This window comes from Plectrocnemia conspersa, unplaced genomic scaffold, assembly GCF_051122295.1.
Source record: "Plectrocnemia conspersa isolate PC_06_02 unplaced genomic scaffold, ASM5112229v1 ptg000001l, whole genome shotgun sequence".
In the NCBI taxonomy this organism is placed as follows: Eukaryota; Metazoa; Arthropoda; class Insecta; order Trichoptera; family Polycentropodidae; genus Plectrocnemia; species Plectrocnemia conspersa.
This window is the reverse complement of record NW_028277165.1, coordinates 25367709-25511887: the sequence shown is the minus strand read 5'-3', so window position 1 is coordinate 25511887 and position 144179 is coordinate 25367709. Positions and strand designations below refer to the sequence as shown.

Here is a 144179-nt window from a genome sequence, read left to right as displayed (position 1 = left end):
TCTGAATACAAGTATTTAGTACGATTATTTTCACTGTATTGCAGTTAAACAGGAACGTCTGATTTACACTTGCCAAGTGCTCGGCCGAGTCACTCGGTCAAAGTAAATTTGACTTGGCCCAGTACTACAATATGCGTCTCTAAAATCTTTGTAGATTATACAGCTGGGGCGAAAACAAAGGCAACACCGTGCATCGTCAACGTAGTTGCGCAATAGCCTCGTTTCAAAATGGCGCGCAACGATACGCAGGTTAGGGGGCGCATGCGTTAAGCTAGCGCCACCGCACGAGCCGCCACTTGTCAAACGGACTCCGAGCGAGTCGGCGTCCGCGGCCCCCTCGCTCCTTCCCAAAGACGCTTCCGGACGTTCACTCCGCTTCCGGTCACCGACGTCGATGGCGTGAACGAGGGGCGACCGAAAGCTCCGCAGCAAAAACACACGCGCAGGAAAAGGGGGCGCCGATTCCTCGGCGAGTCTGACAGGCAGGCTAAACGCAGTCTTCGTATCAGGTAAGCGTCGTTGCCGGAAGCCGCGTTCGAAAATCGCGCGCGCGTCGATGTTACCATGCGTAAAAAACGCCATTAACAATTATTCTCCCCTTTTAAATTATTATTGCGCTATTTAATATTAGTTTAATATACATAGGAAAGATGTTTTCTTGAAAATTTTGGAAAATATAAGTGGTCCAGTTAAATTAAGGAAATTAAAAAATAAAATGCAGCAAAAATAATATTGGATTTGATAAATGTAAATTTGTATAGTAAATATGCTATTTTAATTGTAAACGCTACACATTGTTGCTGATAAAACTTTTTTGAAAACAACTAATTTATTACAGAATTCTTGAATTATATTTTATCTTCTATAAAACTTTCAATTGTATATCGTTTATTCTTATAAACTAAAAATATTTTGAACAATATCAGATTTAAAATCAATATTAGAGTGTTTTTTCTTTTATATATATTATTTTAAAAGCATCTTAAAAAATAGTGTATTAAAATTTTATTAAAGTACAAATTTCACATATTTTTTTTAAATATGTATATTTCAAAGACGCGTTGCAGGAAAAAATAGTAGACGTTAAAATTCGGTTACGTTATCGATCGTTACTTTATACGGTTTCCATGACACCAATGGTTGTTATATCGATTTTTATGAATTTTTATTAAAGAAACAAAAGATCAGTAACGCTAGTTTTATTATCATTATAAAAATATACACACTAAAGTAAAATTCATATACAAATTATTTTGAAATACTATTTGCCGGTTTTACTTGGAGTACTAAAAAATAATAATAAAATATATATAAAGTCAATAATATAAAATATTTATAATATTGTATTGCAACTTATAAAAATTTATTATGTTTAAAATATAAATTTTGATAAATTCAACATTAATATCCTAAAATATATTATTTAACCTACATTTTATTTTTGAGAACTCCATTTATGTGTAAATTTAATTTTTAATGTAAGATTCACTTGATTAAATATTTTGTATTTAATATTTTAAGATTAGATTAGTAAGGCAAAGTAAAGATATATTTTACAGTTCACAATCTAAACTTGATTGAAAACCCGATAGAGCACCTTAATTCCAAATACACATAAAAAAGAAAGAAAATTTCTGTATTGTAAAAATATTAAGAGAAAGCTATTCAATAGTTTGGCACATGTTTTTATTTAAAATCAATACTAACACGTCATTTTTAACTAAAAAATATTGAATAAAATCAAATCATACAATTTTTTAATTGACAAATTTAATTATTCAATTATAAATCAATTGTATTTATATCTAATGTATTATTTTGTACGAAGCATCTAATTTAATGAAGCTCAAACAACCGATTGATTGATAACTATTAACATCTAGATTGATGTTCATAGAATTTATAGATTTGCATGATTTACAATACAAAATTTGGGTGTGGCATTAATATTCAATTCTATAATTTTATTATTAATATAAATAATCAATTACCTATTACATAAATTAACAGATTAAAATAACTAAAGTTTTATAATAAACAATTAACCGGTTAACTGATTTCGGTTTTAACTAGTTAGGAAGGACTTGTTCACACTAATAAATTAACCGCTGATAAAATTAGTTTCCACTCAAACATACCCTTTCGCTTGCCGTTTATTATGAAAGGTTGTCTGTGTCTTTAAGAGGCTTTTTTATATGAGTGATTCTAGATTATATATTAACTTTAATTTAAAACACAAACTTTTATTTTACTCTTATAAGACATTATATTATTTTCTTATATGTATATATGAAAGTCGCAATTAAGATTGCTTAGATAAAAATCTCTTAATGGGAGTCCCATAATTAAACCATTATCTTCTGCTCTTAGCTCTATATTGCCACCTGATAAGACTCTTACACAATCCAATATCCTCAGGTCTTAGTAATTATTTAATCTTAAATATCAAGTTTTCTCATAAAAAATAGTGTGTCGGATGGTAACTTTTGTGTCGTTTATGAAAAGGATATTAATATCACAGTCACACCGCATGTGAGCTTTCGGCCAAAGTTTACGAAAGTTCTGAGCTTTAGCGATGCACTTCTAAAAGTAGACGTGCTTTATCGAAAATTTCAGCAAAATGAGAATTTCACGAATACGTCAGCGGCAAAATGAGAAAAAAACGCGTGCAAATTTTTTAAACACCTCTAACGAGTTATGATGGATCTTCCATATTTTATTAAAATAGTTTCCAACTTGCGGCATTAATTTGTGATTTTCATCTTAATTTTACATAATCTTACTGTTTTTATTCCAGACTTATTATAAAAGTTACTTTGGATAATATTTAAAGCTGCTTTTTGCCAGCTAAAAAATGTCTTTAATGTAACTTCTACCTAAAAACTGTCTAATCTTTGATAGGATCTTAAAATATGTATATAAAATATCATATTATTGTAATAAGTATTGTAAAAAACAGCTTCAAAGTATCAAAGAACATACTGTAGATGTTTATATGGAAATATAACTCTTGAAATCTCAGTCAGAAATATAAAGAAGTCTCATCCTCCGGGGAGTTTCAATAAAAAGGGTCAGCAACTATTATGCTTTTATGAATAAATTACTATTATAAGGGTGTTCTTTGAATGTTGAAATTTGCGATCAATGTGTATTTACATTTCTTAAATATGTCTTATAATATACATACATATGTATGTTTTATATATTTTTATTATATTAAAATATTTATGTTACCGATGTTTCGAACGTCTGCTCAGTTAATTGCTTATTAAGATTGTGCTTTTCAATTTAATTATTTGCATATAGGTCCAAAAGCCGCAACGACAGCAAGCCCCTTACACCAACATACTACAATTTAATTAATATTATATACTGTGTTATTGTGTTTTTACTCATGATAACATATTAATATCAAACAAACATCTATATTAACTCTTTCACCTTTGTCTGGTAACAGCCATATACTTAATATTTACTTAATCAAGGATTATAATTTTATAATTAATTATACAATGAACGGTCTCTTTTATAAATTATTTATAAAAAAGACTTATCATTTAAAATAGTTTTAAGGCGAAACAGATTTTTACCTTTTTACTTAAATTATAAATTCTCACATTTAGATATTTTTACTACGGCCGAAAGTTGAAATAATAAATTAATTAACATCTCAGATTAGTAACTCTGAGGTTGCGGGTTCGAGCCCCGGCAGCGGCACTCGAATTTTATTAATAAAAATGCACTATTATTAATAAAAAAAAAAACCGGCCCCAGCTGCAGTGACATTTATTGATTATAAATTGTATAACACATAATTATTTATACTTCTAATTAATAATTTAGATGATATCGATTTCCAGACTTTCAGTCTGGTGGTTAATACTTAATACTTGTAGGTATTTATTATGTCTGATTGACTTACTGAGTTGGGAGAGATTTGCCTGTTGTAACGCATTGTGCTTACGCCTGTTAGGTTACAATGGGAGATTTAATAAAAATAAATAAATTAGTTATTTTTTCAATTCTATAATCTATTTATTGCTAACTTTAAACCATTATTTATATATCAACTATTTCACTTACTATAAATACAATATTATATTATTTAATACAAAATAATATTTAAATTCAGTTTTTATTTAATATATATACTTTTTATTGCTTTTTTACTATATATCGAATATAAATACTATGAAAGTTTCAATCACCTACACAAGTTATTAAAATTTAGAAGTCACTTTAACGATCATTTGAACAAACAAAAAAAATAGATCAACTCAAAAACTGCTCGGTATTTAAAAAGGCGCGCGCTAGATAATATGTTATAGATTATACCCTGCGCACATTATTATTGTTCTTAAACTCTTGGTTACCGATCGCCGAAGTAGCCATCAGGACCGTTTCTTTTAAGGCGTGAACATATTTTATGTCCAAAAAGCAATGAAATTGGCTCGCAAACAAACTCAATAGAGCCGTCTCAAACCAGCATTACAAATATATGAAACACGAAGAAGGAGACGCCAAGAAGTTACAGCAGGAGAGATGAGCCAGTAGATTGAATTGACACAAAATACATTAGAGAGAATCAAGAAAACACATCACAACAGATTGCATTGACACAGAAGACATTAGAGAGAATCAAGAAAAAACATCACGGCTTCACTGAAATCACACCCGTCAAATATACAACTCGACACGCCAGCAAAGACTCTTTATAGCAGTATCAGCATTTCTTCATTTATGTGGTAATTTATATAAATTTATAAAATAAACTGGTTCAAACTTTTCTGGTGTCTAATTAGAAAACTTTTCTGGTGTCGAAAAAGTCACACCACTTCAGCATCAAAACCTGAAAAAACATATTAAATTTATTTTTAGATTGAATATAAATCATTTCTTGATTTATATTTGATCTAAAGATAAATACTGTATGCTATATATACTCAATATATATAGGACCTGTCTATATTGCTTAGTACAACTACTTCAAAGGAGAATAGAGAAAGAGAGAAAGAGAAAGCGAGAGCAAAGCCGAAAGCATAAAGCAATTAACGACATTGTTTTTATGTGTTATGGGGGCAAAAGGGTATGCCGTAGTGTTTGGCATGTTCTTTCGCTTTCCGAACAATGAGAGAGACCCCATATTTCATGGGGCCCCTTAACGAGGTGATTGGGTTTCCAATACATTTCCCAGATGGCGCCGCCATTTTTAATTTCCGAGACAAGGCGTGTAACGAGCAAAATCTGTACAAAAGACGACCGCTCTCTTTTACTGAAAAATGGTTTTCATGATTTAATAAGCACGGGTTTTGAAAAAAGTCCGAATCGGGTTTTAAATTACGAGACGGATCGCATCTGTCAGCAGCATAAATTAAATGTTGCACACATCCGGATTTTGATGTACGTACGAAAAAAGTTGGCAAGGTCACTAAGCTTAAAAAATATAGTATCAGATCAATACAAGAGTCAGTGTGTGAGTGTGATACTTATAAATAATACAAAACTGGTTGGATATTGCACATTGTGTATTTGTATTGCTGGAGGTCGAAAAAAAGACATATATGTATACAGGACATCAATGATGGACTTGTCGGAAAGCGTTTGATTTATGAAGCCCTTTTTGTTCTTTTTTTACGTCCACCCTGTTTCGGTCACGCATCAATTGAAGAGTAAAAAGTTTCTAATATTGTGAAAAAAAATGAATATGCTTTTCTCAATTTCCGTTTATTTTGTGATTTAAAATACTTGTAATATAGCATATATTTTATTAGTATTTAAAAATATTTGAAAATATCTTTATTGAAATTGCTTTTCGTCAAAGTTTTTTCAAGCTGGATAGTAATCATAAAATTGAATAGTATACAATGGTTCGAATATTTAGTTCTATAATATAAAGTATCTTTAAATCAATTTTTATTATTTTTATTTACATATATTACATAAGTATTTTATGAAAAATCAACATATACATAAAGTATTCGTAATTTTTTATAGTTTTTACAAACATAATTTATGCACAATATATAATTTTACGAATAGAAATCATTGTCGTATTTTATAAAAAACATAAACGCTTGTTAAACATTGCCTTTACTGTGATGTAAATTGAGTTTACATGGCATTGTATTATGTAAATATTTCTATGAATACATACACTTATATTTTTAATTGATAAAGTAATGTTTTTAATATTTTTCTTTGTACGAAAAATATTCTTTAAATAAGTAGTAAATAAATATAATATTTTTTAATATTTAGTATTGATTTAGAAAGTGTTATATAATAAAAATATCTACCGAGTGCCTCTATATATACATATTAAATAAAATACATCCCAACATTATTTAATATTTAGACTTGCATGTTTTGGGGCGTCAACTATAGTGACGATGTTAAAGTTTTGATTATTTATTATTTAATTAGCACCAATGTGCAATCAAAAAAAAAAAATGAATTAAAAAATATTGTTTTTGTCAGTCAACTTTTGAACTTACATATTTGAGACGACGACTATAACATTTACAACGGTCAATATGATCTAGCAAGTTATCCCAAATGATAAATTAAAAAAAAACTAAAATAAAAAATATGATAAGATCTCAAATCATACGAAATAAATTGGACCAGCTCCTAATAGTTGACATTAACAGAAAATCATCCAGCATCCGTTAGTAATTTAAATTATTTATTAGCAACGTATAACTTTATACATGAAAACAGCTTATCATAACACAAGGCTCTTAATACAGAAATGGATATAGAGGTATCTTTCTGGATTATCTCAATCATAAGTGAATTAAGGATTCTGTTTAAAGTGTTATACTTATATTATTATTAAAGTGAAACGCGTTCTTTAAAACAAAATCAAACATATTAGAATAGTTAGTACAAGTATTATTAAAATGTAGATAGATTTTCATTTTCCACTGGCGATTTCAAGAGAGCTCCACTGGCAATAAATATTTTAAAAAGACACGACATTTCACTTTCTGATGCTGAAAGGTAAGCGATTTCAATAGTCCATCTCTAAAAGGAATCTAGATCGGTCTTTCAAAGATAACGTATCAATTCGGGTATTTTTGTAATAATTAATTTGTTACTGACTATAATTAGTGTTACATATGTATGTTATATATTAAATACAATAGCATGAAATAGGCTTTCTTTTACTGTTTTCCGCTGTAATGATTCACCATAAATCAAAAATGCGTCTCAACTTTTTATTTTTATTTTTTTAACAGCCGCTCTACTAAAAAGTTGCAAAAAGTTATGACCTTGAAACAATTCATTGATGGAATGGGGATAAAATTAACTTTGTTCAAGAGCTATTGTTTATTTTCTGTGGTATCAGAAGTTCATGGGATATCAAAAGGCCAATGCGGTAAAACTAATACAAATATATTATATATATATGTATATACTATTATATATAATATGACATTTTAACAAAATCATTAATTATAATAAATATTTAGACACAATATTAAAAGGAGTAACAACAATCATAATGACACATATATTTGTAATATTATGTAAGTTATTTTATTTAAGAATCTTATATATAATTTAAGCATATTTTTCATTAAACAAATATATTTATATATTTACCAATACTTCAGTGAAATCATATCAAAATAGATTTACATCATTTTCCCTGATTGGCCAATAAAATTATAAATCAATTATTTGATACATTTTTAATGGGCTAATTTGTAAAATAATATTTTTTTCCAGTGAAAATATAATTTCACTGAAAAATACACATTCACTGTGACATATATTGTATATGAAAAAATAAATACACATCGTGATTTAATTAATAATTATAAATTATTTACGATAAAAATATTTGACATGGGGACCAAAACTCTTGTTGGTCTCCGTTTCGAATAATAATAAAATTTTATTTTTCTTGTAAACTACAACCACCCTCGCCATTTCCTATTCAAGTTGTACTCAACTTGTCAAACTGTTGTGGATTTCCTCCTATAATGTTAGCGGAAATTGAAAATCACGTGTCTAACTTTATCTCCGTTCAAAGCATACAATTCTAAAGTATTTTCAAGATAATATATAAAACGATAGATATTTATGGATATAGGATAAATCATATTTATTTAATTTATTTATACAAAGTGATGTTGTAAATTTACATTTTAATTAAAATTTCCATTTTTAATAGGTAAAGGTAATTTTTTATTTTTCCTAAAGGTAAATGGCGCAGTTTAAAAGCATACAAAGGGTTTCAGAGATAGTCCCTCGGGGCTAGGTATTGAAATTTAGATCTCACCGCAATAAATAGCTCTCAACATTTCATTCCTAATTGTAGGGGGTGTGTTTTTGTTCGTTCTTTTTTTATTTTATTTACAATCTCCCTTGCATGCTTAATGCGTTTTATTGTTAATTAAATCGCCGGCTCTAAAACCGGCAGACAAAAGGGCGAACATAAAGAATTCAATACGGAATATGGCTGATTCGGGAAAGTTTTATTTTTTGCTGAATACTACTGCGAGAGGGAAAAACCTTCAACGCTATATCTGCCTTTAACACTAATCTGCGAGTGAAATCCGAATATATTTAAAATAAAGCGATAGCTAAAAAACTTTCAACTCTCAAAGGGCACACAAACTTTATATCTAGTAAATAAGAAACAAGATTTGCAAACTCGCACACATATATAAATTACGCCACACACAACTGGGTAATTCATGTACGATTTTAGAGGCCAGGTGTAAATAGTATAAAGGGCTTTTATCTTCGCTTAAAAGGATCGGCAAGAATAATGAGGAGAACATTTTAATCCATATAAATTGCTTACTATTATCACAAACGTATATCGGATATATGTATAAACGCGTATTATTCATTAAATATACTGATATCAGGTATGTTGATATTTTATATCTGAGGTACATACTACATTTTTGACACTCACTGAATCACCACTTCAAGATTAATATCGATCAAGTGGTATTATATTAAATCTTAGTAATAATCTTATCTTTCATTTAATTCTGAAGTTAGTTGAATTGAAAATTAAACGAAATTTATTAATATAATTTTCCGCCTAATCAAATATTTTATTTCATATATATATATTTATGTTTACTGTGCTGTAATTAAAAATATATGAACTATTGCTATGTTCTCAATTTTTTGCGGTCAAGAGACACTCAAGTATTCTAAAGAGCTTGGCTGGCGTTACCAATATAGAATATGTCGTTCTATATTTTCCGTCATCTAAAAAAATATATTTTTCCTTATAAAAGGTTTATATAATATATATATAAATAAACAATTATGTACATACTTTATGATAAAAAATATCTATTTTTTTACATTATATACTTACGCATATTTTGATAGAGCATAATGTATGTTTTATAATCTCATAACGTATAATAAATTGTTTTAGATAAAAGTCAAAATAGCTATACATATTTAAATTAATCAATTTATTATTCATCTAATACTATTTTTTTTTAAATGGTTGAATATTGTTGTATTTTATAAAAACATACGTTTTATTTAAAAAAAAAACACATTTAGTCAAGCATTATATTATTAATAAAATTATAAAATAAAAGTATTGGGAGATCTTTATGCATAATTTATATATATATATATATATATATATATATATATATATATATATATATATATATATATATATATATATATATATATATATATATATGTATATATATATATATATTTTTTTTATTTCTCATAATCTAATTTCTAGTCGTTGTACATATTAATTTACACTTTTCTTCATGATAATTTATTATTAATGTTATACTATATATCCAATTACAGTAATTGGTTTGTGTTCGTCGAAATGGAATGAGAAAAGTGTCAACGAATAGTCGTCACAAGAGAAAATCTTGGCTCTGATAAATACAGCCTCTTTCGTGGAATGTCATTTCGACGATTTTTCAAATGTCTTCGCATGTGTACGTTCAAAACCAGCTATATTTGTTAGTACGTACGGTTTAAGTAAGCTTTCAAACTTCGCTGACAGAGTGTGCACAAATCTTGAACGATTGCCACAAATATATCATAGGAATTTATACGTACATTACTAGTGGTTTTATGGAGCAAAAAGTCGAATCTAGAATGCCTGTTTTCATGACCGCAAAAAATACTAATGTAATTAAAATATAAAATAAAATATTTATCGCATATTAAACATAATAAATTGGTTATAAACATGTCAGAGTCTATGATAGTAACATACCCAGTATAATTATCAAAAATAGTCCCCACAACATATGTACATATTTTTTATTTTCAACTTAATGAAAATAACACGCTTTAAATTGCAATATTATATGCTCAATATTCTACTTTAAATCGTATAGCTTTGTATTAACTGTGTATATTAATACACGTAAACAAAGGAAATATATTCAATTTTAATAATAAAATAATATTAAAAATAAAATTTGAATTTGCTCCGATTGTTTTTGCGTTCTGTTGTTTCGACCAATGAAAAATAAGCATTCAAATATAAAACAAGATGGCTGACATTACCGTGACAACAGTTTTAAATAATTAATATTTAATAATAAAATTTTGTTACGCGACAATAATTTTCATTAATTCGTCATTTGACTGAATATAAATAATCAGATAGCAAATTAACCAGGTGTGTTATAACTATGAAAATTAAATATATACATAATGTGTTGAGGATTAGAAGAATACATTGATTAAACTAGATAAACAATCATAAAACAATCTTCATAATGAAATCTTCAAATTTTGAATTCTCGTCGACGGGCTCCGAGGCCGAAAAGTGAGTTTTTCCTTTTATAAATAATTGGATTGCAAATTAACTAGGTGTGTTATAACTATGAAAATTAAATATATATGATATTATACATAATGTGTTTAGGATAAGAAGAATACATTGATTAAATCAGATAAACAATCATAAAACAATCTTCGCAGTGAAATCTTCAAATTTTGAATTCCCGTTGCCGGGCTCCATGGCCGAAAAGTGAGTTTTTCCTTTTATGTTACATAAACTATCATTGCTTCCGATTTATTGCATATATTCGTTAGATTTTAAGAATTGCAAATAAACTAGGTATGTTTTAAACGCGAACTTGTAGAATATTCTTAGTATGTATGAGGATTGAAAATTACTGTCGATCAAATCGGCGCTGTCGCAGTGGGAACGCTATATTTATCAGCCAATAAATGTGTAGTTTCTTGGATGTTACCTAATAAACGACATTTTACAATGATTATAAATATGTGATTGCATACCTGGAATAATCGATAGCTTAAATATCAAAAAGTGGGTTATTTTTAATTCCGATGTGAAAAAATGTTTTTTATTAAATTTTTGTTCTGTGCCATCATTCCTCTTTCAGAATACCCAAATTCAAGATATTCAGTTACATCAAACTTATGTTGTGTGTTCTTCATAAAAAGATAATACTTGCTGACAGTGACTTCAACATGAGAAGATTCACTCTTTGTTTATATATACCAATTCTACGTTGTAGCCATATAGGTCATCAAATTGTTCTATCATTGCTTCTGAAAAATTATTAAAAACAATAAGATATTTATCAAGAGTAAACACTGAACACATTATTACTACTAATATAATCCATAAATTAAATTTAAACGATAACCAAAGAACAAAATTGACGGAAGTTACTGTAGAGGATTAAACACGTAGATTGGCATCTCTTCATCTTCTTCAAAATTGTCCCAATATATCATATTTTAATTGCTTGCCATACATAAATGTTATTAGATTTATCATTGCTTCTAAAAATTAACTGTAAACGATACTATATAGTGGATAAAATGTTACTTTTTGTTTACACTAATACGAGATTTTTCATTATTACTAGCATTGTAATATGTTTAATTAAGTTTGGTATGTATACCTTTAATTGCCCAATCACCGCTGTTTGTCTATTAATATTAGATCCTGGAAAGTCAATTGTAATGTTGTTAGAATAACCGTGATATATTATTCAAAAATCAAACACTTACTGGCACACTAATAATATATAGTTTTGATTATATTGTATATAATTTTAATGCTACATCACTTTGAATCATCTTCAATTGACACTTTGTAAGAAAAATGCCGTGATTATAACATATTTCACTGTTTATTTAATTGCACAGAAATGGGCGCAGCGAGCGCTTGCCAGATGAAAGTAGAACTGTCACATGTAAATTTGATAGAGAAATCCCCGGTTTTGGGCGCGCTTGAGAACGAACTACAAAATTTATTTTAACAGCTAGTTATAATTTTAAATTGCTAAAAAAAATTTAATCAATGTTCTAAAACAAGGCTACTAAAAGAGTTTAAAAAATATTTATCTGCAGCAAGGTTATTACTAAAGTTTCTTGGGATATTCGGGAAAAGGTATTAGCAGTAATATTTATGTTACAACCCAAAAAACAACATAACAGTTCGTCAAAACAGCAACACCAAAATATAATCTTGACCTTCAATTAGTTTCCTATGCTGAAAATTAACCATATTAATAATTCACATAACTAAAAAGAGTGGTTGCTAAAAATAAATTTGATTAATAGCCAAAATATATGTATATTTTCAAGAGCTTGATAAATCGTCTTTTAGCACTGAAATAATGGCACTCTAGTATTTTTAGATGAGATGATAAAAAATAGTATCAAATTGTCTTACTTATAAGTAAAAAAATAATAATACTGCAGTAATATAATTGTAGTTATAATATAATAATAGAAAAGGGTAAATTTAATACTATGTTATGTTTTGCACAACTTTTCTTTAATGTCTCATAACCCAAGCTTTGTTATGATGGGTATATCCATATAGGTAGTTGTGTATCTCTCAAACAACATAATAAACGCTAATTATACTAATATAAATACATATATACAATTTAAATGTTTGTAGAAATATTTATGTATCCCATTAACACGAATACATAAATGATGTTGAATGTTAGCTTTAATATCCTGCATTCGCCTAGGAGTTTGCAAATAAGTAAACGCTTTTTTTTATCATGAATTATAATATTTTTTAGCGGTAATCTATGGATGCTTTTGCAGCTGTATTTAACCGCGTGGGCCTGATGACCCTGCAAAAGATTGCCCAAAGTGCTTCTCAAATGGCCGTAAAATATCGGAAATCATCCGAAGGGAGGTCGTTCGGTGCCTTTCAAGTCTATTCTAGAATATATAGAAAGTGGCCTTTGCATGTGCACTTATGGGTTAATCTATGGCGGAGGACTCTTGTGATGGCAATCTATATTAATAACACAACGAGATAAGTATGAATAGCCACCGCTGCGGAAAAGTCAAGGACTTTCCCGGGGTCCGTTTCGTATGTATATATTTTTTTTATTTTCAAGGGAAGCGGAAAGGGCGTATTTTCCCCCTTTGAAAATGTTTTCTTACTGCTTGCCACTTATATTCATGCAAGAGCTATGCTCGTATGCCGAAACGAACGCTTTGAAAGTTAAATAATAAAGTATATTTTTCGGCTATGAAGTTATATAATATTATATTTAATATTAGTCTATAAAAAAAGATATAACTTGCCAAAGCTTAAGAAATATTATATACAAGGTGAGAATTCATGTTTTTGATATTTCAAAAGGGATGCGACAAGGAGATGCTTTTTTACGATTTTATTCAATATGCCACCGAAATAATTTGGGAACAATCATGTATTATTATAGAGATCTAGATCTCAAACAGTGGTTCTGAAATTTTTTTGCTGAAAAGCTATAATAGAATTTGGTTTTAAATGTGTACAAATAGAACTAAATATACATGTACATATATAAGTATTGAGTATAATCGATGTATACACATCGATGAGGGTTAAGTAATGCGAAACAGAAAGGATAAAGGAATTTAAATATTCCAAAAGTACCCTCTCAAATAACAAGAAAGGAAGTGATGAAATAAGCAAAAAAATCGTAGTGATACTAAATGCAAATAAAGGCAGCACAAAAACTTTAAATTACTTCATTTTACTATTATAAAAAGTTTTTATTACAGTGAAACACTTTTTGAGATACCGTCATCAAATAAATTAAAAAAGAACAGCAACAATAATTGTAGTGAAATATTTTGAAAAAATATGTTTTTAAGTAACTATTGCTACTCTAAAAATATGTTGTGAATTATTGCACATTTTTAATAACGCATATAGCGTAACCCCCCATCGATGTACCGCTAGAGTATTGTGCTCCTATTTATTTAAAAAAAAAAAATTAGCTAATAGCCGAAAAAATGGTCGCATAAAAATAATGAAAAATAAAACACTTTGTAATTGACAAAATTTCAGAAATTACTCATATTTTTGAATTAATATAATGTAGCTGTGGACTTTCTCAATATCTGATATTGATTTTTTTATCTCTCTTGAAACAATATAAATAATTTAAATTTATTATAGTATTATTTTTTGAGCATACCATGGTGTAGTTGATGCAATACATTATTGACAATAAAGTCAAGATAAACATAAAATTAATGAGTATTTTTGGTAGCAGGAATAATTAAAACGAAATTTTGTACTTCAACTTAAATTTTTTTTTATTTTTAACAATAGTTTTGATATTTTTTATTTTTATTATAAAAAATGTGTATGTATAAAACATGTTTTTATGATCCAAACTGTATTTTTTAATTCTTTATAATATTACGGATTAATTCGAATATTTATTCGTTTACTATTTGTTATTTAAATAGTTGAAAAAACAAGTATTTTGAATAGTTGCTATCCTATTATTTTGTTTTGCCTCTCTGTTATGATTTTTTATTTAACATTTCTCTTTTCACAAACGAAATAAATTAGTTTAATTGCTCTGCGAGCTTAATGTAATTTTAATCGCTCTTTGACCCTTACCTTAATCGCGGTTTTTCGGCATTAAAATATTTATATTATATTAAAAATAAATTATTTATCGTTAATTAAAACTCAAAATTCGCAACCCGACATGATCATTGTTAAATTTTGCTCTGAATCCTTTAATTAAAAAAAATAAGCCTACTTTATTCAAAAGTCTAGTTAAAACTGAAAATATTTTAGCTGAATTATGAACATTTTAAAGGGCGCCCCTCTAATGCCTTAAGCTGTACATATGAGGGATATTTGGAAAGTAATGGAACGACTTATTTATTTTTTATTTGATCAATTTATTATAAGCCATATTTTGAGCATTAAAATAAAAATATTCATTAAGGACTTCAAGCCGCTATTAAGCCCTAGAATGAGTTTCTTGATTCTAACGTAATTTTTCGTCTGGTCTTAAGAGTTTTTATTAGCCGAATCATTTGGTAAGCATTTTATAGAACACGGTTTGAGACACGTATTGACATTGCTTATCTTTAAATGTCTAAATAAATACCATTATTTGAAATATTAACATCGCTTCTTCATGTTACACATAACACCAATTTGCCTCAGTTTGTATGTTCATAATGTCATTTACAAAATCTAAAATTTATTTATTTATATTATATTTTTTGCAGTTCATAGCTATCGCCAAAATAATCATTGTACTTAGCAAGATCGTTGAGAAGTTGAATGGCTCGTGCAAGAAGAGCATTTTCAAGTGCTGGCGTGAAGGATTAGGGACGCGATCACGACCTAGTTGCAGTCGAAAATCACTGAGCATTGACGGGTTGTCGACAATGCCCCTTAGCAACATTAAAAGGTGCTTCAATAATTAGATAATATATATTTAGTATAGTATTGTTGAAAGTAGAACAAGGAATACAACCTAAGTTCGTACATGTTTAACTCACTCGGTCCGTGTATTTTTATATCGCACCGCTTATTTTCACTCTCGGTAAAATGTTCTCCCATTTTTCGAGCTCTAAGCCCGCGCTTTGTCCCGCTGGTGTTTCGTGATTACGTCCAAGTTAAAAACTTGTGATTTAGTGTACTTGTTGTAGTATTACTGGCTTACACTAGCACCGCCAATTTTTCACGGCCTGTCCGCAATTTAACGCCGCGGCTCTACCGCTTAGACACTTATTAACTCTTATGAAGTCGCGTTTTTACTTCATAATTCCTTTGCGAGCTAATTTATTGCGTCGGTGTGAAAAATAATATGCATCTCGTTGGATATAATAAAACTTATCTGTTATATTATAGTTTAGCGTGACAAATAATACTTGTTTGCTCAAGTTATAAAGTCAGTAAATTATACAGTATGTTATATAATATCACTTCCAAATATCATTCTATTGACTCTAACGATAAGAGTAAACATTTATTATTAAAAGAAAATGTTTATTGTAGGCACTTTTTTATACTCATATATACATGACAAAATAATATGTACTACAAAAACATGCTATAATAGGAAATGTACACATACCCATACTATATTTTTGTATTAGAGAAAATATTGATTTTTTTCATGGTGTCCTTGCTTATAAAAATATTATTCAAGTTGGAAAGATTTGCTTAACACTGTTTAACAATATTTTGCAGTAACAAAGCAAATATTATTTAGATTTTTTTTTATAATTTCCATAAAATTCGGTTGATAACATTTCTATAATAAAGATGATTTAATTGATACAAAATGTGAAAATAATACTGTACTTTTTTTATACTATCATAGAGAGTTGATCACTGCAATTATTTTGAGCTATTATCAACATTTTTTGCTTGGTAATTATCAGGTTGTTAATTGTTCGCTCAGTAGGACGATGAAATTGACCATAATCTCTCAGTAAATTTCGTTACATAGTTCGTACAGAATTATTATTTCTGTAAAACAATTAGGCGGTGGTTAAGCAATCCATTTCGTAAATGTATTCTTGCAAAATAACTCTTGACACTTTGAACGCGCGTGATTATTGACAGCTGTCTGATTTACAGTGCAAGACTCGATTTGAATTACACTGTATTTAAGACTTTTAGGTAAAAATAATAACATTTTTCTCATAACATTTATGAAAATTTTCATAAATATTAAATAAAAGTTTTTTTATAGTAATTTTAATATAAATTACATACATTTTTGTTTTTTTAATAGAGTTTTAAATTTGTTTTACCTTATTTTTTTTCCTGTTTTAATTTATATTTTTAAATGTTTTCATTTATTTACTTTTTTAACAAAGTTTTAAATTTTTATTAACTTTGTCTAGATATTTACAAGCAAATATTTTTTACCTCTTTACTTTATTTGTATAAGATTTTTTTTAATGAAGCTTTAAAAAACCGCCATTTTAAAAAATATTGTGGTTTAGACTGGCCAAAAAACTTAGCTGAGATATTTACAAGACCTTTTTTTAGATCATGTTTCGTGACTTTATCATTAAAACTATACTCTATTTGCGTTAACACGGTCAGTTTAAGAGCTATATATTTAAGCATTATTCATTGAGAAAGAGATGGCAAGTTTGGGTTTAAGCCCTCTAATATTGGCTCTAAAGCACACGATATTAATACACGCTTGATATACTTATGTTTATATTTTGAACAAATATATAGAAATTAAAATCATTACTATATTTTTTTATTTATCATTCAATCAGAGTAATAATAAATATATCGAGCGAATATCAAAAAATATAAATATGAAGCTACAAAATATAAACTCCTGTTTATAAACAAATTTATAGAAATTAAAAGCATTAATGATAAGTATATCGAACGTATATCCATATGGTGTGCTTTAGAGCTAATACTAGGAGGCGTAAACCCAACCTTGCTAGCTCTTTCTCAGTTATGAATAACGATGAAATGGATAGCTCTTGAACTGACTGTGTATCGTGTCTTCAAAAACCTTCATAAATGAGCAAAAATGTGAAAAAACAGTATTTTTTATCTTTAATTTCTACTCTTAACCCTTTAAACGCCAGCGAATATATAGTGAGTTAGTGAGTTATTTATTTACTGTTAAATGAAGCTAGATACAATAATATTTATTAATTAAAAAAATGTGAATAATTTGTCTTAAAAAAATATTTTTTTTACAAAAAATAATCAACAAGTGACTCACCGGTGAGTCGCTAGCGTTTTTTTAATAAAAAAAACGATTTTTTTTTGGATAGTCTGTATAATTAAATTTATGATAGTTATCGTGTCTTCAAATTTAGGTATATTTTAGATAAATGACAAAAATATATATTATATAATACAATATATAAAATTTTTTTTTTTTTCTAATTAAGTTTTGGAAATATTGCAACTGTTACAGTGAATGTGTGTTTTTAAATTATGTTATGTTTTCATTAACTAGGTCAGTTAAATGTATTAAACAATTGATTATTAATTTTACTGAGTAATAACAGTGAAACTGTATTTATTAACAGGTGTTGTGTCGCCCTACAAATATTTTTTTAATTAATAATCGCTGAGACTCATGATTTCACTGAAATGTCAGTGAAAATATATTTTCACATGTAATTAGTTATTATTAAATTATTTTACATCTTAATAACATTTGATTTATTTACGTGGCAAACCTTTTTTTTATTTTAGCCGCCCAACTTTACTAAAAATGTTTGTTTAACTTTACTTTTATGTTTTAAATATATAGATAGGAATATATTTTTTGTTGATTTATATAAACCGAGATATTACTACACAGTGTTATTCAATAAATCATACGAGAAAGCAAAATTAATCCGAAATACGTATCTATTTTTATAAAAGTATACATTGCATAGTATCAATATGATATCATATTTATTTTCTTATGATAGATATTTATCTTTCGTCGATGGAAGCGTGAATCAAAGTTATTTTATATATATTATTATATTTCACTGCATTACTTTTATTTATATAAAAGCTTGTTTGGTTTTGTACATTTTTTTATTCAAGTTATGAATCATACTGTGCAAACCGAGAGAGAAAACAGCTTACAGAGCCCCAAGTTGCTTAGCGCCAAATAATTTATGCAAAGTATCCGGTCGGCTGTGGCGTCACGGGTATGTATCAGTGTACGAATGAAAGTTTAATAGGCCATAAAGGCAACGACCGAGGTCTATAGTATAGTATATATGAGCTATTGCAATTTCAATAAAGCCTTAAAGGACAGTCTAATATGGAAATTACGCTGTGTCCTATGTAACAGCTTTTAAAGTGCGGTGGCGCTCGTTTAATTAAATTAAAGATTAAACGGTGCCCAGAGATAAGGACGCTGGTCTTCTTCTAGTTTTCTAAATAGAGAGACAAGGTTGGCCGCATGGGCGTTAGTTACGCCCGTTTGGCCTTTACTACAACAACGACCGACGCTGACGTGAGCTTTTATGACTGACGGCAAAGCTTATTTCTCAGCTGAACGTCGCGGTGGAACAAGTTTAGCGAAGTTTCCAGTACATATTTTTAGCAAATTGTGTGCTTTGCATAAACGATGTTCTTTTGCTGGAGCCAGTGAAGAGGAAAGTTTTACTCGAATGTGCTAGTTGCACGAGTAGATCGGATTTGTAATAAATGGACATCGGACATTTATTCTGAAATGCCGAACGTGACATTTCCAAGCTCTATAATATAATTCACTCGGTTAGAGACGCTCGTGTAATGTAAAATATGAATATAATAAAACCTCAATATTTATCTATAACAGAGCACAACATAACGTTACAGCCTTTTTTTGATTCAAAGGATGACACAACCGACCGAAATTAGATTTCAGTTACGAGCAAAAAATATTTCAGACCATGATATAACCAAAGTTCGTAACAACTATTTTATAGACATCTTTTTTTATTATTATAATGAACCATTATTTGTTAAATTATAATCAAGCTTATAAAGCTAATAAGAAATATATTTCCAAGGAAAATAAATTGATAAATAAACAATTCTTGATTTGTTTGTCTTTTAGCTCAATCTATCAATTCGTGTAGTTTGCTTCTTTAAATCTTCTGGTTAGATCTTTCACGTTGAGAAGATGAATGGCCTCCAGCGTTGACGTGGTCCCTGAGCCTTTTAAGATGTAATAATGCAAATTTTTTATTGACTTCTGGTATTATCTTCATCTAAAGATCGATGGAGTAACGTTAAAGTACATTATTCTGGAAATTTTGTATAATCTCTTGATTTGATGGTACAGCTCCAAAGATAAGTTCATATTGATTTAGGGCCTTTTTTGTGTATAATTAACTTGTTTTTTTTTTTTTTATTAAAAGCGATGAGTTTCTTCCTGTAAGCTAATGCGGTTTTATAAATTTTAGTTCTTCTCCTTTTTAACGTGTTTTTTTTTTATTTTCATAAGCATCCTTTTGCATAATTCTAAAAAATATCTTAGGAGTAAAACGACAGGATTTGGTCTAATTTAGCAGGTAATATTTTTAATTATATAAATAAGTCCATCGTGTCATATTATTATTATTTATCTTTTGTCGATGACACTCGCTGGTCATTTTAGTCTTTTAGAATACCATCATGATGCATATATTCAGATATTTTTACATAAATTTTCCGTTAGTTCGAATATTCTCATGTGCGACTATGAGTTGTGTGGCATATACTCTTAAGCATGAGTAAATTATAAAAAATGCAGAAAAGTCGTTTGTCATTTTATGTACATATATTATATACAAGTAAGCAAAAAGCGCGATGAATCCCGAGATTTCAAAATATATATATATATATATATATATATATATATATATATATATATATATATATATATATATATATATATATATATATATATATTGTTTTTATTTTTACGCGGAAATATATATAAAAAAACATTAAAACCAAAAAAATAGTGCGAATAAAAAATCCCTTCCTGCGCAAAGTAAAAAAAAGTGTACCATATAAAAAAAATGTAAAAAACTTCTGAAGATGCCGGGAAAATCGCCGGCGAAATATAGAGGGTCTAATTCAAAAAACACGGCGAGAAAATCATGTAGATAAATTATTTTTTTAATATATATATATATTGTATATATATATATATATATATATATATATATATATATATATATATATATATATATATATATATATATATATATATATATATATATATATATATATATATATATGGATTTTTTAATTCTCGGGATTCATCGCGATTTATGCTTACTTTTTGTATTCTATATTTCGACAGTGATTTTCCGGCCATGATCACGAATTGCTTGCGAATGGGTAATATTTCTAGGAGTCGAATTACTCCGCGTACTTTTTTGATTCCGTGTGAAATCATGGTCCCTACGTTTCGGCCAGATTCGCCCGGCCATCCTCAGAGGAAAATTGAGAATATGAACATCCGGTGTGGGCAAAGCCCAGCATGTGGTTGTTCAGATATATATATATATATATATATATATATATATATATATATATATATATATATATATTTAAAAAAAATATATTTACGTATTTTACTTGCGTTGTTTTTTTGAATGAGTCTCTCTATATTTCGCCGGAGATTGTCCCAGCGTCTTCAGGAGTTTTTACATTTTTTTAGAAACAACTTCTTTTACATCACGCAGGGAAGGATTTTTTATTCGCACTATTATTATACATCCGGTGTGGGCAAAGCCCAGCATGTGGTTGTTCAGATCTAAACACACATATATATATATATATATATATATATATATATATATATATATATATATATATATATATATATATATATATTATATATATATATATATATATATATATATATATATATATATATATATATATATATATATATATATATATATATATATATATATATATATATATACATATATATATATTTAAAAAAAAATATTTACGTATTTTACTTGCGTTGTTTTTTTGAATGAGTTTCTCTATATTTCGCCGGAGATTGTCCCAGCATCTTCAGGAGTTTTCACATCTTTTTAGAAACAACTCTTTTTACATCACGCAGGGAAGGATTTTATTCGCACTATTATTATTGGTTTTAATGTTAAAAACACGTAAGTTTGAATATTATTACCCTCACTGCTCCACGGATAGGAGCATACTGAAAAAAAATTTTATCGATTTTTTTTCGTATTGTTACAAATGTTCGATCCCTAAAAAACGATTTACAGCACGTAATTTTTAATATTATTAAATAGTTTATATTTTTTACGCGATAATATATTTGAAAAAAAGTGATTTTCGTGTTTTACTCGCGTTGTTTTTTTTAATGAGTCTCTCTATATTTCGCTGGAGATTGTCCCAGCATCTTCAGGAGCTTTCACATTTTTTTAGATCCCTTACTTAAAACATTAAAACATGATGCGATAGTATCGTAAATTTAAATGTTTTAATTAAACCTTTGAGCGGTATCGCCGCACATGTACGGTTGTCAATCTTTCACTGTTTTTAGGTACCGAAAAAAAGTTATATGTTTACATACATATATAACTAGATAAATAATTTTTTTTTTATTATTTATTTAATGTAAATATTTTTTATAGCAAATGATAGCAATACATTAAAGAGTACGAAATCAATGCACACATCAAAAAATATTTAATTTTAATTTGAGAGCCTCTGAATTGATTTAAAAAAAAATTTACAAAAGTTGAATAATATTTAAAAAATATTTTTAATAATTTAACAAAATTTTAAAATACAAAAGTGTTAAATAAATTATTAAATCATTCTTATACAAAAAAGTAGTAAAATAAATCAATTAATTTAGAATAACCGAGTTAAATCATCCGAGCAACCGAGGTCCGACAATTTTTTTAATAATAACTCATGACAAACCTTGTCGAATGCTTTTTCAAAATCCCTATATACGACAACTAAATTCCCGGACAAAAGGAACCCATATAAGTGTATACGTATTTATGGATAAATATTTCAATTTAGCAGGAGCTAACAACACTGCGATTGGTCTATAATTATTTATACATAATTTGTCACGCATTTTATAAATAGTAGTTGCTTTTGTGCATTTCCAAAGATCAGAAAATAAATCAAAATTAAAATTAAACCGGGAACCAAACGAGCCCAGAAAAACGACATGTTTTCAACTTCTTAATCTCGCCATAAACGTGCTTTTTATCAACTCTCGAATATAACAACACTGATCTGAAACGCCAAATTATTAAAAAGAAACTTTTTTAATTTAATATGATACCCGTCTGTTTGTGTACTTGTTTATAAAAACGTTGCTCCAACAAACCGGTTTTAATTAAAATTTCAAAAAATGCTCGAAAACGGCTTGTTTATAAAAGCGCTACATGCAATGCTAAAGCTCTCCTAGAAAAGCTTTTCTATACAGCATTGAAAGCTATACGAGCTCAATGAAAAGCTCCGCAGGCTAGCTGGCATTTGTGTACATTGTTCTGCAATCGTCTATTCAATTATTCGTACAAAACGAAAACAAGACTCTAATTGAATTTATTATAAAGCATTATTTCACTGCGATTTTTAAAACAATTATGTATGTACTATGTTGAGCGAGCGGATTAAAAATTGCGTAATTAATCAGAAACGTCGCCGAGCTTTTGGCAATTACGCAAAATTACTCGGTTTAATATTTAACTCGGCTAAGTTCCGAGCACCGGCTTTTCAATACTCCCCCTTGAAACATATTAAAATTAACTTAATACACTGTCGTAACCAACATGTGTTCTAACAATGCGGTTAGTCAAATTACCTTTCTGGTATGAACAGGGCCGCAGGGTAATTTTAATAATTCACATATTGATTAGCTTTACTTTGGAATTGCTCATGTTTTTCGACTCTTATTATTTTAATGAATGTTTTATAAAGCAATTTAGAATTTTTCGTAATACAAATAAGCTTAAAATTGTGCGGAATTATTACGTTGAAATAATATCTAGAATTCGTGATATTACCTCAGTGTTTACTTTAGGCAATTAGGAAAACTTGGGAAGAGGGTAAAACAAATTGCTTACGTAGTTCATTCAAAGTATCGATTTAATATTATTTTTATTTAAGCTTAGGAATGGCGACGTTAAATTCAAAGCAGAAACCGATCAATGAGCGAAAAAGAAAGAGAACACATTGTTGCTAAATAGCATTGATATTCAAATAGGATTCCGTACTTTTTTACATTAAAAAATGCTGATTACAAAATATATTTTTAAGCGAATTTGCTATATTTACTTGTCATGAAAATTGTGAATTTTTGATAGTTTAGAAAATAGTTTATAGCAGTTATTTGTACATATAGTCACAATACAGACTGAAATCAGTTGATTGTAATAGCAAAACGGGGCTTTGTTATCCTTTTAAAATAAAAGCAGGACAATTGCATCATTTGTTATCAAAGGATTTTCGCATACCCTTTTTCGTATGAATAAATTTCCAGGATAACAATCCGCGAAATGTCACTCGTTGGGTCCACTTGTCAGATGCTTAACGCCCAGGGCTGGAGCGGAGTAACAAATCATCCGGAAAGAATTTTTTTGGGTGCTCCGCCATTGGCGCGTGTTTAATGGCAATATCCGATTTTTTTTGCTTTGACACAAAACGAGCTAGAGTTTTTCACGGCGTGAAACGAACGTGCTCAAAGCTCGTTATGGGCTGAACAAAAAATACCAAATTGCACGTGTACCAGCGAATTTAATAAGCTATCGATAACAGGCGTGCCCATTTATTTTGTTGTATAGATGTAGAAATATACTAAGGATATTCAAGAAGAAAAGATACAAGTCTAGTGATAATATACACGATGTTTTAGTGGTCCACATTGAGGTTTTTCACCTAATGTTGTTTCTTTTAGAGGAAAATGCTGAATCAAGTACTCTTATATACTGAAAATTTTGCTGATTTCTCAGAAATATATAAAAAGTTTTTTCGGTTATAAAATAAATTTGAACGAAAATTTTCAATTTTTTACAATCGCTGCCTAAAAAGGGGTGAGTCAGTGCCAGACGTTTGAAATATGCATGCTACTCTTGAGGGTCTCTTGACTTTTAGAGCCAGGATGCACGCCTATGGATATCATCATCCGACTCTTTAATTGCATATTGGCCTATTTCATGTCAGCTATGAGGAGCTGGTCCAATTCGTTTCATTTATTATTCTATAATATGTTTTGCTTCTTACAATTTTTTTTCTGTTATGTACTAATACGATGTATTGCTTTTTTTAACAATCATGACGCATTGGCGACTGTAAGATTGTGGTGGTCAATATTTCATTAAAAAAAAATTATTTCATAATTTTTTTATATCTTACTCAAAATTATGTAGATGTGTCATATTTGATATTAATTTTCCACATACACATAATCAAAAGAAAAACATATTTTACTTCTCATGAATTTAGTAATAATTTTTTTTTACACTGGTACAACCCAGGGGATGATGAGCGCTGATTACACCCCCAATTTATACGCTGCTAAATGCCGCTAAATTTGCAAATGCGCCAACGTGCGAACAATAACTCTCGCGAATGGTTCAGCAACTAAATTCGTCCAATGCGGCGATATTAAATTCCAGCTAGGTAATATCCTTATCCGGCCCTGTCCCTCCACACTTGGGACGTTTTCCCGCAAAATGTCGCTGCACACATGTGCTACAAACTAACTTTACGCATGTGTAACAATTAATTTCAACGCGGTGCCTAAATGTCAACAGCTTCTTCAACATTCCTCCAAAAAACTACCCTAAAACTATATATATAACTAATTTTGAAAATTTTCTCTGAACCAAAAATAATTACATTACAAAAATTTCGAAATCTATAACTAAAACTGAAATATTTACCTTATGTTTTAAAAAAATATATTATATTTTTGGATATTTACTCGGATTGTTCTTTACTAGAATAAAACTTTTTCATATGCCAGAACAAATTATATCAGCTAATTCAGCTCCCAAATAGTTAATATAGTTAGAAGTTATATTTAATTTACCAATCCCGAATTTTTTTGTCGAGGCAAATTTTTCCAATCGTAGCAATATGTTTTCGTAGAGCTTTCATATCTATATGTCAACACCAGACGCAACAACGATAATAGTTTTTTTAATATTATTCTTATTTTTGCTGTCTTTGTAAGTCGATATTTTATTCGTAGATATAAATACAATATGATATATGAACTAAAGTAGCTTATTATTAAAATTTTTCATATCTAGTATTGTATATACTGTATATACCTGGCTCGATTTTATTAAATCATCACAATATTTTTTCGAGAAATTAAAAAAATCTAGGAAATCCAAATCTATTATGATCGATTGGAATTATAATACAAATTATATAATAACTTTCTGTCGGTACCTCACTAACATGAGGTACCGCAGCTAATGAGTGTGTGTAACTACCGGACCCTCAACTTTTATTTTTGATTCGTTATATTTTTTTTTAAAATGAGTTTTTAGCCTTTTATTTTTGATATCAAATATTAAATTTTTTTTTTAGCAATTCTTAACATGTTAAATTATAAATGAGATAAAAGGCATTTTTACATATTTTCTTTCTTCATATGTTAATGATATCGATATTTAAAGGTCATAATTTGAATGCGGTTAATGTCAGAATTTATATTATATGGATCAGAATTTATACTAAAATCAATATAAGTGGCTAGAATAAATATTAGATGGTCAGAATTTAATCAATAATTACGATCTCTCAAATATGATAAAAATTAAAAACTCGAAGGTTCATATGAGATTTGAATCCAGCTTTTTATGATATTAGTCATTGACTATAACACTAGTCTATCGTATTAGTATATTTGTATGTAGCCAGAACTCTCATATATATAAAGTTGTTAATCGTTTTAAATAAAGAGGATGCAGATTTTTAGTCTCCTAAAATTTAAGCACAGCTCCGGTTGGCCTATGACAGCAGTGTTATTTGCATAATTTAACAATTATTTAATTTATTTTAACACCTCAACATCTCTACTTATACAAAGTAATTTAGTAAATAGCCCATAAAAATCTTATGTGTTGTGTTAAGTATTTTAATTGCAAAATCTTATTTTACGAGCATTATGATGTGATCAATACAAAAGTCTTTTCAATATGTTTGCATCAACTTACCATGCGGAATTTAATACCGTAATTTCCCTTTAGTTTTAGCACTAAAGGACATGACCCAGTTGATCCAAATACGATGAAAGTTTCGCAGACTTTGAGAAGTTAACAACCATCATACTTTAGCAGTTATGATGAAATACTATCAATCTCTAGCAATATATTTAATGAAATTTTCTAAAAATTCTATACATTTGAGTTTAAAAAAAGTCACTTCGTTACTTAATTCATGACGCTGGAATTATTTTCATTCAATTTTTCCTCTGTACAATAAATAAATCTGTATGTAAGCCTCTTTGTTTAAAATTAAATAAAAATAATTTTATTGTCCCCTGTATTTCTTGCACTAAAAAGTAATATTGATACTGTCCTTATGGAAATATTATATAAAAGTGTAAAACAAACACATATGTATTTTATATATATATTGCTAAGTTTAATTCCCCTGCCTAAGCTGATAAATGCAAGTGTAAAAACACTTCTAATACATATGCATTCATACGTACGTAATGCAAAAATTTGTATGAGTTAGTGCTTTTAATTGTTTTTTCCCGCAAAAAGCTGTCTAAACCTTATTTTTGCTATTTTATAAATATGTGTATCCGTATATTTTTTTACATATCCATACGAAAAATTTATGTTTACCATTATGTATTTTCGAATCCCTGAGTATACGCTACCATACGCACACTCCCTATCTACCGTGTTATCGGGGAGTCTACGATTATAATTTATTACTGGAACACGTACTGTGGATAAGCAGTGCCAAAGAAAGATAACAAAATGTAATGTGATAAAGATTCTAATAAGTACATTATTGACATGTTTGCAAAAGCTATCAAAATTGTCTAAAAAACAAAAGGACCATGAAAAAATATTATAAAGGTAATTCATCATTGCAGTTATTTTTTTCTAAAAAGTAATATTTTAAAAATATCAATACATAAAGTGTTTCATATTTTATAGAACTTTATGAAAAATTGTTAGCAACGGAAAAATTATTATTAATAATAAATATTAATTAATATTTATTCATAATTATATGTGTAATTCTTATCAACAATGGATGTATGTAAATATTGTATATACATGTATGATTTAATCATTAATACATTAATATATATTGTATATATGTTTTATGAAATTTAATGGTCTTTAAGATAAATATGATTTTATGATATTTTAAATTAGATCCCATTAAATATAGTTTTTAAATAAAATATTTATTATGTATGTGTGTATAATTATTAAAACGAAACTTTTACATTTACTTTAACAGAACGCAGATGGAATAGTTTAAAATAATTAAATAAAAAAATAATATTTTATCTTATTTTTTAATACTTGATTTAAATGAATTTTATTTAAGCGGAGGTTTATTAAAAATATAAGTAAGAAGAGGGGAAGGGGTTCCGAAACTTAAGCCGTCAGATTAAAATTTTGATTAAAATTTGTATTTCAAAATTAATTACAACAGCGGCTAAATTTATTGTTTGTTATTATGGTTGATACATTTATCAGTTTTAAAATATTCTTAAAATAACGAATAAACAATCTGATATAATTTTTAGAAAGATTTGATTTTAGTCATAATATATACATTTTAAAGCCCTAAGTCAAGATTAAATTTTGTCATGAAACCAAAGTAAAATAGAAAAATGGCAAAGAAATATTTCAGAACCACTCTTGTTTTGTGTATATAATAATACACAAAAACAAAGGAAATTAATTATAATAATAAAATTTTAAAATTTAATTTGCTCGATTGATTTCTGAGCGACCGTTAATACATTCTGTTGTTTCGACCAATGAAAAATAAGCATTTAAATATAAAACAAGATGGCCGACAGTAACATGACAACAGTTTAAATAATAATGCTACGCGACAATAATTTCCATTGTTTTGTTATGTGTATTGTTCGATTAGACTAAATATAAATATTCGGATTGCAGATTAATTAGGTATGTTATAATGAATGACATACATAATGTGTGTAAGGATTAAATTAATACATTGATTAAACTAGATAAACAATCATAAAACAATCGTCCTAATGAAATCTTCAAATGTTGAATTCCCTTCGACCGGGATCCGAGGCCGAAAAGTGAGTTTTTCTTTTTACAATACATAAACATTATCATTGCTTCCGATTTAATGCACATATACGTTAGATTTGACTGAACTAGGTTCGTTTTAAACGTGAACATGTACGTACGACGATTGAGGTCAATGTCGATTGAACCATATAAACGTATTTTTTCATCTATTGATATTTAGGGATACTATCTTTCACGACGATCGCGTGACAATGATTGTGATGCAGTCGGTTATTGCTTGTTCATGACTTCTAAAAAATAATCGAATTGTAAATATATAATAGTAATCTAACGACGCATTTGCTCATGCTTTTTATGCATATTGTCAAAATTTTGATGAGTGAATTCGGCAGTTTCTATATTTTACTTGCTTGGCAAAATAAAACGCTTTTTATCAAGTTTTATAAACCTGTTTAGTGCTGAAATAAAAAAAAAAATCTAAATTCTAAATTTATATTGCATTTCAATATCTTGATTTGTCTACAAAGTACTTAATGTATGAATATAGATTTATGATCTTAAATGCCTAAATGTTAATTAAAGTAATGTAAAATATGAAAGATTTTTTCATTAATATTTGTCGTTATAAACTTATATTTTTTTTAGTAAAATATTTATATTATTTACTTGAAAAGAGACAGATTAATTACGAATAAAAACGTCAAGCAAGTAAACCAGTATTTGGGCGAATTCCTGCAATTGCAACGCTCCAACTAAATTCCTATTGTACAATACATATAGCACATACTTTTCCCCTTTGCCGCACCTATGAACCCCTGACTTAAATGATATTCTCGCCTTACTATCTACTATTAAATATTAATTTAACATTCCCATATCATTTTTAGGCAAATTTTATCGTACAAATATTCCCAATAGGCCCATAATCGTATATAATACAGCCTTATTGAATTTCGCAAATCTGTAAAGAACGGAGCGTGCATATTTTTTTCCTCCTAAAATCGATTGTGCCAACGCGAATATTTCATCCTCAGATCCGTTCTCAGTAATAAAAACCATTAAGCCTGAAAATAAAGGACTCCATTCATAAATCGCGACACCATTTAAACTCGCACGTTTATTTGGCGAGCGGTGAAGGAGAAAAAAAGTGGTTTTAAAATATGTAAAATAAACCCACCGATACGTACGCAAACGACACTCGGTTAAAAAAACTGTTGTAAAGTGGTTTAAATACGCACTCGGTCCGGGCTATAACCGCTAAACGAGCCAGTTAAACGATAAGTTCAATGGTGTTTTTGAAAAGCGCCTCTGAACAACGGTCTATCTGATCAAATGTGCAATTGAAGTATATATTTATAGATGCAACAATTTTAAAGTACATGTAATCAAATAAAAGCAGTAACTATATAATTTGAGAATGACTATGATTTAAGATTAAACAATTAACACCTAATATTAAAATGTTTACCCATAGAAGCTTAAATTGATTTTAGATTATGTTTCATAGAATAAAAATGTTAAATGTTCTGTTTTTCTAGAATTAAAGTTGATGGTATTATTCTCGCTTTCAAAATAATTTTGTCCTAATCTTCAAGTACATCAGCAAGAACATTACTTTTTTAAATACACAAAAGTTCGTGTCGTTTGGTAAAAACGACTGACCTATAATTGGTAAAATGTGTATTAAGCTATCCATTTTTGTACAACATTAATAATGATGTGCAAAAACCAAATCTTCACATGGTTTTATTTTGAGCATCCACCGTTTTCTCGGAGCATCCACCATTTTTGTTCCTTCGGGCAGATAATGATTTATTAAATATATCAAAAGAAAAGTCACATCTTTTTGATCACGTTTAGTTTGTCATTTGTGATATGTGTACATGATGCATTTGCTCTTGTGTTTTTTCGGCGGTTTTTTTAATATGAGGTGCTCAATCTTCATGTGTAAAAAAGGGTCGTTAAGGTTCGATAGTTTTTAGAATTATACATAAATATATCACCCTATTTTATTTTATTTTTAATTCCACTCTTGTGTCTGTGACCAATTTAGAAAAAACAAGGTATTTAAAATTGATTTCCACATAGGTTTACAGAATTGTGACGTCACACTGCTAAACAAAATACTAAATTATTTAAAATAAATTAAGCTAAACCCAAACCTAATTTAAATGTGCCGTTCGGCCGTGAATGACGTCCGGACGGCGGCTTCTGTCACGTACAGCTGGCATATCTGCGCGCGATCGAAAAATGTGCCAAATAATCGCAATTTTTAAATTGTCATTTTATTAAATTTGTGTGGGCACTCACCAATACAATATCAGTGAAAACTTATCGGTCGTAAATATTCAATTTATGCAAAATCTTTGTCGGCTTTTGCAAAATGCCATAAGGCATAAAATGATACGTCAGAATACGAACACCACATCAGTGACTATCCTAGAATTTGTTGCCATCGATTCTAAATAAGAATTCGTTATGGTGTGACATTTATATAAACCGATCTAGGAAAATACATAAGAATATTTGAAACAATTTTTTTAACAAAATCAAGTACCACTAATCATTTTTTTAATATTTAATTTTATATAAAAAAAAATATAATATACTATTAAAAATCTAATTAATCCCGTTTGGTGCCCTAAATATTCAAAGATGTCAGTAAGAGTCTGTCCCCGCTAAGCATGTAGTATTATAACTTTACCACGTGACCACGATGCAGTGCTCGACGCTTACGCGCACACTGATATTGAACCGAGTTACTCGTTCTATTTCAGTTTGCAAAAAACCATATCATTATCTTTCTCACTCTCGGCACTTAAAAAGCGAGAGAGCAAAAAGGGATGTATCTCACCGCTCGCGCTCAAAAGAGCAGCTTCGACTTCGGTTCCTTTGACTCCGGTCTTTTTGTCGACAATGTTCGGAAGCGCTCGAAGCTGGCCAAGTCGACTGAATCACCCCCACTTTACCTCCCGTTCTCGGTAACCTCGGACAACATCCGAGAGATTTTAGAGCGGGTAGAACCGAGCTCGACCGAAGTAACCCACTATATTTTCCGTCCTTGGCCAACCTTGGACAACTTCCAGAGAGTGTAGTGCAGGTTAGTTATAATTACAGTTAGTTTTAGAAACTCTCAGTTTGAATTTTATGGAGCAGCATATAATTTCATTAGTGCCTATTGGCTAAATTTTATTTTTGCTATTGTAGTTATATATCTACCGGTGAATATTCTTAAACGCTAGTGAAAATATATTATAACTATAACATATAAACATACAATTAAATTATTTTTGTAAATATATTATATTATACGTGTAACAAAAATGAATTTTAACGTTGTCCATTTTTATTGTTTGACTACATTTTATGCCCCCGAATTCTCTAATTTATGGTTAGAAATAAAATATATAATATAAATTATATAGCAAATGTCAAAAATATTTTTAAAAAGGCAATTTTTAATATTAATTAAATTGTTATTTCATAATTTCATTATAAATCTAATTATTTTATTTATAAAGTGATACGTAGTGTTTATTGACGTCATGATATTGTTTTTAATTAACTTTAATATATAATTTACTTAGCGTATTGTTCATAGATAATTGGTCATTATATATATGTATGTACATATATAGATAATTAATCAATTATATACGTTACAGAATATTAACTTTATGTATAAAAAATCCAGATAATAATCCCTTGCTTAATTATTATACATATGTGACGTCTAGAATAAATATAAGGTGCTGGGAATATTAAGGGCGAACTAATAAAACCTGTTGATAATCGACATTAAAATTCTTAACACGTAAGGGTAAATAACATTAACTTTTAACCAGCTACAATTGTGACAAAATTTAATATTCATATAGTGATGGGTTCGATTCTCACAACATTTTTTTAATAGTGGACAATCAGTCTGATGTTGTAACAATACTTATATTTATTTATTTTTAATTAGCCCCAACAAAATCTCTGAAAATATAATTATGATCTTAAATCTTAATAAAATGTAAAATCATTTTATTCACCCACGTAGCACATAGGATAGGATTTATATTAGATATTTTTTTATTGTACGTTTCGATAAACCGAGTTGAAATAAGTTATGGCATTGTTTCTTTAGTTTGAAAGGGTTTTCTGCTCAACTTGCGTTTTTACATCGACGGAATAATAGGAAAATATATTTTTCTACGTGTATTGTAAGTGATACATATAAACCCATACCCAAACACACATAAACCAGAAAGTTAGTGAATCATAGAACCGTGTCAGAAGTTTCCTTCTACTTTGAAACTCTTTAACCACTTCTCGACGACACGTGATAACGTTCAATTGACACTTAGTCATCTTTTAATTACTTTTAGATATATTTATTCGAAATATATAAACATTTTTAAATTGTACTTATGCAAAAATTCAATGAATAGTATTAAGGGATTATCTTTCTCCTGTAAGCTTTGTGACTCGCCCGCGGAAAACAATATACAAAGACACTTTTTTCATCATATTTTTTTAGCTCAGATATGAGCAAATCTTTTTTGCATCATCCCCCCATAGCTTCCCCTTCTTTCAGCTTGTATGTGTGAGCGTGTTTTCACCATTGTCTGCACCAGAAAACATCAATCTCATATTTTTCCTTTTGTCGTAGCAATAAAAAAATACGCTCAAGCGTAGTGTGCGTAAATTATTATCATTATGACGTCAGATGAAAAGTTTTGTTATACCATAATATGCCAAATAGTATAGCTATATTATACGTGCAAGCTCCAGGAACTAAATTTTTAACTGATTTACGTCAATCGATCCAAATTGCTCGGATCAGATATAAACTTTTCGCATTAAACGCCTGTCGCTAATTTTCCTTAGAACTTTTCCAACTATTTACTTAGCTATTTTCCTGGAAATTAGACTAATGTTACACTGTATTGTTACACAATTTAAATTATAGGTTAAATAATTTATTTTAGCTACACACATTTGATCGTTTTTTTACCCACTTTTTACTACATAGGTCACGTTCTGGGAGAATTTTTATTTTCAGACATCCTGACTAATGATATAATTATGGTCTTTCCATCTACTTTATCTATCCTTTCAATCTTGCTTGACAGGAGGGATATCGATTCGTTTAACTAATTTTGTTTAACGCCACTAATACTTTGTGGTTAAATGAACACAATCTACCAATAACCAATTTTATAAAATAATTTTATTTTCACGATTTATATAGAAAAATATATGTAGACGTCTACAAAAATAATTAAAATATAATAATTAACAAAATACATTTTCCAAATTAATTTTTATGATCTATTATTATTAATATTATAATAAAGTTGTATTTGCACTATTATATACATAATTTCATTAACTCGTCCAGTTAATATGTGCGGGGGTTCTAACTACATTTTGTTATAATTTAAAGATAAATCTAGCGATTGGATGAACAAAGGAAAAGAAAGATCAACCCGTATCGTAAGTGAGGTGAAATGGATGAGAGATCTAGTGACTGAATAATTGCGTTAATAATTGGAAATATTGCACAGATTACCTAATAAAACGTTATTCACGTCGAAAATAACTATATTTTGTTTGAGAAGGGCGCGCGTTAGACCTTGCACGCATTACTATTGTTATTCAACACTTGGTTGATGATCGCCGGAGTACCGGTTTAAACTATTTTAAAGATAGATAGATACATAATTCAACTGATAGTTGCTAGTGAACCGATATTTATTAAAAAAAAAAGCGCGCTAACTATAAAAAATATTTTTTTAATCTATTATTTAAACAATTAATTAGACTCATTTTAACATACAACAGTAATACTATTTTTTTTTCTAAATTACAAGTCAGTCAAAACAATGCTTTAAAAATAATATATAATACCTCTTTTTATACTTATCTTTAAAAAATGCATATTAATCTTCAAATATTAACAATTAAAGAACACTGTTATTTTCATACCAGTAAATATTATAAAAATATCTTGCGAAACCACACAGACAATGTAGGCAAATTATCACTTAATCTATTTATTTGTTTGCTTCCTGTATTTTTATTTTTCTTCTGCCTAAATTGTAAAAGGTTTTTTAATTTTTTACCTCAAATTATAATCACAAAAGTTTTGTTTTATATCCTCATTTTTTACTGAATTTAGCTAATAACTAACTGTAAACACGAAAATGGTTTAAACCATTAACATATATGTATATTATACATACATATATAATCAATATGTCTGTAAACTTATCTATATTATTGAAATAAACATATTTAAAAAAAATGCTTAGTAGCGATAAAAATAAATAGATAAATCTCTACAAAATTGTGCTTAATTCTCTTTTGGCGAACTTTTAAGTTTTCTTATTATGGTCATTTTTAGCTAGAATATATTACTGTAATTACTTTTTTGTAGCACAATTTCATGTTTCTACTGTTTGGAGTAGTTCTTATGATAAACAGACACATGTATTTTCTGTTTTTTCTGTCTTCATGGTAAGGTACAGCAGCCGCTTAAAAAAATTCAATTAAATATTGTAGTTAGAATATTTATTGAATCGATAATGATTTATTAAAAAATAGATAAATACTTATTAAAAATATTCAATGATATAAATGGAAATAAATTATTACTTATATATGATATTATATATATACATACATATTCATTTATTAGATAAATGTAAGATTACCGCAATGTTGCTAATTCTTTCGTAGTTATCTCTGCCGATCGTTAACTACAAGCTCACATTTTACTTCGCGTTTACGTAGTCTTCTGGATCTGATTGTGAAATCGGAAATACCCTGATGGATTACTTCCAGCGTATTGTGCGAGAGAAATGTTTGGAAGAGATTAAGGAAAATCTCTCGGGTCAAATCACTCTCCCAGAAAGTGATAATATAAACACACACATATTGCAAGACTTTGCCAAAATAAGTATTATTATTATATATTCTTAAAATATTTTATGTATATACTATATAAATAAGTCAAAAAAAATCGCATTGCTTGTCTGCGAAGAAAAAATGTAACACCTTTTTACTTGTACGAATATATTTTTTGTAAGTTTTTATTAAATCTTGTTCCATTAGCTAGTTTATTGGTTTATTAGAATTTTACATAAAATAACAAAGTAACTGGAATAAACTCCCTTTACATTTACATAGCACACGACATCTTATCGCTTATGTACCCAGTGTGTTCAAAGCAGGTATTGTTTACTATCATACATGTATAATATGTATCTTTGTGAAACAAAATCAGGACTCATTTTCAACAAATTCGTATCAAATTTTTATTTTAATGCTACGGACAATACAAAAAACAGTCCTTATACTGAAAATTAAGACATCTCGCTAATAAATTTACTGTGACAAATCTTGAATTTACTATTAGTGTGAAATTTACAATTCACGAGATTTCGACATTTAAAAATCACCCGGTATTATCTCGCGAATTTCATAGTAGAATTTACGTAGAGTCGACATGTTTTTTGTCATTTATGACACTTCCAAGCCATTAACATCTCTGAGAACGTAAAAACACGAGCTGCACTAAATCTGCTCTATAATAGGAAAAGTTTACGGTTTTCGCTCGGCTCTTACCAAATTTAAAGTAAAAATGCATTTCTGACTCGTCGATCACTCAAGACCATATCATGGATTTTGTCGATCATTTCTGGCGTAGTCACCACAAGTGGACGTGCAGAACTATGTTTATCACTAGTGGATGTAGTACCACGTTTAAACTCGGTAACTTCTGCGCCATCTATTAAATTTATTAAGAACTTATTGACCTACCCTCATATTTCTTTAAATGACATTTTTCTGTACAAATTCAAGTGGGAGCAAAAGCTTTCACTTGCCTTTTGTCTCTGCATTGAGAAGATTTGTTGGATGATAATTTACCCACAATAAAATAAACTAAATATATATTTGTTTCAATAAAAGATTATAAAGATGTGAGTTCTATGACATATTTTTTACAAAAAAATACTGGATTAACCCATTGAATTTAAAAATAACTTTTATTTAATATTTAGTCACGATGTTATAAATAACCCTTTCTCTTCTAAAAACGTGTCATCTAATTTATTTCAATTATAACTTTTAAAGCAACGATAAAACAAACTGTGGAAGAGATATGCGAGTTTAATTCAAAAAGTTGTTTGATCTATTTGTGATTTTAACCCTTTGTAAGGCATGTTATAGAGTTTATTGCGGTAGAGCGGTTATTTCTGAAATGTTTCGTTTGAGATTCAGTTGCTGAATTATTTCACTTTAGATTAATCTAAACATGTACTAGTTATTTAGTTCTCTACGATTACAATCAGATGTCAATTGATTGATTAACTTTGAATCTGGTTTTTCCAAATAACAGATTTATAATTAAATACATTATCTAAAATCCAGATTGATCAATTACAATATAATTTAAATTCTTCACGAAATAATAAAAACTTTTAATAGCCTAAACGTAGTATTTATTCATAAATGTTAAATACTGCTCTTTGTGCATTGTATATATTTTTCAATTTAATTCAACAAAAGTAGCTCCAACCGGAAAACATTATCTCTGCTGAAGTAATCAAAGCAATAATGCTGATATTTTGCGATTTAATGTCTATAGAAAAACACATCGAATCATGGAAAATAACATGCAGCACAATCATCAGCAATCATTTTTATCAAAACACTTAGACGAGGGGATATCTGACGTGTGTTTTAGCGGAAGTTTTGACGCACCGCGCGATAAAGGTTAATAGTAATTTAAAATGAACACTTATCGCTGTAAACGCTTCCCGCTGTTTCGTACACACACAAATATATGTAACTACATACGTGAATCATTGAAACATGAATAGAATAGAATGATACGTGCCATATATTGTACGACAGTGATTTCGTATATTTAATACAACTATTACCATATTTTAAATTGAGTTCTGTTATTTGCATTAACTTCTCACACACACTACACGATTCTAAATCGCCAAATTCTATTAAATCTATGAATATTCTAAATGTATAATATACACAGAGCTACCCAGAAGTAGTGAAATTTTTATATAAATATATTTGTATAACATTTTTAATGAATTACTACTTTACCATAACAAATCTCACGGATTATTAATTAAATTAAAAGCTTTGATCAATTAATAAATTTGATGGTATTGATTTCAGATAGGATTTTACTATTTACTTAATATTTTTTTGATTGTGTCTACCCTCCTGTAACGCATAAAATATAGCTTTATACTTTTACATCATAAAATAATATTTACAAAATACAAATATATATGTATATATATATTGAAAATGAGCGACTGATTTTATCTTTCTTCTATGAATCTCATTATATCATGTTTTATAAATAAGTATATACAATAACCACCATACTCATAATTGTATGTATATTATACATGGTTAATTTTAATATTGCTATTAATTCTAGTTTATAATTAATAAAACAGTCACGAATTTATGGACTTTGATTTCAGTCTGATGTCTCACTACTAATTTGTTGTTATTGATTTTGTTTACCCTGTTGCAAAATAATATTTACAATAAATAAATGAAGTAGTCTTGAACTATCTATTAATAACTTACTATTTGTGCAATTTCTTTAATTGTAGTAGGTTCTAATTTAACTTACGCCTTTATTTGGTCGTTATCAACTAAAGAAAGGCAGCATAAAATTTTTGGGAATATCATTACACTATTGCATAAAATAATTGTTCAGTTCACAAGCAGTTTTTGTTACTTTATTGTCAGTTTTGAACTCATACAAAAATTGTTTTTATTTGCCTTCAATCTGAAGATACTTAAATAAAATGAAAGTTAAAAATAAAAAAATGCAATTTTTTAAAAATAAAATGAAAGTTAAAAATAAAAAAAATTGAAAAAAACACTTTTTTTTTATTTTTAACTTTTATTTTGTTTTTTAAAAATTGCAGTTTTAAAAAATAACTGCAATTTTTTTAATTGTTCATTTTTTTACAAAAAAGTTTTTTTGCAAAAAACGTGTAATTCTACATATACTTTATCGAGTTACTTTGTGGCATAAAAAAATCTATTAAAATGGTGTAATTACAGTATAATAAATGCTGATTAAGTTCTTAGTCTAAATTTTACCAAACAAATGTCTGATTTCTAAATATACCATGGCTATAAAATACCGACATATACACGCCTATAGTATACGTATCCTTGTATATATCACAAATGGCAAAAAATTGGTATCATCGACAGTAAAAAATGTGATATTCGCCTTGCAGCTGGTTTGACTGACGCCAGTCAGTACGCTGACGTCCGTCACGGCGTGCGGTACTGGCGTCGGCATCGTAACACCATACACATTCGGCATCGGAGGAAAAAACAACCCAAAAAACACGTTGGAGAAATTCCAGAACATTCCAGTCGAGGTACTAGATAGCTCCGTGTTAGACTGAACCCATTACGAGTCACAAAAACGTGCAAAATCTAGTCACATTTTGCACTACTGTATTCGACAAATTTGTGATGCTATATAATCGTGTGTCACTAAAACACGTCAAGATAATGAAAACACACCTGTGCCGTGGGGGGCCAAAGAACGGCTTGTTGATTTGAGATTAGTCGTTCGCACATGTGCATTGATTACTGAAGTTTTTTCAATGCAGAATCGACAGTGTTGCTTATTATTTGCTAATAATATTCCTCAAACCTCAAAGAGTGACAATGTGTTTGGCATCCTGCTATTTTATTACAAAACATATTATTTATCTATACAGTGAGAATTATTTCAATAAAATAGAATATAGCAGTGCGTTACTTAAGGCTAAATGTCTGTAAGTAACATCAAAGCGTACAAAATAAAAATTCACTTTCAATTATAGGCTCACAGTAACGTAATGAACACTCACAATACAATACGTGACAATGATAACTATACTTTTTAGTTTGAAAGTATGATTCTGCCGAAAACTTTTACCGACTATTCAATGTCCATGAGATACACAGTTAAAATTAAAACAGCATCAAAATATTTGTTACTTATAATTTCTGAGCAAAGTCCAATGTTACACAATCGGTCGATAGATGGTGTTAACGTTATTTCGATAATTAATTATTATTCAAGGTCAATGCGATAGAGATAAGTACAGAATTATGTTTAATGTTTTAAGTAGATTACAGTATGTTTTTCAATAAAAACTACTGAAAGTTATTATTCACTAAGAATTGTTATTTATTAATAATAATATCCTGCATATATTTCAACTAATACCGATTTGATCATGTCATGCAAATTATTTGGCTATTATACTTGCAAATTGCTATTAACTATTTCTTACAATACATGTATTTGGAAACTCATTTTATAGTGCAGCGCAAAATTGGCATACTATTTTATTTAACCACTTAAACGCCAGCGACTTTGTTGATTATTTTTTTAAATATTTTTTCAATTATTAAAGATTATTGCACTAGCTTCATTGATCAGCAAATCAAGTATTTTATATTTTTTTTATAAAGAGATACTGACATGTGAAGATAAATAACAGTTGACTCACTAAAAAGTCGATGACGTTTAAAGGGTTAACAAAATTCTCATGGTTAATTAGGCCACGAATAATATTTTTTTGGATTCTTACTTAATGGAAAGCAATGAAAATATATTTTTTATGATACACATAGTTACCCCAAATTTTCCTAGTTATTAAATATATGTATTATATAAAAACAGAAATAAACTAATATAACTGGTATAAACATAGTTTCGAAATATTATACATATATAATACTTATAAATGTACTTGTATTGTATGTAACCCATAATAAAAGTTTTGTAGAACAGAATATAATTAGGATGTTAAATATGAAAAATAAATTCTTTTTCTATATTAGTATTTTTTTAGAAAAATTTAGTTAATCCCAAAATTATTGCTGAATCTTTATGTAATATATTTTGTTAAATAGTAAAAAATATTTTTAAACAATTTTAAAATTGGAAAGACTATATTGCATTAGAATAGCAAACAATATTTTAATATAGAATATGGATACAAATCTCAAATATTCTCATTTAATAAGATATATAGTGAATTAATTAATGTCTCGAATACAATAAAATAAAACAATTTTTTCTTCGATTATAGTAAAATAATTTTCCATAACAAAAAAATCTGACAAAATCTGCAGAAATTAGATTAATTTTAATATATAAAATGGTGTAAATATTTATTTTTATTTTAAATTTTAAGATCTATTATAGAAAATTTTCGACCAGTATACTTTCTTGTTCAAGGGTTTTTTTTTTATTGAACATATTTTATTTAATCTCAAAATCTACTTTTCAGCGTTTTTTACTTCTTCATTTTTCTTAAGACAGTTTTAATTTATTTATGTTTTGAATAGCTGCCATTTTTAAATAAATTAGCGGATTAGATTGACTAACATACTAAATCGAGATATTTAAAAAAAGTTATTTTAAAACGAGTTTGATGGATAGATGATGACGGGTGGTATTGAAATATAGTTTACATGTTATTAATGTAGTAATGGATGGACGGTAAACGAAGCAGCACCGCCGCTGTCTATCCGTCAAAGTCCACCAAGTTTTTACCGTAATAAAACCTATACATATATAAATAAAGCCCCACGCACGTTTCATGTCGATATGTTACAAATTGCAACAGTTATCAAATCTTTAAAGTTCGTTATATCCTACATAAATGATAAAATAAATTTAAAAACAAATATTTTTCTTTATATTTTTAAACATTTTATATTTTTTTCCAAGATGAGTTTTTATTTTTATGACAGCCGCTATTCTTAAATAAATTAGCGGATTATTTTGACCAATAGATTAAATCAAAATATTTTTAAAACAAGTTTCATGTCGATATGATAAAAATTATAAATGTTATCATATCTTGAAAATTCGTTATGATTAAAAAGTACATTTTTTTTATCTTCATATTAAATAAATTTCTATTTCTAAACATTTCTTACTCCTTTTTTTCTCTTAAGATTTTTTTATTGGAGTTTTTATAAAAATATGTCAGACTGAATAAAAAAATGAACTGAGATATTTAAAAGATCTATTTTTAAATTATGTTTTATGACAATAAAATCAAAACTACGGCAGTTACCGTGTACTCAAAAACTTACGTATATAACCAAATTTAAAAAAAAAAAAAAATTTAAATTAAAATTTTTATACGTTTTTTATTTTTTTTTAATGTGAATTTTTATTTTATTGGATAGCCACTATTTTGAAACAAAATAGTGGATTAAGTTGACTAATAAACCTATTCCGATCAAATATTTTCAAAACCAGTTTATGTCGATATAAAAGAATATAAACATAAACATGTTTTTACATTTTTAATTTTTCTTCTAATATTTTTATCGGAATATATTTGAATAGCTGCCATTTAAAAAAATAGCAGTACAACATCTATTTTACGAATAAGTTTCATGACGATATTATCAAAACTACGACAGTTACCATGTCCTCAAAAATCCACATATATCAATGACAAAAAAATGTAAAAGAACGCTTTTATATTAGTCGAAATATATACGAGATTTATTTTTAGAATAAGTTTCGTGATAATATAATTATAACTACGACAGTTATCGTGTCCTCAAAAACCCACATAAATAACAAAACAATAATGAACTTTTTTTTTTTATTAAATACTATTTTAAAACTTTATTTTTTATTTTTTTCTTTACTGATTTTCGGTTTTATTATTTTTCGGATAGCCGATATTTTAAAACAAGATAAAAAAATATTTGTTAACTTAGCTGAGATTTTGACGAGTTCTATTTTTAGAAAAAGTTCGTTAATATTTTTGCTGTTATATTCTGCCGGTTCTAAAGATTCATTGATAGCAATTTCTGCCCTAAAGACCTAATCTTGCATTGCGGTTACATCATGCTGGATGTATATATAACATATGACATTGTCAATCTGTCATAAATCGTATTCTTAAAATCCACTTATGTTCTGAACGCCTCGAATTAACATCACGGAGGATATACCGTATATCAATCTTCGAAATATTTTAAGCAGATAGCTTAATAATTTAGTATTGAGTAATTTAAACACATGACACTTCTGAAATACTACATACTAAATTACTTATCTATTAAGTCCATATAATATGCCGCCAAGTAGCGAAATACAAATCAGTAACTTACTAGTCGCATGTGGATAAAATTCTTATTGTGTTTATATAAACAAAGTTCTTTCTGACACAAAGTTAAAACTCACACGTGTAACTATTTTTAAACTAATATATTATATATGTATTAATTCAGCACACATCTGCTAAAAGAGATTTGCATAAAAGATATGCTTATAAAGAGCGACATTGACCCCAGGGCCAACATTTTTTTATATATCAATATCAAATGCTCATCGATGGAAATTTTCAATGTTGATAATTTTTTTCGATTGTCATGTACCTGATATGAATAACTGCATACATACATATGTATAATATACAAAACATTTATTTATTAATTAATATTGACATTTCGCATACTTCAAATTAAAATTATATTTTTAATCTTTTTTCTGAGGATATTGTATTATTTATATTTAATTTATAATAATTTTACAAACTTAACTCAGAAGTGAATTTCGTATATTAAAAATACTCCCATTAAGAATTTTTTAGGGGTTTCTTGGATTTTTTTCTGCTCGAAAAAAAGTAATTAATTTACTGAGAATTTTAAATTTTACTTCAAAGAACTCTAATAATTTAAAATTATTTGTAATAGCGTGTGTGGTTTTATATTAATTTATTTTTTTATATATTATATATAATTTAAATATTATTTTTAAGCTATTTTATCTCTTAAATGAGAGTCATACACTAGTTGCAACAATAATAAGGTAGTGTAAATATTTATAAACAGAATATCAAGCAATTTTTTATTAAAATCATATATTATTATATGTACCTATTAATTCCTAAAAAAATATTATACCTCATTTAAAAACTAATATGATATGAAATAAATATGCATGTAGCTATAATTGTACCCGCTAAGAAAACTTATTATAAAAACAGACAGTATAAATATATTAAAAGATCTACTATCAATAAACAATTATTAATACTTATGTCATTCGCAAATACACAGATCTGGATGTTTCTTCTATTTATTTTTTATATACATATAAAACATATTAGCGATCACAGGTGTCATTTAAACTTTGTGTATGTAATAAAAATCATAAGTAGGTTTAGATCAGTTGTTAAGTTACATTATTTTTTCTACAAGATTTATTGTCGGTTAGGCTTACGTTATTATTATCTTAATAAATATACCCATGTATTTATGTATCTATATATAGTACATATATGTGTACTCAACAAACTTTTATTGATAACATTTTTTTTTGTAACTGATATGACTAATTTTTATGATAAAAAAATTCATTTTATTTATTTTACTTTTTTTATTTATTATTTTCGGGCAATATAATAACTAAATTATTATTTTTAACACGCTTTTTTTTTTAAATAACCATAATTAATGTGACATTAAAATTTTAACAATTTTTTAACCGTCTGCCACTTGTATGTCAAGAGTGTTACCTTACATACTTAAAAGATCTCACATGAGTGAATCGAATACATTATTTTAAATTATGTATTGTTAAGTTGTTTTAAGATTAGAGCTGCTGATAAGTAAACGTAATTTGAATCTGTTTATTAAATTATGAATCGTCTTTTATAAACTCACTAATGCTTACGAGATAATTAAAGAATATATATGATAACGTATTGTGAAATCAAGATTTATTTATTTTATACAATAATGTAAATAAAATATCGAATACATATTAAATAGCGATTGCTATATTGTCATACATATTTTATATACCTACAAATAAAATATTTTAATATACATAGTTTCTGAAAAAGTTATAACATGATTAATAAATATGAGAAAAGGAGAGAGTTTTATAATCAGAGTATCTAATAAATAGCAGGATAACTATAGCTTAGATGTTTACGATTTGGTTTAATATCTGACATATCCTGAACTTTTCAACAACATTTGTATAAACAGGATTTTACAAAACACTCCAGGCATGTTTATTTGTATTAATATAAAGAATATTTGTTCCGCAATGATGGAGACATGTTGTCCGTGCAAGACATCCATATTTAATTCCGAACTATCTAAATTATAAAAAAATCGTTCTAACATATATTTTTGGCAACAGTTTCAAAAATAGTTAATCATTCACAACATAGTAGAGGTTTTGTAAATATTAAAAAAAATATATATATGTACAAATGACATTTTTGGTTTTCACAAAAGATAAATTCGTGTTTTGTATTTTAAGTTGCAATTCAGCAGTAAATCTAAAAAAACTAGTAAAATCAAGAGGCGTTTCTTAAACATTAGAATCAGAATTCTAAAAAATATTTTAAATTTTACATTTAAAAAAAAACTAATAAATGCACGCAATATTTTAACTTGAAATTTGTTATATTGTATTTTTTTTGTTGAAAAATATTCATTTATGTAAGCTTCGATCTATAATCGATTATGCATTTTTTACAAAATTGGCAATAACATTATTCTATTAGCTACCTAAATAATATTTTAGTATCCAATAGTCAAAGAAGGACGAATATATTGGGATTCCAATTCCTAGTTCAGATGTAGAGTACGCTCGGGATAAGGATGCCGGTTTGTTATTGTGTGCGTGTACATGTATATGAGAGGGAGAAGCGATGTAGCGTGTACTTCGTTGTCTCGCTTTCTCTTTTAAGGACAGTCGCTGATTCGTCAACGCTGGTATTCGTCATTAAAATGCAGTGTGGCACAGAAGTTCGATCTTCTCTAGTGATTTATTTTAAATAATTTTGTGCTGATATTGGTTTAGCCCAGATATGCCCACTGTCCGGGTAGGTCACTAAACTCGTGCCACTGTTTTTTATTTATAAATTAAATTTTAAGAGAACAAAATTTCTTGGGTATATCTGGGTTAATTGATATCAAGACTTCAAATATACACTTTAAGTTATTCGTTCTCTTACCCGTGGATTAAAATTTTTAATTATTTCTCCATTAATCCGTACGTTGTTGGTTTTTTTACACTATTCTCTGTAAGGCTTAAAAAAGTTATTATTCTTATCGTTGCGCCAATGATAATTTTTTAATTTATTCAATGGATTCTAATGATTTAATAGAGTCGTCGATCCATTAAACAATCTGCGAATAATTTCTTGCCCCATTTTATATCTTTTTGCTTTTGAAGAATAGCTAAAGACTTCATTATTTTTTTGACTAGTGAAAGATTTTGAATTTTGCAAATATTTAATTAATGACATCAATGTCTGGTTTCTTCGATTATATAATATATTTTTAATTGTCCGTTGAAATTTCCAACTTAGCTCAGATGTATGTATGTTAAATAAACATATATTTTCTTTGAAATAAAAAAATTAAATATTCTGAGCGAAATTGTTTTGAGCCACACAGTTCACGCACACAATAACAAACTGGAATCCTTATCCCGAGCGTACTCTAACATAGTTTAACTCAAAATGTGTGTAATGAATTAATTAGTTAAAAAGTCAATTATGTTTTTTATTCTTGCACTTTGCGCTCATAATTATATTTTTCGTTGAAAAATACTACAATTATTAAATTATGTGCAATTATTTATAATAATACATTTTCAAATAAATTTGGATACTACTGCATGTCGTCGTTGTTCGGCAACATAAAATATGTTTTTGCTAATTTTTAATAAATCTCAATTAATTTTCAAAAACATAAATAAATTTAAAATATGTGTTTATTAGTAACGTACGTACATTTTAGTTCTTAAATTAAGGAATAGAATTCCACTTTTTCAAATACATATTGCTTCTTATTTTTAATTTAATAATAATACCTCCTACTTCGAACCGAAAATTACTATTGCTTATATCATGTGTATTGTTTTGTTCTTTTGTACTTGTAATACAACACGACCATCTGAATGAATAATATAGTTGAAATCGCGCGTACATAAACGTTCCATGTATTATAATATATTTTTTTCCTTGTTACAGACGAAGTATATACAACAACAGTACCTGAAGTATAAACCGACAATAGTTTTCCGTAAAAACAACTCGACTTTCACGGTATGAACGACAATAACCTATACAAATAGAAGAGCTTCTAGAGAATTATTTACTAAAAGATATATATTTAATATACGTATACATTATTAATAATACGCAATCTGGCGTTATCTGATACGTCAGCTAAGCGGCTGTTTTTTATCCGATCGAATAAAGAAAACGATCGGTAGGTCGTTGTACATCATCAGTGGTAACGTTCAAGCCTTTTGAGCAGCACGTACCGCAAACATGGCGTCCAATTCTACGTACGCCATGAAAAATGATTTCGACGCCACCACCCCGGATACCAAACCGAGCACTCCGGACGATATAAAGGCCATGGGGATGCCCAGGGAGTACAAGCTATATACCCGCAGGTGGTTGGTGCTAGCTATATTTGTACTATATTCAGCATCTAATGCCATGCAATGGATTCAGTACTCAATCATCACCGATGTCATCATGGATTACTACAGCGTCAGCGCGATATGGGTCAATTGGACGTCGATGATTTACATGATCACGTACATTCCGCTCATATTCCCTGCCAGTTGGATGCTGGATAAATTCGTGAGTATTGCTACTTTTATTTTTATATATTTTTAATATCGTATCTGTTGGAAAATCAATTTAAAAAACAGTTTTAATCTAATCCTTTATTTTAAAAAAAATGACATCACATGAAATCGTTGATTTTTATTTCATTTTGATGTAACGCGATGGAAAGACTTGTTGGATATAATGGATGCTTTCGCGGAGTATTTTTATTCCGTCTATGACGAATCATATTCAGCTTCCAATTGCAATGGAGTCAACCTGACCTGACGATAAAGCTTGTCGTCAGTTTTATTTATTTTATTAATATAGCTAATTTGTATACTATTTTTTTTACATATACATACAAATAATATAAACATAAGCAGAACATAAAAAAATACCTAATTGTTGATACCCTAAAAAAATTAGCCGAAACATACATTTAATTTATTTTTAATGGAGGAAGGTGTTTCTTTGTTCGTAGTTTCTTTGAACGTAAGAACTACATTTTTATTTTTGCGGATTATCTTAGGAATATTATTATACAAATTTACACCACTGTACATAATTCCCCTGGCCGTACTCGTTTTCTTATACCTAACTATCCTTAACCCTTTGAGTAGTGAATTAATTTATACATATTTATTGTACACAAAATAGTGAGCTAATTTTATGTATTCTGCCTTAATTATTTCTGTTGTTATTTATATATTATTATTTTATATTGTTTTTATAGTATATTAACATTTTATTGCTTTTATTTATTTCACTACTTTTTTATATAAGTATGTTTTAATAATTTATTTCAACACTTTTCTATTATTAAAATTTGTTCATTTATTTTACATGCTACTTTGCTTTGCATTTGCCCTTTTTAATTTTTTTTTAAATTTAATTCAGAGGCTCTCAATCTTTTTTATATTATTATTACAAAAGATTTTCTGTTCAGTTTATTTATTTTGTACTCTCTAATTCAATAGTTTTATTTATCATAAAAATCATTTACATATATAAATATAATTTTATTTGAAATACCTCAAAAAAGTGAAAAATCCATCGCCGTACATGTACGGCAGTACTCCTCAAAGGGTTAAATTGTCTCTATTTCTAGTATTAAATCTATAACACCTTTATTTCTTGATAAATACTTCTTGAAAAACTCGCTAGCATATTATTTTTTAACTTATATACATAAATACTATAACATTCATATTCAATATTTCTTGAACATTTAACCATTTAAATCTATTAATCACATATGAAATAGTACGGTTTTGAGAAGCTCAAATCGCGTAGTTCTTCAGAACCATCCTGACTTTATACTGAAGGTCTGTCAAGTTATTCTCTTTCCTCCCCTTTGATTAATTTTCAATTTGTCGCTTAAACTTTATCGCTTTCTAATTTGTGGAGATCAAAAGTCACCCTGATCCACAAAAAGAGTGATAAATCGTGTATCGCAAACTTCAGACTAGATACCGTTCCTTTCACACCTGCTAGTTATTTGATATAATTATTCACATATATGTATATTTACAATCACTATCAAAAACACGGGTTTCGTCTACGTCGTTCCACGGTCACTAACCTCTTGTGCCTTTCGAAGGCAGTGACAAAATCCTTTGATGTTAAAATCCAGGTCAATGTTATCAAAAAGCATTCGACAAAGTTTGTCTTGAACTACTTCTTCGAAAGTTAGCAACTTCAGTTTGTCGAACGGTTTTGTTAACATTTTTTCGAGTTATTTAGGTTGTTGACGTTAATATTATATGTGAGCTATGGAAATGGTCGCTCCGTGAAATCCGTTCTAAGACCTATGCTCTTTATTAACGAGATGCATACATTAAAAATTAATAATTTGGAATGTGTTTCAAAATATATACACAAATTTAGATTCAATCCCTTTATAAAAAAATCTGTAGTCGCTGTGGATTTGGCCTATCGACAATCGACTTCTTTTCAGTATCGCTTAGTAGCAATTTGACATATATTCCAGATCCCATTGCATTGTGGATTTCAATTACAGTTTAGGCAGACGTGTTTTAAGCGTGTCGATGACTTTTTTATGCATATCATCAATGTTTGCGATAAGGCGTCGATGATGCTCGGTTTCGTAATGCGGAGCGCGTGTCACTTAAACGGCAGCGACTCACCGGTGCGTCATTTATTATTATTTTTTAAAACAAGTTACTTGTTTGCAAATTATATTTTTTTAATTAATAAACATTATTGCATTAGCATCATTTATCAGTAAATTAAGTATTTTATAAATATTTTTAGAAAGAGATACTAGTCCGTGAAGTGAAATAATAGATGATTCAGTAAAAAGTCGCTGATGTTTGAAGGGTTAAATTATTTATTGGCGATTTACGATCTGTACTATACGCTAGTTCGTAGCGTCCTCGAATATGGCTCTATTTTTCGTAATCCAAGTGAAGCGAAGTTTGTCTAAGAGAATTGAAAACATCTAAGATACCTCTACAAAAGGAATCAGTATTTTTATCCCAATGTCTTTTTACTAGGATAGTTAGAATACAATTCGTTTTATTGTCGGTGTAGCGTCTACTCAATGAACTTGATTTTTATTTCTTAGACGGAAAAAATATAAAATGCAGGCAATGTGAAAATAGGACTATTGGAATATTTTGAATCAAAGCCTTCAACATTTTTTTTATGTTGATAAAATTTTTTAAAAATGTCTTTTGAAGAAAATACATTTTAAATCATTAAAATTATAAAAAAACGTTAAAAAGTATTTTTTTTCTGTTGCATTAAAAAAACGACATTCATTTCAGGTTTACCTCTTATTTAGTAGTGAAATAGTGTATTTTATTATAAAATCTAATGACGTGAGAATAGCTCCTGAAAATGAAGTCATAGTTTTTTATTTGACACAGCTCTTTTGTGTGTTTTTAAATGTATATTTTATTTCTAAATCCAGCACAATCATTATTTTACGTAACGATATTCACATATTCTTAATTGCGATTTCATTTCGTTCAGTTCCTCATTATTTTGTCGAATAAGCATCTCTAAAAGCTTTTCCGTGTTCTTAGGGGTTGCTAGAATGTTGGCAATTTCTGAGCTAAAATGCTTCGCTGAAGTTTTTTTCTTTCTTTTGTGTAATCAACAACAACAACAAACTCGCAACATTCCGTATTCGTTGTAAACTCGCAAAAAATATCGCAACGAGTCATTAGACAACCCGAGTTAATCATTAAAGCTCGAATTGAAAACATTTCACTATTAATTTGTGTTGCGATTTTTATTTATAGTGACGTCATGTGGATAAAGATCGACTTTGTTAATGTCAAATATTATAAATCAATCAGCAGCGAAAAAAAACTGTCAAAAATGTATCGTTTAATCGAATGCAAATATTACACAATAATCAAACAAAGTGAATTATATATAATTTGCTATTGTATCAAATGATAATAATCGTTAACTTGATATGATAGGTGCGAGTTCACTGTTTGATTAATACGCGGTAACACTACATAAATAAAAATTAAAGTAAAATTAAACAAGTACTTGAGAAATAACTGTACAAATGTTTACGTTGGAGTTACTTGGGATACAATTTTCGAATGAAATGAAATACTGAATCATTTAGATTATTTATTATAATGTAATTTTGTACTTGTCACTACTCTTTATATATATATATAATATTATATACACAAATAAATACATATTTTAATATTTTCAAAATTAAACGCAGATTATCATATTAGTTTTCGTGGATACTTATGTATATTTTCGTGGAAATTTTTACATCTAGCTAAATTTTTTAATCATTCAAGTGGCTAATGATCATATTTTGTTAAATATGTACGATTACTTTAATCGTTAGAGCAATCACAATCGCTCATGACAATGAACGCTGAGTAAAAACAAAATTATACCAAAAACGCGCACAAAAAAATTTGTTTTTTAAAGGCCGATCTGAATTTGGGTCATTTTAAATTTGCATTTCAAATTTAGCACTGCAACTCAAAAATGTTTAATTTATAAAGGTTGGCTTGTCATTCTCGTAAATTATCATAATAATGAAATGACGACCGCAGCTAGAATTCATCGTTAAATTTATCTAATCGGTAAATGCGTATGTATAACTAAATATATGTAAATTAGGTCAGTTCCGGAAATAACATCGATCTGATCGACTTTATTGGATGGAGCTCAGTATTTTTTTTTATATAGAATCGATACTCGGTTATAAATATGTTGATAAATATAAATTAAAATACAGTTGAATTATATTATTGATGCTAACCGCATTTTGATTACAAAATAATAGCGATAGATATTCTTATCGCAAAGTTGAAGTATAATAAGCTAAATGTATTGCTATGTAATTAATATTATTTTATATAATCCTTATGCCTGAACTACACTCTCTGGAAGTTGGCCAAGGTTGGCCAAGGACGGAGTTACTTCGGTCGAGTTCGGTTCTGCCCGCTCTAAAATCTCTCGGAAGTTGTCCGAGGTTACCGATTACGGAAGGAAAAGTGGAGGTAATTCAGTCGACTTGGCCATCTTCGAGCGCTTCCGAACATTGTCGGCAAAAGAACCGAAGTCGGAGCTGCTCCTTCGAGCGCGAGCGGTGAGATACTTACTTCCCCTTTCGCTCTCTCGCGTGTTAAGTGCCGAGAGTGAGAGAGATAATGATATGGTTTTCGCAAACTGAAATAGAACTCGGTTCAATTTCAGTATGGGCGTAGGCGTCCTATGGTCAACACGCATGTCGAGCGCTGCATCGTGGTCACGTGGTAAAGTTATAATACCACATGCTTATCGGGGACATACTGACATCTTTGAATATTTTAGGGCACCAAAATGGATTAATTATATTTTTGATAATATATTCTTCTAATAAATATCGTTATTATATTTTTTTCATATAAAATTAAATAATTAAAAAACAATTAGTGGTACTTGATTTTGTTAAAAAAAAATCGTTTCGAATATCCTTATGTATTTTCCTAGATCGGTTTATATAAATGTCACACCATAACGAATTCTTATTTAGAATCGATGGCGACAAATTCTAGGATAGTCACAAATGTGGTGTTCATATTCTGAAGTATCATTTTTATGCCTTATGGCATTTTGCAAAAGCCGACAAAGATTTTGCGTAAATCGAATTTTTACGACCGATAAGTTTTCACTGATATTGTATTGGTGAGTGCCCACACAAACTTTTATAATTATCAGTAGCGTAATTTTAATAAAATGACAATTTAAAAATTGCGATTATTTGGCACATTTTTCGATCGCGCGCAAATATATGTGACAGAAACTGCCATCCGGACGTCATTCACGGCCGCTGCACGGTGGGGTATTTGCTCGATCTGGGCAGCAAAAGTCGATTATGAAAATTTAAGCGCTGGTAAAAAAAAGATGCTCTGTAAAGTTGATAATTTTGCGCATAATAATCAACAATTCCACCACTCCTTGCCTAACGCTAGCACCCCCACGATCGGTCGGAAGTCAGTCATCAGATTGCATACTCGTACATTGGACAATTATTATAATTTTATTTGAGTACAGTTAAAAATCCAAACTATTGATTGTGATAAAGCAAGTAAATGTTTCTACGTTTCATAGCTCTTTGTTTCAGTTGCTGTCATATTAAACACACAATATTGCTTTGAATATGTACCTTTTTTTAGTACTTTTTCCTATTTTTTTTCTTCTAATTTTGAGTTCATTAGTTATATTTCCCACCACTTTTTAATGTAGATTTTATATACAATATAAAGCTAAGGTCTTTCTATTTATGATACATGTAAAATTGGCTGCGGATTTTTGCGGTTTTTAACACATTGCATACCATTATTCTTAAAAATAGGACGGGGTTTAGTCGCGAATGCTAGGACTTAAACGTTATAATTTATTATAACTTTTTAATTAGGTGATGTCAAATTTAAAATACAGTTTTATAATTATTGTTAATTTTTAATAATATGATCACTATGGTAAAATCAGTAAACCTGAAATTGTGGATCGCGTACTAATAAAATAAAATAAAAATTTGTTTAGAATCACCAAATATACATATATTTAAAAATGAAAACGATACCGATTATGATAAAATACTAGTCAAATACTTTTTCTTGTTAAAAAACAGCAAATATCAAACTTTGTGACATATACAATTTATTTTTTACTTTTAACACTTGACGCGGCGAAATTCGCACGACCGTTCAACACGGAATTCCTCTTCCTCGGGCCTACAATTTAATAAATACTTAATAAAATAAAATTGCATGAATTATTTCATGAAAAATAAAAAAAAGTTTTTTTTTTCAAGTTTTTTTTTTCCAAGTTTTTTTTCTATAATGTATTTTTTAACACTTATAATATTATATATTTGACTAAGAGAACTTATGGAATCAACTAAAGGGGAGAAATAATTATGGCCGCCCAGATCGGGCAAATACCCCACAGTGCGCCGTCCTCACGGCATAAGAAATTTGTGGCAGTGTGGTCGCTTACTCGAAGTCATAGGTCTCGGCCGACATCAGTTGTAACTTCGGTTCGGACAACTTCCAGAGAGTGTAGTGCGGCATTATTATTTTGCTTTCTCGCTTTAAACTATAGTTATAGCATAAGGCGCTTTAACAAACGATTTAAAAAACCACATGTAAGTAAAAACGTTAAAATATCAAAATATAAAACATAAGATATAATTGTGCTGACCTTACGGTCACGCGTTTATTTTTTTATAAAAGACAAGGTTATTTGTATTATAAATTATTAGATTCGCAACAATTTATGTAAAGACTTATATGTACATATACATATGTGATGCGCTCTTAGCTTTGTTTGCGTATTGTAGAATCCAGTTGTTTTCAATGATCGCGTTGAACTATGAAATTGACGTTAAATGGGAAGCGGCTGCTTCCTCGGTCGGTAGTATCTGGAGTATCAAAGTTTTCATTCATTAACATACGCTTTTTCGTTGCCTTCCAAAATGCAGCAGATTTTAGAAAACTTAATTACTGACTTTGATGCGCTTAAACCAATCTTTAAGTGTATTAACTTCTCACATGTATGACTAACTCACTATCGATTTTACAATTTATAACTCTTCGTCAAAGTTGCGGTATTTTTCAACTTCTGATCTTTGAAAAAAAAAAAAAACTTTACTACACCCATCCCTTAATTCACATAGTAAATACTTTATACGAAAAATGACATAAAAAATGAAGGAAAAAACACACAAAATTATGGCAAAGTTTCAAGGGTGTAAAAAAGACATGAAGCTTTTAAAATATGCGGATACGCTTCAAAAATATGCGTTAAAAATCCATCATGTGTAAAGTACTATAAAAGTATTTTTTATGTGACTAAGCACACAGAATATTTTTAATTTACAGTTTTAGTATTAATCAAATATTACTAAATTTTATTTTTACGATTGTTGATTCAAAGTTTTTATAAATATTGTTTTAATAATATGCAACTTTTTTAATAAAATTTGCTGAAATCATTACAAAATATTTAACTTCACTAGGAAAATCTTACCGAAAGGGTATTTTTATTAGCATGTCCCGGATACCCCGTGATTACCCTTAAGCCATCCGAGTGGGTTGAGATAGCGTGTCCCCTTATTAGATTTTCCTTCCGTGATTGAAACGAAAATGAGCCGACTGTGCCGCTTATGGAAACTAATGCACTAATTAATTAAATTGTTTTCGGACTTTTAGCCCCTCCCCTGACGAGAACGCTTCTTCAATTCAATTCAATTCCACAGCCCCTTAATTACTCTCTTCAATCGGCGACTGCGAAGCGCGAAAACACTTTGGCGCTTTGACTAATATAGAATGCCGCCATGAATTGGCTCTACTTGATGGAAAATTTGCGCTCGTACATCCCATGGAAGCTTTTGTATGGTTAATCACCGCCCTAGAACTAATTTAATAGAATCAAAGACATTTACCATAAATAATAGCTGCGGATATGTTAATTAGTCAAATTTATTCACATAAAATCACTGCTAGATTTTAATAGACATATAATACATCAGTGTTTCACTTAATTAACCATATATTAAAAATGTACGATATTATTAATAGTAGTCATGTTACAATGCAGTTTAAATATCTAATCAAATGTATGTAACAGTTAATATAATTGCACATCAGTGATTGATCACATGTATGCTCAATTTAATATACAACTGACACTTTTATAAATAAAACACTGATTTTATTCTAAGAAATATGCAATATGATTTTTTTATATCAGTCAGTAAGATGATGCACGAGATATTAAATTCAGGTTTCATTATTGGGTGGCGATTTTGAATGTATGTTTTTTTCGGTCCTGTGAGCTTCGCTGTTTATGTAAACTAACATAAATAATGCATTACCGGAAAAACTCATAATGTGCTGTTATGAATTAACTAAAATGTGATTAATCAATTAATGTTGTTACTAAAGAGTTTTGTTTTTCACTGACCCAAATATTCTTACCTATCTTGCAATGATTATTTTGTGAAGTGTTTATTGCTCAATATGTCAACACAATATGTTGTAAAATAATAATGAAATCATAAAGGTATCTGATTGATTGAAATACGTTTTTATTTTATTGTTTTATGATTCAGGTATGATAATACTTTAACATACAGAGTTTAAAAGTTTTTTCAAATAAATATAAATCACTACACATAGTTCTATATGATTATGAACTATAATCAAATATATAAATATTTTATACAATTAGACAATATCTTATTATTTTATATATAAATAAGTTTAACAGCATTAAAACATTATTTTATTCATGAGTATTCTTCATATCATATATAATATTTCTACAACAGTTTAATACTGTTGTTATAAAAAAAATTAACTTAGGTAATATATCATTTTATTTAAACGCAATCATCATGTGAATTAACAGACATTCATGAATATGGCGGTCGGTTAGTTTCGTCGCAATAAAACCGAAAAATTTCACGGGACGATAACTCAGAACGGTTTTAAAACCCGAATATTGCGATCGTAAAATCCCTGCGAGAAGTTACCCGTGAAATTTTACAATCATTTACGAATAATATATTTTTTTAATGAATTTAATTCTTCCAAAACGTAAAAAAAAGTCATCTTCATTACGTTTCGACATAACTTCGATCTCGTCGACTTTAACTGCAAATGAAATTCGTCCTTTTATCCATTTTCCTTTTGCACAACTTCACTCGTCAGATTTAGATGTAATTCTCGAAATTTCATTGCATGATTTTCTTTACAGTTGTATCGCGTTTTACTTTCTTATCAGATACGTGAGCGTGAGTCAAAAAACATTGTCTGGGTCAAGAACCGTCGCTGTTAATACGTTTGACTGTAACTAGATACCATAAAGTGTTCACACGTTTCTGACTTGATTGGTCAATTTTAATTATCATATCAATTTGTAGATAGAAGAGTCACGTTACGTATTGTATCATATAACAAGGCCAACTGAGATTTAACTCCACGGTTAAATCTGTCCAACCTTGAATTACATATGAAAGATTTATTGCTTAATAGTTTTGAATATAAATGTATTTATAATATTCATATTATTATTTATCTTATTGCCATTAATCATAATGTATCGTTTATTATTTTTAAACCAATAAATATATAAAGGTTTACAAAACCAAAGCCATAAAATATTCACCGCGCGTAAGCAGAACCGCTGAATCTGAAAGGAGGACAAGGAAATGCTATAAATTGAAAACGCAACGTTAAATACCTAAGGATAAGCCCAGATTCAAAGCTTAAATCGAGCAAGGAGATTGTTAAATTACGATCAAAAGGGTTAGCCCAAGTTTCTGCTCTGAAATCGTAATTTCATACCAATAAATAATTTGAATAATCAAATGTATACATATTTTAGTGATTTTATCACATGATTGCTTATATTGTATTATACTTACTTAGTACTTTATATAGGTCAGATCGTTTATTTACATATAACATATTACACTTCTCCCTCGATTTACGCGGTACTTTTTATACGCGGTTAGGAAAAAATATATTGTTTTAAAAATACTTCAAATCAAATATATTTCGTTCACACGGGCGTAATAGCACACTTCCACTTCTTGCTTTGAACTACATGTTGAACCTCCCCCACTGCAGTGTTTTCTGAGTTGCTTTTTGCAGTGCATGCGTTTCGCTGAAGAGTTTGCTTTTTTACTTTATTTCAAGAAACGGTAAAAATACAATTTTTTTACGCCATATTTTTTGAAACGTATCTACCGTGTAAACGTGGCACACAAAAGCTAAGCTTTAATCTTAATCCTCATGATCTTCATAATCTTCGATTGCTATATTACAAATTTTGCTAGATCAAAAACGAGACGTTCCAATTTTAGTCACAGTAGTTGCACTACTTCCTTTTTTAATTTAATCAATTATTTTAATTTATAGTAATTGATCATTTTTAGTTGTTGTTGCACGAGCGTAGGCGCTATAAAACATAATTATATTAAGGTAGAAATTTTCCTTTAGATTTTAAAAATCCAAAAATCCGTTTCTCGGATCTATATATTTTGAAAATAAATACTGAATTTTATGATAAGAGATACACTTTGCCAATGATGACGCTAGATCACTAATACTTATTTAAGCATAGCTTATTTCTTTAAATAAAATAACAGGAAGGACTTTTTACGTATTAGGAATTTTTCTCAGAGTTAAACGTTTTAATTTTTTGATCGGCCTTAAAATGTAATTTTTATTATCATTCTTGATTAATTGGTTATTTAATTAAAGAATAAGTTTTATTAAATTTTATTTATTTATTTGTTTAATGAAAATAAATAATGTTTAAGTCTAATAAATAAATTCTCGACCCCCGGAAGGCTGCCCAGGCGGTAGTTACGCTACTGGCTTTATCACACAAAAACTATATATGTAACCTTGAAAATTAAGCTTGATCAAGTTTGATATTTAACTACATGTATTATAGCAAAATTCTAAATTACCAACGTCGTCGCAAATGTCTCTGATTTGCATCCCCACTGAAACGCGTGACAATAATTCGAATCGTTCTCAAAGGGCACAGCTTGCACGAAATTTCCCACAAAGTGCTCTCCTTATTAATATCCAGGCAATAATCCAGGCCTATCGGCAATCCTGTCAGGATTAATCGAAGAAACCCTCAGCCACCTTGCCGGGGTAATAGTACTCGGAACAACCCTTTCTTATTGATTCCCCAAAAAGTTTTTTCCCGACATCTCCAGTCTAATACTGGCACGTAGGCAATTACGCTAGTTCATTTTCCGGCCTTAAGAGTAGAATTTTCACAGCGATTGAATAATGCGTGCCTGTTTCCGCTTCCGAAATATCCGATTTTATTCTTTATCGCCGTTCGACTTAACAACTGGGTCGTTTCGGTTGTCTGCGCGGTCTTTTCGTCTTCCATTTTATACAAAAAGCGATATTGAACAAAGCTTTGTGTACTGTGTGAGTGAAAATACTATAAAGTTTATTATCTTTAATCACTGCATTATAAACTCTAGGAGTGAAATATAAAACTTTATTATAAGCTTTAATACCAAGTAACGTGAGAAAACAACCTAAATATTTCAGTAACATAAATATCTAGTTAGAGATATTTTAGCAGGGACGTCATTTCAGATTTTTCTAGGGGGAGGTCGTGTTTTTAATATTTACATTTCATTCGGATTCATAGTATTTTATTAAATTACATTTCTGAGAAAATTCAAGGTCCCTGCTTAGAATCCACGTCAAAAACAATAAAATCGGTTATCTAGCGTTCATATAATATTAAGTTATGAGATTAAGTCTAAAATAATCTAAAGTAAACCAAGCGGGCTTACTTTAGGTAATGGACGTCGAGCTGGACCAGTGAATGTGAAGAAAAAAAGCGGTTATTTCTGCTTTCTTCGCTGATCTAAAGTTGGATCTATCTTCTTTCGGTTTGAGAGAGCTCTTAAAGATCCGATACCTTACACTTCAAGGTATATGTTAGCAAACGAAGAGTCTGAGAGAAGATGATTCTTGATTGTCTGCGTTCTATTATTACTATCCATGACCTTTTTATGAGAGTGTTTATTATTGGTATCCGCCTCTTTTTTACTAACCAATTTTTTTTTAAATAAATTGCAGTCTTGATAGAAAATAATGCACGCATTATTTTTTATCAAGAACGGAAATTTTAATCCTTTCTGATTTGTGCGTGTACTTTGTGACTTAACTCGTTAAAAGTGTTTTCACAGCGGTGTCCTATTTTTACAAAAAAAAACATATTTTTTGTACAGCTCGTAGGCCGGATTTGGCCCACAGGCCGTAGTTTGCTGACCTCCAAACAATATTTACAATAATTGTTTGGTACTGTAGCTCTTTGATATATTCTGAGCATGACAATATATGTTTATTACCTTGCATTTTTAAGTTAGTTCATGTACGTGTTTAAATATATCAACCGTGTACGCAAGTTTGGATTATCTTCGAGGAGCTAGTGTAGTTCGGGGATATTTCGATGTAATGAATACCCACGCACCTCGTACCGAAACTCAAACAATCTAGTCAAAACTTTGCTTTGGGATAGCTAACGTACTTCAGTGTAAAACAATATGGATTTGTATACCGATACCATTGCTGTGCAGTGGGGCAAAAATTCGCGATTTCAGTTTAACCCTCTCAATTAGTATAAAACTGTATTTTATTTTATTTAAATTAGATTGCGATTGTTTTAATAACAATAAATTGTATTATTAAAATACACAAAAAAATATTGTATAGTAAGAAATAGAACAAGAAGAAAGAGACCAGCTCCTCGTAGCTGACATTAAATATATCAATGTGCAATACCAACCACAAAACTTTGAATCGAATTTTAAATGGCTTTGCATATTACCACAAAGGGTAATTTGTTTGTTTTTAACGATATTTCGTTAAAAAATCCTAATAAAACTTTACATTAAACAAGCAATTGTATTTAGAGCTAATTAGATATTCGTATTTTATTTCTGATTAAAATGAGTCACAAAACTGTTGAAAATTAAGTTTCCGAGAGTGAAGAAAGTTTATCGCTGATATAACTGGTTCAATAATACATGATAGATTGAGATGTTTCCCACAAAAGATCGGTTAATAAATATTACGATGAATAATCAAATAAAGCCCTTTGTTATTAAACACATTTTTTTGTTTAACTACGCCTTAAGTTCTGCTAATATTTTTACCACCATCGGATGTGTAACATATTAATCGATTTCACTTCAGAATGAACTATCTTAAAATATTTTTGTATGTGGTTATTCTATTTATGAAAGCTAGCTATTTAGACGTTTTAAACATAGTGAACCAGTGATTCACTTAGTAACTTAGCTGTTTGCAGAAACCTATACTATATTTTTACATAACCCTTCAATGATACAAAATATTCGCTATTTCGCAAAGTGTACTTGTTACAAATTGACATAGTGCGCCTTGGGAAAACCTAGATTCAGCAAGGGCGCCGAGAGTTGAAAAACTTTTGGATCTTCTGACAGTTGAAATGATAAAAGGGTTACACATGGCACTGAAGACAGTAGGGACGTCATATGAAAGGGGGAAAGTGTGGGCATTTTACCCCCTTTGAATTTAACCAGAAAAATACATGTCATTTAAAATAAATACTACAAATCTTAATGGTATAAAAATATTAAGAAAATATAAGATGATGTCCCTGATTTTAAATAAAAAAATTCGGACTATCTTAAAAAATCTATCACAAAAATATTTTTTTTTAAATATGTAATTTTAGTAAAATCATATCGAAATACATTTACCTGTATATAAACATATTTTTACCACTGAAAATTTAATTTATTTAGCAGGTGCTAGCATAATTAAATTATTTTAACTTTTCCATATGTAGTAATATACATATAATATATACATTTACATGTGATGTATAAATGTGTATTTTTCAGTAAAGTTATATATTCACTAGTCCAAATACATTTTCACCAGTAGGTATATATTTCTACTAGCAAAAATTCAATTCCTATAATTATTTATGTTGTTTTTTATTTATTTTTATTTCCTATTGCATATATATATATATATATATATATATACATATATATATATATATATATATATATATATATATATATATATATATATATATATTTAATATTAAGTCAAGGTATTACTTGATTAATTTTTTGTATCGATTATATTTGTGAATTCTTTAATAATATCATCAAGTTAGTGTCGCTAAAATATAATCAAGTATGTAACAAGCAAAGTTACCAAATTACAGTAAATATAAATTAGCTCATTACATTTAATAGCTAATACGGGAGTTAATACAGTATATGTATTATTGTAATATAGATTTTATCACCCATATCAATTTAGAGTTATTAAGATTGAATCAATATTATGCTTCATAAAAAATATTATATTTCCCGTTTTATCCATATAAATAAAGCAATAAAATAACTGATTTGATTAAGTAGTATTTAAATTAATTTTAATATTTTAATCTGCTGTAACAAAAGAATGTTATTTTTCGAGTTATGAGAAAAGCTCATAATTTAAAATATTGTGACTCGTAAGCCGTGTCAAACATATTTAAATGTTTATCAGTAATTACAGTGACTTAAAATAAGTGTAATTATCTTTATTTGGCACGTCATAATTAGTTCTGCGTCATGATTTTAACACCAAGAAAATCATAATATTTATATCGATTGCAAAGTACGCCGTCGAAACGTATCGCGTGTAGTAAAATGATTGATCGTGCGATGTGTAATAATCACATTATAGTCACGTTTTTACCTTGAACTTCATTTGAGTAAAGTTTACACCTGGGTTCTCGCTTTTATCTAAATTTGACGAGCGAAATTAGCGTGCTTTGAGCGATAAGCCCACAGGATGTGCGAAATATTCACGCGGTATTAAAACTCGCCGGATCGTAAAGTAAAAGGTGAGAATATTGCAGAATTGGCGTGATAAGAAAAATGACAGGACTAGCTCAACGCAGTTTTCACTCCATCATCGAAATTCATATATTAAAGGAGCACCCGCAAAAAATAAATAAATATTTGTTTAAGCCTCTTGAATTTGATTTATGGCGTATAATCTGCTAACATAATAAAAGCACGTACTTTGAATTTTTGCAAAGATTTATCTATTAGAAGCTGTTGAATTATATTGAATTTTTTTCTATACAGAAAATAAACCATAACACTATTAATACATATATGAAAAAGTAATAACATAATTAACTACTCGGTTTAGATGCTCACGTTCCCCTACCCATCATATCCAGCTCTGAAACATCCTTGGGGCTTTGACCAAAGAATGTCCATTTAAGCACTGTACTTCAACATTACAAAGCTTAAGATTGCGTTTGGAGTACTGACATTATATATATACATTCATTTTATTAATTTTTCAGTAAATACGCTTTAAATAATAAATTTTAGAGCTCCTTTTATTTACAATAATTAACAAGTGATTTATTAACTCAAAAGCTTTATTTGTTGACGACGCAGTAAATTTATGCTCCAATAAAAACACACATTTACCTCAAAATAAAATTTAAATTAATAAAAAATAGCTTATCTTTACCGTTGACAAATCAACTTATTCTTACTATAACCTAAATGTATAAATACCTACTTTTTTATTTATATTAATAATCCCACATATTTAAAACAATTTGTAGAATTAAATATACTAGAGCTTAACTGTATCCCCTTTACTGTCATTAAAGCAAACTACATATTAAAAACAAACTACTATTTTACACAACTATAATAAGACCTTAATTTTCATTTGCTTCTCCGGTCTGGGTATACATAATTAACACTCATAAGTACCAAATAAAACTTTACACCCAGCAAAATATTTCACTATGAATGCGTTAAATGTTACATGGTCTGTCCGCAGCTTGAAAATAAATACCCTTACCAAACAATCTCAGATAAATTAAATTTCACAAAAACATGTATTTATCATATGTACATTTAAAACTGTAACCTGTATCAAATCTAACAATCGATTGCATGAAGGTGTTGTCGTTTTTATCATAGATTTTTACGTCTACTTTGGGTTAATTAGCACTAAAAGTTCTTATGTGAACAAACATCTCATAAGAAACGAGAATATGATTAGATGTGCTTTGATTTTTTTTATTAAATATATTCGAGAAAAAAAATATGTCATAAAAATAGTTTTTTGCTTCAAAACAAGTTTTGTGTTAAATCGATCGGAATCCATACAAACTTTTATGAGACTTTTCTTAACGCTGCTAATTGCTTTATTTTTAAGATAAAGATTTAATTTTTTGTTTAAAAATTGATATATTAGTATAACCCTTATAATATTTGCTAAAAAATAATATATGTCATAAAAATGTTTTTTTTTGCTTCAAAACAAGTTTTGTACTAAGTCGATCAGACCCCCATACAAACTTTTATGAGACTATTAATTTTCTTAATGCTGTTTATTCCTTTGTTTTATTGACTTAGACTTGAATTTTAGTTATAAAATAGAACTCGTAACTATCCTTATAATATTCGATAAAAAAAAATATGTCATAAAAATAGTTTTTTTGCTTCAAAACAAGTTTTGTATTAAAAGAAGTCTGTTTTGTGCATTTTTGCGTCGTTATCTTTAATCATGTGTCACTTTTCTCTTTATTTTGTAGCCAGACAATATATTTTTTTTCGTCACGTCGATATTTTTGACATGAAGTGTGGTTTTAAAAACCATAAAAACTACAGTTTCACATGACCAGACTCAATCTCTTAAATGATGTTGAAGATCTGACAGATTCATCCCCTTGCTCCTCTTTGCTACATTTCCGAATTGTCGCTTAAAACTTCATCGTTTCAATAAAAGAAGTGTATCGCGTTTCTTTGATTTTTAATATTTACGTTTTTAATACATCAAGGGTTTTTTTTATAATAATTATTTGTGCAAAAGTTGCACGTTCACGTAAAGTTGTATAATTATATACATATAATATAAACGTGTCTGTGTCCGTAAAATCTAGTCGTCTGTAAAGCGGGTTGAACGTTTACGTGAAGAGGGAAGCGGCTGCTTTCTCAATTCCGTCTGTATTAGTTCGTACAGATCCTGGTGTGGTAAAATTGGGAAGTTCAAATAAGAAGCATATCTTAAAAGAAAATTGCTTATTTGGGCGCTGCGTGTCCGATTGGTCAACCTGTAAGAGGTGTAGTGCTCATTCGCTTTTTGATGCCATGACCAATTACGATGAGTTGGGCGCGTGCTTAAAAAAGCTTGTTTTTTTAAAGAAATGACATATCTGAACAGGTTTGGAACGGCCGTTAAATATTTTGAACAAATGTGAGATTTGGCAACTTCGCGACAAATTGCTTTAGAACCCTAAGTGTAATTTGTTATATTATAATAACACTTGTGGAAAATCGCAAATGGCCATCGTGATGGTTTTAGTTCGAATAACTTTAGTTTATTCCGTTTATTGTCACGTACGGTCTACACTAGCTAGCATGAAAATATTTTAAATGAATTTATAGCGTTTCAAATGCGTAAGATGTTTTATTATTACGGTGCTTTGCAATTATAGGTGGTCACTGTGGACCCTACAAATTTATTAAAAATTAACATAACTAATTATCAAATGCTTATCTATAACCATCGTTGGATAAGATATCTAGAAATCGTAAATAATTTTGCTTTATATATAATCACCGTCGAACAAAAAAATCTTGAAAGCTTAAATTTATTTCAGCTGAAAGAGCTACATGATTTAATAATTGCATCGTTAACACAGTACATTAAAAATAAAATAATGCTATTATGGTTTCTTCTTTCATGGTTAAGTGCTGTTATAGGACCTTTAGTTTTGCTGTTTTGGAATGGTTCGTTAATCGCATTAAGGACTGCATAATAGGTGACGAAAAAATCACCCCATTCCTAAGAATATTAATAATAATTTATTAATAAGTGGGTCTACTTTTATATACATTCTGTAGTAGTTGTATTCACGCTTATCTTCCGGAAACAGCAAGTGCCACAGATAATAAAATAAGTAAATATTTTTATAATGGCGGCATTTACAGGATTTAATTAATACAATCATATCTTATCTTTAATATCTTGCATTCACAGTTATAAGCCATGTTTTATTAATAGCATATTTTCAGTCACATTTGGCCATTGTTTCTAGTTTCGGTGTGCTAATATATTTGCTTTCAGTTTTTCAATGGCATATTTCAGAAATATTTTACTAAGTTTGTGCATTTTTAAATTGTATAAATAATAATGAAAAGTTATATTTATTACAAAACTAAAATTTTTAAAACTTTAAAACCCTTATAGATAAAATATCTAAACATACTAGATCCTTTAATATATTTGGCTCAATCATATTTATTTTTTTGTTATAACAAGACAAGCGTAATCCCAATGCGTTAATCTGTACCTACTGAGTACAAGTAAGTATTAATTATTATGTATATTATGATTTATAATCAAAAGTTATAAATTTTCAGCTGGGGCTATTTTTTAATTTTAGCATATTTGCATAAATAAAGATTCAAGTCTGCTGCCGAGGCTCGAACCCGCGGCGTCTATGTAACAAGTCTAGACCTTACGGACTATTTACAATATTTCAATCATAATTTTAGAAATATAATATAAATTTATTTATAACAGGTAAATAAACAAAAGTGACAAGTGGAAGTTAAAGTTGTTTATGATACATATGACGATTGATAAGAAAAGTTGTAAACTCTCATAATCCTTAGTCATATTTATCTACACATTAAAAAGATAATATTTTTTTTTATGTACATATATACGTAAACTTGATTAAGTTATTATATGATACAGTTCTTAGTAATAGTAGCATATTAGAAAATTAAATACAGCGTTGTGGTTTGTCTTTAACACCAGGAAGAATTTTATTACGGCATTTTGCGATAATTCGCTAATTTTTTATTATTTTTTATAAAACCAACTAATTAAATATAAAACGATGATTTAGTAACAAATAAAAACAGACAGCGTAAAAGTATAAATAATGAAACGATATGCACAAAAAAACATATTTTCTCCGTTTAAAGTCGACAAAGGAACATGAACGCTTCTTGGCTAACATCCCGTCCCGTTCCACCACAGTCCCATCCCACCGAATCGGTGGGACGTTTTAACTTCCAGCATAAATCTTTCCCGGTGTGTAGGTAGTAATCATCGCTGTTAAAGTTATCGAAGAAAGTTTTCACTTTCCACTCGACTCACTTTTTCCACCGTCAATTATCAGATTTTGCGGCGGATTAGCGAATTTGATATGTTTGTCCAATATTTGTGTAGATATATTTTATTAAAATAATACACTCCACCTGCTATGAAATTTAATCGAAAAGCTATAAAATAAATTTATTTTTGTACATAATAAATATATAATCCTAAAGGGTCGCCTTTCAACGACCATATAAATAAATACTATGGGATAAAAAAAGCTCGGGTGTTATATACTTTATATTGTGGGCCATCAATTTTTATATATCATACAGCGACGCTTACCCGGTAGCCGTTATGTGCATAAGAAGCTTACCTAGAGATTTTTTTATAAATGTAATATAAAATGTTTGATTTATGAAGATTGATCTTAGCACGTTTAAACTAAGAGAAATACTTATTAAATTATATATATAATTAAATATATATTATATGATGTATTATTTAAGATAAATAAAATCATATATTAGTCCCGTTTTTTAAATTATTTTAATGCCATCTTATGAATGATTATTATATGAAAGAATACCCGAGACTTAATAGCGAAAAATTTATTCAAGTGGTAAGCGTTAAAATCTGGTAAATTTTCACCAATGTAGAACTTCTGCAGAGCTTTAAGCAATATACAATAACATACCAGTCAAGTTTTACAGGTCTATATGTTATGTCAAATTATTGTTTTAGCTGCAAAATAATTTAAGATTCGAAGAGGCATTTCATAATTGTTTACATTATTTGTTGATATTTTTTTAATTAAATTGTAGGATCCAAAACCTGTAAATAAAAATGTATAATGCTTTTAAAGCGCCATTATTCTATTTATATTTTTTTCATGTCAGACCGTACGTGACAATAGACAGAATATACTAAAATCAACACGATAGCCATTTGAGTTTTTCCACAAGCGTTATTATGATAGATGCACCGTAAGAAAAAAATATCTTACGTATAAATAACGCCATATTTTCATGCTAGATAATGCAGGCCGTATGTGACAAGGTCGCCGAGAGCAAAACCGGACTCTGGGAAAACAATCCTTCCGGCCCTCATTACAAAAATGGCGTTTTATGTATTTTTTAAAATCGTAATATAATTTCTTAAATAAATAATAATATGTATGAGTTAACTATTTCTATGCTACAAATAAATATAAAAATAATATTGTATGCGAAATATTAGAATTGGCATTAAAAATTATTAATTATATTTACCTGATGATAAGTTGTGTTGCCATATAGAAAATTTATTTACTGGACGTAACATTTTTTATTGCAAAAAATTGGGTCATACACAGTCACGTAAATATAAAATACGTTACCGTACTAATTTTTGCACGAATATAACTTACAAATAAAAAATATCGTATTGTTAAAAAACATATATCAACACATAAATTCAAATCACAAATATTAATTATAAACAAAAATAACATCCTTTTATAGAATATAATATTTAAAAGTATTTTTCATTTGTTTTTATTATGAATATATCTGTTTATTATTTAGTATATTTTTTAATGTAATAGGATCATTGTATCATTTATAATTACTAATATTCGCATATAATTGGAAGTGCAAAAGCAAGTACCATTTAATATTTTGATTGTTAGTTGGTAATAGTCAGCTGCATACAACATTTTGAGTTAAGTGGTCTATGAGGTCCGAAAGGTATACAATCTTTGATCTAGTCTGTACGAATCACCATGTGTTTTTTACTATCATTCTTTTAATGTATCCGCTTTTCATTATTAGTGCTTAGAAAACTCATTTTCAATGCGACACCCAAAAAGCATCTTAATCGTTCCACATGTCAAATTATAGTCACTGCGTCGTCAAATATATGATCAGTAACGTCTCCAAAATATATATTATTATAATTTTAAATCGCCTTAATCATGTAAATTATCATTGTTCTTTATCCAATTATAATTTATTTGCAGTCGGTATCTCACTGTTGTGAGGTACCGAAGCTAGCGATTGTGCGAATACCGGACCCTCAACTTTTTGCGTTTTAAATATTATTTTTCCCTCGTTCTGATTATTTAAAATCTATTTTTAAATTTAATGGTTTAAATTAGACATTAAAACTATTGCGTAGATGTGAGATTTATAATATAAATAGGAAGAGAACGCACGTGCACGATTTTGATCCTAGAGCATTTTTTACTGTAATCACGTTACTGCATAAATTTGTCAATTACAATTCAATGATAGTCAAAATGATTCAAAAATATAATTAATAATTTCATCTTTTGTCAAAAATAACAATATTTTCATTTTGCATTAAAAAAATATATCGCTAGGGATCGACAATATACCATCAGAAATACTAAATTATGGCGGATCTAAGCTTCTTCATAATAGAAAATATATGTCTTGTATAAAACGGTTAGATGATCACGTTATTAAATACCGCATATAAGGTTTTTGCGAGCAATATATTAAATAGACTTTCACCTTATGCTGAAAAACAACTTGGACATTAGCAATCTGGTTTCCATACAAATCGTTTGGCAGTGAATCATATTTTTCACAGACGCTCGTCATTTATTATAGTATAATAGAGTACGCTCGGGATAAGGATGCCGGTTTGTTATTGTGTGCGTGTACATGTATATGAGAGGGAGAAGCGATGTAGCGTTGTCTCGCTTTCTCTTTTAAGGACATTCGCTGATTCGTCAACGCTAGTATTCGTCATTAAAGTGCAGTGTGGCACAGAAGTTCGATCTTCTCTAGCGATTTATTTTAAATAATTTTATGTTGATATTGCTTTAACCCAGATATGCCCACTGTCCCATGGGTGGGTCACTAAACTCGTGCCACTGTTTTTTATTTATAAATGAAATTTTAAGAGAACAAAATTTCTTGTGCATATCTGGGTTAATTGATATCAAGGCTTCAAATATACACTTTAATTTATTCGTTCTCTTACCCGTGGATTAAAAAAATATTTTAATTATTTTTCCATTAATCCGTACGTTGTTGGTTTTTTTACACTATTCTCTGTAGGGCTTAAAAAAGTTATTATTCTTATCGTTGCGCCAATGATAATTTTTTAATTTATTCAATGGATTCTAATGATTTAATAAAGTCGTCGAGCCATTAAACAATCTGCGAATAATTTCTTTCCCCATTTTATATCTTTTTGCTTTTGAAGAATAGCTAAAGACTTCATTATTTTTTTGACTAGTGAAAAATTTTGTATTTTGCAAATATTTAATTAATGACATCAATGTCTGGTTTCTTCGATTATATAATATATTTTTAATTGTCCGTTGAAATTTCCAACTTAGCTCAGATGTATGTATGTTAAATATACATATATTTTCTTTTAAAATAAAAAAAAATAAATATTCTGAGCGAAATTGTTTTGAGCCACACAGTTCACGCACACAATAACAAACCGGAATCCTTATCCCGAGCGTACTCTACGTTTGAAGCTGTTTCAAGCATTGTCTTAGTTTTAAAGAATTAACCCTAAGCAGAATTAAATATACAAATAAAATATAAAAAGCTACATCCTATGTTATATGCAACATAACTTTGGCAAAGATGTTTTAAAAATCTGTAGCTAAAACAGTTTGTAGATGACTTTAACATTATAGACAGATGTTGATTAGTAATAGTCTTTTAAATATTAGATAAAACAGTGAGTGAGATCAGCATCAAAAATATTTCACTATAAGAAAAGTAAATATCTTATGTGTATATTTAAATAAACTTTCTAGGTTACATAGATGAAAATTCCGGTTTGATGTAATATAATTATCTAATTTAATAAATCATATATTAATGGAAACACATTAAATTCAACTCATCGTATTATCTATTAGCTTATTTATAGGAACGAAATTTTAAGCTTTACAAAGGTAAATCAATCACCAGCAAACTCGTTCATATAATGTGTTTTATTAAACTTTAAACCGTTTGGCTGAAAACAACTTTTCGGAAAAGCTGAGCTAAAGCCACTACAAAAGTGGTTTAGAGCGCGAGCGGAATTTTAATGGAGCTCAAAAGCCTTAGATATTGTATGTATGGTAAAGAAAAAATACATATAAATTCGACGTTTATTAAATTTCCCGGCTTTCCGTTTTCATCCAAGCGTTTAACCTCAATCTCCTGTTGGAATTTTAATAATAAATTACCTTAGTTAAACACGAGACGGACGTCTTGTTGAATTAAGTTTGATTAATCATCCCCCGACATGGATTGCCAGTTTGATTCGAATCATTCCTTTGCGACTCAACATCTTCCCATGGGGCTGGGTCCAATTTAAGGTCGGATTTAGCCTTAAAGTCGGCACTTCGATTAAGGTTTAACAAGCATGGACCTAACTATGAGTAGAAATTTAACTCAATAGATCATTGTGTACAGCGTGTGTTATTTTAACTGAATCTAATTTATATATAATATAATATAATATAATATAATACAGAATGAGATATCTTTACATTATTTTACATACATTGTGTATTTTACTTTGTTTTAGGTTGTGGTTCACTTAGCTTTTTTAAACATATTATAAGTAAAATTAAATCTTTTATTGACAAAATTTATAATCAACAATGATCATAATTTAATTCAAATTTTATTAACATTATACAACGGGTATTTTTTACCTGAAATATAATAGTAAGGTTGATCTTTTATTACTGTCACGATAAGATATGAACGCGTGCAATAAACCCAACTTGATAATTCCACTTCCTATTTTTTTTGTGCCAGAACGTCACATTGCGCTATGACGTAATTGTCATAATAAATTTATACACTTCTCTTTTATGAACACCTTATTTTCTCTCCTTGTTCTGGGACGTCATATCCCCGGATTTCATTCACACACATGTGTATATCCTTTATACAATACATAGATACATACGGTACGGTCTGTTGTTTTCACATAAATCTTATCGGCGAATGATCTTTCGCCGACGAAGAAAAACGACCAATTCACACATTGGAAGATATATGTATATGGATGTATATATAGATACGAAAATATGCGTAGATTCTCTTCTTTCCCATAATTCAGAGCCTGTGGCACAGTACCCCGCCATTTGGATGTAAAGGATCGTGGTGGTATTTCCCAGTTGGCTAATACCATATGGTGGTTATTAATGGCGATTGATCTTCAGCTTTCGATCCCAAGACGCACATATTTTTCTAGTGAAAAGGTTCAAGATAAGATGTTTTCTCTCTCTAAGTTGTAATCGTGGCATAAGGTTCATTAGAGTCATTTTTAACGTTTATCCTTGTCTGGAAAACGTTGGTTATAAATTGTTTTACTTTGCTTTATCGAGGGTGTGTTTTTCGAATGAATTGACATATATACTGAGAAAAATAGTATATCGTTTATTGAGAATTTTTACTAAAATTAGGTCAATACGTTAAGTTACAAGTATTAAAATTTTTAAAATATTCTTCAAATAAATTCAGTTAAATATTATCTTAAGAGATTTTTAATAAACATTTAGCAGTATAAAATAAAGAATCTGTCTTACTTTTATTTCACATATAAAATCGATTTACTTGTATTATTTTATTCAATTTTAGCGAGCAAGAATCCTAAACAGAAATAATTTCTACAACTACTATCTCTATTTTTTATTTGCTTATTTGTATGTATATATTCTTTCGCCATAAGGACATTTATTGTATCCCCTAAAATATGTTTCATTGTTCATTTAGCTTTATATTCTTGATGCGTCATCTTTATGCGCACAAACATGTTCGACAGCTACTCTCGCTTTGTGACACATATACGCAAAAAATCTTCCCCTTCTTAACGTATGCATGTAAATGTAAATGTGACTTAAAATAAAATATACAGTAGATATAAACAAACATTGAATTAAAGTTACACGCACTTTATTATAAGTATGCAAAATACTACAAAGATAGATATGCATGCTTAGCCAAATATAAATTGTTAAGAGTGACATCATTGTAACCCATACATACATTGTTTTAAAATAAAAAATCAGCTATTATAATTTATTGATTTTAACGCATTTTTACTCACAGGAAACGGGCCAAACTTTATTGATAGTTTTACTATACTTTCTTGCTATCTTGGATATGTAAGATTTGTGTGTACAAAGTGGCATATTTCGTTTATCATATAAGTATATTATTTTGTGTTTAAAAGTCTTTAAAATAAATATTATTAGCACTTTAGATCTATATAATATGTAACTGAATTTATTAGGAATACTATAAAATATCATATTTTGAAACAATATTTTTGGTTTTTACTGCCTTTTCAACTTCTATTATCTATACGTATATATAGTTTTCTTAATAAAGAGCGCCATGGTACTGTTTTCATTCTAAATGTTCTCCGTTAAGAGATAATTTCTGTATTCTGCTAACGAGCTCCTTGACTGTAAAGAAGTCCGATTACAAACATCCACCGAACCGAGGGGGTTCAAATTTTACCCTTCCCTCATGGCTCGTCGGTTTCGTTATATTACTAAGACTGGCACATAAATCTGTCGTATTGCATTATTAAACCGGTTTTTTCTGTGTTATTAAAAATATAATTCATTTCGATATTTAAGCTAAGCGAATCGTTTTATGAACTATGTCGATTAAATGGTTCTTTTTTGTGCATCGAATGTGAATATCAAACAATAAATTATATTAAATTATATGTGTCATTTACTTCATCAATATCTTATACCGATTTTTGTGCTGCAATTTTTAAAAATGTTTTTTTTCAGGGCTTGAGAGTAATAGCCATCATGGGCGCTGTAGGAACTGCTACTGGATCCTGGTTAAAAGTGTTTTCGGTGCCGCAAGATATGTTCTGGCTAGGATTTCTCGGCCAGACCGTTGTGGGAATTTCACAAGTTTTCGTCTTGAACTTGCCCGCGAGATTAGCAGCTGTATGGTTCGGCCCGAACCAAGTGTCTTCAGCGTGCAGCATCGGTGTGTTCGGAAATCAGGTTAGTGACCTAGTTATTTTTATGAACAAAAAAATATGTTTGTGCTACCCAATCGATGCTATTTATTAAACTGGGACATTGTAATTGATCACATATATCTCCCTTATAACAAGAATCTTTATAATTAAGAATTAAATTCTATAATTTAAATTTAGTCTTGAAAAATATTTATTTGATAAAATATAAATAAATATAATATTACTTTAGAAATACAAAAAATTAATCATATTTCGAAGTCTATGCATTTTATCTATAACATCGTGTAGACAGTCTCACATACCGTTCACAAAAACAATTAATAATTACTACGTATTTTAACTCCCTACGCACTTTTAATTTATTTAACTCCAATATTTAATATATTTCAATAAATGACAGCATTTTTTTTAGTAATGTATGATTATGTGGCACGTACGGTGAGACAATGCGTACGGTGCGTTCCGCACGCACTTATCTCTCACACACTCTCGTCACATAACACGCGAGCGAGCGAAAAGGAAGGTATCTCACCGTACGCGCTTGTTATATATGAAAGTAATCTTATATAAATACTTATATACAAGTGATTTTCGAAAAGTATAAATAACTTTTTTAACAAGTAGTTAGATTCCACGGATTTCAAGGTCATCAAGATTATTAATTTAAATATCCAGTGATGTCAAATCTTTTAACTTTTTTAAATTACATTAAGATTTTTTATAATATAAATGGATTTTTGCTCTATTTTTGTGCACAAATCATTGATTTTATTTGTTATTATTTGCCTCAAAATGTAATTATGTAACTATTCTGCAACTGTTATGACTCTTTTTCATGTTAATTATAATGAAGCACAGTAAAAAAATCATTCGAATATCTAAGATTTTTAAAATTATTTTCCAATTTTTGCGACATGCTTTAGTAAATATTTATTAGCCACTCAAACTATCGGGCGTTCGCGAGCTTCAGATTGGACACCACTGGCTTAGTCTTTCAGTATCTGTTTCATAAATATTTTTTTACCACTTCTGGACAAATTTTATCGATCGTTAAACGCTAAAAAATATTTTTCTTAAAATGAAAAAATTAAATAAATAAGAATAATTGAACTAATTAGTTCATCAGTGCTAATGGATGGCCTGCTACTCCGTTTTTGATATAAAAATAGCTTGTTTCTGTTTTTCCTGTTCATATAAAATAAGTTGCCAAGGAATTTAAACAGCAGTTTATTATTTCACTGAACAAACCTCACATTAAGGCGAATTTAAAACAATGCCATCTTATACACTAACGTAAACACCGCATTGCTTGAACTGATTCCTTGTAAATTGGCAAACAATACTTTCTTTCAAATTCTTGCGTATTTTAATATATGCTAAAATCTACATAATATGCTAAAATTGTAATATATACAAATATTAAAAGACGGAATAGCGTACTCCGTAACGTCTCTGAGGTTGTGGGTTCGAGCCCCGGCAGCGGCACTCGAATTTTTATTTTAAAAAAGCGATATTATTAAAAAACCGGCCATTTATTGGTTATTAATTATATTACACTGATAGATATCACCGATTCACAGAATTTCAGTCTAATGATTAATATTTGTAGATATTCCTTATATCTGATCGACTTACTCAGTTGTTACAGATTTACCCCATTGTAACGCATTGGACTTACACCTGTCAGGTTACAACGGAATATTTAATTATAAAAAAATATACTACATGTTAAAACTTTGATAATAAATCACATTTTTTAGCAAATTTCGAAATTCTGTCTTAAAATTATAAAAAAAATAAGAACGGATGACTCATATTATCTTTTTAGAAGTAATTATTTTTTAAATGCTAAAATGTGGTATAGGAGCAATAATTTGCAAAAAGCGAATTAGTAAAAAATGTGCTTAAAATATATCTTTACATATAATTTTTATATATTTATTTTTATTGACAATCAAAGGCAAATAAATCTAGTCGTGCTAAATCTGGATTAAGAGGGGGGTAATTTAGGTTTAAAGTATTATTAGTTTCTATAGAACATATTCTTGAATTATTAAACATTGATTTATTTTTAAACTGATGTAAAAATTATTTTAAAATAATGCATTTTAATTGATTATTATTGCACAATCTTATATTTAATCGTAAATATATACAATACAATCAACAACCACTAAATAAATAGTGAGACACCATACTAAAATTAAAGTCTGTAGGATTGTGATATATATTTTATTAATTATAAGCTTTTATTATAGCGTATATTTAATAAAAGTCACTATGCATGATCTAGAATGATTTTATTTTAATCATCCATTACGATATATTTATCAGTGAAAATTGGAATTTTAATTATATGTATGTATATTAATCGCAGAAATAATTAAAATATTAAAATACGGAAGTTTATATGGAAATCAGGTCTTCCAGGTATTAGTGAATATTTTATTTCATTAATATTTTAATTCAGATATTTTAGAATGAAATTAGCAAATAAATAAAGTGGTGTTCTTGAAGGCTAATTGATGTATTTATTAATTTTGAATTTGTAACTGCCATATTTGTATCATTAATAAATAACGTCAAGAGCAGAGGGCCCAGGTTGGACCTTTGAGGAACTTTGGAAAGATGTATAAGATGTAATATTTAAATATAAAAATGATAAAATACAATTTTCGTACAATGCACGTATTCGGAAATTGGCTGAATTTTTGTCATTTTATTTCATTACATCGTTTCCCGTCGGAAAATTGTCACATTTCGCGGAAATTGCGAGGACAAATTTAGGAAAACTAAACGATGTATAGCGTCGAACAAAATATCATAAATACCGTGCTAATAAGAGTTTTGCGCTATATCTTCGAACACATTCATTAATGATATATGCTCGGCTTTTATCCTTGCAAACGAAGCTCTCCTCTCATATTTATGTTACATTCTCCCATTTATTTGCAAAGTGCCGTTATGAAAACCTTCTTATAGTTTTGGTATTGTTAATGGTTTTGTGTACATAAATTATTGTTTTTTTTATCTTTATAACTCTAACCTTGCCTCTCAATATAAATACATTATATTTTATAATAATTAATATTATTTATTAAGATAAAATATTAGTTTTATTCCGTGGCTTAATTAATATATAATTTTATAGTACAGATAAACGTAAATAAAAATGAGATGTCATACTATGATAATATTTTCTGTATACGCTCAAAAGTTTCCACTAGTTTGCATTTCATAAAATGTGCATTTTTATCATGTCACGTACAGCTATTTTTCTAGTAGACATTTCAACAAATTGTACCGCTTTATTGTAGTCATAGACATTTATTCCCCAATATATATATATCAAAATTTTGTTATAATAATCATACTATTTAATTTAAATTTAATGAAAAAAATATAAAGATGCTGGTTCACTTCTAACTTAAGTCACACAAAGACGTCTTGATCTTTATAACGAGAATAAATAACACAATTCTTTCCGAGCAAATATTTTATTTTGCCTTCTTACGTAACCGTCGCATAATAATCTTTCTATCATCTACTTCATAGTAGATAAATTGTACGATACCTATAAAATAGATTTATAACATAAATTCGATCTATCGACAAATAAAAAAGTTGTATTTTTTACTCATTCAGCGACGCTACTGTAAGATCCTCGTAAATATTGATGAGGCGCTATAAAACACTAAAAAAGTATAACTCAAACGTTCCTTTGTATACTTTCGTCGTACGTCATTTTTGTATGAATTTCAAATGATATATTAATGATAGATTTACCTATTTTTTAACGCAGTAATTATTTATTAATTTAATTTAAATATAAAATATTTATTAATAATATGAAAAACTTTAAAGTTAAAATTTGTGTTATGCCACATAAAAAATATTACGTATTTGATTGCAATATAATGTTATATCATAAATACGAAAACATACGCCAAGTTGACAGATTATTTTTTAATTATCTAGATAACCAGACAATATTGATTTTACTGCTATATAACATTATGCTTATGAAAGAAGTTTTATTAAAAAAATGTAATGCAAGATTTGGCTTTAACCAATCTCACATTTTTTTTCCATCTCATACTGTATAATAAAGTAATTTGAAATTTAATACATTATCTCAATGTATTTCCATAACTTCTTATACACACAGAAATATACTATTTCATACAGGATGATCAAAATAACAAATGATGTTTTAATCTTGGTATTTCGCGATCTCTTAATTCTGCATAAAAAAAATGTTTATATACATTCCATGATTTATTGTCGCTTTATAAATAAAAAAAATATTGTAATATCTGCTATTGATATAAATAAATTATAAATAAAATACGATGAAGTAAATCATCAGATTCTTAATGGTTCACTAGTTATGATTTATTATGTGATTTAATGTTACATATTTAATATGCATGTATTCCAACTACATTTTCTTTAATTGTAAATGTGTTACATTTAAGTCATTGTTTTAAAATAATTTTTGCCTTAAAGATTTGCGCGAGATATTCAAACATATTATTTTTTGGTAATGTAATTGTTTAAATGGTAAAATAAAAATATTCATAAAAAATATGACACTATCGAATATGATTCCATTCTTTCTTCTTGTATTTGTTCTACAGTATTGACCATTAAGGAAAATAATCGCTTAAATCTTATGCCTGCGCTACACTCTCTGGAAATTGGGCAAGGTTGGTCAAGGACGGAGAATATAGTGGGTTACTTCGGTCGATCTCGGTTCTGCCCGCTCTAAAATCTCTCGGAAGTTGTCCGAAGTTACCGAGAACGGGAGGTAAAGTGGGGGTAATTCAGTCGACTTGGCCTGCTTCGAGCGCTTCCGAACATTGTCGTCAAATGAACCGAAGTCAGAGCTGCTCTTTCGAGCGCGAGCGCTGAAATACTTCCCCTTTCGCTCTCTCGCGTGTTAAGTGACGACAGTGAGAGAGATAATGATATGTTTTTTTGCAAACTGAGAGAGAACGAGTAACTCGGTTCAATTTCAGTATGCGCGTAGGCGTCCTATGGTCAACACACATGACAAGCGCTGCATCGTGGTCACGTGGTCAAGTTATAATACCACATGCTTATCGGGGACTTCGACAGACTCTTACTGACATCTTTGAATACTTTAGGGCACCAAAAGGGATTAATTATATTTTATATAGTATATTCTTCTAACAGATATCGTTATTATATTTTTTTCATATAAAATTAAATAATTAAAAATAATTAGTGGTACTTTATTTTGTTAAAAAAAATCGTTTCGAATATTCTTATGTATTTTTCTAGATCGGTTTATATAAATGTCACACCATAACGAATTCTTATTTAGAATCGGTGGCGACAAATTCTAGGATAGTCACAGATGTATTGTTCGTATTCTGAAGTATCATTTTTATGCCTTATGTCATTTTGCAAAAGCCAACAAAGATTTTGTATAAATTGAATATATTAAATATAAATTGAATAATAATATGACAATTTAAAAATGGCGATTATTTGGCACATTTTTCGATCGCGCGCAAATATGCCAGCTGTATATCATTCACGGCCGCCGTCCGGACGACATATGAAATTTGTGGTCGGCGACTTCGGCCGACTTCAGTTGAACTTCGGTTCGGACAACTTTCAGAGATTGTAGTGCAAGCATTAAACATGCTTTTAAGAAATTTGAGACGAAGGGGATTTTTCTGAGCTTGGTTAGAATAAGTGCTGGAATACGATTCAGTGAGTCCTCGCTAAAGGTTGTTTCTTGCTTAGCATTTCTTCAAACTATTGAAGGGTAATATTTACGATCGAATCTCTATGAATTTATATTTTGCGTTCTAGCGCGTCTTGTAGAGTCACGATCGCGTCCTTTTTTAATGACAGTTAAAGCCAGAACGTCCGCTTTAGCTAGCTCTCGCCATCCAGATCTTTAACAGCTTACCGCCCGGGTTTTTTTTACCGAGCTTTGCTTGGTGGCGGGATAATTTCACTGAATAATGGCAAACTGTAAATTACCTATAACTTGAGATATTTTATTGAAATTTAATATGTAGCTGTCTTAGGATTTTTAAAAATTGTTTTGGTAATTCTAATTTAAGTGTACGTTAACATAGACTGCGTGTGGTGAATTTACTTTCATTCGGTGATGGTGAGTGTGATTGGAGTGAATTTGATCCAACAGCGATAATCAAGGTTTCTATGGTTTTTTCCAATAATAGCGAAAGCATAGAAGAAGTGAGCAATTTCGAAATAATAGTTTCAGAAACAAATTTATATCATCGGCAAATATTTCACAAATACAAAAATATAGAAAAAAATTCGCTCAATGGAACGATGTGACAGTAAGTGAATTGAAAAAGGGGTTTAGTTTAGTTATTATAATGGGTATAACTCATGAGTTAACAAATCCCATAATCGAAGCGCCGATATTTCTAAAAACTATGTCAAGAAATAGAACAAATAACTTTTTTTTTCATTTTGTTAAAAATGCAACAATTTCAAATAGTACAGATAGACTGATGAAAGCGAAACCAATTGCTGATTATTTTTTAGGCAAATTCAATAATTTTTACAAGTCAAAGCAAAACTTTTTCTTGAATGGTATCTACTTTTCATAACAGCCAGATGATTGATCGCGCCAGACGATTGATGTTGATCGCACCTAGTTACCAGGTAACTAATATTTCGAAAAACAATGGAATTAATAATTTTATTTTGCTTTTTATTAATTGTTTTATTCGTTCAGTGTCTATCAAAATTTGAACCATAACAGTCAATTTAAATTCAGTGATTTTTTTTTGAGTAAGGCTAAAGATTGGATGCAGAATTCAGTGGAATATATTGATTCTGAAGACATTTCACCAGTTTCTACCACATCTTGCCATGCTTTCAATCCATCAGAAAGCCTTTCGGATAATCTGAAAAAGCATCAGCCAATAAAAATAAAATGTCGGAAGAAATATTTGAGAATAAAATCGTGATTGTTCTGCATATGGAATAAGGAAAGATACCGCATACATGTGCAGAAGTTGTGAAATTCCTCCTCAGATTGACGAATGTTTTTGTGCGTATCAAAAAATATTTAAATAGATAAAAAAGTGTAAATAATAAAAATAAATATAAATAGTGTGGTTTTTAAGTGTAATGATGAAAATAAATGTGTCCGTGACAGTTGTATGCAGAAAAAGGACGACGAAAAATTTTGGTGAGTGCAAAATAAATATTATATTATAAACGGAAATTTTTAATAAATCGTTTATAAAAAAATTATAGAAGCAGTTTAACATACTGGTATGTAACTACTGCAACCATTTTAAATTTACACAAATTATTAGGAATGAAAAATACAAATTTATTCATTCATGGTTTTATTCCTCAGATTTTTTTAAGTGCATTAATATTATTTTTTCAATTATTTTACAATAAACTAATACGGCGATAATTTATCCGAATTCTATTAAAATTAATCTGTGAATGATTGCGGTTTTCCAAATGGTGAGAAATTTTAAAATATCAAACACTCAGTAAAAATATTTTTTGGAAGTTCTTTAATTACTGTTTAATTAATTTTGCAATATCATACAGAATTTTAGATTGAAAAATTTGTAATTTATATACTATCAACCGGGATTGGTTTATGTTTACATAGCCAGACAGTTTGATCCTGAAATTTATTTCTGTTCAAGAAGTGTAACATAAAATATTTTTTACATGAAATAAATAATTATGCTTCATACATTGCATAAAAAAATTCACGTACCCCAAAAAAATGACGTCTAATTGCATTGCACGACTCGTTTTTAGAAAAATTTGACGTAAAATATACATTATTTTTCATTTGATAGTACGTAGAAATAGTTAACTACCATCTCTGAATATCAAATAGAGGCAAACTTGATGGTATGCCAGTATTTTTTTTATAAAACGAAACGCATGATGCAGAACTTAGAGCCTGAGCTCACAGTCACTAAACAATGTTCTTTCAAGACTCATATACGAGTCCTCGGGCGTTAAGCTGTTAATACGCTGCTATTGCACATTGTATTATTCAATATTAGTAACGGTTCATATAATTTTATTATTTTTTTATAAACTATGTACTATATTTATGGTGCCCATATTTTTGGAGAAAATAAAAGAATTGTTTTATAACTTAAAAAGATTCTAAAAATAAAATTTATTAAAATTTTGATATTAGGCACAGTGCATATATATTTTAAACATATATTTGTATTACACATTATTTCAATTAAAATTACATTAATTTTTATATTTTTCATATATCATAACTATGTATGTATTATACATAAAAAAAACTGTTATTTTACTAATAGTCAAAATTAGAAGTATGATTCGTAAAGAAACTGTTTGTGATTAATTTTATTCATTATTTTTCCAGTACTTTATAAATCACTATTTACATTCAAGGCAACTTAAAAAATGTAAAAATTGCATCTTTAAATATTATAACACTAATATTTTTTAGATTTTTCTAAATCTAATATTACTTTTTTAGTATTTTTATGTAAAAATCCTATTTTTATTATATATATTTATTATATATATTTTATTATATAAATATTTTTTAAAATAAGAATAGTGTTAAAATGTTCGGCTTTGAACAAAAAATAACCATTTTCAGCCAATCTTTATTAAAATAAAGGAAAAAGGCACAATTTAAGTGGTGAAATAAAAGATTGCCTTCTTGAATAATTGACGTATGGTCACCGTAACTATATTTGACCATGTGACGCATTGGAGTCATAATGGTCTTAACATAATTATAAAAAAATAAATCACGGAAACATTTCGTACGTTTTTACGATTGCACTAAAACAAGCTGATACATTTCAATAAAATGTTTTTGTCAGGTTTATTCGTGCAAAAAATAGGTTGCAAATAAATATACAAATAAAAGGGGAAGCTCGCACAAAATGCGGAAAGTTAAAAGTTAGCATTGATTCTAAGATATTTATATGAATTAATCTTATAATATACTTATTTAGTTTTTTAGATTCATAAAATAAGTGATTAAATATTAATAAATACATCTTTTATGTTTTCAAGTGTAAAAAATGTTAAGGTGTTTAAGCAACACCCTCATACATAATTCATATTATTTTTTTAGTATAATTTTGTCAAAATTGCTATATTAACTGTTAAGCTCTCACCCCTTAATTAAATTTCAAACCTGAAATGGTCGATTCTCCCCCTAAATAATAATTAAACGTGCCATAATCGGCGTTGATTTCAATATTCTCAAACAACGCAGCGTTCGCTTTTATTTTTTATCCTCCATTATACCAAGATAGCTTTTGAATGTCATTATACTCGAGTACTAACAAGAAACCGGAAGATGGCTTCGAGTGGCTGTGAAGTTTCTACTCGAACTCCGCCAAGGGCGTACTTCAAAATTTATTCCGAATTAACTTTCCTGTTGCACAATAAAGTAGCGGAGATGACTCGTTTACTGCGTACAGCACCGAGAGGGTCGAGAATCTAGGAAATTCTGTTAGTTGAGCGTTTTTTTACATTATGGCGTCAGCGGCTAAATGCTGGGCAATTTCAGTACGTGAGCACATTTGCAGTTGAAAGTTGGACACTTTTGATATTTATGGGACATAAAAGCCAAGCGTTTGAATTTCGCTCGGTGTCCCGCGTACGTCCCGCGACCGATTTGGGTCAGGGTCCTGTTCCGTACAATATAACGTATGCAATTAAAGTGAAACGCGCAGTTAGCCCCCGGTGGCAACTATCGAAGTTTAATTGCTACGCGCGTTTATCTCCAGCTGACACCCGTTGAAAAATATCTGTGGATTTAGCACATCTTCGTGCAACTTGCATATATGTAGTATGTAGCTAAAAATATTATAAATGCTATCATGAAAAATAAAATACGAAGGGTGCTTTGAAACTCTATACACCACAGCGTCTGTGTCTCAGTAAAGAACTTTGCTGTGACTTGAGCCTTATAAACCCTTATAACTAGTAAAAATAGCATTGTTGGCAACCGGATAAAAAAATCATATTTTTATTTGCCTTGTATCATTTCTTTCTGAATATATTTTGCATATATAAAATTTAATGGACGTCTGCTTATGTTTACTATTTATACCAATGGTCTTCAAAGTGGGGTGGGTACATGAGCCCCAGGGGGTATGTAAGGCAATACGTGGGGGCACGCCAAGATTATATTTGTCTTAAGGCAAGTTTTATACTGACATAACAAAATACAAAAATAAATTAACTTTTATTTTTTAAATACATGTACTTGACATAAACAATAGATTGGTAATTTTCTTATTTGCACTACAGATCCTTGAAGAACATATAGTATTACACTTTTTTGATAAGACTATTATCAATTTGTAGATTTTATGTTTAAAGTCAGATTAATTTGGCGTTGTGTTGCTATAGATAATTACTGGTAGTGATCCAAATATCAATCAAATTACAAATGGTAAATTAAAAGTATTAAACACATATATGTTAAATTTTATCTATGTTATTTTTTATTTTATTCCTTTCCGTTAGCTCTATTAGAACTTTACTTTCAAAAGGAATAGTTGCAAAGCTTTAAAGACATACATTTCTTTGACATCGGTTGAGGGTATATTTATCTACTCTTTCTAAAGAACCGTCTTTCAATATATGCATGTAAATAAAACTAAAATATCTCTCACGTTTATTTGTATTAAATCTTTATTACAAAGCAATGATTGCAAGTAGTATTTATAATATTTAAACTAAAATAATGCACTTATAATGTATCTACTATCTAGAAATGTTATAGTGTATATTAAAATATTAAAATATTATTATTGATATTATATATTTAAAATCTTTACATATTTACAATACCTTAATCAACAGAAACAGTATTACAACAATATTTTTAAATACTATATAATGAATTTTGTAGTTACTTATAATCATATAAATGAAAACTTTAACGGAAAAAATAGAATATTACAGTGAATGTGTATTAACAGTAAAATTTTATGTTTATTGTCGTTTGAGTGAAATCATTTTCGAATGCATATTCACCGGTAAATATATAATATATTTCTACTAGCAAAAATATAATTTAAATTAATATGCTCGTCTTTTAAAACACTCGTATATGAAAGCAAATTTTATTTCGTGTAAATGTGACATTGCAATGGCATTAAATAGATTAATATCTCACATTGCTACAACAACACTCTGGTGGTGCTGTTTCAGGAAATTTTGCATTGTTTTCCAATTTTTACAGATACCACTAATCTCATTTAAAGTAAGAGACTTCTCAGCCTTTTTCTTCCTCCGCGATGCAGATCAATTTGTTTTTCGGCGATCAGCTCTTGGCCATGTTTCTCTACCAACTCTTAAATATCGTCCTCATTCACCCTAATCCGACGTTCTTTCCCAGGACACATCAACAAATGGATGCTTCAGTTGATAACTAATCAACGCAATTAGATCAGAGTTTCCTCTATTTTTTTTTTGGTATCCCCAGCCCATATTTTATTGATGATTTCGAGGCAACTCACAATGTGGAAACGATTTTTCCAATTCTCCGAGAGTAAGATTAGTTCCTTAGGATACTTTGAAGCATCACTAAAATCTTTTTGAAGTTCAAAATGACTTGCTGACCCATGGGCTAGAATAATTGAGTGGTGTTTGGAGGAATAAACTTGATCTTAATGAACTCGAATTTCTTCAGTATGTCCTCTTTAAGATCTAGAGGAAAATCAGGAGCATTCTCTATAAGCAACGACATTTTGAGAGGCAAATTATTTTTAAAAAAGAATATCTTTACTGCGAGAAAAATCAGGAGAATCGCCTCAGTTGAGGAGAAAATTACGCAATACTTACTGCTCGCATTAAAAAACATCGCTCGTTTATCAAGTCAAAATTGATTATAAAAATTGCTCGTACCACGAAACAAGAGCAAACAAAGTTACTTGCAAACCGAGGTTCCACTGTATTTGTTTTTGAACTTTTATTTGGGTTATTCGTTTAACCCTTTGCGTAGTGAATTAATTTATAAGCATTTGTTAAATTGTCAGTATTTGTTATATACACCTGAGTGAGTTAATTTTCCATATTTTTCCATAATTATTTATTTATTTGTATTTTATGTTGCATTTACAGTAAATTATAGAAAATATCAGTGATTTTCAACGTTTTTTTGCTTTAATTTATTTTACCACATTTTTGTATAAGTAAAAATTTATTTTATCACTTTTTTAGAATAAATTTTGTTAATTTATATTTGCCTTTTGTGGTATTTTTATATCAATACAGAGACTTTTAATATTTTTTTTATAAAATATTTGTTGTTATGTTGATTCATTTCGTATTATTTTCTATAGAATATATATATTTAAATTTTAAAAATATTATATAACAATGTTTTTTTATTTATTATTTCTTTAGTTATATATGTAAATATATAACTATCTGGGGTACCTAAAAATAGTGAAAGATCAACCGCCGTACATGTACGGCGATACCCCTTAAAGAGTTAGGTTTGGGTTTGGTCTATTTTTTTTAATATTGTAGTATTTTAGCCTTGTATAATCACATAATGCGCAGTACTCTTGAGCATGCTTTTCTAATCTGATGGCAAAATAATGAAATCGACTTATAATTAAAAATGTGCATACAATATTTCTCTGTTTTTTATTTTTTTTTTCATTTTAATTTCCCACAAAATTCCTACAAGGTAAACGTGTATTTGTAAAAACATCTCTCAGTGTGTATTTGGAAACAAATATTTAAGCTGTTGGTAGAAAATATTGATACATTATATGGTAGAAAATGCCACATAATTACCAGAGCGAAGTCCATCCACCTAATTAACGCTAGCTTCATTGATGATTTCGAACCTGTAAAAAAGGCCTAACTAACAATAAAAGAAAACTAAATACAACAATCACAACAATCGTATTATTTTAAAGTTTTTTACATTGCGGGCATTCGCCCGTTAGCCATTCGTTAAGCACCACAAAAACTACCCCTTTGTGCGCAAAAGTGCAACAGACAATACGTTTTTCTTGCATAAAAACCGCTGCAATTGACCAACCTATTTCTGCATCTCTGATTCACCAGTGACTACTCAAATCAAGAGTATATGAGATCTGACACGATCGAGCGATTCGAGACAAAATATTTAAAACTTACCACTATTTCGCTTATGAATTGTTACAAATTTTTTTGCCGGCGTTTATTTTGAAGCTTCAAAAAGTACTAAAATCGTAAATCAATTTTTTGATACATTTTAACTAGTTATAGTATACAACACATTGCTGACAAAAAATCTTTCGACGGAACGAAATTTTTTTAATATGTATTTAATTAAGATACATTTTAAAATCTATATGAATTACTTCGAATATTTATTCGTTTACTATTTGATTTGACTAGTTAAAAATAACGAATATTTAAAAAATTGAGTTATACTTTAGTTAATCAATTTTAGTTCTATTACCGATGCATATCAAATCGCCTAGATCCAATTTACATAAATTGATTATTATCAGATCTAATAAACTATCCTGTAAACGTGAAGTCGACAGGAATCTCACTATAAACAAAAAGCATAAAAACAAACAAAATCGATTTCTTTAACAAGACTGTGCCGTTTCAAAGACGCTTTAGTTCTTCGAATCTATGCTAGAGAATCTAAATCGAATTATCAATTTGTATAGAATAAAGCTATGAACAATATCAAATTACTAATAGTATTTACATACATACAGGATATATCAAAAACAATATTTTGAATTCTGATCTGTATAGGTTGATCCAATTCGGTATTGGCAAAAAAAAAATACATTACCGAAATGATTGCTATGGCATATAGTTATCGATTAAATAAAAAATGTATTAAACCATATATTGATCAGTAACACACCCTTTTCATGTGACCTTGACACAGTAGTTTTTCGCGACACAACACAATAATATATTATCACCTGTTTTGCAGCTATATTTTCATACGAATTTTACTGATGTTTGTCTTAATATACGCGCAGTAAACTTAAACCATTTTGACATGAAGTATAGTACTGCTCGTTAGTACTATGTCTAGAAAAACACAATTTCATGGATTACGTAACAGTGTTTGCTGAATAAAAAAATACACAAAACATTTGTAATATCAATTGATTGCGGGGCGAGAAAGAATTATTTTCTCGTTCGTTATAAGTAACCGAGCAACTGTGGAAAACAACGAATGGTTATATAATACGGTGTCGTTATTTCGCGAAAATTACTATTATAAATGTCCGTGCATCCGGATATTACGTTATGATAACTCACAATTTAGTCGTTTATTTCGGTGAATACAATTATGTATGTTGGTTCAAAAAGTTTTCGGAAGTTTATTCTATAATTTTCGGGATTAAAAGATTTTATATATTAAGATATGTGGCCCATAAAGCTTGACCAATCCGAAAAACGCCAGGCAAGCACGATAAGCTTGTAAATAATACAACAAATAGCAAGAATATTTAACGCCTTTAATTATACATAGCATTCTCAGGCTATTTTAAAAAAAATTGCACAACCTATGTGTATTTATTGTTATTGCGCAAAGAAAAAATATATAATTGATCATGACGCATACAAAATTAAAATAATCAATTTTAGGGGAAAGTCTTTCCGGAAAACTGTGAATAAATTCTTTCTACAGTCACAACTGATTTGAAAACGCGATTAACTCGAGATAAAGCGACAAAGCTCTCCGGGAACTTTTTTTTCCAAATGGGCGATTTACGAGCGAGTGAAACTTTGTTATATTCTTTTTCCGTATACAAGACGGCCTAAAATAATTGTTTCGATACAAAGTGAGTATCTAAATCCATTTTTTTAAATTCAATAAACCCATAAAAAATATTGAAGAACTGCCAGTAAAAATATATATATTCATAAAACGTGTTTATTATTGAGCTACATTTTTTTGTGTGACGAGAATCAATTTAAGGATACTGCGTCATAAAGTATAAGAAATTACAATTATACTCACGTTCTTGGGAGATCTTCCCATGCATACCTGTTACATAATAAGTATGTAAGCTAATCTAAGAACACGTGTACTAATTTTTTCTACATATTTTATTTTCAACCCTGAATATTTTTTACTTTTAATATCACGAATTAAAGTTATGCTAGCATTATTTTACTCATTAATATACAATACAATAGATACTCTGATTAAAATTAAAAGCAAATTAACAACAACAAAAATGTCAATCAATCACAATATATTATAATTATTAACTAATTGTAATCTATATAAATAAAAGGCAATGTTCGTATGTGTATGTACTCCTAACTTAAAAACTACTGAACCGATTTTGCTGAAAATTTCACAGTTTGTTTTTATTTGTACCAGGAGTGATTTAAATATTGTATATTATATATAATATAACTATTAAAATACAATTTTTTACGAAAATAAAATATTTTAAGACTGTTGAAATTAATTTTAACTTAATTTTTTTGATAAAGTCATTAGTAAGTTATTTAGCATAAGTGTAGATTTAATTATAAATAGCGCATAGTTTCACTCCGGGCTTTTTTTGTCATGTAACGCGGTGGAACGGCGTTCCGGCATTTTTTTTTTCGGTACTTTTGATCTGCGTAACATTTTATTTCTTTATTGTTACGTAAATATGACATCTTTATTTTAATTTTATTTATTTTTAAGTGTAAAAGCTTAACAATGAAAAAAATTTCGGTTACTTCTCAATCGCTGGTCCCACTAAAAAAATACCAAAAGAATAACAGAAAATATGGAAATATTGGTATGATAATTTTTTACAATACTACGATTTTCATTGAGTAAGAAGCAATTGAAGAACATCTAAACCAAATTTTGACCAATAGGAGAGCGCAAAAAACAATTATCCCTTCTCAGAAGTCAAAAATTCACGCCAAAAGCAATAAAATCGTGCCGTCGCCTTCGCAGTGGGAACGCTCGTTACCGAGCGTTCCCACTGCGACGGCGCCGACGCGATTTTATTGCTTTTGACGTGAATTTTTGCCTTCTGAGAAGAGATAATTGTTTTTTGCGCCCTCCTATTGACCAAAATTCGGTTTGAATATACTTTTACCAATACTCCCATATCAATAAATTTTAAAATAAATAAATCTCTCATATAATTTTTTTAATTTTTTATGCACTTCGTGGCACAAAAAAGGCTGCTTTTAATTAAATATAATTTTTTTTAGTAAAACGCTTTGAAAAAATCTTTGACTTTAACAAAATCATTTTTTTTGCAACTTAATTTTTTTTTTGTGTATTATTTTTTCCTTTTTTATATTTTTAATTAAATATTATTTAAGGCAAACATTTAACATGTACTCCGAAATGTCACTAATAATAGTTGAGTAATTTTTCATTCTACATAATATTGATAAATAATATACTTTATTTTATTCATTTTACAATAAAAATCGTTTTATTGCTATATTTATATTCCATATTTTCTAACAATTTAAAATCTGAATGCTTTTAATGTTCGATAGTTTTTTTTTGTATCGTACTACAGTGAAACTTCAGTTAACGCGCATTATTAATTTTATTGTAGAAACTTGCTCGTATTTAAAAAACACTCGTATATCAAAGCAAATTAAAAAAATGTAAAATTTCGCTGTAAACCGCAATTTATTTTTTACTATTCAAATTCACTTTAGAATATTTTTTTATTAATTATTATTATTATTATTATTAAATAAATTCATGACTCGCACTACTACAGCTTCACTCAAGTGGTGCTTTATCAACATTCTACAAATATTACTAGTTTCACATGAAATGAATGGCTTCTTAACCTCTTTCTCCTCCTCCTTTTCAAGCGTAATCTCCTCAGTAGTCTCTTGCTGCTGTTCGCAATGCAGATCAATTAATTCTTTGGTGATCAGCTTTTAGCCATCGTCCTCATTCATCTCCAATCCTAGGACACAATTTCTTTGATTAGTCCACAGTTTTCCCTAATCAGAATTTTTCTTTTTTCTTGGTATCCTCGCTCCATTTTTCAAAGACGATCTTGTGGCAATTCACAATGTGGAAATGATTTTTCCAAAAGTCTCTGAGAGTAAGATTCATTCTTTTGCTACTTCGAAGCATCGCTGAAATAGTGATTTGTTGTAAAGCTTTTTAATGTTTTAAATGACTTGCTGATCTATGGGCTAGAATGATTGATCGGTGTTGGGAGAAAGAAACTTGATCTAAATGAGCTCGAATCCTTCCAGTAAAACTGAAAAATAATCATAGGCTCAGTGAAAGCGATGCAATAAAAACTGCTCGTATTGTAAAGCATCGCTCGTTTATCAAGTATTTTTTTTATATACTTGTATTTCGAAATACTTATATACCAAGTTTCTTGCAATTAGAAGTTCCATTGTATGTCTTATTATGTATAATATGATTAAAAAACTTCCATATTATGGAAAACATATATATTTAAAAAGTAGTCTGTAGTTATAAATCCACTAAAACGATTGTATCTGGAGTCAATAAATCATATTTTTGAAAGACCTAATTCATTAATTTTCAACAAAGATTCTAATCCTTACACGACTTATTATTGTATAAATGAAAAGGGAAAGACCAAACTCAAACAAAATCTATATAAGTATACGAGAAATATTTAAAAATGAAAGATACAAAATTTGTATCTTTAATTTTTGACTTAGCTTACTAAAGTTTGTGTTACATACTGAGCTTTAATTGTAACAAAACTGTATTTACAGTGTGTTTAAAATGTCTGTTTATACTATGTGGAAACTTCTGCAAAAATATGTTGTCATCTTGCTTAATGTTTATGGCAATAACAATATAGACAGTCAAAGTGAATTTTGACCAGAAAGAAGCTACTTTCTATAAAACATTTACCAAAATATTAGGCTAACAAAAAATGCAAAATATGGAACAAAGCCATTCTAATTATACGACATTGAAATTAAGAGGGCTCATCAAATGTAATATAAACAAAATTAAATACATATTTTCTGGACATTTCTTTATTTAATCTTCGACTATCCCTAGTATTTTTTATGTTCTTGTTACTATTTGTTTACTTTGATAATAATAATTTATTTTTTACTCTTACTACTTATTTTCTAATTTATTATTTAACTACTCTTTATTAGACCGTATTTGTTGTATTGTCAGTTGCTAGACCATGTAAAATATTTCTTTACATAACAAAATAAATTAATGTTGGGTCTGACTTTTGTACTTTGAGATAAATTGCAGACTTCATTCCAATTACATATAGTCGTTTTTGGCATACCCTGTAATATGTATACATAGTCGATTGCTTTTATTCATCCAATCATATATTCAATGTTAGAATTTTCACAGCCACCGAACATATTATAGTGGGCTTTTTTTTCAATTTTCCAGAGCAGCCTTTAATTTTCCAAAAATTAATAATGGTAACCCATCGTACATCACCGTCGGTCACAATGAGGTCCCAAACAATGCGACCCGGTCATCAAAAACCACTATGGGTCACCAAGCCCACATTATATTATAATAATAATGTCATTGAAGGTTGTATCGGTTGATACAACCCTCCTAACGATCGCTGCAAATACACAGTCATTAAATTATAGTGTCGCTGAGGGGGTAAATGTCAAACCTGGCGCAACCCCTTTCCGGTTACGAATACGTCAGTGTCACGACTGCCAAAATGTGGCTCGCGACGCGCGGTATGTGCCACCTGTCAATCGGTGTAATATTCGACGCTAAAACTTTGATTTATAATGCGAACGTGCTGGGTGTGAAGTTTAGCGCCGTGATAAAATGCGGGTCATTATGTACATAGATGCTTTTCGAGAGCTTTGAGAGCTTTCATCGTTGACATAATATTGACATAATCTGCTATACTCATTAGGAAAACGTTTAGTGTAAAAATGAAAGTGATGAGGTTAATATCCGAGACTGATGTCTACCATAATCATTCATCTTAGTTATTTATACATGGTTTGACCATAAATGCTCTTTATATAAAGAGATAAGAATGAGTTGGAATGCGTGAGCGATCGGAATGATTTCGGATGGTCGTTTGGAAAATGTGTAGATTTTGGTTTATTAAATAATTTACTTTTAGGTATGGACTGGAGCCGAGTTGGCGGGTGCGTTGATGTTAAATCTTCCCTGGCGGCCTTCTATGAGGTTCTTTATAGTGCATTCGACCAGCTCTTTATTCGAAAGCGCCCTCAAGTGCTTAACGTGTCATATCCTAGATGGTTTTCTCATGAGATCATCTCATTGCTAAAAAGAAAGCACGCCTTTCATAAGTTATGGAAGAGATCGGGACATCCATCTGCTCTCGAGGAATTTCGTTCATTAAGAGCACGCGTTAAGTGTTTAATAATTTCCTGTCATCGCAATCATTACAAAAATTGCCAAAAACAAATTATTAATGATCCCAAAGCGTTCTGGAAATTCATTAGCACTAAACGCGCTACTCAGTCGACGTTGAAAGAAAAAAACCTCGACGATAAAACATTGGATGGTTCACAAAATATTGCTGACGGTTTTGCGCAATATTTTCGTTCTGTTTTCGAGGAATATTTTTCGACTTCTGCTCAGTCACTTCCTACTTCATGTTCTTGGTCTTGAGTACTGACCATCAAAGAAACTGAGCACTCAGATCTTAAATACGGATTTAATAAATTAAAGACAGGGCGTTCTTCTGGACCTGATTTAATTCCCGATTTTATTTTGAAGGGTTGTGAAGTCAGTCTCGCTGCTCCTCTAAAATGTATTTATGATCTGATTCTCAAAACATCATCATTTCCTGATCTATGGAAATGCACAAAAGTCACCCCTATTCATAAAAAGGGTGACAAATTATATATAAAGAATTATAGACCAGTAGCAGTGTTGTCAGCTCCTGCTAAATTATTTGAAATAATTATTCATAAATATCTCTACAATCACTTTCAGCAAGTTTTATTAGACCAACAGCACGGGTTTCGTCCTGCCCGTTCCACTGTTACTAATCTTCTGTCGTTCACCAAAACGGTGACAACTTCTCTCGATGCTGGAATTCAAGTAGACGTCGTGTATACAGATTTTGAGAAAGCCTTTGACAAAGTTTGTCATACGTTATTATTAAAAAAATTGTCGAACCTCGGTTGCTCAAATAATTTAACTCGGTTATTTTCGAGTTATTTAAGCAATCGTAGACAGTTTGTAACCTATGGTGGCCGATTGTCAAAAGAATATTTTACCCCTTCGGGGGTTCCTCAAGGATCCAATCTGGGACCTCTGCTTTTTGTGTTATTTATTAATGACATAAATACAGCAATTAAAAATTCAAGTTTTCTTCTGTACGCAGATGATTTAAAATTATATAAATGCATTCGATCTGTTGCGGACTCCTTCTCTCTACAAAGTGATTTAGACTCTCTGTGGAGATGGGCTTCCGTTAACCGTCTTCCCTTTAGTGTCGGAAAGTGCCATACTGTGTCATTTTCTCGATCCCGTTCGCCATCAGCTTATTTCTACCATCTCGGTGGTAACATTTTGACTAGAGAAACTTCCATTAAAGATCTCGGAATCACTTTCGAGAGCAAATGGAGGTTCTCTCTACACATACACGACGTCTGTGATAAATCTTCCAAGATGCTCGGCTTTGTTATGAGGAATGCCTTTCACTTTGACGATCCGTCAGTTATTCGCATCCTCTATGACACCTTAGTTCGTAGCATTCTTGAATCGGGATCTATAATTTGGAATCCCCGAATAGCCAAATATTCTCTTTTAGTAGAAAAAATTCAAAAAAGGTATTTAAGATACCTTTACAAAAGGACATTTGGTTATTATCCGTTCTTATATCCCAGCGCCTTTCTTTTAGGAGCGTTGGGATATGATTCGCTGAATTCTCGCAGAAAGCTGTATGTCGCTAAGCATTTTTTCAAACTACTAAAAGGTGCTGTCGACAATCCAGCTATTCTCGAGGAATTCCAGTTTTGGGTTCCGGAACATTTTCGAGAATCACGATCGAGACCTCTTTTGATGGCAGTTAGGGCTAGGACATCCGCACTTGCCGACTCGCCTATAGCTGTGGTAATACGGCTCCTTAATACGCTGGCATTGAAAATTGATTTATTTAATGTTAGCTACGAGGATCTGATCCGGTTTATATCTTTTAATTTTAATATTTTATAATTTTTTTTGTTATGTTTAAGTATTGTTATATTTATTTATATATATACGTTTTTTTATGTTTTATAAATTTATAATTTGCTTTCGACCATCGTGGCGCATTGGGGTAACCTGTTAGGCCACGATGGTCTTAATTTAATCTAAAAAATAAAAATAATAATAATAATAATAAGATAATTTTTTTTTTTGATCTAATATAAATATATTATATTTACATTCAGCTAATTTAATTCAGTAAAATTATAATTTTATCTATATAATAAACTCTTTTTTTATTAATAACTCTATCCAGATTTTCTCCCCAACTTCTCAAATGCGCAAGTGTGTTCTTTTTTTGTTTTAGAAAATCTTGTGTTTTTTTTATTTTTATTTTATTAATTAGATTAAATATCTAATAATATGTTGTATTAATACGTTTGACTTTACCTTAAGTCAATTTTTTATGTATATAATTGAGTAACTTTAATATATTATATAATAATTATTGAAACAAAAAATATTTATAAATATTATAACATAAGTCTTTTCTTTGATATCGCATTCCAAGAATCACGATTTTTTTCTGTTAAAGCTGATATCCGTTACACGTGGCGTTATTTTTAGAATAGTAATGATACAATTTTCTGTGATCGAATAATTAAAACATTGTTAATATATTTATGTTATGTACGAGTCAATGAGTTAATTTAATTTGAATCAGTTACCCTGATCCTCTTAACTGTTGAATTTTAATTAATTAACCGGAATTAATTGCGGTGCCCTCGTAACCCTCCGCAAAATAAACCACTCAATCCCTCTTCGGAGAGGGTCCTTATATCTTTTTGCCGATTCCGTAATGAAAGGTGCTCAAAGTCCTTTTTAATCCTTCGGCTTCGATGGTGATTTATAAAAGCTCGCGGTTGAGCGTTAGAGCGTGGCAAACGATAAATTTAAGAGCAAATTGAATGAGTGCTTCGGGAAGCAAATTCGCCATCGTCTTTCGATTTTTTCACAGCCGTCTAAGTTCATATTTTCTTTCTTGCCCCCATTTCCTTATCGCATCTTCGCCGAGCGGGAATAAATCATCATTTGCGCGTTCGAGCGACAACATGCATCAGGATGTAAATTTAGCAACAATATATAAAAAGATAAAATTATTTTATATATGTATTCGAGTAATGAAATCTCATATGCCGCATCGAGAACCGTTTCTTATTTTAATGGTGTTTGCTTATTTTTTTTATGTGCCACGTTTATTACATTTCAATATAATGTGGTATACTTTGAAAGTATAATATTCACAAATCGAAAATCTATCTGTAGTTAAAATACGCACATTTACAGTCTCACGTTTAAAGAAACGTGCTAAGGAGAACCATTATACAACATGACTAGATGGCTTCCGTTTTATCTCAAGTGTGCAATCTCAAAACTGCATATTGCTCCTTTGAAGGCATATAAGTCTTATAATCGAAACTATTTCATAGAACTTTTTTAGATAGAAGCATATTTATATGTATATACATACAATAGAAAAAATGTATACATTTTTTGTACAGCCACGTTGTACCAATTTCATAGGCAATTTTTCATTATTCATTCAACACACTTGAGCCAAGTTCTTTACAAAGCTTCATACGCAAAAAAACATATTCTTATATAACACTATAAAGAATTTCTAAAAAAAGTAAATAAATAAAGTTTTGACGTGCTATTAATAGTAATATTATATATATTATATGTGGGTTTAAGAAAAACATTTTCACTAGACGTTAAATTTATCTATCAAAATATTTTACACTTAATAGTCAATATAAATTAAAACTCTTACAAAATAAATATATACATATAGTAGTCATCTTGATATGCTTCTTTATCTTAATTGTTCAGTGTCAAATGTTGTAAGATGGTTCAGAAACACTTATAGATTTTCCTTTGCTCAATTTTCTCCGTTGCTTCTGATGTAAATATGATTCAATAAAAATATTGCTCGCGTGTTAAGTGACCATAATGAGTGAGAGATAAGGGTGTACGTTACATGCGTTTCGCACGCCCACTTCTTCTCACTCACTCTCGTTACTCAACACGCGAGCGAGCGAAAGGGAATATAAATCGCCATACGCGTCAGAATTTTAGTAAAAATCAAGTACGTTTTTAAACAGAAACAGTTTTATGCTAAGCTGACTGCAATGGAAAGCTATATTAAATTTATTTTATTTATTGTTAATGTCTATAGTATTCATTATCTTCATAACTGCATTAAATGAACTAAATATACGCACAATTCAATACGTGTGTTTTAACTGCTAATATTATTGCAATATATTTGTCTTGTCACGTGGTTTATTTTTTAAATAAAAAAGTTTAATTTTGAAGAAATGTACTAATTTTTATTCATTCTGTTACGTAGCAATAGGAAAATTCAGAAGTCAGATATTGCAAAGAGTATTTTTTTACTTACATTACAATAATACACAAGAGCAACATTAATAATGTAATTCAGGTGTATATTAACCTTTTGCACCCCAAATATTTTCTCAGTGAAAATATTAATAATTATTTTTGAAGTAATACATATTAAAAAATCAGGTTTTGATATATGTACGGTCGACCCCCCTATAGCGTAGAGATTGCAACTTCGTTATAGAAATACTACGTTATACGGGGGGACTAGGCAAAATTTAGGGTTAGGTTTTTTCAACTGTATTTTGTGATTTTAACGAAATTAGCAAATCAAACTTTTTTCCCATTTTTATGTATTAAATGACCTTGTAAACAAGAGCACGTGCCTTATGTTCTTATTGCGACATGCGCGCGAAGAATGTTCTTAATTTTGCGAGTGCCAGGGAAGTCAAATGCAACAGTTTTTTTAGTTATTTTTTAAAATGCGTAAGCCTATAATAAAAAATTATAAAAAGTAAATATGAATTAATAAACGTTTTCTGCAGTATATTCTAGGATATTAATAAAAACCTATTTATTATATTGAAAACAAACAATAATGGTAGAAATAAAAAAGTTAAACATCAAATGTCAGTGTCATCTAATATCACGTTCCATCGATACCTTTTTAATACCTTAATTTCATCACCACTTTTATTAATAACTGGATAATTTTCTTGACTGTCTTCTGTCTGCATTTCTTCTCGAATTTTATAATATGGTCTTGACATTCTTTTGTTTTTTTAATTCAGCAGTTTTCTCTGTGGAATAATTAAATTGAATAAATTAGTATATACATGGGTTTTGCTTTTAAAATTTTTAATAAAAAATTAGCTAAGCTTAGAAAGATTTATATGCACTAAAATTTTAATGTTGAATATAAAGTGTCTGTTGCGACTTCTCCCCTTTGGAGATGGCCGTCTTTTCTTCTCGAATGACCAACGTCTCTCGACGGAATTAAACGCCTCGAGCTGTTGAAACGCTTTATTATCAGAATTTACATCCTCAGGCTCCTTGCTGACGTACGACCACACGCCGTGAGAGCCGCGCGCCTCTTCGTTATTGTCACACAGAAAAAGAACCCACGCACGGCCATAACACACTTTTATTCGGCCATGCATAAATATATGTAAAAATTGTCGAAACAGTGTCCCTCATCATATATCTAAATATATTTTATGATTCATTAATACTTTTTTTAGATTTGTAATAAATATGTATTACATAATTAAATAATATTATTATAAAAAATTAGAATGGTTGAAACTCCCTCAAAAGTGTATATATAATGTATTAAAAATACGTATAATTTTTTCCATAGCTGTACAAAAATAAATATTTTCTTACTATATTGTGCTGAATATCGCGGGAATGTTATAGAATACGTCTAGCAAAGTCAAGGAACAAACAATAACAAAAAGTACGCTATACGGGGGAACGCTATAGGAGGGACTGCCAAAGGGACTGTCACTATAGGGGTGTTTTTACTGTATATGAATATAAAAGGGCGTTAAATTTTGATGACTTTTTAACGTGTTTAATAAACATTTATTCGGCAAATTATTTAAAAAATTAAGTGTTGTATTTTTATATTATCCCTGGAATGAAAGCTAGATATTTTTTACAAATTTCTTATTCAAAAGTAAGTTTAAAATTTTTAAAAATACATAAATATAATACAAGAAAGTCCTTTACATAAACTATACAGATTAGAACTATACGATTATTGTAAAATTACTACATTTTTTTTATTGTTTATTTCATCTTTATTTTACCCTTGCCTCACTAATTGGGCAATAATTATAAATTTATTTAATAATTATTTTAAATTAAAGTTCATATTTAATAATTTTAATGTTATTTTCACATGTATTATAATACATATGCGCCTGAAAACTAAGTGCGCACTTTTACCCCATTCTACTCTCTTTTAGGTCCTGTACAATATTTTTGGTGTATAACGAGTATCGACTATTATTTCGGTGTTTAACGTTTATCGCTTTTTTTAAACACAAATGCGATTCGACGCATCTGCTCGATATTCACAGACGATTAACGCTAACGCCATAAGGCAATCCCGTTACTGTTACGTCACGGCGACAATGGGGTGGTCGCCGGAATAATCCGTGAACGTTAACGCAAGAATGGAAACTGTGCCGGGGGCAAAATAAATTACGGACAATGGCCAATCTAAAAGGGCCGGCGGTGGCCTCCTGATGCGATGATTTCGATGAATTTGAATATCGGAATCCAATTAGGGTTGGCCCTCGGAGGGATGAATTACGGTCGGATTTTTACGACAAATTTTCGATGCCGTAAATCCATATACGGCATTTCACACGTGCCTGACTTTCGAGGCTGAAAAAATGATGATCCAAATTGTATTTGAAATTAAAATATACCGTAAATAAATTCGGAGGGATGTAAGCAATTTTTTTATATATTGATTTATTAACATTTAGTCAATAGAAAAAAAAAGTAATTTGAGTTTTTCACCGCACCTTACAAACTATAAATACTTTCCATTATATTATTTATGTTTTAAATAGCATTAAATCAAGTAGTAATGAGCTCAGGAAAGATGTGTAGTAATAGACAAACTATAGGCTTTTTATTTAGGAAGTGAATATGAAAACCCAAAGTAGTTTGTGTACTGCATACACGTAAAACATTTATATTTAATAATTGATTAGTCCAAAACATCATATTCTTAAGAGCAATTTGCTTTTCAACAACCATTTGATTTTGGATTATGTTTGGCTATCAAGGTTTAAACTCTAAAGGTGTCTGAAAGTCTTAATTCAGATTGTTCTGGTAACACCAGTTGTACTGCACTGATGAAAGTCCTGTCTTCTATACTATTATTTTGCCAATAGTAGAAGAACAAAACTTTTTCTACCTTTAGGAACCAATTATAATATAATAAAAATGTTGTAGATTCTATATATAACACTAATGTTTATCATTCTTAAAATATGTTAGGATTTTTTTCAACGATAAGTAAATATAATATAAATATAAAAATATTATGTTAAATAAGTGGATAGTTCAAAACAGCATATTCTTTAGGGAAATTTGCCTTTTGACTACAATTAAAATTGAGATTCTGCTTGTCTGGCAAGTTGAATGTCTCAACTCTTATATGAGAGTATCGGTCGAAGTATATTCAAACTGAATTTTGGTCAATAAGAGGGCGCAAAAATAATTATTAAGTCAAAAATTCACGTCAAAAGCAATAAAATTGTGTCTGCGCCGTTACAGTGGGAACGCTCGGTAACGAACGTTCCCACTACACTTTACAGACCAATACACTGTGAACTTATCTCTACTAATATATGAGTATGTTTTACAATCTTCTTCTCTATACCTTAATATGATTATTTAAGTGTGTTTAATTTTTCTCTTATACTAAAATAATGTAAATTTAACACTAGTTATATGCTTTTATACAATTTTTTCGAATTAGTAGTATATTTATTTTTAACAATATTATATACGTAGATGTGTACTCATTTTTTATTTAAATGTTAATGAAGTTGTATAGATTTTCATTATTCTGTATTTGATATATGCAATATTAGTAGCGCTATTATGCTGCTGAGGTATCGACTGTATAATGTAAATTTGCTGCTAATTAAATTAATGCCTTAAATTTTCACATAATCTACTTTTACGACTCTGTATTGCGTTTTTTATTGATAATATAATTCAAACGGTGTGTGAACAGTTTTGAAAATATTTTCGTGTGATATGTAACCATCGCATCGTATGAGATATTACACTTCTGTTGTAAAAGGAACACACAAAATCCTGTGAATGAGCACTTTCGCTTTTACGATGACCCACTCTGAATCTCTATGTGTTGTTGCATAAATGGGTTAATTTATACCAAAATAATATTTAGAAGACTAAAAATATTTTTTTTTAAGATTGACATATTGTCTAACTTCACAGTTGTGAAATCAACAAAAATGAGACCTAACAAATAGTAACACAATCTAAATTAATCTTGGTCTTATTTAAATGCTGTTTTTTTGAATTTAAATTTGTTTGTGGATCAGATAAATTACAATCTCTAATGAAACTTCAGAAACAACATTGTGTTTTATAATTTTAATTAGGTTAAGTTGGGTTTAAATAATTGGTCTAAGTTAGGTTTCGGTTTGAACAGCAAATGGACAATTTGAAACTCTCAAATTAAGTTACATGTACATTTTGAGCAACCCATAATTTCACTAGCGCTTATCAGCTCTCGAATTTTATTCGGTTAATTTGTTTGGGCTTGACGATTTTTTTAAATATTTTATTATCGCTATTAGAAATATCCATCCACCAGTGAAAATGTAATTTGATATGATTTTACTGTAACGCCAGTCAAAATATAATATCTATATATATATATATATATATATATATATATATATATATATATATATATATATATATATATATATATATATATATATATATATATATATATATATATATATATATATATATATATATATATATATATATATATATATATATATATATATATATATATATATATATATATATATATATATATATATATATATACTATAAAACAAAAAATACATGTGCTGGTCTGTCTGTCAAAAGAACCCAAACGGTGAACAGTAGCGATGCGACATTTGCATATGCTATTTTAAAGTTGAAAGTTGAGCTGAACAGCGCTGTGCTGACGAGCGAATACGGCTACTGTAATACGTAATTAATACAATAGACTAAAAACATTTTATAGTCAAGTATTCAAATAAATGTGTTATAACAGGAGGAATAAAATTAATCTAATGCATAAATAATTAATTTAATATCTTGGGCGAAACCGCATAATAAATCTAGTAGTAACATAAAAGCAATTTACTAACTAACTAACTTTTATTAAAACAATTTTTTAGGTAAAATAGTAATATAATAATTTTAAAGTTTAAACAGTCAAGTCTTTATTTCTATTTTGGTGTATTTCTGTGATCTACATTACAAAAATTTAAAGAGAATTGCTTCCAAAATTAACGATGACATTAAATAAAATTGCGTGATATAAAAATGTATTGCATATATTCGACAACTACAGTCACTAAAATCATTTGTGAAGTAGTAAGTAATTCGTTAATTACAAAGATGATTTAAAAAATTTCCAAATATAGACGATGATGTCTAGGCTGCAGAAATGGAAGTAAATTCTTCTCAAACTATCCATCAGCTGCCGAGAAACTTAACCGTGCATAGACACAGTAATAATATTGGGAAGGCTTGGAGACACTGTGTATGAGTTCCACTCGAATTGAGCGAATAAAATAAGTGGATTTTTGCTCATTTAATATTAGTTAAAAATATGTATTTTACGACACTGGTTATCCCTTTGGATAACCTTTGGAAAATACAATCAAAACCTAATTTAAAGCCCGGGTTTACTGTGAAAAAATATTTTGCTTGTATGGATTACAAAGGTTGCGCATTACGAAACTCTTAAAACTGGCAAAATAATAACAGCAAGCTTTTATCATGATTAGCTAGATTGTTTGTTCAATAAGCAAGAGCTGTACTAGCTAATAGTTATATTTACAATACGTGACAAAATTGACTCTAGATAAAATCAAAAAGAGCTTTATTTCATACATCTTATAATCCGGACGTTGCTCCTTCCGATTACCATTTATTTTAATTGATGCAACACTTCTTAAACGGAATAAAATCAAAATGTACACGATGTAACAAAAGGGATGTATCAGAATATTCTGAATCAAAGCCTTTAACATCTTGTGATAAAAAAAAATTAAAAAATTGACTGAGGGATGGAAAAAGTTTATATATTTAGAAGCATTAAAAAAAACATTTGTAGGTATTTTTTTTTTAATAAAATAACGGTATTTATTTTGCGAATACCTAATATAAATTAAAATAACTTTTAAGTAGCACTTTTATAGATTCATTGAATCAGTCAAAATTTTAGATAAATTGGATAAATATATATTTCTTAATTAACTTAAATTTGCTAAGTAACAGGAAAAGTTAGATATATTTTTACAGCAACGATGATATTTTTCTGGTGTCAAGACAGCTTTTCAGTTTTATTTATTTAAATATGTATTATTTAATATTTGTTATCAACAACAATAGATTCTAAATATAAACCATTTGATTGCTCTAAGTGCCAATCAATATTTTGTTCGTGTAATATAAAGTGTTTCTGTTTGATATATATCCTTTTTGTTAAATTTAATTAATAGAATATCTAATTTATATTATATATTATTTTCTTCTGCCAGTTTTTTGTTTATAATTTATACATAGTTTATCTAAATACACACAGTTTTTAATAGTAAATAAAATTTATATGTAGATAAAAAAAATAAGCGCTAAAATTACATAAAAATAATTTGTTTTGAAAATGTACATATGTATAAAAAAAATCTTGAAACGCACGACTTCCCAGAATTCATTTAATTAAGTCTCGATTCCTATGATTTCAAAGAGTGTCGAGAATCAGAATCCCTAGTCACGTTTTTCGATATACTTTATGTATTGCATTATAAATCACTATACAAAAATATATCCATAATACACATATTCAACGTATTATTTATATTATAATGTTAGTTCTCTACAGATTTTCAATCTAAATTTTGATCAAAAGCATAGAGACAATTTTGCTCCAGTTTTTGCATTCGCAAACAAACACAAAAGTTCGCCATCTGCGCTTTCCCCTTACCCGGGGAAAACAATAAACTCACTTTTCTTCTACCGCAAGGACTTCGCTTAAGCTTCTAAAACTTTCGTATAATATTCGAAAATTAGACCCTATTAATGGCCGAGATGATCTTTCGTAATTAAAAGCTCTTCCCGACCGCAGGACCCAATTACGCAAGCCTTTACTAGACTTGTCAGGCGACATGACGTGGACAAATGGAGGAGAGAGGTATTAAACAGTAGTCGGTGTGAGCTTAGTGCTTCAACCTTGAGACACTATATATATTGTATATATTGTACTTACAGCAGCGGAAAGATGGGACTTATCGCTTTTTAATAAATAAAAGGCAATCAATCTTCATTCGCGTCAACGATTTGTTAAATCATGGTCGACGATATTGTCGAATTGTTTGGAATGAATTGAAAATCGTTTAATCCAAACAGATTTATATTGTAAACACGCGGCTAGGACGAAATCGATATTTTTTATTATCGTGCCACGAGTTCACGAGCCTTTTTATTACGTTCTTCGGATTCTGTGGTTTAGGTTTTCTGAATATTGGGCATCGGCGACTATCTGTATTCTGATCGGAACGGGTAAAGCTCTCAAAAACAATACTAATTTTAATAATATTAATAAAAAATATATATATTAAAAATTTTGTAAAATGCAAGGCACTTCAATAATGTAATCCATGAAACTTGCGAATCTCGAGAATTATTTTAAATAATTCCAATCAGTAAAAATGTTTAAAGAAAATAATGTTAAAATATAAAAATATATGGCATTGTAAATATAGACTTTGATAACACTGGATATTTCAGAAGATAATTAATTCCAAAGATCGAAAAAATGAAAAATCATGATCCATAAATTTTACAAATATAATTTAATGAACATATTAAATCGTAGAAGTTCTAAGTATATATCAAAGTGAGCAGGATAACAAAAAGTGCTAAGAATCAAAATTTCTAGTTGGGTTACTTTGTATTTTATACGATGGAATAGTGTCCGTAGTCCGTAACGTCTCAGACTAGTAACTCTGAGGTTGCGGGTTCGAGCCCCGGCAGCGGCACTCGAATTTTTATTTATAAAAATGTGCTATTATTAAAAAAACAGTGACATCCATTGATTATAAATTGTATGTATAGCACATAATAATTTATAATACTCAATTGGTACAGATTTGCCCGTTGAAACGTATTGGGCTTACGTCAGATTACAACGGAAGATTTAATAAAAAAATAAATAAAAATACTGACGCTTAAAATAATAAAAAATGGATCGATTATCATAATAACTGCAACACTACAATTAAAAAGTACTAGATAAATGCTAAATAAAGAAAATTTAAGATACTGCATAACAAATGACATATATGTCAAACAGAAAACATCGAAACAAAGAAGATATGCTCTACTTGTGCTCATCGTTCAAGGAGATTTACGAAGCAATGCTGCTTTTTATGTGTTAATATAAAAAACGAAGTCTCAGAAAACAACTCTTGTAAAGCGAGAAAGTTTTCTTACGACCTATACACTTGAACTTAGTATTATGAAAAAATAACGCAAAAGCGTTAGATGAGGATGGATCTTGATTTAGATATCTCATGAGGATCAGAAGCTAATTTCAAAGAAAGTAGTACTTTTGTTGAACCACAAACAAGCGATATATTAAATGACAAGAAATTATAAAAATACTGTTGAACTAATTTTATGTAAGTCATTATAATCAATATTAAATACTTATTATTGGACTAGGGAAGTCCAATACGCGGTCCGCATATTAATATTGCTGAAAAAAAATGCGCCCGGGTCGGTGGGCCGACCCGGGCGGCACTTGCTTGGGAGCAGCATATTCGCGTAATCATGGAAAAATATAGAAAGGAAAAGATAATTTGAGTACATTTCACTGAAGATCTGAAAGCATTTATATATTGTCTTTAGCCTCTAAAGTAATACGTTGTAGTTTCAAGAAATTTAAGGTTGTAGTTTCAGGAAATATTTTTTTAAATATTTTTTGAAATGAAAATGACGTTGTTCTTTAATTGTTATTTGAAAACTAAAGTGCATTTTTTTAAGATTATTATAAAAATGTGTATTATATGATATTTTATTTTTATATCATTATTTTGAATTCAGAAAAAATAGTATTACTGGTCAGACACATTTTATGATGGGTCTTATTATTTTTTTAGCGTTCTTTCTAATGAATATAAATATATACAAAAAGGGTCGCAATGACGGCAAGCCATTAGGAGCAAAGTTGAAAAATATGTTTTTTAAATTTAAGTTTAAAGTCCATGTGTAAGCCCAGGCGTAAGTCATTTTTATTACTGCCCTGTTCATTTTGAACAGGTGATAGCAAAGTTTGTCTACTTTTTGTGAAAAAATTACATCTTGTTGCTTTTAATTTTTTTTTACCTTAAAAATATTTATTTAAAACTTGAAAGTTTTTTTAGAACTCTCAGGTCAAATCTAAAAATACAAACTAAGATAAATAAATGCAGGAAGAAGTACATACACACGTCGAATCTTGTATTTTGCTCCATAGTTTGTCTACATTTGGATATTACACGTTTTAAAAATATGATAGCTATCTTTCCTGATATCAAAATGAATTTCTGATATGAGAGTATTGGCCGAAGTATATTCAAACCGAATTTTGGTCAATAGGAGAGCGCAAAAACAATTATCACTTCTCAGAAGTCAAAAATTCACGTCAAAAGCAATAAAATCGTGTCGGCGCCGTCGCAGTGGGAACGCTCGGTAACGAGCGTTCCCACTGCGACGGCGACGGCACGATTTTATTGCTTTTGACGTGGATTTTTGACTTCTGAGAAGAGATAATTGTTTTTTGCGCTCTTCTATTGGTCAAAATTTGGTTTAGATGTTCTTCATTTGATTCTCACTTATTGTGAGTTGTAATATTGTTATACAAACTCTTAATATGAACGACTGCGACAGCACGATTTTATGTAGGGACGTCATTTTGTGGGAGCAGAAGGGCATTTGTCCCCATTTTAAATTGACCAGAAACATGCATGTCATTTAAGGAAATGCTATGAATTTTAATGAAAGCAAAATAATAATAAAAAGCGATTAGTGAGTGGCTAACTTCTGCCTTTCCCCTGAAAAAAGCTGTCTTTGATTCTAAACCAGAAATTCTCGGGTTATCACTTAAAGAAAATCTAGAGAAAAAAGTCTCTAATATATCCTAAAATATTTTTCAAAAATATGCTATTTCAGTGAAATTAAATTGGAATACATTTTAATGAAAGATATATATTTTTACTAGTGAAAATATAATTTATCTGGCAGGTGCTAGTAAAATTTTATGATATCAACTTTTCCATACGTAGTAAAATATATACATTTACAAACTTATCATTATTTATTTACATGCGATATATATATATATATATATATATATATATATATATATATATATATATATATATATATATATATATATATATATATATATATATATATATATATATATATATATATATATATATATATTTCGATAAAGTTATGAAGTCCAAATATATTTTCACTAGTAGATACATATTTCACATTTTACATAATAGTAGAACAATAAAAAACGCGTTTATGCCCACCACTAGATATTGCTTGGGTGAGCGTTCTAGCCAAATTTAAATTATGGTTATCACAGTTCACAAATAATTCCATATAATTTCTGGCAAAATCAAATATATTGTTTTAATATGGAATATTACCAACTTTGTTTTGGCGCCCCTTTTAATCTTACACCCGGTAGCATATTCCTTCGCTACGGCCCTGCATAGACAACTAAATATAATAAAATATTGAGTAACATCACAAACATAAAAACAGTATCATTATTAAAAAAAATAATCTTTGTATATTTACATAATAGTTTTTATTTTCCTATTTTTTTTTTTGCTATTTTAATTAATTCTTCGATCTATATATTTACGAATGTTATTTAATTAAGAGTTAGGCATATTGTCATTTTCAATCCAGCGTTATAATTATATTTTTTTTCCATTAGCAACTTACACTTTTCTAGTGACAAGGCAAAGTACATAAGACTAATCAACAGGGGTAGATTAACCCAGCGGGGACACCCAGAAAAATCCCGATGAGCCAGAAGCTCTCAAATTATTATTTTTCTTAAATACATTAGGATTGTCTATTTACTTTGTATTTGACCTAAATACATTTATTTTACAGCTTTTTTTGTAGATGTATAGCTATTTTATTATCAACCACTTTTTATTTATCTTTCAGAGGTTCAATAGTAGAACTTTTTACTTAGATAAGCCAAACTTATATAAATCGTAATTGACGTCACTTAATTAAAGGTTAAATATAATAAATTATTATTGTTTATAAGCTCAAGAATAACTTTAGCTTTTATCATTGAAAATCTTTTGATATGTTTCAAAGTATTTATAAAAATATATATTTTTATATTAATTATTTTACATATATTTATGTTTTTATCACTTTTATTTTCATTAAATAAAACTATCCGGAAATTAGTTTACTTTTTTTATGAGAGATATGAAACTAAATCGGATTTATATTGTTGATCCAACTCTGGCAATAAAATAAGAGGATGACGGAAGTGAAACTTGCGCGTGGTGATTTCCAAAGGACGAATGTCGTCTCTAGCTCGAGAACACGAAAAGGGACGGTTTGTGTAATATGCTAATAAGCCCTTCGAAGCCTCAAGGACGAACCGTCAGGTGGGATCAGTACCGCGGTCTAACATTTTCAATTTCCACGCGTGCGGGATTCGCATGGATCCCGAAGCATGTGGGATTCCTTAGGGATGTACGTATAAGCATTGTGGGATCGCCAAGCATGCCATATAATAAAATTTTTGATTGATTTATTTAATAAAAGCCAAAAGAAGAACGGAATAGCATTAGGAGAATTTGGCAAGGATCTTGGCAATATATCAAGACGAAGGAGAGAAGAATATAGAAAAAAGCTTGTAATTTATACGATGCGGAAAGAATACAACAGCGCAGAATATTAAGGACAAATTTTACAAGCGCAATTATATATTGTATGATTGTAATAAAATGTATAATTATATATTATATATATTATAAATATTCAAAGACGCTCCCTTTCAATCGGCGCCCTAGGAATTCGCCTCTGTTGCTTATATATTCGTTGTCCTTGTGATTTATAGCCGTCATATAAATATAAAGTAGGAAAAGTTTTTAGAATTTTTTACGCAACGTAACCTCGCAGAAAGGGGTTTAATGCCGCAGTAAAAACGTGTACAAAAATTATACGACGAAACAGTTTAAGCTATTTGAGGAAATCGAGAAAACAGTATAAAATAGGTTAAGTTCAGTTTTGCTGTGTTTATTGTTAGATACTAAATTAATAAATAATACAAATATATAACATGTTTCCGAATTTTCATACTATTGACTAATCCCCTAGTGGATTTAAAATTCTATCGTATCTGAGAGATAAAAATGAGTAGTTATTATATAACTATAATTCCGATCGATCATCACAGATTATTCTATTCTCACAGATGAATATCGTGATAGTAACATATATTAATATTAAGCTGTAATTATAGTTCTTAATTACTAAAATAAATATCACTGATTTATAGATTAATCTGGTTTCTCACTACTAACTCGGTAGTTGTCTATTGTAATATTTATCTCGTTAGTCATGAGCAAATTTTCAATAAAATTAAATATAATAATAAGCCTTTGATGTATAATATAATGAATATTATTCACGTTCCACAATTATAAATTTTAATAAATGATGAAGGTTTTATATATTTTCCATGAAACTCATTATCATGTTTTATTAATAAATATACACAATACGTTTTTGTATATTTTAATATTGACTACTATTGAATGCTGAAATACTTATGATTTTATTATTGCTTATTATTTCTAATACTGTGACAAAATACTCGATTTTATTATCTATATTACAAGTTGCTATCTGAATAATATATAAATTTATTAAATAAGATAATCGTTGAATCAAAACACATGTTCAGTGTAATCAATTTATAACCATGTTTTGCAGTGAAAATATTGTTTGATTTTATCACATGAAAGTGTTATTATATAAATAACATTAAAAAAATAATCAACGCGATCTTAAAAATGTGGTTCTTAAAATTATTGTTAATACAGATATGCCTGTACTAACAAGAATTTTAAGAACCACGTATATAAGATCGCTAAATCTGAATAAAACTATAGCAGATATTGTGTTAAAAACATTTATATCCCAAATTTAGTTGTGTCTTCCATATAACAAAAATATGGACAACGCTCGCAAAATTGTCATAATGTAAAATGTCTTACAAAAACAATAAAGTAATACAAGAAAATTCTCAAAAAAAAAATGTGAGTTGAGCATAATTTCTCTTTGTAAGAAAATCTTTCCAAAATTTTGCAGAATAAAAAGTCACATCCATAAACATCTATTGTTAATGCATACCATATTTCAAAACTATGACTAACAACAAAGCGTTTTTATAGAGAATGGTATGCTTGCCCACATTTTACAAAAAAAAAAACATAAAAGAAGTCGTTCCTCCTAAATATATGTACTGTGACATGGTCAATTGTTTTCCTTTTTCAAATATAGACTACTTATTTTTAATGTTATTTTATTTTTTTTAAATAAATTTAATTAAATATTAGAGTACGCTCGGGATAAGGGTGCCGGTTTGTTATTGTGTGCGTGTCATGTATATGAGAGGGAGAAGCGATGTAGCGTGTACTTCGTTGTCTCGCTTTCTCTTTTAAGGACATTCGCTGATTCATCAGCGCTGGTATTCGTCATTAAAGTGCAGTGTGGCACAGAAGTTCGATCTTCTCTAGTGATTTATTTTAAATAATTTTGTGTTGATATTGGTTTGACCCAGATATGCCCACTGTCCCATGGGTAGGTCACTAAACTCGTGCCATTTATAAATTAAATTTTAAGAGAACAAAATTTCTTGGGCATATCTGGGTTAATTGATATCAAGGCTTCAAATATACACTGTAAGTTATTCGTTCTCTTACTCGTGGATTAAAATATTTTAATTATTTTTCCATGAATCCATACGTTGTTTGTTTTTTTACACTATTCTCTGTAAGGCTTAAAAAAGTTATTATTCTTATCGTTGCGCCAATGATATTTTTTTAATTTATTAAATGGATTCTAATTTAACAATTTGCAAATAATTTCTTTCCCCATTTTATATCTTTTTGCTTTTGAGAATAGCTAAAGACTTCATTATTTTTTTGACTAGTGAAAGATTTTGAATTTTGCAAATATTTAATTTATGACATCAATGTCTGGTTTCTTCGATTATATAATATATTTTTAATTGTCCGTTGAAATTTCCAACTTAGCTCAGATGTATGTATGTTAAATAAACATATATTTTCTTTTAAAATAAAAAAAATAAATATTCTGAGCGAAATTGTTTTGAGCCACACAGTTCACGCACACAATAACAAACCGAGATCCTTATCCCGAGCGTACTCTAAATATCACAACAAGAAAATTATATTTATTGTGAAAAGTTATTTTATCTATGCGAGCGGTTAACGTTTTTTGAAAATAGTTTAAGCTCCATAGATACGTGTAGGAATTGCAATAATATCGGTATTTTCAATACCGGTATTACAGAGAAAAAATAGTCAATACCGGTATTACCGTTATTGGCATCATAGCTATTTATTTTATAAATTGGTAATAAAAATATACCGAAAAAATAATCTCCATTCATCAAACTGAATTCTTTATCGCTGTAATTAAATATAGATTAATGCATAGGATTTTTGCAAAAAAATCTTAGGATTCAGGAGTCGGAACATTTTCTTTGAAGATATTTAATAAAGATATAGTGTATTTATTGGGAAATATAATAACGAGCAGGTCAAATTTTGTCATAAGTTACCGAAATTTATGACCAATTATCTGTTTCAAATGAAAACAATCTTCCTTACATTCAGGTACTTCTAAAAATATTTTATACCCTGATCCATTGTTGTCTACAAGTATTAATAAGAATCGCTAAGGCGAATTTTTATAGCATTTATTTCTTTACTCTCATTAATTAAAAAAAATATTTTTGAAAATACGGGCGCCAAATATTTTTTTCTTTTGGAAAAAGTCTATAAAATCATTATTTTTGATCGAACGCTTCTGGATGCCTCATATTTTTTATCTCAGGGGCCAGAGCACCACTCACAAAATTATTGCAAATATTACTCATTATTTTTGATCAGTTACGATTTTTCGAAAAAACTTTAAGAGAAAGTAGTGCATAAAAAATTTCAAATGCGACATATATTTTTCTAAAAACAGATTTTTGCGATTTATTTATATAATCTTAGTTTAAGCATTACACATTTAATATTTATTTAAGATATTTCAATAATTTTTATTTTCGAGATATATATCTCTCGTATACTTATAAATTTCTACTCATGTTAAAATTTTAAAACCGGTATTTTATTTTGTAATATCGGTAGTAATAATAATCCAGACATCGATTGTATTCGTACATATAAACATATATTATAATAATAATAATAATAAGACGCCAGCCCTATAGGTACGTATGCGTATGTGAGTCTATATTCCTATGTGTTTACCAAAAGAGTTTGTATATATATTTATTTCCATTATATAGATATTTTTTATCATTAATTTTTAATAAACAATTAAAATGTATATATTTTAACTATAATGAGCATTTAAAATGATTTTTATCTAGATCTTAAAGGCGTTAAAATATTCCCCGCGTTAAAATGCCAAAGTCTGAAATTAAATGCCGCGTGGAAAAACTTGATAATACTTTTTACTTCTTTCAGTAGAATTGATTTTCTGGAATACGCTTACCAAATTATGCATATTTTACGCAGTAAAAAAACTTAGATTTCCATATAAATAGATTGCCAATGATATCAATATATTTAAATAGACGTATTATTTCAATTTTAAAATATAGCTCTCTAGCATAAATAATTTAAATTTAAGTACACCACCAACGTTAAGCACTTTGGCAATGTTTCAACTCTCAAATGGTTTGGTGCAATAGATTTTCAAGAAATTTGCTGAAACATTAGCGATATCGTTATTAAATTCACTTCAAATGTATGGTGGACAAAAGCAGATTATTTTGTACCGCGGCAGCAGTACATGCTGTTTATTTATCACATGCGTATTGGAGCTCGCGATAGCGAATATGACGAAGGCATAATCTTTTTATCGGAGCTTCGCACAATTAAATAATAAACCCTCGTAACATTATATCAGAATTATGTTGTGGTGTCCCACGGAACCCAATGCATAAACTGTCCCACTGCGACCCTACAATCTCATCCCTCAAACGAACCTCGCACATTACGCTTGTGATAATAATTAAACTGTGAATTTTCGTTACAGTTGGGTGTTGCGGCTGGTTTTCTGCTGCCCCCTATGATGGTGAAGAACAACAAAGATCCATCGTTTGTGGAGCATGATTTGAAGATCATGTTTTACTCCATCGCCGGATTCACCACCTTCTTGCTATGCATGATTTTGTTATGTAAGTTTCATTTATACTATTTATTAATAAGTATTTATAAAAAAAGTCACACCTTGCAGTCAGTAAATTCAATACACAGAATGTTAAATATGAATTGTTACAATAATAAGAGTAGATAAAAGACACAGTTTTTATATAAAAATGTATTATAAATATGGTCTTAATAAAAAGTCACTCAAGAAAACATTTATTAGTATTGCTATATTGTTGTTGATCATAAATATTTTTCGATATATATAGGATGGGCCATAAATATGAGTGACTTGCAATGAATTATTAAAAAAAAATATTTAAATCTTATTGATTTTTTTTTAATTCATATTAAAGTAAACTTTCAGGAAAATCATATCTTAAAAATAATATTATCCAGGTGTAAATCATCGCGTTGCAAATATTGTTAAAATCTGTGAAAACTCGCATGGAATAGCAGTCATTTGCTCTCGAATTTATCTTTCAATTGGACTGTCGTAGCTGATTTGTTGTTGTAAACATGACTCTTTAAATATCCTTATAGAAAAAAGTCAGAAGGTGTCAAGTTAAGACTCCTGGGAGGCCATGGAATATCACCTCGACGCGAAATGAGTTTTCTTGCAAACATTTCATTTACGACAGCTAAAGATTCGTAAGACGTGTGACATGTGGCACCATCTCATGTCCTGTTGTTGAAAGCTTAAAATTCTTTCTATTTATCTATCTACTATCCCCACCATGTGCGTCCCCCTTCCTGCATACCGTTTACAAGCAATGACGATTTTAAAACCGCTCGCATTTCTGGCTTATAATTCTACATTACCATTTCTATATGTCGGTAACTAAAACCTGTAAGACTTAGCTTGATATGTTATTTTAAATTTAAATCGTATCTGTGAAATCAGAATTAATGATTATTATATAAATATATTTTCTACCCAAAATCACAAGTTTTCCTAGATTTCAGAACGGATTTCTAGGAACTACCATGTGACATCTTATAATTTTAAGCTCTAATAATAGTTGATTTACATATTTTAATTTTAGTATAGTGCTTCACTACTTATTTAATAGTTGTTGATTGTGTTTACCCCGTTATAACGCATTGGGTTAACTAACGCCTATCATGTTACAACTGAAGATTTTCAATAATAATAAATATGTGAAATACAAATATGATAAATACTTTATGTTACAACAAAAAATTCACAAGAAATAAATTTGTATTTTGTATTTTGGAATACATAAAAATAAAAATATGCAAAAACAAATAATTAATAAATAGGAATAACTTTTTTGTGATAAGTAAGATTAGTGTATAAAATTTAAAAAATATTTAAGCATATATTTATAGAATATTTTGTTTTACCTACACCATAATTGCTATATATCTATTAAATTATTACAATTAAAATAATTCAATCGCTGACTTAATTCAACCTAACCGATTAGAAACATAGGTGCATAGTCATATATAGATAATATATTGATTTTTAAATCTTAAGTGTTAAGAGTGACATCATTGCGTCTTGTACTAACACCAGCAATAGTAAGCCATTGATACGATATTATGATTTTATACACATATTAATTTAAAATTATTCCCGTACAAGCATTTCTACCAACAGATATCAAATCAGATAAAATATATATTTTTAAATAACGCATATATCAAAATATGAGAAATGAAAAATTTAATTTCATATACAGATTATTATAATAATAATTATAAAATTATAATAATAATTAAATTATGTATTTTAATGGTTTTGTAGACATCAGCATTTAATTTAAGATTTTTTGTGAAATCTAAAAAAATGGTTTGGAATATTTCTATTTTTTATTAAACTAATTTAAATAAAATAAACTAAAATTAACATTTATGGTGTTTTTATAGATGCTTTTAAAAATAAAAAGATTTTTATTCAAAGAATTAATATTACTATTTTTTTCTTAAGTTGTTCATAAAAAAATAATTTAAAAAAAAACTTTGTAAAAACATAAAAAACTTAATATTGAATTACTACATAAAAATTTAAAATTTCTGGAATTAATTAATAATTAAAACTAAAATATTAGATTCGTATAATACAAACAAATTTGAAATAGATTCATAATAAAATTAAAATAGTTTACTTTTTTATATTTTATTGCTCTTAAATATATTTGTTAAACACGGTTTAATAAACTGGAGATTGTGCTGGCTCTAAAGTAGTCTGAATAATTTTAGAATAGCCTAAAGTGTACAGAAAAATAATCACATGCATATACTGGTTATCCAGTGCGCCGATCGCGATCCACCAGTCGACCGCAAAATAATTTGCGGTCGCCCACGTTCTAAAAGTATAATATCTCGTATCAAAATAATGGTTTAAATCTGAAAAAAATAATAAAAAGGCTGGATTGAACCGTCACATCAATTTGAATAGAATTTATTAATCATATTTGTACTAAGCGACATTAGATATATCTGAAGGATGTAAAAGTAGTAGTATAAAATACTACTACTTTTGTTATGAAAGTTGTGAAAATGGCTGTGCTGACTTACTAGACAGCTTTTATATTTTTGCAAGTTTGAACTGTCTAGCGAGGTTATAAGAGGAAAGAGGTGCAACAGGCAGTGTTGGCAACGAGTGGCTGCACCACAGCCTTAAGTATCCATGCACTTTATAAGCACTGGAAAATGCGATGAAAACATAAAAAATAATTTTGCACCTTAACGACGTTAAAATATTTAAAGTTTTTCTTCGATTCGTATAATAAATTTACAATACATTTTTTGTGAACATCCTATTATACTCTTACATTGTTTTCGTAGACTCTTCCGAAATTGAATAATTTCTTATGTTACAACAATGAAATAAACTCGCGTATATAACCTATTACGCACTGATTTATAACAGTGACGAAATTTATAGATACATTTTTGGCCTCTTTCGGTCCGGCTTAACCGTAATCCAAACTGTGACATTTTTCACTTGGCATATTTATTATGGGCAGTAAAATATTCACGAGGCCATACATTATTTTTTAGACAGGAAACCCGTTCTACCATGAAATTTGGGGGTAAATTAGTTTTCACGACTTTTGCTCACCCACGAGCGATATTTGACGTTTCATATTTTTTTCTTTCTCTCTTATTACTATTGGGAATCTTTTCGCAGCTGACTTCGTTGTAACATTTCAGCATTTCTAGAATTTCTAGAGCTAAGCAAAATAATTATATAAATTATATATAAAAATCATTAAACATTTAAACCATTAATGTATGACAATTTATATGTTTATTATTCATGGGGTGTTCACTGTTCTGACTAACGCTCACTCGTTACCGCTCACTTACACCTTATCTGTTTAAAATTTAAAACGTATTTATACATATAGCAAAACGTTTTTGGGCACTTTCGTAGCCGTTAAGGCCAAACCTGTCAATCTCGGCAATGTGACGCAATAGGAAGTAAGTATATAATCATTGATAAACAATTAATTGCGATTTTTAACTGGTATTTTGGGAGTTTTTGATTTCAAAACGCATTAATGTAGCAAAACATCGTTGGCCGCTTTCGTAGCTGTTAGGGCCAAACGCAGCTGAGAATTCATAAGCATTTGTTTCTGAGCTTGGCACTTACATTCTTAATGCTGGTGTTGAGGATTTTTTGACGAAATGCATTAATTTTGTTTCCACGAAAAATAATGCGTTGCGCAGTAGTTTTTGAAGTTAAAAAATTGATACCTAAATTAATCAAATACACGTTTTGCAACTGTTAAATTTTAAAGTGGCGCTGTGATAATTAACAAGTACATCAACTAATCCTCAAAATATTTACTTTCTTCGTAAATAGTTTTCAAGTATAAATGAAACAAAGTGGAATAAAACAAATATTATAGTTTTAATTTTGCTCTTATGCGCCCCACAGATTAAAAACAACTAATAAAATATTTTTTACGTATATTAATTTAAACAGCAAATGGACGTTTCGCAACTGTTAAATTTGAACGAGAGCCATGATAGTAAACAAGTACCAAAAATTAATGCATTTGGCAATTTATAGTGAGTTACAAAATACAAAATACTATGTTTTTTAAATTATAAATAAAACAATGATTTTAATTTTGATCTTATGTGACCCACAGATTGAAAATCATTGATAAAATTATTTTAGCATATTAACCAATACATGATTTTTGCGCATGCGCCAAATCATTTCTGTGTATAGATGCAAACACGGCGGTGGCAGTGATAAAACCGACTTGTTGCAAAAATATAATTTATTAAAAAGACTGGTTTTGTAGAATAAAGTAATATTTATAAAAAAAATATTTCTTAGAAAATTTCTGTGTGCATAATTAAATCAGTACTTTGGTCCACATACAGAATCTCAAAAAAAAAATACTCAAAAACTTATGTAGTTTATATTTTATTTTCCAAGAATTAATAAAATATACAGTGTATATATTATATTATTTTTTCTCATTGCCTTCCATCAAAACCCTTACTGTAACTCGTTTCTCAAATCTTGAATAATATACACATATAGCTATAATACATTGTCGGTTAGGTTAAGCCAAATTTTTACTTGTCTTATATGAAATATATGTTTTATTGCTGTTTAAGTTCGCTTTCCGTTGATTTATATCGCAAACGATAGTAGTACACAAATAAAAACTAGTATGGTATAAAATATAATCTAGTATTAAAAACACATTTTCACTCATGAGCCGAATACAAAAAGGGGATGCGAAGATACCCTTTCATTTATTTCGTTTCCCCGGCTGATAAACAAGAATGAAAAGTTTCGGGAACTGTGCCAAATTGCCGGGGCATGTGTCGACCATTACGGTGGCTTTTGTGTATTTGTAATGTGGCGCATTGTTTACTCTTATTTGTTTTCAGTTTTTAAAGCTGCCCCGCCGACGCCTCCGTCTGCAGCTCAAGACAATCAAAACCCAATGGTTGGCGATAACTTCTTCAAGTCCATCAAACGCTTGGCTTGTAACAGAAACTATATTTTACTGTTGATATCCTACGGAATGAACGTCGGGGTGTTTTACGCCATCTCTACGCTGCTCAATCAAGTCGTCCTCACTTATTATCCGGTATGTTATTATGTATACAATAAACTGATATTCAACTGCACGTCACACGCAACCGTAATAAATTAAAATTTACTATAAGTTAGAATTAATTTGAACTTAGAGCCATCATGCTCTTAAAGCGTCATGATATGTTTGAAAAAATACATAAAATACATTTATATTTAGTGAACCCATAATCAATTGCTAACATTCCAGTAGGTAACTCTCTGTAATTTTAACTTCAGAATATGCATATATTCTAGCATCTGGCACGGACCCAACTTTTTTATGCATCGGTTGTAAATTTTTTTTAAATACTCGTACAAATTTAATTTTCAACAAAACATCACTCGATAAAAATTCTCCAGAAATTAGCAAATTTCAATAGAAAAAATAATTCTCGATTTGGCATTTTTTTCGAGAAGAAACAAAACCCATCAAAATATGTCAGCAAAAATCGTAAAAACTTAAATATAAATTAATAAAAAGTTCAATTTATACTTATTAGATAATTCAAACATGCATCAAAACCATTAACCAAAAAATATTTATTTAATATATCTCTTTGATAACGCTTTCGTAAATCACTTTATAAAATACTAACGATCGCGATCACGTACTTACTGTAATTATTATCATTGTCACATCAGCATAAACATACATACAACCCTCTTTTCTGTTCCGGAAATATAATAGAAAATTCAAGACAGTATATTAAGCGAACATGAATCAGCATAACATCCAACTCTTCACCTTCGTCTCATTTAAAAATCTAATTTCAGGACGCTCACGAAGACGCCGGAAGAATAGGTCTAGTGATAGTCGTCGCTGGAATGATGGGCTCGGTCATGTGTGGTATTATATTGGACAAAACTCACCGATTCAAAGAGACTGCATTTGGAGTTTACGCCTCTTCTGTGGTCGGTATGGTGGTTTATACCTTCACTCTGTCACTTGGTCACATCATAATCGTATACATTAGCAGCTTTTTACTTGGGTGAGTTTCATTAAATCGATAACGAAATAAAAATGAATATAGTTTATATGATTAACTTTACTTTTTGCAGATTCTTCATGACTGGATATTTGGCAGTCGGTTTCGAATTTGCCGCTGAAGTAACGTATCCTGAACCTGAAGGAACGACGGCAGGAATCTTGAACGCTGCTGCGCAGGTAATATTTTTTTTAATTTATCTTATATTAACGCAGGTATTATTTTTATAATTATTAATGTCGACAAACGCTAGTAGAGCAACAACACGGTTTTTTTCCGCGTCGTTCCACGCATTCAAAGCGGTGATAAAATCCCTTAATCTATACCGACTTTCAAAAAGCATTCAACTTTCGTTAAACAATTTCAAAAAACCATATTCTTGTGGTTTTTTCGAGTAAGTAAGTTATCGGCGTCATGTGCGAACTATGGCAATCGTCATTCCGATGAGTATTTTGCTATTTCTGGAGTACCACAGGGATCCAATCTGGGTCCTCTGCTCTTTTTTTCTTGGATGCCAGTCCACCACAAGCTGGAGGCCCGCCATCTATCATCTGGAAGAGACCTCTCGGGCTATCCGTCTGAGGTAAGGCGCGAGGCACTGCCTGGGACACAAAAAGCATACCAAAGTAACGCAAGCAAGCCAAAAAGGTATGGAACAGCTGATCCAGACGTTACACGCTGGGTGCCCACCCGAAGGGTTGGATTCGTATAGTCTTATTACCGGTAACGGCAGTGGTGCCCGCTATGGAATCCATCTCTGCTCTTTTTTCTCTCTATTATCGACACACATGCAGTAATTGATAATTCAGGATATTTATTATATGCTCAGGATCTGAATTGTTTCATGGTATTCGCACAGATTCAGATTCATTATCTTTACAGAAACACCTAGAGTCACTGTAGAGGTAGTCGATCGACAATCTTATCTATTTATTTTAATAATTTATTTAGCTAATATAGCTAAATTTTATACTAAACAAATTTTAACTGAAAATACTTATGATATAAACATAAACAGAAAATAAATATAGACTTAATATTCTAATTTATTTAACCCACTACATTTTTATTTTTCCATTTATTTCTTAGCCAGTTTTATCTTGGTTCTTAATGAAATGAAATAAAGCGATAAATATTGAACATTTTTTTGGTTAAATAGCAGGCGCGTACGGTGAGATACATTCCCTTTCGCTCGCTCGCGTGTTAAGTGACGAAAGTGAGCGAAAGATAAGATCGTACGGAACGCATGTAACGCACGCCATTATCACTCTCGTCACTTAAAAAGCGAGCGAACGAAAGGGAATGTATCTCTAAAAATATATACAAAATTTATTACAAAAATATAAATATTTTAATTTTTATTAAGAATAACATTAAATTCAACTGTATTTATAACTTAATTGCTGCCCTAGAGAGTAACGATCGCGTTCCTTATTCTTGCCCGTTACGGCCAGGACATCGGCGCTTGAGAACGCACGAACCATCCAGCTTATCAAAGAACTTGCTAAACCTGTCATGATGGTCAGATTTGTAATGAAAAAAAATATTGTAATCTAAAACAATGCGTTTTATAGTTTTTTTATTTAAAGATTATAATAATTAGAGGAATAGATGTTTAAATAGTGGGTAAAATTAAAACCTCTAATAAGTTCGAGGATGTTTTCGGCGATAGCTACGAGGAGCTGGAATAATTAATATGGGATCACAATTTAAGAGTTTAATTTAATGTTTCGTATGCATTTTAATATTATTACGTATTTATGTATTTAATATATTTTACTGATTTTTAATATTTTTTTTGTATCTTACAGGTCTTTGGAATTATACTCACAATAGTATACGGGTATTTCTTGGATCTATGGGGAGACGTTTGGGCCAATATTGCCCTTTGCATAATTTTAGTGACGGGAACTATCGTCACAGCAACAATCAAGTCAGATCTTCGCAGACAAGCTGCTCATGGAGCTGCCTAAACATGGAGATTTATTCTATTAAAAAATGTATAAAACTATTTTCGTTGCCGAATTTTGGCGATATTTAGAGGCGATGCGGATGCATTTTTCGAAGGAAAATGAGTCATCGACTTGATGACATGATATTCTGTTGATCTTCATATCGATAGGGTTCGAATTTTTCGGTTTGTCGTCCAAAGTATTGAATTAGTCCTGCGGGCAACGTCACAATAAGACTTTAAAAAAACATATTTTTGAATCGCATTTCTCGTTGATATAATCGACTAATAAATTAAAATAAATGCGTATAAATCTGCCCCATATAGTATAAAATCAGATGGACTAAGATAATATTTTGGATTTTTTTAATCTTAATATAAAGCGTCTATTCTTAATTTTAAAATTAAAAAAACATATCGTTTATAAATTAAACGTTATGTAAATGTACATAGTGGTCGAAATTATGTTTATTCGCGATTAATATATGATCATGTTTACTGTGATTAATTATATGTACATATATATTTTTTAAATGTATATATGTATGTTTGTATGTGTATATGAAATGCCGTTTATGTCTAAAGTGCAATTAAAGGAGCGAAACTTTGATTCATACAAATAACTAAAGTCAAAAGTACATTACATTCCAGTAAAGAGAGCAACACCACTACACTAATTAGTTCTTCGTGAATTGATAAGCATTTGTATTATTACTGTTATATTAAAAGGATTAAAAATTGCATCTTAAACAGAAACGACCGTATATGCATAAAATATATCGCATGTATATGTAGTTTTAAACAAATAACTATGATTAGTTCCTTACTAGATTTTTTTCTTAACGTATTTATAATGGCGATTGAAAATATAATTTATCGACCTAGAACTTTGCGTGCTAATTAGTATTCATTGGTAACTTTCATGATATATAATAAAAAAATTCAATCGTGCTAGAACCATGGTGTGACAATAAGTAAAGCCTTTTAACGTAAAAGGAATATATATATATATATATGTATATGTATAATATAGTAGAGAAACAAATTGAAAAAATGATAATTATAGAATAATATTTTCTTAGACCTAGAAAGGTGTTTATCAGTATTATTATATTGTTATAATTTTGATAGATAAAAGTCAAAGAATTATAAATTGTACCATTCCATTTACAAACATAAACACATACAACGATTAATTAAAATGTTATAATTTTAGCATGGCTATTTTTATAATCGTATTATTGCGCAAAGATAAATTATATTAATATATATATATATACTATTATCTGAATAAAAGCCAATAGTTGATAGTTATATTTTTATAGTAAATGTAATTTAATGTTAAAAACGTTTGTTATGTATTATTGACAATTTCCCATAATAATGTGCCAAGAAAAGTACATAGCTAAGCTATAAATACCGGCTGTTAATATATGTTAATAATTTATATAATATTTGCTTAAAGCGCAAAAATCCTGATATTTTAATTTTTTTTTATTTCAATGTGTTTTTATATTATCAAAAAAAATCTCGATGTTTTATATTACATATTCAGTTAGTGACGCAATTAAAATATTTTTAAATATATACATATATAATTAATATATGTATAATATATACGCATACGGTATTTCCATTGTTGTGATAATAGGATAATTTAAGATAAAGCTTAATTTGGAAGATGTTACCTAAATTCTCATACGTTCAATCTATACATATTATATATATTTACTACCACGCACCTTCAAATGTGTATGTTGTTTTAGAATCTCTATACTAATATATGACAATAATTTTTTTCGGATTTTATAGTGCGTATTAATCTATAAAAATATAATACACGTATTCAATAACTATCCAAATCTTATGTATTGTGGAAAAACCACGTTAAAAATGTCTTGTAAAAGTGACAATAAATTGTGTTTAATGCTATAATTATGTACATAATCCCTCATAAAACGCGATTGGGTGTCCACTCATGAAGTTAAAAATAAATGTTTTAATGAGGAATGATTAGGTACATATAATGCAATAAAATACACATATATTCAATAAGCTTATATATGATATATTAAATGTTGAAGACTTACATTAAATCGTATGTAAAAATTAATAAAAATATTTATTATACGATATATACTGTTGAAATATTTTCTGAATTAAAAAACTCAGAAATACTTCAGTAAACACGCCACAAAATGCATTCCATGTTATTTGATATAAATATACGTATTATTTTATGTTTTGATGACTATTGTTAAAGTGAAATAAATAACAATTATTAACTATTCAGTATGTACAACTTTTTCAATACAAATCCAAAAATATATTATACTCTTATAAACTTGTATAGCTGTAAACGCTTGCCAAATTTACACTATGTATTTTAATAATGATTCTTAAATGATATGACAATAAATCGATGGAAGCAGGTCTATATGTTAATATAATAAATATATATATATATATATAATAAAACAAAAAAAAACAGTATATGTATACAAATATTTGATGATGAAAAAACAATGATTTTAAATGTTAAAAATGTAGAAAATAAAATACGATTAAAAATTATCAATGGATATTTTATTATTACAATTCCACTAATTTCCATAAATTTGATTCCTAATTTATTTTTGTAAAAGTCGCATTGTATTATATGTGAGAAGATTTATTTTTAAATCCCATAAAAATCATTCGTAATAAATGGTTCCTGATATGAAAATATAATATAAGGTCAGAAGACAGAGGACGCGGGTTCGAGCCACTGCAGCAGACTCAATTTTTTGTTTATAATAATACACTAATATTAAAAACATTTATTGAATATAAATTGTAATGTGTAGCGACCACACACAGATGCCCACGTTCAAAAGGGTGACCAAAAACGATCATTTATTAACAATGAAAACAGTCAAAAAGTAAGATAGTCGGAGGGTGAGACAGTGAATCAGAAGCACCAGCAGCCACTCGAAGAGACTCGTCCCCACCGACAGACGCGAAGAGACGACCTGAAGCTCGCGAATCATCGCCGCAAGAGGAACTACCTACTGACACTCGCTGCAGACAGTCACAAGAACCCTGAGGATCATCCACGGACATCATCAAGTTTTGCCGATAATCGTCCATCGCACACATGTAAATATTGATATAAAAAGTCTTACTAGATTCCACATAGAGTCTCATTGGCTACGAGGTCAATCACCCTAAGGGTTCACAGCCCCCTAAAAATACATATAAAAATGTCTAATTAATTATATAGATGTCACGAATTATCCGACTGAAAAGTGTGATTATTAATACGTATAAGTATTCAATATGTCTGATTGACTTACCTCTACACCTACACGCCGTTGTAACGAATTGGGATTACGCATATCGGGCTACAACGTAAGATAAAAGACAGTAAAAATATATTAAATCACATTGGAATACATTTTCACTGCTCGGTTATCTAGCATTCATTTTAATAATCATTACTCTGAGTGATTGATAAATATAAAAAATATAGTAATGATTTTAATTTTTATAAATTTGTTCAATTAATGATAAGTAATGATTAGTGTATCGAACGTATATCCGTATCGTGTGCTTTAGAGCTAATAGTAGGGGCGTAAACCTGAACCATCTCTTTCTCAATTATGAATAATGTTTAAAAATATAGCTTTCAAACTGACTATGTTAACGCAAATAAGGTATAGTGAAAATAAAATTCACTAATCGGTATTAGTGAAATTATATGCTCCTCTCAACTATCATTTGCAGGCGTAAAATGTCGATTTGCCTGTTTTTTAAAAAAAAAACTGTTTATTACTATTAAAATATATTAAAAATATGCAATATGAGTTTTTAATTATCATGTTGACTAATTATTAAAATAGTGCTTATTTTCGACAAAAATAAATAAATTTGACAGTTGCTAAGCGTCCATTTGCTGTTTTAACCTACGCCTAACTTAAACGAATTTAATAACGGTAAAATGGTTAATTTGTTGAGGTTAGGTTTGGGTTTAAACAGCACGGAAAATGCAGTGGAGAGTAACAACTAGTGTTTTTTTAATTATAAAGCTAACTGTAGACAATCATCCCCATGATTAATTTCTTTAAAAAAATATGATTCAAGGGCAGCACATCGCCTGTTAAGGCCAACATGTGCAAATCAAAACATAACCTAAATCTTGACCTAATGAAAATTTTAAAACTAGATATATTTTTAAGCTTTCATTAGGTTGAGTTGGGTTAAGTTAGTTCGTGTAGGTTATGTTTGGATTTGGACAGCAAATGGATATTTCGCAACTGTGAAATTGAGTTTCAACGACAATAGGGCAACACAACACTTATTAAAGTTAAAATAGTTTTAAGATGGCCATACTTTTGTGCAATATTTTTTTCTAATCTTCCGTTTTAAGCGGAGAAAATCTGTAGCAACTGTGAAATAACATAATGTAATAAATAAGCTTCAAGCAGGTCATGTAACGTATTGGAACGGCGTTCCGGCACCATTTTTTACTATATTTTTAATGAAATTAACCGTGTCTTTCTGTTTTTATACACTTGTACGCCATTACACACCACGAAGAGTAATTATGATCCATGCACAATATCTTATGAAATAATATACTCCGTAATTTATGTAGGTTTAAATAAGAACAAGGACACTAGGAAGTTACTTAATATAATAATTTCTTTATACTCTTAAGGTTAATTCCGCCCGTCACATACAAACACACACACACACACACACACACCGGTAAATAAAGAGCGCAATTTATTAATCAAGCATTCTGGGTGCTGTTTGATCAGGGCCCTCTGTGTTATATTACAATATGTCGGTCCAGCAGTGAGGACACTTGTTGCACACTGAGTCTGGGATACGAGCCAGCATCATGGAAGGTCAACGAGAAGTTTCTGAAGTCGGTGCCACCCTGCAGAGGTTCGGGTGGGTGGACTACGTGGTGTTCGTGTTAATGCTGGCGATGAGCGCCTTCGTCGGGGTCTATTGGGGCTTTATCAAGAAGCAAAAGTCTCAACAGGATTACTTGATGGGCGGCAGGAACATGAAGGTCTTTCCGGTATCCATGTCCCTCGTGGCAAGGTATTTATACTTTGTGTTTATGTGCTTTAAACTAAACTTGAGTTTAGCTAGAGCTTTATAAGTCCATAGGGATGTATGTCATGCTCATAATAGTTTTACCATTACAGTCCAAAGACATGCATATCATGCTACATAAATTTTCTATTTTTTTAAAGCCATTTTCAATGACTTGATAATAAAATTTCAAGTATTTTATTTTATTCGTTACTCAGATATACTTCCATTTTTTTTCTTGAAATTGTTAAATTACTAAAAATTCATCGTAAAATCTGTTAATCCATTGATAGATTTTGAAAACAATTTTTTGGCAAGTCTGTACCAGTCGCTCAAAACCTAGACGTGTAAATTGTTATACATGGTGCTCAATCTAAAAAGTTTTGTTTTTACATTTACGTACATATTTTCTTTAAATAAATTAAATTACTGTTTTTAATTCAACTCAATATTTAGACAAAATATTTTGAGAGCATTAAATTCCAAATCGTGAAGTTGATGTTGACAAATCATTTGTCATATATTTAATATTTTATGCCCTATTGTAAGTCGCGATGATTAATTACGCTGAATGATTTATTTTAATCAAAAATAGTCTTTCAGTTGTACGATTGATTATTGCGATACATTGTTCATGCTGAAGGATATCATATATAAAGGGTGATCCAACTTCATTTCTCCAATTTTTTTAAACATATATTGGGATTTTTTTATTATTCAAACATTTGTTCGATTTCAGTAATTAGGAAAAATAATATCAATTAAATGGCCACCTCTGGACTTTTTGCAGCAGATGTATTTTTTTATGGCTTTAACCTACAATTCAGGCGGAATCTCGGCTATAATTTGGTGGATGTTGGGTTGTAGATACTCCAACGGCGCTAAGTCGCATAATATAGCCGGCCGGTTGCCCCCCCCCCCTTCTATATTTTGGCCAGAAAAATATTAAAAAAACTTTCACTAACTGACCGTGTTTTGCCTCCCTCCCCCTCCTTAAAAAAGCTGAAATGACATCCCTGATTCTAAATCTAAGATTTTTGGGTTATCCCTCGAAAAATAATCTATCATAAAAATATTTTTTAAAATATGATATTCTAGTGAAATAACAACGGAATACATTTTCACAGGTAGATATAAATTTGTACCAGTGAAAATATAATTTATCTGGCAGATGCTAGTAAAATTATATGACTTTTCCATACATAGTGATATACATACATGTTTACGTACTTTATTTATTCATATACAATTTATATTATTATTTATTTTATTAATTTATTTAGCTTAATAGCTAATCTTTACATCTAACAAATTTAGTTAACATATATAAAAATATATAAAAAATACATAACAGAAAGAAAAAATGAAAATATACAATAATAAAGTCTTAATATTATAATTTATTTCTATATGTACGAAGGTGTTTTTTTATTCCATTTATGAAACCCGTTATATTTTTGCTGTTTCGGATTTCTCTTGGAAGACTATTATATAAATCAAAACCTCCGTACATAATTCCCCTAGCCGTACTCGTTTTCTTATACTTAATTTTCTTTAAATTTTCTCTATTTCTAGTATTATATTTATGTACATCTTTATTTCTTATTAAATACTTATTAAAATATTTTGGTAATATATTATTTTCTAACTTATATATAAATACTAAAACATTCATACTCAATATTTCTTGAACATTCAACCATTCTAATCTATCAATCATACTTTTACAATTAGTTAATCTATTTTTATTTAAGATTACTCTCATTGCCCTATTTTGTAATTTTTGCAACATTTGTTTATCTAATTTATTTAACATATTTAATAGTGTTGCACAATAATTAAAACCGTCGCAGTGGGAACGCTCGTTACTGAGCGTTCCCACTGCGACGGCGCCGACATGATTTTATTGCTTTTGCCGTGAATTTTTGACTTCTGAGAAGTAATAATTATTTTTTGCGCTCTCCTATTGGTCAAAATTTGGTTTAGATGTACTTCATTCGATTCTCACTCGTAATATTGTCATAAAAAGTCCTAATATGAACGCTAGATAACTGAGCGTTTCCTCTGCGACGGTGACGACACAATTTTATCGATTTTAACAGGGTCGCCCTCTTAATTTTGCTAGAAAATGCATGTCACTTAATGAACTACTACACATCTGAAATAAATCGGAATATTAAAAAATAGACCACTGACTAACCAACTTTTGTCTCCCTCCCTCTGCATTTGCCACTTTGAACACGCGTGATTATTGACAGCTGTCTGATTTACAGTGCTGCTTACATATTAAACTCGAATTTGATCACCCTGCCAATTCTACACTATATTTAATTTTCTAAAAACTATATTTAACTAGTAAGTTAGGTCTAACACAAGCAATAAAAAAATACGCAAGGGAGAAGTTGTAAGATATAAATTAACGTACAATAATATGATGGTATTCGCATGGCAGGATAATAAAAATCGTTTTATTCAAATATATTAAATTCATATGCTATGTATAAAAAAACTGTTAAAAGAAAAACAAAAGAGATGTTTATAAACGTAATTCAAAATCATATTAGGTAATCCCGGAATTAATGTCGTTTTTTTAATAGGCAACTTTGGCTTAGTATTTTTGGGTCCAATGAGCAGTGAAGACGTGCGTTGTAATTTTTTTCTTCTCTGTGATCCTTTGCCTTTCTTTTAAACAAAAAAAAACTTTTCTACCCCATTTACAAACAATGGCAGAGACGTGTCCTTCGGAAACACATTTAAGAAACTGTATGCTGTTTTCGTTTCATTCAAAAAAAACTGCGACAGAAGCAACAGAATGCATTTATGACATTTACGATGATATACTGGACAAAAGAAAGTGCCAAAGTGGGTTCAAAAAATTTCCAACGGGCAATCTCGATTTGAAGGACGAGCTTCGAAGTGGACGGCCCAGTCTAGTGGATAGTCCAGCTCTAAAGGCGGAAATCGAAGCAAATCCGATTATGACCATTGATGAATTATCGAAGAAAGTCGGCACATCACGGTCGAACACCCATCGTTATCTTGAGAAACTGCGAAAAGTTAAAAAATAAGGTATCTCGGTTCCTCACGCGCTCACCGACGCAACAAAGCTCAACGCCTCAACACATGCAAAATACTGCAAGAAAAGCAACATTTTACCCCGTTTCTCCATGACTTTATCACCAGAGACGAAAAATGGGTTCTTTATCATGATATAAAAAAATAGAAACAATGGTTAAATCGAGGTCAAACCCCAATTCCAACACCAAAACCAGGACTACATCCTCGGAAAGCATTATTGTGTGTGTGGTGGGATTCGAAAGGTGTAATTTATTATGATGTTTTAAAACAAGGGCAAACTGTTACTGCAGCCCTCTATTGTGAACAGATGGACAAATTAAATACGACGTTACAAAAAATTAGACCTGCTCTTGTGAATAAAAGTAATGTCATTCTTCAACATGATAACGCCCAGCCGCATGTTGCCGATATTACCCGTAAAAAAATCCAGGACCTTAGCTGGGATGTTTTATTGCATCCACCCTATTCTCTGGACTTGGTACCGAGCAACTTTCACTTATTTCGCTTTTTAGAAACGCAATTAGGGAACAAAAAATTCGACAATTCGACAAAAACTGAAATCGGGTCTTTCGGAGTTCTTCGAATCTAAACCAAAAGCCTTTTATGAATAAGGAATTTTAGATCTAGTAACAAGATGGCAAAGAGTCGTAGATAACACTAGAAATTACTTTGTATTAAAAAAATATTAAATAATTGAAAAAAAAAATAAGTTTGAGTTTTAATAAAAAACGACATTAATTCCGGGATTACCTAATATCTTCATGTGTAAGATTGCTTCGAGAAATACGATGGATAAATATAACCAAACATCAAGTATAATTTATAAATATGTAAGTAATTTTAATGTATAACATACATAAATATATTTAGTGTTTCATATATCAAAGTAATAAAAAATACCATGCGATTAATAATATAAATAAATAATACGGTATATTATTGTAAAAATCTTTATTAATATAAAGATTTTTAAATGATGCAGAAAAATGTCTAATTATGCTATATCAAAATTTTGTACTTTTTTCTACTATATTGTTTCCAACATGTAACGTGTTAAATTATATATTTTTTATAGATTATATATTTTTTTTGTCAGAAATGTAAAAAAATATTGGACAGTAATGTTATTTTTATATCATAGAATCCCAGATAAATATACATAAAAAATGAAATATATATATATAAATAATAATTAAAACTATTAATGTTTTATTCAATCAATTATATGTTCAATTTATTTTTTAGTTTCATATCAGGAATAACCCTACTCGGTGCTCCAACAGAAATGTACATGTATGGCACACAATATGTATTTGTGGCTGGAGGTATAATAAGCATGTCTTTTGTAATGGCAAACGTTTATTTGCCAGTTTTCCACAACATGGGATTGATCTCAAACTACGAGGTATTTTTTTTATATTTATATTATTATTACAAAATAATTTTAATATACACATTAATTGATTAAAATTTTCAGTATTTAGAAAAGCGATTTGATAAACGGGTCAGGTTTTTTGGATCCACGCTTTTTACAATAGCTTTAGTAAGTTAAATTTGTAGTTACTAATGATTTTTTTTTATATAGTAATTATATATATTAAATTCGTTTTTTAGATAGCATGGCTACCAATCGTTATATACGTACCGGCACTCGCATTTAATCAAGGTAATTTTATTACAACAATTTATTTCTAAACGCAATATAATGCGACACCTTGCCTCGTTTCGTTTTACGACTCTCGCAAGATTTTCTTTTAAAAAATAAAGCACTGAGAAAAAAAAAACGAATTGAAATTTTACGATCCCTCATATGCCGTCAACCTATTTTCTCTATACAGTCCCAAAGAACACCGTGAATTTTAGTATCTTGCCACGATATCAATGCAAATTGCTCCTTCTAGGAAATTGCTTGCGCCTGACTCAAGAAGAATTACATAATGAGCTTTTTCAAAATAAGCAGATACACTGTAGAGCATCAAATAAAACTCTTATTTTATTATCAGCATCTAGGATCTATTATATCCCTTCAGTCCTTAATGTCTTGCAGAGTTTAGCATACATAGATTGTTCAAAGAGTTTCTGAATTTTTATTACTTATTTTAAAAATCGCGCTAAAAATAAATACGTATTTATTTTAAGCATATGTTCAATAATTATTATACATATTTTTCAGTTACTGGTGTTAATGTTCACGTGATTACACCAATAGTTTGCCTAGTATGTGTTTTTTATACTAGCGTGGTAAGTTCCTCAATTTATTAATAATTGTTTATAAATATTATTAATACTAATAAAATATTTATAGGGAGGTTTGCAAGCGGTTGTATGGACTGACGTAATTCAAATTCTTGTCATGTTTGGAGCTATGATTTTAGTGACAATCAAAGGCACGTTAGACATTGGCGGCATTTCTGTTGTTTGGCAGAGGAATTGGGACAGCGGCAGAATCGAACCACCAAAGTATGGATAATTTTATAAACTTTTACAAACAACTAAAAACTATTCTATGTATTACGGGTAAAAATATTTTTTGCCTACGAAGTACATTTACGAATTTTTTAGAAAATGCTATTGTAGAATCCTGTTACTTAATACATATTTTTAAAGGTAAGCATATTCCTCCAAGTCTTATGTAGCAAAAAAACTGTAATGTATCATGGTTCTATTTTTTCCGTGATCTAAAATATGAAGAAAAATTAACTATATAGATAACTTTAAAAATATTTTTTCATCTTATATTAAAATTTAGTATACTTTTATATATTTTTAAGACAATTTTGTATGCTAATTTGTAATTCTAATGATCAGTTAAAATATGTTTTTTAGGTGAAAAAATATTAATTAAGAAATTATTTGGAGAAAGGCAATGCACTTATGTATAAAAAAATATCTATAACTTTTATGGTCTACAAAAATCTTAATTTTGACGGTATTTTAATTGTGAAAATAAAGTTCTAGTCGCTAAATTGATTGAAATAAGAAACAGTTAATTATTTTAATTTCTTAAAAAGTTATCGACTAATATGTTTATCGCCTTTTCGTCTTTGTTTATTACTAAAAATGGGTTAAAACTAGAGTAACCAAAAATTCGTTATTTTATTTAATTTTTAATACTTGTTCATACACGCAAAATTGTTTTAATGATACGACAAAAAAACAATGAAAAGTACCCAGAATTTTTTTTAATAATAAGTGTTTTTTAGTTTAAATATGTACGAAGATTCATGTTAATTTATCCTGCTGCCAAAAATACCATAAACTACTTTAGACAACTCGAATTTAAAAAAAAATAAACTTATTTTTATTTATTTAAAATAGATTTAAATTTACCATTCATTAAATGAGTCCACAGCTGCACAATACTAACTAATAAATATGAGTAATTTATGGAATTTCGGCAATTATAGAGAGTTTTTTTTTCTTTTGTTTGTCGGCTATAAGTTTTTATGATCAAAAAAATGAAAAGATCACAGATGCACAATATTAGCTTGGGAACATAAGTTTTTATGGTATTTCGGCAATTACAGCTTGTTTTTTTTTTCATTATTTTGCATTTTAGCTATTATTTGCTATGGCCATGGCTTTTAAAAATAACATACGACTAAAAAGATGAATTGCATAAAACAAAAATAGGTAAAATTTTGTTGTTTATACAAAAAAAAATTGCGTAAAACAAAAATAGGTAAACTTCAATTGTATAAAATGCAGAGCTACATCAGAAAAAATAAAGAAATAAAACACATTTTGATGTTTTTAGTCACTGAAAATTTAAAAATATTCAAAAATAAAAATATTATATGTATAGTTGGACATATATTTGTACAATAAATTGTTAAAAAACTTTTTCAAAAATTATTCACTATAGTATCTATTAAATCTGTATTGCACCATAATCATTAGTTGTGCATAATCCTCAAAATCTGTAAATTCTGATAAAAAAACTTTATTATATCGCGCTTACTTAATTTCGTAGAGGAGATTGGTAACCAAAGGGTGAAAGAACATTAGTAATGTGCCAGAGTAGAATGTATTGTTCAGCTTCTATCCTTTCTAAACAAAGAGTAATTTTATCATAAAAGTGATTAACGTCTCGGAACGGATGTGCTATTAGGTGATCACTGCAATATTTCTAATTATTAACGCAATTATTTAGTCACGAGATCTCTCTTTCATTATTGTGAATATACATGTGTGGCTTGACTTTGTAGACAGATTGATCTCTTTTTTCGTTTGTGTGATATGGTTGTTAGGAGCACCTCTAAATCATAAAAAATTGTCTAGGTGGTCGAAACCTCCATAATATAATACCCTACAACAGGGATATTCAACCTTTCATAGCCTTTGGAACTCTTTTAGTTTATAATATTCTTTAAAAGTGTTTCTCAAAGTTTGGTTATCTACTTAAGATTCACCTAAATATTATTTTGCTTAATACGAACAACTGTTTTTGTAAAATAAAAAAAAAATACAAATAACACAAATAAAAATTAATATAAAAAATCATTAATGACTATGCTGGTCTGTTTTTTTCTTCTGCATCTAACCTGTTTTTTATTTAGTATTTTTTGCTGCGTACAGATAGAAAGATCTTTCATAGATATACGTTGATAAAAAACGATGTTAAGTATTTTAAAGCTCGTGTAACAATATCAGGATATTCGTTCATAATTTGAAGCCAAAAATGTCTAATATCAACGTGAGTGAATGTCGTTTTTAATAAGGAGTCGATTGATTTACAGTTTTTATTATTAATGTGTTGTTCTCTTCCTTTTACCAGAAATTGAGAAATACCACAATATTATTTTGTCATTTTTATTGAGATGCGCGTTTTTGATTCAATCTGCCCAAAATGTATATTTCAGAATTGTAGTGTCAATTTTATTTTGATATTTGCATAAGTATTGATATTTGCTAAGTACATTAAAATACGCAAATATATTTGCAGATATAATACAATTTAATTTACTATAAAAAAAAAACGAAAAAAGTAATATAACGATTGAATGAATTCTGAATATATAATTCTGTTATTGGATTTTTGACAAGATTATTATAATAAGTAGGAAAATTAGTAACTACAATTTATTCTAAATTGTGTAATGTAATCTATAAATATCATCTCTCATAATCAATAATAAAAATCATACACTTCAAAGAAAAAGTGGCGAGAGGCGATAAATTAAAAAAAAAAAACATAAAAATATAAATTGACGAATTCTAATTATCGAAATCATATTTTAATCATAAAAAATAGCACCTACTTTAAAATTAATTTTAATATGCAATATAAAACGAAAATTTTATATGACATTTATTTTTCAATTACTCATATCCTATACTTTGTTGTGTATTGCATTTTCTTACATCTTAAAATATTTGTTATTCTTTTCAGTTTTGATCTCAACCCCTTAACCAGGCACACGGTTTGGGGTCTCTTCATCGGCGGTTTTTTCTACTGGTTACAAACGAACTCGGTGAACCAAACAATGATGCAGAGATATCTGGCTCTTCCAAATTTGAAATCGGCTAAAAGGTTACTATTTAGCATTCAGGTCGCGCGATCAATTTTTTCACCGCATCGTTTCCGAGAATTGCTCGCTTCATGCCATTGACGTTGACGAGGGGTCAAATGAAATACAGTAGTTTTTGTTAAACTTACAGAGCTGTGGCGCTTTTCGTGGTCGGCATAATATCTCTGGTCGGATTCTGTTGCTATTGTGGAATGCTCATATTTGCCAGGTACCACGACTGCGACCCTCTATCCACGCAGGTTAACATTTAATATTTATTTTTTATGACACTCTTTATTCAGATGATAAATGTATTTTTTACATATATGTGCATATGTAGTAAGACATATAAATATTTTCTCTAATATTTTTAATACGCAAATCATAATATTAAAAAGTGTTATGGTGAATAATAATATTTGATCTATCAAGAAAATATACTTTTACACTTCATAAACAGTTTATAATGGATGTTATCTTTAAAAAAATGATAGCATCAAAAACATCTGTACGATCAAAAATCAACCCTGGATATATTTACTTTTGTGTTTCAGCAAATGTTGTAGACAAAAAATGTGCTAATAGTACAGATACAATCTTAATTAAATATAGAATTATTTTTAAACTCCTAGTTCTGTCTAGTGATTTGATTAGATTCTACTGCTAAAATTTATCGTCAATTTTTTTATGTTTATGACAATAACATCATGGCGTTAAGTGGCAAAATGCTTTATTAATTACAATTGCAAGCAAAAAGAAGATAACAGCTTACTGTCACTCTAAATTTATTTAAAAATTACAAAATAAAATCGTTTTGCTACATGTAGTTTTAACTACTCTTAACCCTTTTAATCCAAGAAGTCCGCCGTACTTTTTTCGATATATTAAAGTCTTAAATCATAATAGAAAAAAACGATATTAATAATGATAAATTGATTTTTTATATATTATAATATATAATTATGAAAAAATTATTTTTCACCAATGATTTATCGTTGTTATATATTTGTAAAATGTATATGTTAACCAGGCGCGTATGGTGAGTGAGATACATTCCCTTTCGCTCGCTCGCATGTTAAGTGACGAGAGTGAGTGAAATATAAAGGCGTGCATTAAATGCGTTCCGCACGCCCACTTCTAGTTGATCGTGTTCCCGTATGGGCCCCTCTAAGACAAATTTTGTTGTCTGCTTCTTTTTGGTGTGAATATGAATTACAAAAGCGTAGTGATTTTTTTAAATAAATTGCCAATGCCCTCTAAGAAATATTAAAAACAGCTGAAGAATCAGCAAAAGAATCTCGAATGCATGCATTATTTTTCCTCAAGGCAACTATTTTAATCCTTTCTGATTTATGGAACGTACTTTGTGACTTGAGCTGTTAAATGGTTTTCCACGGTGGTGTCCCATTTTAACGGAAAAAAAACTGTTAAAATGGTTTATTACGTGCCGAATTATCCTTTTTATTATTAAATAGCATGAGTTTTGACATTTTTTTCATACAAAGAAGAAAAAAATCTGATTTTTTTATTAATTTAAACAATAATATAATGGTTATTAGTATGTTCGAGTCTTATAAAAGCTTATTTATACAATTAAAAAATAATTTCTGCTACTTTGACGCAAAAAAAATAATTAAGAACTTTTATAAATATTTTTTGAATACCCTGAACAAAAATAATCAGAAAGAGCAAGGTCTGGATAATATCGTGGATGCACAATAGTACGTAAATTCAATTATTGTTTCATATTGAAAAACTACTCCCTTTCAGTCTAATCCTTTTAAGAGCGATGTTTTATTTTGTTAATTGATCACAATCACCTTTAACTGTAATTGTTTGATTGCGTTCCAAAAGTTTATAATACACAATACCTTCGCAATTCCATGAAACACAAAGTATTACCTTTTGGATGGAATTACGCTTTCGTTTTGAATAATGATGTTTGTATTTTTCGTGTCACATTGTTGTAGATAACCCATATTTCATGTCCAGTTAGCAATCGATGCAAAAAACAATGCTCTGTGTTGCAACAGATGTTGAAACACAGTCCAATTGATTGGTAGCTGACAATTGGGGAGAAGGCAAAATTTTATATTGATCTCACAATAGTTAAGTGTTATCTCCTTGGTATTTTAAAGTGAAGCAGTGGAAAATATAACCTTCAACTTAAGACCATCAGGCTTTGAAGGTCGCCAAGTATGTAATTTATTCACGAACAAAAAAACTTTTGACCAAAATATTTTAAATCACCTTTGAGTCAGTCGAATTTTAGTGGCATAATACACATACACGTCGCAAATGTTTTTGATTGCCAGTGTCATATATTGACTTTTTCAAAAAATATCATGGCTCTCTACTGTTCAAGATATTAATAAATAAATACGATGTGATAAGTATCTAACTTTTTAAATAACCCTTAATATTCCATATATTTCGAATAGCAATATAACTAAGGTAATGAGACGTACTTTTTTGTTTTTGAATAAAAATTTCCTTTTGGAAATTTTTGTTCAAAGATAAAAAAAAATGTCTTTGAACAAAAACCTCATTTTGGAACTCTAGTAACAATTTTTTCCCCTCAAAATAAATCGAAGATGACATTAGAACAAAAATTTCCGTGATAGCTCTTGCGGCAATCTGTTCTTCTTTATCCTCCGAGGAGATGGAATGTCAACAAAAAATTCAGTGATGATCTTTTTTATTAGGTCCAATAGAAAATTGTCCTTCTTTGTCTTCGAACAAAATGATCCGAAATGGCCTTTTATTTTTAGTGTCCTCCTTTGATATTTTAATAATCTGGTCACCTTAATATAACAAATGCTGCCTCTTCAACTTTGTTAAATGTTTTACGAAGTAAAAGATTTAATTATGACTTATGTTAATTTTCCTGATATATTGTAGAAATATTTGTGAAAGTTATTCACAATTCTTTAAAAAATAATATAAAAAGGTTACTACTTAATATAAAATAATTGTTAAGTGATCTAAAATGTTTAAAAAATTAACTACATCTATTAGTTCTAGTTGGCTAAGGCTAAAGACCAACTTTTACCATTATTGGTGATGGATATCCTGGGCGAGTTTCCTGGTTTGTCGGGCGTTTTCGTGGCAGGAATATTTAGCGCCGCATTGAGGTACACTATATTTATTTATTTATTACTAATTTATATACTTTTTAACTTTATGCTAATTTATTTTTTAAAGCTCATTATCAACGAGCTTAAACTCAATGTCGGCCGTCGTCCTTGAAGATTTTTATAAACCTTTCTTTAATCAACCCTTATCTGACAGCCAAGCGAATATTCTGATGAAGACTGTCGTAATCTTAATGGGATTTTTGTGCTTAGGTATATAATATATTTGCATAATATTAATGGTAATTTATCTATTATATAGTATGATTTTGATATAGCTCTGGTATTTGTTGTGGAAAAATTGGGAACTGTGCTACAATTAACCATGACTTTCGAAGCAATCACGAATGGTCCTCAATTGGGAATCTTCACACTCGGTATATTATTCCCATGGGCGAATGGTAGAGTAAGTACATTTTTATTACACATATTACATTTATTACATATTAGTAAAAATTTTATATATTTTTTTACATTCTTTTTCACTACATTTTACTCGTGTTCATCAGATAATTTAGTAAAAAAAAACGACTCTTATTTATAGCTGCTTTGAAAATACGAAATACAGTGCTTTGTCTGATATAATTTTCATCGTAAGCTCTGCTTTTTTTTATTAGAATATTAAAATTTATTCGATGTTTATATGGCAACATCATATCTACAACTTTACTGATTTTAGTTACTCGTACCAGTTGAATAATCAACGAAGAAAACACAAAACTAGTTAAGGTTAACTAAAAGTTTTATATTTTACGTAATTTATTTAAAATACATAGATTGTTTTAAATGTATTAATTTAAATATAAATATTTATGAACTCTTGGAAAATATATTTATGTTGGACAATATGTTTCTTAATCTAATTCTATTAATATAAAAATACACTGTTTCTTTATTTATATAATAGTAAAATAATATATGTTACATATAATTCTTACTTTATTTTTCCAAGTACATAAATATTATATATCGATCAAACTTATCACTATATTATATGTATATTTTTTATACCCATTTAGGGTTCACTCATCGGTGGTATATCCGGTTTGGTAGCAATGTCCTGGGTATGTCTTAACGCTCAGTTCGCAATCGCCAGTGGAAGAATAAATTTTCCGCACAAACCACTTTCGACAGAGGGATGCGCATACAATTTCACAATGAAAGAGACTCCCATATTACCCACGGTCCAAGAATAGTGTGTTATTGCGATTTTTTCATGCAAATATCTGCACGAACTTTGATGATATCTTCTCGAGATATTTCCATACAATTCTAATGAAATTATCTCATATTTTAGCGGTGAGGTTTTCGTCTTGTATCGCATCTCTTACATCTGGTACACAATGGTCGGAGCCGTCGTTACAATTGTAGTCGGATTAATTGCGAGCTGGGCTTTACACCCAAACGACCCCAGAGATGTTAACCCTGAATATCTGGCGCCGTTTTTGAGAAAAATCATAAAACCGAGGCCCAGTTTGAGCCAACAGCCTGGAAAGAGGAATATCATACACGCCTATGAAAGGGTCTGTATTAAATTATATTAAAATATCATTTTTTTAATAAAATTTATGCACAATATTATTTTCAGACCCCAGAAGGTGTCAACATTCCGTTAAATGTAAAAAGTGACATAAACAAAGATGTCGCTTAATTCAAGTCGCTGATTTTATTAATTTGACAGTTTAATTAATAATGATCAATACTTAATACAAATGATTTTAATATCATAATAACGTTAAATTTATTATAGTTCAAAAATTAAACAATTTATAAAAAAGTCGTACTGTTTATTTTTTCAACAAAAAATTATACTATAATATTTTAAAAACATAACAGATCAGTTGTGTAAATCGATGACTGATCACCTAAAAGTCTGGATTTGAATTCCATATGAATTATAATGTAATAATAATAGCTTTACACTTTACACAAAAATATATATAAATTTACAGGACCATTAGATACATTTATACACAATGTGTCGATCAACTGTGTGTACCTGGATGAGAAGAAGTATTCAGATTTTCAGGCCGAAGGGGTGTGACTTTGCAGCCGGAAAAATATGGTAACAGTTCATTATTAAATTGTACAATTTATCAAAGTGAAATAGTGACAAGATGTGAATATTTTGTCTCGAATCGCTCGATCGTCTCATGATGTAACAACGTACAAATCTCATATACTCTTGATTCGAGTCGTCACTGGCGAATCAGAGATGCAGAAATTGGTTGGCCAATTGCATCGCTATTTTAAACAATAGCGGTTTTTACGCCAGTAAGACGTGTTGTCTGTTGCACCTTTGTTAACAAAAGTGCAGTTTTTATGGCAATGTTATATCTGTTAATGCCATTGTTGCAGTTGTTATTGTTAGTTAAATGAGCAGTTTTGGTGTTGCCGTACTCAATCTAGCCTTTTCTTTTATTCCTTTCTCAAAGCTACATCAAATGTAAACCTTTTCCTTCCGCTTATCGTTTGTGTTTATATTCCACCTTACGCTCTAATGAGTTTTTTAAACGATTTCTATTAGATTTAAAGTGTAAGAGTTGAATTTTTTAAGTGGGTATTCAGGTTTTTCGATGTTTCTCATATCTCGATTTTCTCGTACTTTTTAAGAATGTTTATAAATAAAAATATATATGTTATATATAATATATTGTAGTATGTGCTTATAATAATACAGTATATTATTGTAGATATCTTTATATTATTAATGAGCATAGGGTGATTATTTGTTATAATAGAGACGAATAATCTACTTCGATTGATTACAGAGAATTTCGGGCGTCCGTATTTCTACCCTAGAAATAAAAACTGTTTCTAATATTAATATTTTAAACAATACCAAATTGGATTATTGAAAAAATAAGATTAAAATCTGCGCATAGACAAGCCCCCATACATTTTTTCAATCTGCTGATTTCTACGCGAAAACGTTTTTTCTTATCTGATTATTAATATGATTATAAAGCCGATTAGAGTAATTATTTTAATGCCATTTAAATACTGATATTTGTAAGAAAAACAATTTCTTTATTTAACATAATCTTATTTACATATGCAATTTTAGTAAATGTACATTTTTTTATAGTTATGTTTTTGAGAATCTGTGTTTGGTTAGAGGAAAAGTTGGCAAAAACCTCCTATTGAAAATATTATCATTGATTTTTTCATTGTATTTTCAAACATCTGGTACGGACCCATCATTTTTATACATTGGTTGCAAAAAAATATTAGTGTAGAAATCAGAATGTCGATTTGGCATTTTTCTTGAAATAAATATAAAAGAAACACTTGAGCATCTAAAAATAATGTGACCTTTTGTGCATGTTGCATTTTTAACACAAAATTAAAGTGATTTTTGTAGCCTGTCTTAATAAATAAATTAAACAGATATTATATATAAATATAATATAATTTAAAACAAATAAAATTCAATAAAACTTGTATTTAAACGTCAAAGACATGGCTGTTAACGTACACTAAAAAATTTAGAAGAATGTAAAATAAAGGACGTAGATGTACCAGACGTAATAAAATATGTGACTCAAATGATCCAGCAAAAAGGTTGAAATTCACTGATCCTGAAGGTCGAAGAAAGAGGGGACAAGGTGACGGCAGATTATTTTACATTGGTAACTGGAGAGCCGTCGTAAAGGATAAAAAAAATCTTAAGCCATTAGAAGCAGACTGAAATAATTTGTAATTCGTGAAAATGTATTCACTGAGAAGTTCTCCAAAAATAAATTTAAATTGTTCATCTACATAGAACAGGTAAATAAAATTATTTTCAATGCAATGCTTGAATTTTTAATTACTTCTAACGAAGAAAGGTACAAGTTGTATTTGCTATCCTCTCATAACTTCTTAATTGCTACTTCCAGAAATGAAACGAGCACCTGGCAAAGAGAAAGGGTTCATTTCGCCAAGTAGCCTTTTCACTTTAATTAGCTTGCGCTGCATTTAAAAATATGGAATTAAAATAATGCCCGGAAGTAATAATTGTGATTTTAATGGGTCACATCCACAGGAGGGTCGGCAGGATGCGTTTTGAAAATCCTTCAACATTTCGATCGCGTCAGGCCAATTGATGCCGACGTATACAATGGAGGACGGACAATAAATTACAAATTACCGCAACCGTGCAATGTCGCCGATTTAATATGAAAATTGTCGACCATTTGAAGTGTCGGAACACACTGTACTATTTTTATGTGCCATACTTTACTATTACGACATGACCAACATCAACTGCACGTTCGAGCAGAGGCAACCGTTGAATATAAAAATCAATTTATTATAGTTAAATCAAAATAGGAAGATCTTTTACAACCCTATTATAAGCAGAAACAAATACTCGATCATAAAAAATATTACAATATATATAGTCAATTAAAAAATGTTTAGACTAATTTTTTTTGTGTACCAAACAATCATTTAATCTATGTAATCTCATATAATATATTTAATAGAGCAACTCAGAATATGGCCTTAAAATATAAAATTCAACATCTTAAAATGCATCCTCCAATTATTTTTTTCTTAAGTACTTTTCGTACAGAAAACAGTGGGTATGATTAAGTTTTTTAGCTTAACTCCACTCAAACTGGCTTTGATAACAATGGTTTCTATAAATTAAAAATATGGCTCACAAAATTAAACATAGTTGAGGTGAAAAAATAATATTACAGTGTGCTTTTTAATGGGAATAAGTTTATATATATATATATCTACTTATATGTACACATTTAAACAGTTTAATCTGCATTAGTTTATATTAGGTTTGTGGGGGGGTCCTATTAAAATATGTTACCAAAAGTGATATACTAGACAACAGTAGGATAACACATTGAATGAATATTTCTTTATTACGAAACGTTCACAATGACAAAGAGAAGTAGCACCGTACGGCCACAACAATCCCGTTGCACAATTCGACTTCGGAGATGTCCATCAAGCAAATGTCATTTTATAAAGGTTCACGTTGTTCTAAGAAGCGAGTGTTACAATTGGCTGGGTGATCGTTGAATGATTGTGCTTGGTCAGGTACATTTTCAGCGCTGAATACATAAGGCTGGTCTTCAAGGAGGACCGATCCACCGACAGACGCAAAGATACGACCCGAGACTCTCGAACACAATCATCGCAGCAAGAGGAACTGACCTCCAGACACTGGCACTGCCACCTACAAGACCGCTGAGGATCTCAACGGACATCATCCTTGCGCCAGCTTCTCCACCACTGCTCGGAGAAAAACGATACTCGCTAATCATAGTATGTCACAATATGTAAAATAATCTAATAAAATGCTCACTAGTTTCCATCTGCGTCTTACTGGCTGCGAAGTCACGCCCCTTAGGGTTACCAAACCTTAATGGTTTATACATAGAGTAATTTTATTATTAGTAATCTATTTAATATTTTTGCACCTTTTCCGACAGATTGTCAGTTGATCTCTCTTTTGTTTGTACAAATCGTTAAATATAACAAATTGTGCATGTGATAAAAAACTCCACAAAATTAAGAATACTGCTCCTGGTTTTTATTTATGTGAATATTTACAAAGCAATTAGCTTAGCACATTTAAGGACAATTAATACATTTTTGGGTAACATATA

General features: G+C 29.1%; 2 protein-coding genes and 1 long non-coding RNA gene across 5 annotated transcripts; 2 read left to right on the top strand and 1 right to left on the bottom strand.

The window, feature by feature from the left end:
• The first annotated feature begins 47351 nt into the window (after positions 1–47351).
• Positions 47352–123282, top strand: HisT (Histamine transporter). The gene is made up of 7 exons (XM_088188648.1): positions 47352–47717; positions 73662–73886; positions 113622–113763; positions 118628–118830; positions 119592–119806; positions 119877–119982; positions 121615–123282. The coding sequence occupies exons 1-7, from the start codon at positions 47397–47399 to the stop codon at positions 121774–121776; spliced, it is 1374 nt and encodes a 457-aa protein (XP_088044774.1). The 5' UTR covers positions 47352–47396; the 3' UTR covers positions 121777–123282.
• LOC148239396 (uncharacterized) lies at positions 49172–51216 on the bottom strand. Its single transcript, XR_015810215.1, has 2 exons — positions 49706–51216; positions 49172–49597 (listed from the first exon to the last, which is right to left on the bottom strand). It is a non-coding gene; the product is annotated as an uncharacterized LOC148239396 (long non-coding RNA).
• A 3011-nt stretch (positions 123283–126293) lies between the features above and the next one.
• On the top strand, positions 126294–140345 carry LOC148239394 (sodium-coupled monocarboxylate transporter 1-like). 3 transcript variants are annotated; one of them, XR_015808862.1, is made up of 16 exons: positions 126294–126386; positions 126454–126503; positions 126592–126848; positions 131166–131325; positions 131398–131463; positions 131535–131586; positions 132094–132161; positions 132226–132380; positions 135313–135453; positions 135582–135690; positions 138449–138564; positions 138635–138777; positions 138843–138970; positions 139584–139759; positions 139862–140087; positions 140153–140341. XR_015808862.1 is itself a non-coding variant. In XM_088181153.1 (16 exons), the coding sequence occupies exons 3-16, from the start codon at positions 126640–126642 to the stop codon at positions 140213–140215; spliced, it is 1806 nt and encodes a 601-aa protein (XP_088037279.1). In that variant the 5' UTR covers positions 126295–126386; positions 126454–126503; positions 126592–126639; the 3' UTR covers positions 140216–140343. The 3 variants fall into 3 exon arrangements, 2 of the variants coding, with proteins under 2 accessions (XP_088037279.1, XP_088037270.1); XM_088181153.1 differs by having other exon boundaries at positions 126295–126386; positions 138455–138564; positions 140153–140343; XM_088181144.1 differs by lacking the exons at positions 126294–126386; positions 126454–126503 and having other exon boundaries at positions 126565–126848; positions 138455–138564; positions 140153–140345.
• The last annotated feature ends 3834 nt before the right edge of the window (positions 140346–144179 follow it).

What these genes read in the sequence shown, in the direction of transcription:
- HisT (XM_088188648.1), top strand. Translation starts at nt 47,397, where the DNA reads ATGGCGTCCAATTCTACGTACGCCATGAAAAATGATTTCGACGCCACC. An exon ending in TCGGTGTGTTCGGAAATCAG is followed by an intron (nt 73,887 to 113,621) that starts GTTAGTGACCTA and finishes TTTTCGTTACAG; the next exon opens with TTGGGTGTTGCGGCTGGTTT. An exon ending in TCGTCCTCACTTATTATCCG is followed by an intron (nt 118,831 to 119,591) that starts GTATGTTATTAT and finishes ATCTAATTTCAG; the next exon opens with GACGCTCACGAAGACGCCGG.
- LOC148239394 (XM_088181144.1), top strand. Translation starts at nt 126,640, where the DNA reads ATGGAAGGTCAACGAGAAGTTTCTGAAGTCGGTGCCACCCTGCAGAGG. An exon ending in TCCCATGGGCGAATGGTAGA is followed by an intron (nt 138,971 to 139,583) that starts GTAAGTACATTT and finishes ATACCCATTTAG; the next exon opens with GGTTCACTCATCGGTGGTAT. An exon ending in TCATACACGCCTATGAAAGG is followed by an intron (nt 140,088 to 140,152) that starts GTCTGTATTAAA and finishes TATTATTTTCAG; the next exon opens with ACCCCAGAAGGTGTCAACAT.